The sequence below is a fragment of the Notechis scutatus genome, chromosome 3, assembly GCF_049901735.1.
Source record: "Notechis scutatus isolate UNSWTSFEM ecotype Mainland chromosome 3, rNotScu1.2, whole genome shotgun sequence".
Taxonomy (NCBI): Eukaryota; Metazoa; Chordata; class Lepidosauria; order Squamata; family Elapidae; genus Notechis; species Notechis scutatus.
The window spans coordinates 209,435,087-209,548,064 of NC_142011.1; the positions used below are offsets into that span (position 1 = coordinate 209,435,087).

The 112,978-nt window shown below is 46.9% G+C and overlaps 2 protein-coding genes and 1 non-coding gene across 5 annotated transcripts in view; 2 read left to right on the forward strand and 1 right to left on the reverse strand.

Moving 5' to 3' along the window:
• Nucleotides 1–10,922, reverse strand: part of SLC39A4 (solute carrier family 39 member 4) — a 32,465-nt gene extending 21,543 nt beyond the window's left edge. The window contains exon 1 of the transcript XR_015748311.1: nt 10,376–10,922. The gene's annotated coding sequence lies outside the window, so the exon portion shown is untranslated. The remainder of the gene's footprint in view (nt 1–10,375) is intronic.
• Nucleotides 10,923–46,642: 35,720 nt separating this feature from the next.
• Nucleotides 46,643–46,715, forward strand: TRNAR-CCG (transfer RNA arginine (anticodon CCG)). Its single transcript has one exon. It is a non-coding gene; the product is annotated as a tRNA-Arg (tRNA).
• Nucleotides 46,716–48,978: 2,263 nt separating this feature from the next.
• Nucleotides 48,979–110,575, forward strand: EFR3A (EFR3 homolog A). 3 transcript variants are annotated; one of them, XM_087958917.1, is made up of 25 exons: nt 48,991–49,064; nt 54,649–54,793; nt 60,743–60,795; nt 66,034–66,110; nt 67,450–67,577; nt 68,658–68,808; nt 69,494–69,615; nt 72,202–72,351; nt 73,062–73,196; nt 74,106–74,184; nt 77,194–77,329; nt 84,869–85,033; nt 87,365–87,479; nt 89,641–89,692; nt 91,693–91,865; nt 92,790–92,865; nt 94,917–95,078; nt 95,285–95,416; nt 99,115–99,182; nt 101,107–101,234; nt 103,713–103,801; nt 104,417–104,465; nt 105,430–105,533; nt 107,322–107,371; nt 108,210–110,575. In XM_087958917.1, the coding sequence occupies exons 3-25, from the start codon at nt 60,783–60,785 to the stop codon at nt 108,313–108,315; spliced, it is 2,460 nt and encodes an 819-aa protein (XP_087815043.1). In that variant the 5' UTR covers nt 48,991–49,064; nt 54,649–54,793; nt 60,743–60,782; the 3' UTR covers nt 108,316–110,575. The 3 variants fall into 3 exon arrangements, with proteins under 3 accessions (XP_087815042.1, XP_087815043.1, XP_087815041.1); XM_087958916.1 differs by lacking the exon at nt 54,649–54,793 and having other exon boundaries at nt 48,979–49,064; XM_087958915.1 differs by lacking the exons at nt 48,991–49,064; nt 54,649–54,793; nt 60,743–60,795 and adding an exon at nt 64,126–64,446.
• The last annotated feature ends 2,403 nt before the right edge of the window (nt 110,576–112,978 follow it).

The following is a 112,978-nucleotide window of genomic DNA, read 5'->3' on the forward strand; positions in this document are numbered from 1 at the left end:
ACATGGGCTCCTCCACCAGGTTTACTCCAAAAATGGGTTTCCACCTTGGGTTGAAGGAGGCGTGGTGGCATAGTGGTTAGAAGGCAGGGTTGCAGGCTGACTCTGCCCACTGCCAGGAGTTCAATCCTGGCTGGCTCAAGGTCGATTTAGCCTTCCATCCTTCCGAGGTGGATAAAATGAGGACCCCGATTGTTGGGGAGCAAGAGGCTGACTCTGCAAACGGCTTAGAAAGGGCGGTAAAAGCACTGTGAAGTGTCATATAAGTCTAAGTGCAATTCCTTCCTTCCTTCCTTCCTTCCTTCCTTCCTTCCTTCCTTCCTTCCTTCCTTCCTTCCTTCCTTCCTTCCTTCCTTCCTTCCGCTTAGAATGCAGGCTAACTCTGCAAACTAACTCTGCCCACAGCTAGGTGTTCAGTTCTCACTGGCTCAATGCAAGAAGCTGACTCTGTAAACCGCTTAGAGAAGGCTGGAAAGCACTGTGAACTGGTATATAAATCTAAGGGTTATTGCAAGGAAGGATGGAAGGAAGGAAGGGAGGGAGGGAGAGGAGGGAGGGAGGGAGGGAGGGAGGGAGGGAAGGAAGGAAGGAAGGAAGGAAGGGGAGGGAAGGGAAGGGAAGGGAAGGGAAGGGAAGGGAAGGAAAGATGGAAGGAAGGACGGGAGGAAGGGAGGGAGGGAGGGAGGGAGGGAAGGAAGGAAGGAAGGAAGGAAGGAAGGAAGGAAGGAAGGAAGGAAGGAAGGAAGGAAGGAAGGACCATGATGGTGCAGTGGTTAGAATACAGTATTGCAGGCTAATTCTGCCCACTGCCAGCAGTTCGATCCTGACCGACTCAAGGTTGACTCAGCCTTCCGTCCTTCCGAGATGGGTAAAATGAGGACCCCGATTGAGGCTGACTCTGTAAACCGCTTAGAGAGGGCTGGAAAGCCTTGTGAAGCAGTGTATAAGTATAACTGATACTGCTAAGTGGGAAGGAAGGAAGGAAGGAAGGAAGGAAGGAAGGAAGGAAGGAAGGAAGGAAGGAAGGAAGGAGAGAGAAAGAGAGAAAGAGAAAGAAAGAAGAAAGAAAGAAAGAAAGAAAGAAAGAAAGAAAGAAAGAAAGAAAGAAAGAAAGAAAGAAAGAAAGAAAGAGGAAGGGAGGGAGGGAGGAGGAAAGAAAGAAAGAAAGAAAGAAAGAAAGAGAGAGAGAGAGAGAGAGAGAGAGGGGAGAGAGGGAGAGAGAGAGAGAGGGAGGGAGGGAGGAAGCAAGGAAGAAAGAGCTGTGGTGGCGCAATGCTTAGAGTGCAGTATTGCCAGATGATTCTACCCACTGCCAAGAGTTCGATCCTGGCCAACTCCAGGTTTACTCAGCCTTCCATTCTACTGAGGTCAGTAGCAGGGGGTTGGATTAGAAGACCTCCCAGGTCCCTTCCAGCTCTGTTCTGATTCTGAATGCTAGCGGGAATGGACAGAAGGGAGATCCAGTTAGTGTTGCTCAAAATCTCAGCGACTCGAAGAAGCGTGGACCTTGACTCCCAGAATTCCCCAGTCAGCTTTGCTCAAAGTCTGCCCAAGTTGCAAAGCTTGAGAAAGATTGGACTGAACGATATAGCACCCTTGGATCTCATCCGAAGGGCAATTAAGTTCTCCAGATTCCTGGTGAGTTTGAAGTGCTTACGCAGAGTTTGTGCAAATAATACACACACACACCCCCTCCCCGCTGCCTGGAAAATAAACCTCCTTTGGATGTCTGCCTGTAAACAGGAGGTACAGTCTAAACAATCAGCTTGGCACTTAAGGGCCCTTAAGACAAACTGCCATGGTTGCAGCAAAAGCAAACACAATCCAAGCTTCCTCCAGGCTGACAACGAAGGATGCCAAGGTTTGCTGTGGGTCTCCTACCCCTCCCTCCCCGTTTCCTTCTCCTGAGTTCCCCAGAGTAACTTAGACGAGCCCTTCACCCTGGCGGCAGTTGTAGCACCAGTCCTCGAGCGAGCAAAAACATCGGGCCCAATATTTCGGTTTATGTATTTACCTGTTGAATTTTATTTGCCCGCCTGTTAGCAAAGGAGGCTCTTGCTAAGCAAGGCCCTTTGTTCCGTGGGGGTTGGTCCGGTTTTACGACCTTTTTGTGGCCAGGATGGTTCAAGCGAATTGCTGCCGTCGTTAAAGGGAGTCATGCAGTCGTTGAACAAACCCAGCTTGCCCCATTGATCTCTGGCTTGGAAGAAGCCAGCTGGGGAAGTTACAAACGGTGATGCCTTAACCCAGGACAATTCAACTGCCTTAAGTTTTATTTATTTTTATTTGTATTTATATTTTATTTGATTCTTTATTGGATTATTTTATGATATTATTTCATTTTATTTGATTCTTTATTTTATTTCATTTATTTGATTATTTTATTTCATTTATTTTATTGTTCTATTTTATTTTATGATTTTATTGATCTATCTATCTGTCTATTTGTCTATTTATCGATTCATTATTTTATACATCTTTATTTTATTTTAATTTATGATTTTATTTTATGATTTATTTTATTTTATTTTATTCTATTATTTTATTTATCTATCTACCTGTCTGTTATCTATTTATTTATTATTTTATAAATGCATAAACTGTCATAAGTACATGCCAGTTGCCAAGGGCTCCAATTTTCATTCCATTCCCACGGAGGGTGCTGCAACGGTCATCCGTGTCAAGAAACAGCCGTAAGTCACTTTTTCCAGGACCGTTGTAACTTCGAACGGTCCATTATACAGAAGGCTCTTAAGTGGAGGACCACCTGCTAGAGGCCCCTGGCTAGAACCTGGAAGAGCTGTGTTCTAATCCTGCCTCAGGCATGAATCCCAGCTGAGTTTGTGGCAAGTGATTCAGGCCTAGGAAGAAGGAATAGCAGGGAAACCCACTTTGCAAGCAAAAACCGCAGGGACCTGTGCAGGCAGCTTGCAGGGTTGCAGAAATTCTGGGACTAAAAGAGAGGAAAAACAGTTGCAAGACTGGGGTTTGTCTAGTCTAGAGAAAAGAAGGACTGCGGGAGGGGAAAGGAGAAAAGGGAAAGGAAGGAAATGGATGAGAAGGGAAGGAGGGGAAGGGAAAAAGAAAAGAAAGAAAATAAATGGATAAGGGAAGGGAAGGGAAATAAAGGAAAGAAGGGCAAGGAAAGAAGGGGAAGAGGAAAGGAAAGGAAGTAAAGAGAAAGGAAAGGAAAGAAGGGAAAGGAAGAGGGGAAGAGGAAGGGAAAGGAAGGAAATGGATGCAGAAGGGAGGAGGGAAAGGGAAAAAGAAAAGAAAGAAAATAAATGGATAAGGGAAGGGAAGGGAATGAAAGGAAGGAGGGAAGGAGGAAGGGAAGGGAAAGGAAGGGAAGGGAAAGGAAAGAAGGGAAGGAAAGGAGGGGAAGAGGAAAGGAAGTAAAGAGAAAGGAAAGGAAAGAAGGGAAGGGAAAGGAAAGGAAGGAAATGGATGAGAAGGGAAGGAGGGAAAGGGAAAAAGAAAAGAAAGAAAATAAATGGATAAGGGAAGGGAAGGGAACGAAAGAAAGGAGGGAAGGAGGAAGGGAAGGGATGGGAAGGGAAAGGAAGGGAAGGGAAAGGAAAGAAGGGCAAGGAAAGGAGGGGAAGAGGAAAGGAAAGGAAGTAAAGAGAAAGGAAAGGAAAGAAGGGAAGGGAAAGGAAAGGAAGGAAATGGATGAGAAGGGAAGGAGGGAAAGGGAAAAAGAAAAGAAAGAAAATAAATGGATAAGGGAAGGGAACGGAATGAAAGGAAAGAAGGGCAAGGAAAGGAGGGGAAGAGGAAAGGAAAGGAAGGAAAGAGAAAGGAAAGGAAAGAAGGGAAGGGAAAGGAAAGGAAGGAAATGGATGCAGAAGGGAAGCAAAGGGAAAAGGGAAGCAAAGCAAGAAAGAGACCACTTGCCTCTCCCAACACTCTCTCTCTCTTTCTCCCTTTCCCTCCTCCCAACGGAAACGTTTTCCTTTCTCGGGCACAAATGTGTGCAACCCGCCTGGGCCAGGGCCGCCCTCTCGCACCAAGTTCCTAGGAGCTCCGAGCCTTTTTTCCCCCCGAAGGCTTCTCTCTCACTCAACTCCTCTTTCCGGTTTTTCCGAAAGGGCCTGGGAACGCTTCCTGCCTTTCCTTATGGCATTTCCAGCTTTAAGATGGGCGAACTTCGACTCCCAGCATTCCCCAGCCGGCTTCCACTCCATCTTAAAGTCCCCCCAAATTCTTCAGTAGGCAGGAACGAGCCAGCTTGAGCTGTTTCTGGCCACCAGGTCAAACCACCGTCCACTAATCCCTTCCCCGGAATTATTTTCTCCGTCTCTCAACCCTCTCTAAGTTTTCCCCAACCCAGAATAGACCTAAAAACATTCAGGATTCAGCTCATTTCTCACAACCAAACCAGAGGCAGAGTTAGACCTCACTGGCCTTTTGCCCATATGATTTTTAAAAAGTCCGTATTTTTTTATTTTTTGAAAATTCTGCCCTTTCTCTCTTGAACTGATTCCCTGAGATGCTGTTGGGGAAATGCCTGATTTTGGGTAGCTTCTCTGATTTATAGGTGTCCAGAGTGACAATGCCCAGAAGCCTTGTAAGCTCGGGGGAGACTCGTATATAGAATGGAATGGAATGGAATGGAATGGAATAGAGAATAGGAATAGAGTAGAATAGAATGGAATAGAATAGAATAGAATAGAATAGAATAGAATAGAATAGAATAGAACAGAGAATAGAAAAGAAAAGAATAGAGAATAGAATAGAGAATGGAATGGAATAGAATAGAATAGAATAGAATAGAATAGAATAGAATAGAATAGAATAGAATAGAATAGAATAAGGAATGGAATGGAATAGGAATAGAATGGAATGGAATGGAATGGAATGGAATGGAATAGAATGGAATAGAATAGAATAGAATAGAATAGAATAGAGAATAGAATAGAATAGAATAGAATAGAATAGAATAGAATAGAATAGAATAGAATAGAACAGAATAGAATAGAGAATATGATAATATAGGAATAGAATAGAATAAAGAATAGGATAGGATAGGATAGGATAGGATAGGATAGGATAGGATATGGAATAGAATAGAATAGAATAGAATAGAATAGAATAGAATAGAATAGAATAGAATAGAATAGAATAGAATAGAATAGAATAGAATAGAATAGAATAGAATAGAATAGAGAATGGAATGGAATGGAATGGAATGGAATGGAATGGAATGGAATAGAATAGAATAGAATAGAATAGAATAGAATAGAGAATGGAAAAGAAGAGAGAATAGAATAGAATAGAATAGAATAGAGAATGGAATAGAATAGAATAGAATAGAATAGAATAGAATAGAATAGAATAGAATAGAATAGAAAAGAGAATGGAAAAGAATAGAGAATAGAATAGAATAGAATAGAGAATGGAATAGAATAGAATAGAAAATAATAGAAAAGAGAATGGAAAAGAATAGAAAATAGAATGGATTGGAATAGAATAGAATGATGGAACGAAGAAATAGAATGGAATGGAAGAGAGGAGAGGAGAGAAGAGTTGGAAGGGATCTTGGAGGTCATCTAGTCCAACTCCCAGCTTAGGGGTCACCTGTGACTTTCCCAGCCAGATTCCAACCAGCAGAGTCCATGGGGGCCGATTCACTGAACAGCTGGAGCCAAGAAGGATTGTAAAATCAGGCCCGACTCGCTTAAAAACTGTCTTACTTGAGAATGGAAGTCCCCGTCTCAATCTCAGTTGTGGTCATAAGCTGAGGACTACCCGCGGCCTCGTTGTGCTTGTTGTGACCGGCTCCAGGGGTGACCCTGCCCTGCAGCCTCCTCTCCCCATCACGCCTGCGAGAGAGGCCCCCTCCCCCATTCCTGCAAGATTACTTTAGGCGCAAAAATGGACGGACATTTTGATTCCCGCAATGGACGGCCGGCCGCCAAAGTGGATGGAGTTAGCGGAAATAGTTAAAGGGGGGGGGGAATAACCCCTCCACACAATCCCTTTTGTTTCTACCTGGAAACCACTTCTGGACTTTGTGCTTGAGGTGGGGGATAAAAACGAAACTTTGATTCTGGGTTTTGCTGACTAGACAGGTTTGGGGTTAACCGCTTAGAGGGGGATGTAAAGCGCTCTGAAGAGGTATATAAATCTAAGCGCTGTTCCCATTATAGAAATGGCTAGTTCGGAGACGATCATTCAGAAGTAAAAAGTCGAGGTTGGATGCTATTATCTTATTCTACTGCACCAAAGGGAGTTGGAAATGAAGTCCTCTTTTTCTTTTCCCCCCTCTTTTTTTCCACACTTTCCCCTTCATTTCCCCTTCCCTATTTTATCTACTATGTTCTTTTGTATTTTTTCATATTATAAACTAATAAGAGAGAAAGAGGGGGAGAGAGAGAGATTGAAAGAGAGGGTGAAAGAAAAAAGGGAGGGAGGGAGGGAGGTAGAGGGGGAGAAGGAGAGAGAGGGATTGAGAGAGAGAGGAAGGGAGAAACAGAGAGAGAGAGAGAGAGAGATTGAGGGAGGAGGTTAGAGAGAGGGAGGGAAAGAAAAGGGAGAGGGGGAGAGAGGGAGAGAAGAGGAGAGAGAGAGACAGAGAGAAAGAGAGAGAGAAACAGAGAAGATAGAGAAAGAGAGAGGGAGGGAGAGAAACACACAGAGAGAAACAGAAAGAGAGAGGGAGAGAGAGAAACAGAGAGAGGGAGGGAGAGAAACAGAGAGAGAGAAAGAGGGAGAGAGTAACAGAGAAAAAGAGGAGAGAAAGAGAGAGAGAGAGAGAGAAACAGAGAGGGAGAGAGAGAAAGAAAGAGAGAAACAGAGAGAAAGAGAGAAAGAGGGAGAGAGAAACAAAGAGAGAGAGAGAGGGAGAGAGGGAGAGAGAGAAACAGAGAAAGAGGGAGAGAGAAACAGAGAAAGAGGGAGAAAGAGAGAGAGAAAAAGAGAGAGAGAAAGAGAGAGGGGGAGAGAGAAATAGAGAGAGAGAGAAAGAGGGAGAGAGAACAGAGAGAGAGAAAGAGGGAGAGAGAAACAGAGAGAGAAAGAGGGAGAAAGAGAGAGAGAAACAAAGAGAGGGAGAAAGAGAAATAGAGAGAGAAAGAGGGAGAGAGAAACAGAGAGAGAGAAAGAGGGAGAAAGAAACAGAGAGAGAAAGAGGGAGAGAGGGAGAGAGAAACAGAGAAAGAGGGAGAGAGAGAGAGAGAAAGAGGGAGAGAGAAACAGAGAGAGAGAAAGAGGGAGAGAGAAACAGAGAGAGAAAGAGGGAGAAAGAGAGAGAGAAACAAAGAGAGGGAGAAAGAGAAATAGAGAGAGAAAGAGGGAGAGAGAAACAGAGAGAGAAAGAGAAAGAGAGATAAACAGAGGGGGGGCTCGCTGCCCCCTCTTGATTTCAGCCCCCAACCCATTTCTTTCTTCTAGGACGGTGACACTTCCTCCTGCGGTCTGTCTATCGGCCAGCCCCCTCCCTCCCTCCCTCCCTCATCCGGTGACAGTTTTTCCAGCCAAGTCATTTCCAACCCCCCCCCCGCAAAGACGTTCGAAAGCAGAAGTATCTGTGCGCCGCAGCTTCCTCCCTCTCGGTGCCTCTGGCGAAGCTCGCTGAGCTGTCTGGGAAGCCCATTGAGTAGCCCAGGATAGGGGGTGAGAAGACCCCCCCACACCCCCACACCCAGATTTGAGCTGTCGCAGATTAAGACTTGGCTCTCCTTGGGGTCTTCTATCAGTAGATCTTATAGGGCCTCCTATAAGGAGAAATTTCCAGACATGAAGAACAATAAACCAGTGGAACAGCTTCTCTCCAGAAGTATGGGGTCTCCTGCTTTTAGCAGGGGGTTGGTCTAGAAGACCTCCGAGGCCCCTTCCAGCTCTATTCCGATTGAAATGAAACAAGATCTCCTGCTTTTAGCTGTGGGCTGGACTAGAAGACCTCCGAGGCCCCTTCCAGCTCTATTCTCATTGAAATGGCATAGGGTCTCCTGCTTTTAGCAGGGGGTTGGTCTAGAAGACCTCCGAGGCCCCTTCCAGCTCTATTCCGATTGAAATGAAACAAGATCTCCTGCTTTTAGTTGTGGGCTGGACTAGAAGACCTCCGAGGCCCCTTCCAGCTCTATTCTCATTGAAATGGCATAGGGTCTCCTGCTTTTAGCAGCGGGTTGGTCTAGAAGACCTCAGAGGTCCCTTCCAACCCTGTCATTCTATGATTCTTTTGGAGCAGTCAAGCGGACGGGTTGGTCTCTGAACCCAGCTTGGGTTCAGGGTGGGGGCAGCCTTGCAGTTCCTTGGCTCACACAGACTCGCCTGTCGGAAAAACTGGGGACTCCAACATGAGGAGATTTTAAGAAGAGACTGGACAGCCACGTGTCTGAAATGGCCCCTTGGGTCTTCTGCCTAAGCAGCGGGCTGGACTAGAAGACCTCCAAGGTCCCTTCCAAGTTCTGTTATTCCATTAGGAATGATGGCAGGAATTGGGCACATCTAGTTTAGGGAAAAGCAGGACTAGGCGCGACACGAAGGCAGCGTTTCAGTATTTAAGGGTTTGCCACAAAGAAGACGGTTCTTTTTTTTTTGGTCAACCTATTTTCCAAAATTCCAGAAATCAGGATAAAAAAACTGATGGAAACTCATCAAGGAGAGAAGGAGCCTAAAATTAAGGAGAAATTTCCTGACATGGGGAACAATTAATCAGTGGAACGACTTTAACAGATGAAGAGAGTTGGAAGGGACCTTGTAGGTCATCTAGTCCAACCCCATTTCTGACAGAGGGCAGCCCAGTCTCTTCTTGGAAGCTCCCACAACTTCTGGAGGCAAGTCCTTCCATTAATCAGAATGACAGAATAACAGAGTTGGAAGGGACCTTAATAGGTCATCTAGTCCAACCCCCTGCCCAAGCAGGAGACCTACGCCATTCCTGACAGATGGCAGTCCAGCCTCTTCTTGAAAGCTTCCATGGATGGAGCTCCCACAACTTACTTAATTATCTTTCTTTCTTTCTTTCTTTCTTTCTTTCTTTCTTTCTTTCTTTCTTTCTTTCTTTCTTTCTTTCTTTCTTTCTTTCTTTCTTTCCTTCCTTCCTTCCTTCCTTCCTTCCTTCCTTCCTTCCTTCCTTCCTTCCTTTCTCTTTCTTTCTTTCCACCTACCTACCTACCTACCTACCTATCTATCAGGTTAACAGAGTTGGAAGGGACCTTAATAGGTCATCTAGTCCAACCCCCTGCCCAAGCAGGAGACCTACGCCATTCCTGACAGATGGCAGTCCAGCCTCTTCTTGAAAGCTTCCATGGATGGAGCTCCCACAACTTACTTAATTATCTTTCTTTCTTTCTTTCTTTCTTTCTTTCTTTCTTTCTTTCTTTCTTTCTTTCTTTCTTTCTTTCTTTCTTTCTTTCTTTCTTTCTTTCCTTCCTTCCTTCCTTCCTTCCTTCCTTCCTTCCTTCCTTCCTTCCTTCCTTTCTCTTTCTTTCTTTCCACCTACCTACCTACCTACCTACCTATCTATCAGGTTAACAGAGTTGGAAGGGACCTTATAGGTCATCTAGTCCAACCCCACGCCCAAGCAGCAGACCCTACACCATTGCTGACAGATGGCAGCCCAGTCTCTTCTTGGAAGCTTCCATGGATGCAGCTCCCACAACTTCTGAAGACAACTCCTGTTCCATGGGTTGATTGTCCTCCCCGAAACTGGGGGCAAGAAAAACCCAAAATACACATATAGCCTGGACAACCATTTGTCTGAAATGGTATAAGGGTGTCCTGGCCGGAGCAGGGGGCTGGACTAGAAGACCTCCGAGGTCCCTTCCAACTCTGTCATTCTATGATTCTGTAAGGGTCTCCTGCTTTTAGCAGGGGGTTGGTCTAGAAGACCTCCAAGGTCCCTTCTGGCTCTATTCTGATTGAAATGGTACAGGAACTCCTGCTTTTAGCAGGGGGTTGGTCTAGAAGACCTCCAAGGTCCCCGCCAACTCTGTCATTCTATGATTCTGTAAGAGTCTCCTGCTTTTAGCAGGGGGCTGGACTAGAAGACCTCGGAGGTCCCTTCCAACTCTGTCATTCTATGATTCTTTTGGAGCAGTCAAGCGGACGGGCTGGTCTCTGAACCCAGCTCGCCCGGGGCAGCGCCAGCCTTGTAGTTCCTTGGCTCACACCAGACCCGCCTGTCGGAAAAATTGGGGGCTATTGAAGGGCGGGGAGGGGGGTGTCAGCCAAATCTTGCCAAACTCCCCCTCCCCACTTCTCTTCTCCCCCTTCTGCCTCCAACTGCTGCTCCTGCCTTGTTGCTGGGGCCGTTGCTGTCACTTTCCTGCCCGCCCCCCCCCCCCACCAGCCCTTTGCCCCGTGCTGGAGTTTGACCCAGGCCTCTTCCAGCTGTCAGGAGGCCCCCGCCCGCCTGCTACCCCCGCTGTACCTTTTCACACGGCACCGCCAAGCATTGCACCCGGGACCTTGCAATATTTAACAGGGCATCCACCGAGCGACGGGACAGAGAACCTTCCCGGCTGCCGGACAGCAGAGCCCACAGTTCCTGCACCGCCGGTTCTCGGGACGGTTGCGGCCCAGTGGCATCAGGAGCCGTGGCTGCCCCCAGCTGGCAAAGGAGCACCAGGGTGGCGAGGACGCGGCGGCTCATGGCTGGGCAAGGCGGTCTGCGGTCTGGCCACAGGTGGCTTCTCCTGCCTTGGGAAGGTCTTGCCAACAGGTTGCCCGGGTGGCTGGAAGTCTTGGGCTGGTGCTGCTGAGCTCAGGTGATTGGCTCCAGGTGGGATTGCCCCAGGTTAACCATTCCACAAAACCTGTCTGGCTTCACACGCATTCCCCAGCCCAGGAGGGGAGGGCAGGTCTTGGCTGGGGAGGGGGGAGGAAAGCAGGCAAGGTGGGGCCAGGAGGGCAGAGGAGCAAGGAGGCTGGGCGGCCCAGGGAAGGGAAGGGAAGGTCTTGCTTCATCCTCTGAGCTCATCCCTCCCGTGGGGAGGGGGAGGGCAAGGGGGGTGGCGGAGGTCTTACCTAAACCCCCCCCCTCCGCTTGCTGTGGGCAGGCAGGGAAATCCCCTTGGCTGAGTCAGGCATGGAAGGGGTGTTTTTTTGCGGGGGGGGGGGGAGATGCTCAGGAGAACTGGATGGGATCGTGAAAGGAATTCTGGTCCGTCCGTCTCCCCCCACACACAAAAAAATCTGAGGGTCGGTTCGGACTGCAACTTGGGGGAGTTTTTAAGAAGAGATTGGACAACTCTTGGTCCGAAAGGGTCTATGGCTTCCTGCCGGAGCAGGGGGTTAGACTAGACGACCTCTGAGATCCCTTTCATATCTGTTTTTCTATGCTTCTGTAAGGGTCTCCTGCTTTCAGCAGGGGGTTGGACTAGAAGACCTCCGAGGTCCCTTCCAACGCTGTTATTCTGCAATTCGGTAAGGATCTCCTGTTTGAGGGTTGAACTAGACGACCTCTGAGTTCCCTTTCATATCTGTTTTTCTATGATTCTGTAAAGGTCCCCTGCTTTCAGTAGGGGGTTGGACTAGGAGACATCCAAGGTCCCTTCCAACGCTGTTATTCTGCAATTCGGTAAGGATCTCCTGTATGAGGGTTGGACTAGAAGACCTCCGAGGTCCCACCCAAGTCTATTCTGGTTGAAATGGCATAGGGTTCCCTGCTTTTAGCAGGGGGTTGGACTAGAAGACCTCCAAGGTCCCACCCAGGTCTATTCTGGTTGAAATGGCATAGGGTTCCCTGCTTTTAGCAAGGGGTTGGACTAGAAGACCTCAGGGATCCCCTCCAACTCTTGTCATTCTGTTAATCAGTTGTTGCTGATCCTCCCTTCTCCTTGAGCTGAGGGACAGATGAGGCATAGCCTCTGCCCATGTTTAAAGAGCCCTCGTCCTTCCCAGCCCGGGCATCTTTGAGAGCGACGATGTTTTGATGCCCAAAAGAGGAGAACAACGACGGGAGACCCGGATTCGGGGACAAATCCGCCCAAAATGGAAAGGAAGACATCTGAGGCAGGGTTGTCCCAAAGGTGCCTTTTTTTTTTCTCCTTCTTTGAAAACATTTCTCTTCTCCTCCCAGGAGCTTCCTCCGTTCTAAAGAAGCTTCTTAGATGAGAAGGGAAGAAGCTTCTGGGAGGAGAAGGGAATGACAGAGTTGGAAGGGACCTCGGAGATCTTCTAGACTAACCCCTTGCTCGAGCAGGGGACTCTTACGGAATCATGGAGTAACAGAAGGGATCTTGGAGGTCATCCAGTCCAACCCCCTGCTCAAGGCAGGAGACCCTTACAGAATCATAGAATGACAGAGTTGGAAGGGACCTTAGAGGTCTTCTAGTCCAACCCCCCTGGTAAAAGCAGGAGACCCTTACGGAATCATAGAAGGGACCTCCGAGGTCTTCTAGTCCAACCCCTCCTAGATGGGGAAAGACGCCCAGAGACACAGGAGGCAGGATTGACGTTTCGTTTGCAAAAGAGCCCGCCAGGAAAAGTTGTGTGGAAGGCACTTGTGAAAGCAGCCTTGTGACGCAACAGAGACTCACTCTCCATCCCATGCGTACATGCACACACACACACACACACACACACACACACACACACACACACACATACACGGAGAGACGAGTGTGCACGGCGAACCCAACCCAGAGCCCTTGGCCCAGTCGAAAGCTTGCACGAACCGGGTTCAAGGAGGATTTGGCAGAGGTCTGGTTTGGCTGGTTCTGCTTTACAGCCGCAGTCCTCAACGTACGGCCACATCCGGAGCCCAACGTTTGACGTTACTAAGGGAGCAATTTGGTAAGGGAGTTTGGCCCCGTTCTTACGACCTCTCTGGCTACCGTTGTGAAGTGAATCACAGTAGTTAAATTAGTCACACGGTCATTAAGCAAATCTGGCTTCCCAGTTGGATTTTGTCAGAGGGTCGCAAAAGGGGACTCTACAACCCTCATCAGTACGAGTTGGTTGTCAAGTGGCTGCACGCCGATCACGTGGCCATGGGGATGAGGCAACGGTCGTAAGTGTGAAAAATGGTCAAAATTCCCTTTTTTCAGTGCCGCCGTGACTCCAAACAGTCACTAAATGAATGTTGTAATAGCTGGAGATGACCTCATCAGATTAACAGATTAACAGAGTTGGAAGGGACCTGCTAGGTCATCTAGTCCAACCCCCTGCCCAAGCAGGAGACCCTACACCATTTCTGACAGATGGCAGTCCAGTCTCTTCTTGAAAGCCTCCAGGGATGAAGCTCCCACAATTTCCTTCCTTCCTTCCTTCCTTCCTTCCTTCCTTCCTTCCTTCCTTCCTTTCTACCTACCTACCTACCTACCTACCTACCTACCTATCAGATTAACAAACTTAGAAGGGACCCTGTAGGTCATCTAGTCCAACCCCAGCCCAAGCAGGAGGCCCTACACCATTATCTGACAGAGAGCAGTCCAGTCTCTTCTTGAAAGCCTCCAGGGATGAAGCTCCCACAACTTCCGAGGTCAACTTCTGTTCCATGGGTGGATTGTTCTCACGGTCAGAAATTTGGCTGTGGGGTTCATGCCTGCTCCACATGGGTTTCTCCCTTCCGTGGTTTACTCGGGAGGAGAGAAGGAGAGACGGAGGATTTGACTCAGCCAGCGGCAGCTTTCCGTTTTAACCACAGGATGACACAAGATTTTTTGGCTTCTGGGGGCGAAACTCGATCCCTGATGAATCACCGTGGTTCCTTTCCCACAGGCGGGGGAGGGGGCAGGCTGATGGGCTCTGGAGTCCCTAAGCAGGCAGTCCTTGACTTACAACCGTTCATTTAGTGACTAAAGTTACAATGGCGCTGAAAAAAATGACTTACAACCTGTCCTCACACTTACGACCTTTGTAGACCCCTTCCCCCAGGTACACATGCCAAGCTTGGAGACCGCTGCTCTTTCAGAATCTTTTCCCATTTTTCCAATTTTGAGCAAATACAAATCTAGCTGCTGTTAATATATGTATGAATAAATATTTTTTTTTTCTTTACTATAGTTTTCGGGTAAAATCTCCAACAAAAATACCTCCAGTTTTAAGTCTATGTGTCATTTTATCACCTTTTCCAACCATGTGTGTGTTTTTGTCCAATATCTTTTAGCTTCTGTACACGTCCACCACATAGGATAGTATGTTCCCGGTGTTGGATGACACTTCCAGCATGTGACTGATTTATCTTTAAACATCTTTGCGGTTGCAAAATGCCATTTATAAAACATCTTATACACATTTTCTTTATATGCTGTTGACATTGTTCATTTATAGTTTCTATCCCATAGTTTCTGCCATTTATCTAATTCTATCCCAGAGCCAAAGTTTCTCCCCCCAGGCTACCATCGTCTCCTTCACTTGTTCTTCTTAATGTCACTCCTAGCAAGTAGCTATTCGATTTCTGAAATCATAATTTCTTCTGCTCCTGTTAGGATTTTATCTAATTCTGTCAATTCGTTATAAAAAAAACCTTCCTCTTTAACATCTTTTTCATATCTAGAATGTACAGTATTTGCATATTTGAGTACCAATTCATATCAATCCCTCTGTTCATTCAGCTCTTAAGGCATTTCTAGGGAGGGAGGCAGGTGTCGTTTTTCCAGTAAAGCAACCATTTCAAAGCAAATGCATTTGCAATTTATGATGCTATTTGCTTTTGGGAAATGAAGGGCATATTGACCTGCCACCGGATGAATTATTCCTCTTGAAACCAGCATACCATGACAATATTGTTTGGGCTGGGCCTGTCCAGCTTTGGCCTCCCAGGGTTTTTTTTTTAAAGAAAAAAAAAATTACAGCAGTCCCAAAGAGGCCATCGAAGAAGATCCAGACAAGAAACCAAGACCACGGATGACAGTTGAAGGAAGTTGGACGGACAGGGGGTCCTCGGTTTAGAACCATTCTGTCAGCGTTCCAGAAAACCTCCACTCCAACCAATAACTCAGGGACAGGCATCTTCTAACAGATTTCAGGTTCAATCTCTCCTTGATCAGTTTCCATCCATTATTCCTTGTCTGGCCTACAGGTGCTTTGGAAAATAGCTTGACCCCCTTCCTCCTCTCTGGGGCAGCCCCCCAAATATTGGAAGGCTTCTCTCCTGTCTCCCCTGGTCCTTCTCTTCACTAGATTAGCCAGGCCCAGTTCCTGCAACCGTCCATTGTATGTTTTATCCTCCAGTCCTCTAATCCTCTTGGTTGCTCTTCTCTGTACTTTTTGTAGAGTCTCAACCTCTTTTTTATAGTGTGGTGACCAAAACTGGATGCAGTACTCTAGGTGTGGCCTTACTCAGGCTTTATTGAGTGGTATTAACCTCCCTTGATCTGGATTGCATCCCTCTGTTAATACAATTTAGGATTGCATTAGCTTTTTTGGCATCTGCTGCACACGGCTGGCTCCTATTTAGCTGGATGTCCACTAAGACGCCAAGATCCCTCTCACAATTCCTGCTATTGAGCCTGGTTTCACCCAGTTTATATGTGCACTTTTGGTTGTTCTTGCCTAAGTGTAGGACTGTACTTTTCTCTACGTTGAATTTCATCTTCTCAAAAGTTCTGTTTTATTTTGATAGTCAACTCGCACATCTGGGGGATCCCGAATCTGAAAATTCCAGGTTTCCTTGTAATAAGTCAAAAACTACAAACCCATTCCCCTGCGCCCCTCATTCTGGTGATTGCGGTCATAACCTGAAGACGATGTGCATGGCTGAAGGCCCTCTTCAGCCTCCTGTTGCAAAGCTGGCTGGGGAATACTGGGAATTGGAGTCCCCTCCCCTCTTAAAAGTTGCCAAGGTTCAAAGGCAGGTAACCAGGGGTGGTATTCAGTCAGTTCGAGTGAACCGGTTGTTAAATTTACATCTGGTTCGCCCAACTGGTAGTTGAACCAACTGGCCGGCTGGCTCGGCCCGCCCCTCCCCTCCCAGGAGTCTCCACACAGCCTGTTTGGGATGCAGGTAAGTGCAGGGTTCACGTGGAGGCTCTGGGAGGGCGAAGTTCCAGGAGTCCAAAAACGGCCCTGTTTCCGTCTTCCGGAGAGCCTCCGGACTCTGGGGGAGGCTGTTTTCACCCTCCCGTAGGCCCGAGGAAAGCCTCCGGACTCTGAGGAAGGCAGAAAAAAGTTCTGGTAGGCCACGCCCACCTTGGCCACGCCCACCCAGCAACCGGGTAGCAAACCGTTTGGTGGGATTTCTGAATCCCACCACTGCCAGTAACCCTCGGCTTATACAACCATTCATTTAGTAACTGTTTCAAAGTTTATTACAACGGCACTGAAAAAAGCGACTTATGTCTGCTTTTCACACTTACGACTAGTTGCAACGCCCCCGTGGTCACGTGATCGATATTTGGATGCTTGGCAAGTTGGCTTCTACTTATGACGGTGGCTACGTTCCCCCGGGATCACTTTTGTAATCTCCCCCAACAAGGTTTCCAGCCAGGAAATTCAATGGAGGAAGCCAGGTTCGCTTAATGACTGTGTGATTCACTTAACGCCAAAACAACCGTGGCATTGAAGGTTGCACGGAGATGGGACACGGTTCATTTCTCAATTCGTTTGCTTAGGCATGAAAATTTGGGGCTCCGTTGTGGTCATAAGTCAAGGAGGATCTGTGTATTTAGATTCCTGCCCTGAACGGAGGTTGTCTTGATGGCCTCTGGAGTCCCTCCCCCCCAAAAAAATCCGGATTTGACCCTTCTGAGATCCTCTTGGAGGTTGTGTTGACGTTGCAACGTTTCTCCAGAAGTTGTGTTGACTTTGCAAAGGTTCGCAGTGGAATCCGAGCTTTTTCTCTCTCTCCTTCCTGATTGGAAAAAACAAACTTCAGGTGTGACAGCCCCAGACCCGAAGATTAAGTCTCCCACTTGGAGTTCACCTGGTTTTTATGGGTGTTTATACAGCAACCCGGACAACAAAGCAGAGAATTGATTCAGCTCTTGTGGGTTAATAATTCCGCCCCACCCTTGAGATAATTATCCGTTGGAGAAACAGCTCCTGCCTAACCTGGGCATCAAGAAACGGCGGAGGTGTGGCTGCTCTCACTTACAGGTAAGTAGAAAGTTGATCTCCTTGGAAGATGAATTAATAGCTGGGCATTAGAGAGTGGAAGAACAGGTAAATCCTCCACTTATAAGCAGAACTGAATAAGAGAAGGACAGAGTTGGAAGGGACCTTAGAGGTCCTTTAGTCCAACCCCCCCCTTAAGCAGAAGATCTTATGTACCATTTCAGACAAGTGCCTGTCCAGTCTCTTCTTAAAACCCTCCAGTGTTGGAGCACCCACAATTTCTGGTGGCAAGCTGTTCCACTAGTTAATTGTTCACGCTATTAAGAAGTTTATCCTTAGTTCCAGGTTGCTTCTTTCCTTTGATTATCTTCCATCCATTGCTTTGGACAATCGGTTGACCCCTTCATCTTTGTGAGACCCCCTAAACTATTGGAAGACTTCTCTCATGTTTCTCCCAGTTCTTTTCTTTTGAACTTTTACAGAATAACAAAACAATTGGAAGGGACCTTGGAGGTCTTCTAGTCCAACCCCCTGCTTAGGCAGAAGACCCCCATGTACCATTCCAGACAAATGGCTTCCGGTTCTGACCCAAACCTTGTTCCAAGGAAACACACAGCAAACAGAGGTAGCAGCAAAACCTTTTAATGATTCTTTACGAATTCAATTCCTTCAAGATTAAAAGGCTGTTTCCAACTACTTGTCTCCGATAAGAACGAGCCTTGCCGAGGTGGTGCAAGGCTGCCAAGAACACTAGATAAAGTTGCCAAGAAATAGTTCCAACACAAACACCAACCAAGATAATCCAAACGTCCACAAGGCTTGAGTGCAAAAACTTCTTTGCTTCCTGCAAAGATCTCCGGTTTCTCAGCTGGCTTTTATCTCTTAAGGGAGGGGCCATTACCTTGCAGCCTTACTCCCAAGTTGCCCGTGTTCTGCAGCTGCTCTTTCCTTCGAGCAGCCCTGCGCACATGCACACTGGGCACAGGCTCCTCGGGGACCTTGTCCTCACTGCTGCCAGCCTCCACCATCTCCGAAGGCAGCACTCCACTCCCTGATGGTGCTGGCCCCATCCCTGCATCACACGCAGGCCCCTCATCCGAGTCCTCGCTCTCCGAGACCTCAGGCGTCCGCACCTGCTGCCGGTGAACCGCAACACTGTCCAATCTCTTCTTGAAAGCCTCCAGTGATGGAGCATCCCACAACTTCTGGAGAAAAGCTATTCCATTCCTCTGTTTCTCTCCCTCTACAGATTAACAGAGGTGGAAGAGACCTTGGAGGTCATCTAGTCCAACCCCCCTCCCCCCAAGCGGAAGACCCTACACCATTTCTGACAGAGGGCAGCCCAGTCTCTTCTTGAAAGCTTCCAGGGATGAAGAAGCACTCACAACTTCTGGTGGCAAGCTGTTCCACTGGTTAATTGTCCTCCCTGTTAGAAAGTTTCTCCTTAATTCCGGGTTGCTTCTCTCCTTGGTTAGTTTCCATCCATGGTTTCTTGTCCTGCCTTAAGATGCTTTGCAGAATAGCTCGACCCCCTCTTCTTTGGGGCAGTCCCTCAAATACTGTGATGCTGCTCTCATGTTTCTCCTAGTTCTTTTCTTTTGAACTTTTACAGAATACAGAGTTGGAAGGGACCTTGGAGGTCTTCTAGTCCAACCCTTTGCTTAGGCAGAAGTTCCTACGTACCATTTCGGACAGGTCTAATCTCTTCTGGAAAACCTCCACTGATGACTGGGGAATTCTGGGAAATGAAGTCCACAGGTCTTAATAAAGTGGCCAAGCATGGAACACCTTTGTGATAGAACATCATTAAACAAGCCTGCTTTCATTATAAATTATACGGCATGATTAAAATCAAGATTTTCAGAGTCATGCCAAGATTCGTCAGGTTGCAAAGACCTCTCCTCCTTCCTGGGTATGGGAACCACCCGGTGAATACAGCCACCATAACGGTGAACGACCTCTGCAGATGGGCGAACTATCATCCATCCATCCATCCATCGGTGGCAAACCAAGTCATCCCCGCCAGGTCATTCAACTCGGACTATATAAAAAGGCTGAAGTCCCCTCCCCCCTTTTAACATTTCCCATCAAGGCTCATCCTGGATTTTCCTCCTCCCTCGATTGCATGGCCCTCAACCATGAAGTCCTTTTTTATGCCGCTTGGCGTGATGGTGAGGAGATCGTCCCGTTGCTAAAATCCAGCTTTTTCTAATCTTACCAGTAATTGTTGGGTGGGGCTTCCCTGCCTTGGCTCTAGTGCTGCGTAAGGAGATTTTTTTTTTTTTAATCTCAGAGCAGAGAGCAAAACATATCTTTGTAATAATCCCCAGGTCTAGTAAATCTCTGAGCGATTTGCCGTTGGATTTTTGATTTCTGTTGGGCCAGAACAAAGGAAGTTTCTTCTCCACCTAAATTACAGAGCTGAATTTTTTTTTAATTTTTTTTAATAATAAACTTGATTAATCTTTTATGACTTTAAAAACGAACAAAAAGTGTAAATATCTTGACATTAACAGTTTGTGGCATTCATCTTATACTATTACTTTATGCATTATTTACAAATATTTACAATTTATGCGAATGTAAGCATTTAACCTATATGTTGCTTATCATTAATTTTTCATCATCCATCTATCTTAGCTCAATCTACTCATACCATTTTTCCCAAATCCTATAATACTCGGACTCCTCCTTTTCTTGTAACATCAGAGTTAATTTATCCATCTCGGCACAAGACATTATTTTTGGGATAATCAGTTCATCTGAAGGTATCCATGTATGTTTCCAACGCAATTCTAGCTGCCATTAAAATATGTAATACTATATATTTTGTATTTTTCCTGTATTTCTTTTTACATATCCCCAGTAAGAATAATACCGGTTCAAATTCTATTTGTTCATTAGTTATTTCTTGCAGCCATTTTTTAAATTTTTAGCCAATATTTTTGAGTCTCTGGGCAGGACCACCACATGTGATAGAATGTACCTTTTTTCTTCTTGCACTTCCAACATGCCGGATTCATGTTGGGATACATCTTCGCCAATCTCGAAGGGGGCAAATACCATCTATAAAACATCTTATAGATGTTCTCTTTATATGCAGCTGATTTCGTTAATTTATAATTTTGGTTCCAAATACTTTCCCATTCTGTCAAATTTATATCATGTCCAATATTTTGCGCCCAGCCTAGCTGAATTTGAAAAAAAGCTTGCAGAAATCTGTCCTATTGGTAATAGAACAGGTAGTCCTTGATTTACGACGACAATTGAGCCCAAAATTTACTCTGCCAAGCAGGACAGTTGTTAAGTTAGCTTTGCCCCATTTTACAACCATTCTTGCCAATGTTGTTTAAGTGAATAACACAGTTATTAAATGAATCCGGCTTCCCCCATTAACGTCACTCATCAGAAGGCCACAAAAGGGGATCAAGTCACACCCTGCAACCGTCATAAATAGGAATCACTTGCCACATGTCTGACTTTGATTACGTGACCTTAGGAATGATACAATGGTCATAAGTGTGAAAAATGGTCGTAAGTTACTTTTTTTCAGTGCCATTCTAACGTGGTCATTAAATGATTGAATAAGTCCAGGATTACCTGTAATTGTTGGGTGTGTTCACTCACCTGGCTCGGATGCTCTATAAAAAGATTTTTAAACCCGGAGCAGAGAGCAAAACGTAGCTTTGTAATAATTATTCCCAAATCTACTAAATTTCAGAGCCATTTGCAGTTGGATTTTTGATTTCTGTTCTGGCTAGAATAACAGATGTTTCTTCTCTCCAACCAAAGTTTTATTTCTTTATGTATTAATACTATAATATACAGAAATACAAAATAGGAAAGAGGGGAGGAAAAAAGGAAGGGAGAAGTGTGGGGAAAAAAGGAGGAAAATTTATTGCCTTCCGAATCCCCTGTGGTACAGTAGAATAAAATAATAACATCTAACCTCAACTTTTTACTTCGACATAATAGTGTAAACTAGCCGTTTCTATAACAACAAACCTATCTAATCAATAAAACCCACAATCAAAGTTTCGTTGTTTTTTCTGCCTCAAACACAAAGTCCAGAGCAGTTTCCAAGTAGAAACAAAAGTGATTGTGTGTGTTTTTTTCTTTGATCAAAGCAGTCCATTTAGCCATTTCTGCTAACTCTCATCAACTTTTGCAGCCCTTCTTCGTCCATTGTGGGGATCAAAGTCCTTCCATTTCTGCGTATAAAGTCATCTTTGCTGCCGTCAACATGTAAAGGGTCAGATATTTTTTCCCCCCAAGTCTTTTTCCATTTTAAACCCAAAAGGAAAGTTCTGGTTTTGTCTTTGAGAAGGAAATATCTTCTCCACCTAAATTACGGAGCTGAATTTAAAAAAAGCGTGAAGAAATTCCTGAGCTGAGACGTTTTATTTTATTTATTTTATTTTATTTTGTCAAGCAATTATACGATAACAGGTATAAGGACAAACATGGTTATGAATACATGAAATGGATACCTATAAGAACTCTCCAAATTTTGATCATGTGACCAGGGGGATGAGGGAATAGAAGGGGAAGTTTACTTAACCAAATTTGCAAATGACACCAAGCTGGCAGGAATAGCCAAGAAGATAGTCTGAAGATCCAGAGGGATCTCGACAGACTTGAACCCTGGGCCCTATCTAACAAAATGAAATTCAACGTAGAAAAAAGCAAAGTCCTACACTTAGGCAAGAAAAACCCAAAGGACACCTATAGACTGGGTGAAACTAGGCTCAATAGTAGGAACTGTGAGGAGGATCTTGGAGTCTTAGTGGACAACCAGCTAAATAGGAGCCAGCCGTGTGCAGCGGCAGCCAAAAAAGCCAATGCAATCCTAAACTGCATTAACAGAGGGATACAGTCAAGATCAAGGGAGGTACTAATACCACTCTATAAAGCTCTTAGTAAGGCTACACCTAGAGTCCTGCATAGGGGTAGGATTCAATTTTTTTAACAACCGGTTCTGTGGGCGTGGCTTAAGTGGTGGGCATGGCTTGGTGGTCATGTGACTGGGTGGACGTGGCTTGGTAGTCATGTGATTGGCTGGGCATGGCCAACTCAGCATCACTCACATCAAGGCACGCATGTCCTCGCCTGGCCTCTCATGACTGTGGGGATGCTGCAACAGTCGTAAGTGTGAAAAATGGTCATAAGTCACTTTTTTCAGTGCCATTGTAACTCTGAATGGTCACTCCACACAAGGAAAGTACCAGCAAAGGAGAGGAAAAAAACTCCAGAAAAGTTCCAGAGACAGGAAGTCTAGTCCTGCCAAGAATGTAATAAGGGTTAACCGAGAGGCAGTTTCTGTAAGCAATACCAGAATGTTTCCTTCCTGCCCTCCTTACAGGATTAGCCCAGTAATTTCTTCTAACAAGCAGTTCTCTGAACTGCTTAGAATGTTAACAACCTGTTCTAGCGAATAGGTGCGAACTGGAAGAATCCCACCCCTGGTCCTACATCCAGGTTTGGACACCACACTATAAAAAAGATGTTAAGACTCTAGAAAAAGTGCAGAGAAGAGCAACCAGGATGATGAGGGGACTGGAGGCTAAAACATACGATGAACGGTTGCAGGAACTGGGCCTGGCTAGTCTAGGGAAGAGAAGGACCAGGGGAGACAGGAGAGCATCTTCCAATATTTGAGGGGCTGCCCCAGAGAGGAGGAAGGGGGTCAAGCTATTCTCCAAGGCACCTGAAGGCCAGACAAGGAATAATAATGGATGGAAACTGATCAAGGAGAGATTCAACCTGGAAATAAGGAGAAACTTTCTGACAGTGAGAACAATCAACCCACGGAACAAAAGTTGCCTTTGGAAGTTGTGGGAGCTTCATCCCCGGAGGCTTTCAAGAAGAGACTGGACTGCCATCTGTCAGAAATGGTGTAGGGTCTCTTGCTTGGGCAAGGGGTTGGAATAGATGACCTCCAAGGTCCCTTCCAACTCTGTTAATGTTATACTGAACAGACATACCTTTTTGCTTCATTTGTCACAGCCCCGAATCAGCAACGTCTCCCGTATAGGTTGTATTTTTGGTCCTCTGTGTTGGATAGAATGTTTTTTCGGCTCTGCCGTCACAATTCGGTGATGTTTATGACTTGTAATAACATTTATTTTTTTTTATTTTTTTATTTTATTGATTTGGTTTGTCAATTGCTTACAAGATAATAGGTCTAAGTAAAAACATAGTTATGAATACATGGATACATATAAGAAAAATAAAAAGAATAAAATAAACAATTGGACAGGGACGGTAGGCACGCTGGTGCGCTTATGCACGCCCCCTAATGTGTGAGGGTGTGTGGTTTTTTTTTAAAGGAATAGGGGCTACTGACTCCGTCTTCCTCAAGAAATCCTTTTTCCAAACTGCTTGTCTGAATTCCCTCCCTGAATTCTCTATTGTTCAGACATGAATGGTTCAGCTGGAGGTGTGTTCGAGGAAGGGACGTACCCTCCCTCAGACTGGATCCATTTTCTCCTGAGACCGGGAGAACAGCTTTCGTCACCACAATCGCAAGTCCACAATAAGTGCGGGGGGAAAGTCACTTTGAATACACATCCTTGACAGCTCCCCTCCCCATGAAGGGTCAAGAACCCCATTCAATATGGCCCAGCCCTTGGACTCCTGACATTGTGAAGATGCAATCCATCCAAGGCATGTCACCAACTCACAATCACACACACCCCCGGAGCCTTTCCCTTCCACAACTGAGTCAACAACCCACACAATGACGCTTCCGTGCAGCCATCCACAATGGCCAGGACCTGGCTTTCCAACCTGTTAATGCAGGTAGCCTTCGAGTTATGATCTGTTCTGACCGAGGCTTCCCAAGATCAGGAAGCCGACTCCTTTTATTCAGGTGAAAGGGAATTCCTCTCCCAGCAAACAATCTTTCAAGAGATTTTACAACTACAGACCTTTATCAGGCTGGGAGAGTTGCCAGGCCGATTGCTTCCAAACGCCATATTGTAGCAGCAATCGCTTGGCAAGAAGTCAGGAACAGATCTTCACCCTAATGAATTGAACTAAGTGGCTCCTGCAAACACTACTTGCCTTTTGCTCCTCTTTATTCCCTTTGAAAGGGGCCATTCACCTGAGCCTTTACTCCAGAGTCGACCATTGTTCCTTAGCTGTTCCCTTCCTCTGGCAGCTCTGTGCATGTGCACACTGGGAACAGGCTCCAGCTGTTCTTCTTCCCCACTGATCTCCGACTCCGAAGGCAGCTGATAACTGTTGGACGGTCCTGGCCCCATCTCTGCCTCTTGTTCCTTAGTTGTTCCCTTCTTCTGGCAGCTTTACACATATGCACACTGGGAACAGGCTCCAGCTGTTCTTCTTCCCCACTGATCTCCGACTCCAAAGGCAGCTGATAACTGTTGGACGGTCCTGGCCCCATCTCTGCCTCCGACGCAGAGCCCTTGTCAGAGCCTTTCCCAGACTCCAGGACTGGCCCAGGTTCCTCCCCAACCTCCTCACTGTCCGAGTCTGCTGACAGCCCTGCTGGCCACTGGTGGGCCACAACTTGACTGCCGTTGAGCCCAAAATTGCTACGTGAGACAGTCGTTAAGGGAGTATTGTCCCACTGGACGACCGTTCTTGCCACCATTGTGAAGCGAGTCATTGCAGTGGTGAAGTTAGTGACCTGGTCGTGAAGTGAATCGGGATTTCCCACCCCCCCTTGACTTTTTTTGACAGAAGGTCTCAAAAAGGGATCACATGACCTGACTTCCGGTTTTGCCAGGCTTCGGAAGCGGCAGGTTTCGCGATCCCTGCGATCCCCGCCGCGCTAGCCGTTCTTGGTTCCTCCGACCCAGACGGGTTTGGAGGATAAGGTTGCCCCGTAGAGGCAACCGAAGACAGGGAGGATCCGGACAGGGGGTTGGGGTGTTCGCAGACCCCTTCCCCACCCAACACAACCTCCTTTTCTCAAGTCGGTCCAGCGGCGGTCAGCAATGGCCACCACAAAGAAGCCAGCAACCGGACAAGATCGTGCTGGAGGAAGAAGGAGAAATTTTTGAAGCGAAAGTTTTTTTGGCTGAACTGGGACTAGAAGATACATTTAATACCCTGAAATCTAAGATTTGGGTTTTTTTTCGAAAGATACTTTGTTTCCAGAAGAGATTTGCAAGCGGCGAGTGAAAGTGTTCAAAGTGAAAGTTTACTCTCCTTCCACATGGAACTAACAAATGAATGCTGAAAATACTACTATTCTATAAAAGGTAAAAATTCAAAGCTTCTTGTTATAAATGGGAAGGGAGAGGACAAAAGGAAAATTTATACTAAGATTTTGTTGAAGGAGATGCCTGGAAGATTCTAGAGATTGGAAGTTAAGAATTTAAAATACAGACTGGCCTTTTTTTCCCTTTGCAACTGATTTTAACCCAGGAAGAAGGGAAGAACTTTGTGCTTTGTTTGGATTGTTTGGTGATTTTGGGACTTTGGGAATTGTTTTAAGCTTGGAAACATCTTTGGCTGTTTTAAGAAGAAGAAGAAGAGGATTTACAATGACTTTATCTGCTGATGAACTGAGAGGAATATGGCAAAATAAAGAAAGACGATGTGGGAGAAATTTTTTGCTTTTTAGAAATGGCGCTTGCTACTTATCAGCAAATACAACAACTGATGGAAGAAGAAGAAGAAGAAGAAGCCATCTTTAACGAACCCATAGAGGTGCTTAAGAAAGGAAGAAGAAAGAAAGGGGGAAAAAAGGATATAAGACTTAAAAAAATATCTAAGAAAGAGAAAAATAAGATGCAAAATCAATATAAGGCTAGAAAGCAAAAGGAAAGAGAAATACAACAGAGAGGGGAAGTTAAGGGGGGTAAAAAGACCAGATGGGATAAGACAGGGAGGAAGAAGGGGGGAAAAGGCCATGAGGGTATGAAACAAGATGTGAAAAAGAAATGGTTTTTTAGGGATAAAGGGTAATATAATTTTGTTTTAAAAGGATTCTGCAAGGTACATAAGATAGTATTGTTGTATTTGTATTAGAAATAGAAAATTATAATTTTATAAGACTTGAGTAAAGACTAAAATATTATTTAATAATGGTAGAATTTAAGATTTAATAAAATATTAAAAGGAAGGTTTAAAATACTTAGTTTAAATATAGATTTTAATTGACTATTGTGTGGATGTTAGTATGAATATATTATTGTAATATTTGTTTTTAAAATAGATAATTGGAATGTTATGAGATTTAATGTTTAATTATATATATAATTATGTTATGGATTTACTATTTTCTTTTTTGTAAGTAGTATGTACTAAGCAGAATCAGATAGGGAACTTGGAGTTACCTTAAATGTTAATTTAGAGGTGCGATGGAAAGGCATCATACTTTGATTTGTGATTTCAGGAGAAATTCTTTTATTTTATTATGGGGAATGAGATAAATAGACAATTGGAAAACAATGGACAAAGGATAGAAATATAATGATTTAAATTAAGATAATAAACAAAATAGAATTAAGAAGAGTGGAAAGCGGGGAGAAGTTATAAAGAAGATACAGAATGGTAATTAAGATAGGTAATGGCATATAAGATGAATATGAATTTAATTGAAGTCCATACAAAGAGAGGTAATCTGGGGCCAAGCTACTTTTTTGAAAAAGAAGTTTTACTTTATGTGTTTTGTGTGTGTATGTCTACGTGATTCAATAAAACCTTGGAGGAAAGCGGGAGGAGAATAATTGTAAACAAGACAGAGGGAAATATGAATAGGATGATTAAATTTAAAGAGAAGAAATGAGAGTGTTAAAAGATATTTAAGTAGAAATGGGATATATTAAAATTACACTGTATAAAATATTGTATTATCTGCCTTGTAAAAATTTATAAGGGAAAGAGGTTTAATGTTTACAAGGTTTATGTTTTGTTTTTCTTTAAAAACTAATAAAATTTGTTTAAAAAAAAGGGGGGATCACATGACCCCAGGACACCGCAACTGTCATGAGTACATGCCAGTTGCCAAGCAATCTGGATTTTGACCACGTGTCCATGGGAATCCTGGAAACGGCCGTAAGTGGGAAAATTAGTCCTAAGTCATTTCTTCCACTGCCCTTGTAACCTCAAACCACCAGTGTTTACAAGCCTGTTTGCTCTCCTAATTTCCCTAATGTATCTGTTCTCACAATTTCATAAAAGCAGAGCAAATATATTAGAAAGGGATAATTGTACGATATTTTTACAGCAAGTGTGACTGACTGAATTAGCCCAGTTTGCCAGCTGTCATACTTTATATTAAAAGGCAAAAAACTTTCATGAGCTACAACTCAGTGAAGGGTTTCTGCCTTTTAATAACTTGGCCAATAAAGAATTCTATTCCATCCTATCCTATCCTATTCTATTCTATTTTCTATTCTATTACATTTTCTTTTCTTTTCTATTCTATTTTCTATTCTATTCTATTCCTATTCTATTTTATTCCTATTCTATTTTCTATTCTTTTCTATTCTATTCTATTCTATTTTCTGTTCTGTTCTATTCTTATTCTATTCTATTTCTATTCTATTTCCATTTCTATTCTATTCTTCATTCCATTATTCTATTCTGTTCTATTCTATTCTATTCTATTTTCTATTCTATTCTATTCTATTCTATTCTATTCTATTCTATTCTATTCTATTCTTTCTTTCTTTGTTTCTTTTCTTTTCTTTTATTTATTTTGTCAATTGCTTACAAGATAATAGGTATAAGTAAAAAAACATAGTTATGAATACATGGATATATATATAAGAAAAATAAAAAGAAACAGTAGGACAGGGACGGTAGGCACGTTGGTGCGCTTATGCACGCCCCCTACAGACCTCTTAGGAAAGGGGTGAGGTCAATAGTAGACAGTCTAAGGTTAAAGTTTTGGGGGTTTGGGGAAGAAACCACAGAGTCAGGTAGAGTATTCCAGGCATTGACCACTCTGTGGCTGAAGTCGTATTTCCTGCAATCAAGTTTGGTGCGGTTAACCTTGAGTTTGTATCTATTGTGTGCTCTTGTGTTATGGTTGAAGCTGAAGTATTCATTTTTATTACTTTTTTATTTGATTTGATTTGTCAATTGCTTACAAGATAATAGGTATAAGTATAAACATAGTTATGAATACATGGATATGTAGAAGGGTAGCAGTATTGTCTGTGGTGTTGAACAGCTTTACATCGTCAGCGAAGAGAACGCAATTGCTCTTAATATGATCACAGAGGTCGTTTATGTAGAGTATGAAGAGAGTTGGTCCTAGAACACTGCCTTGGGGAACACCACTATTGACAGGTACTGGATTTGATAGGACGCTCCCGATTTTGACCATTTGTTGTCTGTTTGACAGGAATGCTTCTATCCAGTTATTCAGTTGTCCAGAGATACCATAAGATTTTATTTTTAGGAGTAGTTTGTCGTGTACCACTGAATCAAAGGCTTTACAGAAGTCTATGTAGATTGCGTCTATTGCTTTGCCCTGGTCGAGTTGTGTAGTCCATATGTTTTTGCAGTGTAAGAGTTGCAGATTACAGGATAGTTTTTTCTGAAACCAAATTGTTTATTGGAGAGTAGGTTGTTTGTCTCTAAGTGGAGGATGATGGATTGGTTAATAATTGATTCCATGACTTTGCAGGGACGCAGCATAAGGAGATTGGCCTGTAATTTTCAACTAGGCTGGGGTCTCCCTTTTTGAAGATGGGGATGACCGTGGCTTGTGACCATAGTTTTGGCAAGGAGCTGGTCCTGAAAGATTTTTCAAAGATTATGCTTAGAGGTTCGGCTATGGCAGTGGATAGCCTTTTTAAGAAGTAGGCACATATTCCATCCGGTCCAATAGATAGAGATGGTTTTAGATTGCGTAGTGCTTTTTCAACATTGTCTTCTGTAAAATCAATATGTATTAGAGATCATTGTAGTTGTCTGGGCTTCGATTAGGAAGTACTGGGCTTGATCCATTGCTGTTTACAAACACTGAGCCAAAGAATGTGTTAAAGAGGTTGGCTTTAATGGTGTCATCATTTCAGTCTTTACCATCAGGTCCTATCAAGGGTGGGATGGACCTTGAGTCTTTTAGTTTGTTGTTTACAAAATTGTAGAAAGCGCAGGTGGAATTGGTGCGTAGAAGATTTTCCTCTTGTTTAATGTGATAATTGGTGCATTCAGTTTTTATCTGGTGGTATAAATTTTTGAATCGGCTTTTGAAATTGGCAACGTGACCAGTTTTGTTTTTCCGCCAAAGTGATTTCTTTTTGGATTGGAGCTTCTTTATTGTTATGGGTAATTTGTTGGTTTGGGGTTTTTTTTGGTTTTGGGAGTTGTTATTGGTACATATAGTTTGGTGACTCTTTTGACTTCAAGTAAAAATATGTTGTAATGGTCTTCAACAGTATTGCATCCAGTGAATAGAGATTGCCAATCAAGAGATGAGAGATTGTTGTTTGTAAGATCATAGTTGCCTTTTTTGAAGTTTCTGGCTTCCGGAGGGCCTCCAGAGCCAGTGGCAGGCCGTTTTCTCCCTCCCAGAGGCCTGAGGGAAGCCTCCTGACTCTGGGGAAGGCGAAAAATGCCCCGCCTGGAAGTTCTGGTAGGCCACGCCCACCATGGCCACGCCCACCCAGCAACCGGGCAGAGAATTGATGGCTGGGATTTTTGAATCCCCCCCCCCTGCTTATGACGGTCACAGTATCCCGGGGAGGGGTCGTGTGATCCCCTTTTGCGACCGTCTGAATAGCAAAGTCATTGGGGAAGCCAGATTCACTTAACAACCGTGGGACTTACTTAGCCGTGGCCACGGTTCATTTAAGAACTGCAGCAAAGGAAGGTCCTACAATGGAGCAAAACTCACTTTGTCACTCTGTAGGGCAGTGATGGCGAACCTTTTTGTTGTGGGGTGCCAAAAGCACACGCGCGTGTGCGTGCCGGCACCCACAATGCAATGTACTCTGTCCCCCGTCCCCCCGCGCATGCACGGGCAACACCTCCCCTCTGCTCCCTTACCTGCACTACCTATGCGTGCGCCTCCCAGCTGATTTGGCTCATTGGAGGCCTTTTTCGGCCTTCCAGAGGCTCGAGGGAAGCCTTCGCAGCCTTGGGAGGCCAAAAACGGGCCCGTTTTGTCACTTCCGGCTTTGTCACTTCTGATATTTCCAGAAGGCCCATTTTTTGGCTTCCCCGAGGCTGCAGAGGCTTCCCTCAGGCCTCCCAAGGGAAGGTGGAAAAGGCCTCAAACGGGCCAAATATCACCTGGGAGGCATGCACATGCGAAGTGCAGGTAAGTTTGGCTGGGGCTCGCGTGCCCGCACAAATGGCTCTGCGTGCCATTTCTGGCATGCGTGGCATAGGTTCACCATCATGGCTCTAGGGACATTCCAGGTTGCCAAAGGTGCTTTCCCCCCACCCCCCCAAAAAACCCCCAGACTTTCTTGGTTTGTTCCTTTGAAAACATTTCGCTTCTCATCCAAGAAGCTTCTTCAGTTCTCACTCATCTTGTTTAGCAGTGAACATGTCAGGCTCAATTGTGGTCATAAGTCAAGGACTACCTGTATTATTATGATTATCATTGTTGTTATTGTTGTTATTATCCATTGCACAGTCAGCCAGATGTTCAGACCGAGTTTGGCATTTTTGTCTACCCGGCGAGCCTTTCCCAAAGATAAGCAGATGTGGATGTCCGACGGTGTTACAGATACCGTTGCAGGATGGAAGCTGTTCCAAGTCAAGCTGCCTTCTGCAATTGACTGATGGCGAATGTGTCAATGCCAATGATATTCAAGTGGTGGCTCCAGTTGTTTTGAGACCACACCTATGCCTATTGGTACTACCCTCGCTTGCCTTTGCTACAGTCATTCTATTTCTATTCGTAGGTCTTCCTATTTTGCTATCTTCTCCCGTTCTTTCTCTTCCTTTCTGCTCTCTCCAGCCATTGCCACATCCACTATCTAGTCTTTTTGTTTTTTTGTCTTTCTTATCGACAACTGTGAAGTCCGGGGCGTTGTGTGGCAGGTGCCTGTCTGCCTGTCTGCTGAAGCCCCAGAGCAGTTTAACGTCTTCACGTTCTGTGACTTTCTCTGTTTTATGGTCCCACCAGTTCTTGCTTGCAGGCAAATGTTATTCCTTGCAGATCTCCCAATGCACCATTGTTGCCACTTTGTCGTGTCGCTGCTTGTAGTCAGCCTGGGCGATCTTCTCACAGCAGCTTACGGGGCGGGGGGGGGGGGGGGAAATGGGTGAGGTATTTGAGCCTAAAGTTCAGAGTTGTTTACAACTCAGTTCCTGGATTTCACCTCTGTCTTATCTAGCACCAGGGGAGCTGCGATTGGAGAGATATCCATCGAGATAAAAGTTTGTTTTTCCTTAGGAAACAATGAGGCAACTGGAGTTTATTAGCTCATAACTGGGCGAGTGTCTGTATTTATGATCCACGACTTTGATCAAAGATTCCTTTTAATAAAGTCACGCACCTTCTGGAACTCCTTGCATTTCCTTGTCCTGCCAGATCGCGGTTTACAATTCTCCGCCCCTTTCAGTTTCCCGACTCCCATCATTCCCAGCCTCAGAGCTCTAACTGCTTTTCTTGCACGTTGACGCCCTGAATAATTGCTCGGTTTGCAAATTAGCAGGTGGGCCGCCAGAAAGCTTATGTCCCCATTTGCCCTCGACCTTCCTAGGGCATTACCTGGTTGGGATGTTAGGACTGGGAGAATATCCGTAGCTTAGGGTTGACCTAGGGGCTCCCTGGGGGCTCTCTGAGCTTGGGGGTCTTCTTGCAGACATTTCATGACCCAACTTGGTAAACATTGTCAAGAGAAGGAGGAGAGAGGAAGAAGAGGAGGAGGAGGAGAAAAAGAAGGAGGAGGATGGGGTCCTTTCTTGTTCTCTGAGTGTGAAGGTTTTTGTGCAGACGTTTCATGGCCCAACTAGGTAACCTCATCAATGCTAGAAGGCTACATGAATCATGAAACATCTTCAATAATACAACTAAGTTTAGATAACACCAAGGACCCCACAGTCCTCCTCCTCCTCCTCCTCCTCCTCCTCCTCCTCCAACTCCAATTCCTCCCTTCTAGCACTGAATGCCTGCAAGAAAATAACCAAGTTCAGAGAACACCAAGGACCCCTTAGTCTTCCACCCCCTATTCCCTCCTCCTCTCTGCAAACCCCACTTCCTTCTAGTATTGATAATGTTCCCTAGATGGGTCATGAAATGTCTGCAAGAACCAAGCTCAGAGAGCACCAAGGACCCTACAGTCCTCCTCCCTCCCCTCCTCCTCTTGGTAAACCCACTCCCTCCTAGCACTGATGATATTACCTAGTTGGGTAATGAAACGTCTGCAAGAAAACCACTGAACTCAGAGGGCACCAAGGATCCCATAGTAGGACTGGTTGTTGTCCTCTTTCCAATCAGTCCTTTCACCCACCGCTCTATTTTCATAGCCAAGTCTATCCGCCAACCAAGGATAAACCATTATACATTTAGGGACGATTGCATAAATAGTTGAGAAAAGTCAAAATGGCCTCCAAGAGATGGCATCTCCACTCAAAAGGATTTGGTCATTGGGAAAGGCTTCCATTGCTTTGCCAACATGGTAGAGGGAAAGGAAAAGGAAGGAAGGAAGGAAGGAAGGAAGGAAGGAAGGAAGGAAGGGAAGGAGGGAGGGAGAGAGGGAGGGAATTATGGGAGTTGAAGTCCGCAAGTCTTAAAGTTGCCACGTTTGGGGACCCCTGTTCTAAATTAATTGGGCAAAACTCACTTAACAGCTGTCTCACTTAGCAACAGAAATTCTGGGCTCCCTTGTGGTTGTAAGTTAAGGACTTACCTGCATTTCTGCAGAAATTAGGGACAACATCCCGGTCCATTTTCCTTTATAAATATTGGCTCAGATGTCTATAGAAAAAGGGTCAACAAATCTATTTATATGCGGTTTCTTTCTCATGTTTCGTCTTTACACTCGATCACCTTGATGACATTTGTCATTTTCGGCCCTTGTGAAACTTTCCTAATCTTATCGCATTTCCTGTGGCTTGTTTGTTTGGTTTTGCAAAGGGAAGAGAGGCTGATCCCGGGGATCTTTTAATCTGTTCTAAATTTGTTTCCACCTGGGTTGCTTAAATTCCTGGCTGACTCGGTATTTTTAGCTTTATTTATTTTCTGATAAATGGGACTCCTTTCCTATAGATTGGAACAGCAGCATCCAGCCTTAGCCACTTTAAGACTTGTGGACTTCAACTCCCAGAATCCCCCAGCCAGCAGGCTTTGAGATGGGGGACTTCCACTCCCACAATTCCCCTAGCTAGCATGCTTTAAGAGGGTTAGACTTCAACTCCCAGAATCCCTCAGCTAGCATGCTTTAAGAGGGTTGGACTTCAACTCCCAGAATCCCTCAGCCAGCATGCTTTAAGATGGGTGGGCTTCCACTCCCAGAATCCCCCAGCCAGCATGCTTTGAGATGGGGGGACTTCAACTCCCAGAATCCCCCAGCCAGCAGGCTTTAAGATGGGTGGGCTTCCACTCCCAGAATCCCCCAGCCAGCAGGCTTTGAGATGGGTGGACTTCAGCCCCCACAATTCCCCAGCTAGCATGCTTTAAGATGGGTTGGACTTCAACTCCCCCAGCCAGCATGCTTTATTCAACTCCCAGAATCCTCAGCCAGCATGCTTTAAGATGGGTGGACTTCAACTCCCAGAATCCCCCAGCCAGCATGCTTTGAGATGGGGGGACTTCAACTCCCAGAATCCCTCAGCCAGCCTGCTTTAAGGGTGGGGGAGAGACTCAGTTCCCAGAATGGCTGGCTGGGGAATTCTGGGAGTTGAAGTCCACATCTTAAAATGTTCCTCTTCTATAGAAGTTATGGCTGTTGCTCTCTAGGATTTAAGGGAGACATAACATTCCCTATTTAAGAAGTTCACTGTTTTATATCAGAGGGATTTTTCCCAGGCTGGCGGAAAAGGTGGGGAAGGGGATTCTTTCCTCTTTCTGGGTGGGGGTGGGGGGGGCAAAGGAAACAGAGGGGGGGGGCAGAAGCAAAGGGACATAATGTCCCCACGGTGGATCCAGTTCTATTGGCCCTCTGGAGGGGCATGGCAGGGTGGGGATTTCCAGGCAAATCAGAATAGATTCTCCCCCCCGCCTCCGCCTCCACCCAGTCTATCGATCCCTGATCCGGGAATGGCGGCTGGGCCAAGTGGAGCAGAAGCAACCCATTGTCCTTGCCAGCGGACTGGACTGACCTTTTGTGCCAGGACTGGCAACCAAGGGGACCTACTTGAAAACAAACCCACCAACTCTGACAGAGCAAGCCAGGAGTAGTACAGGAGCAAAGCTCATTCCTTGTAGCATGCATGAGGTTACCTAGTTGGGTCATGAAATGTCAGCAAGAAAACAACTAGAACACCAAAAACTCCTCCTCCTCCTCCTCCTCCTCCTCCTCCTCCTCCTCCTCCTCCTCTTCTTCTTCTTCTTTTCTTCTTCTTCTTCTTCTTCTTCTTCTCTTCTTCTTCTCTTCTTCTTCTTCTTCTCTTCTTCCTCTTCCTCTTCCTCTCTTCCTCCTCCTCCTCCTCTCCATTTTTCCCTCCTCCTTTTCTCCTCCTCCTCCTTCCTCTTCCTTCTCCTCCTCCTCCTCCTCCTCTTCTTCCTTCTCCTCCTCCTCCTCCATTTTTCTCCTCCTCTTCTTTTCTCCTCCTCCTCCTCCTGCTCCTCCTCCTCCTCCTCCTGCTCCTCCTCCTCCTCTTCTTCTCCTCCTCCTTCTCATTTTTCTCCTCCTCTCCTTTTCTGCTCCTCCTCTCCTTCCTCTTCTTCCTTCTCCTCCTCCTCCTCCTCCTCCCCTTTTCCTCCTCCTCTCTTTTCTTCTCCTTCTCCTCCTCCTCCTCCTCTTCTTTTCTCCTCCTCCTCCTCCTCCTCCTCCTCCTCTTCTTCTTCCTTCTCCTCCTCCTCCTCCTTCTCATTTTCTCCTCCTCTCTTCTCCTCCTCCTCCTCCTTCCTCTTCCTTCTCCTCCTCCTCCTCTCTTCTTCTTCCTCCTCCTCCTCTTTTCTCCTCCTCTTCTTTTTCCTCCTCCTCCTGCTCCTCCTCCTCTTCTTCCTTCTCCTCTTCCTCCTCCTTCTCCATTTTTCTCCTCCTCTCCTTTTCTCCTCCTCCTCTCCTTCCTCTTCCTCCTCCTCCTCCTCCTCTTCTTCTTCTTCCTTCCTCCGTCCTTTTCCCTCCTCTGCTCCTCCTTCTCCTCCTCTTCTTTTCTCCTCCTCCTCCTCCATTTTTCTCCTCCTCTCCTTTCTGCTCCTCCTCCCTTCCTCTTCCTTCTCGTCTCCTCCTCCTCCTCTTCTTCTTCTTCCTCCTCCTCTTTTTTCTCCTCCTCCTCCTCCTGCTCCTCCTCCTCCCCCCTTTCTGCTTCTGCTCGCCACAAACCCCACTCCCTTCTAGCACTGATGATGTTAACTAGATGGGTCATGAAACGTCTGCAAAAAAACAAGCCCAGAGAGCTCCAAGGACGGCTCTCCTGCTTATACAATGACGCTTTTAAAAAATATATATATTAAAATGAGGTTTTATTTCCACCAACCACTGAAGAGTCCAGCTGGCACCACGTTATCATCCCTGCTCCATTACCATCGCTAATATACAAAGAGTCCCCAACCCAACCTGGGTCTCCAGAAAGGGGGGGGGCATGGCTAGGCTGCCCATTGTGGCTGTCCTCCTTTGCTCTCCCCCCCCCCCAAAAAAAACCCCCAGAGTCTTTCCTGAATGGTGAGTCCCAGGATCTAGGCCACTCCCACCCCCAGTTGCTAAAATGTCAGCCAGGATCCAGGCTCAGCCTGTTTTTATGGGTGCCTTATCAGCTCTCCTGGGATCAAGGGACAATGGGGAGGAAGGGGGGGCAAAGGGCAAGGGGCAAAGGGCTCCCAACTGGCACGGGCAATGGGCATTAAGTTTATGGGGAGGTGGGGGTCAGGAGGAGATCTGCCCCCTCCCTGCAAGCAAACAACACCCAAGCAGATTTCCTGCATTGTTGCAAAGGACAACCTGCAGATCTCTTGCACTGGCAGCATAGAATTCTAGGCTGGAAAGGACCTTGGAGGTCTTCTAGTCAAGCCCCCAAGCAGGAAACCTTCTACCATTCTGGACAAATGGCTGCCTTCTTCTTGATGTGGAATGCTTGGTTGGCATACGAATTAATGAAGCTTTATGCTTAACGCTTGGAATGGAATCAATGCAATACACCAGGGCTGCAACTGAGCGCGATTTGCAAGCTGAACTTAGAACAAGAATGCAGAATCCCCAGAGCTGGAAGGGACCTGGGAGATCCTCTAGTCCAGCCCCTTGCCCAGGCAAGAGATTGACTGCATCCAGGACAAATGGTTTTGTCCAGTCTTATATTGAAAACCTCCAGCAATGGAGAGTGCACAACTTCCAGCAAATCCTACAACCACTGCCCCTAAATTTCCCCAGAGCCATTTATTTACTTATTTACTTATTTACTTATTTACATTTACTTATTTACTTATTTACTTATTTATTTTGTCAAGCAATTATAAGATAACAGGTATAAGAATAAACATAGTTATGAATACATGAAATGGATACATATAAGAAAAATAAAAGAAACAATAGGACAGGGACGGTTACTCACGTTGGTGCGCTTATGCAGGCCCCCTACAGACCTCTTAGGAAAGTGGGGAGGTCAATAGTAGACAGTCTAAGGTTAAAGTTTTTGGGGTTGGGGGAAGAAACCACAGAGTCAGGTAGAGTATTCCAGACATTGACCACTCTGTTTCTGAAGTCGCATTTCCTGCAATCAAGTTTGGTGCGGTTTACTTTGAGTTTGTATCTATTGTGTGCTCTTGTGTTGTTATGGTTGAAGCTGAAGTATTCACTGACAGGTAGGACATTGCAATGTATGATTTTATATACCATGCTTAAGTCAGACCGAAGACGGCGTAATTCAAGGTTTTCTAGGTCTAGAATTTCGAGTCTGGTGGCATAAGGTATTCTGCAACGAGTAGAGGAGTGGAGAACTCTTCTTGTGAAATATTTCTGGACTTTCTCAACTGTGTTAATATCAGATATGTAATGCAGGTTCCAGACTGATGAGCTGTATTCAAGTATTGGTCTAGCAAATGTTTTGTATGCTTTAGTTAGTAGTGTGATATTACCGGAGAAAAACCTACATATGATTAGGTTAACGGCTCTTAATGCCTTTTTGGAAGTTACAGTGGAACTTCAGTGGAGCTTCCCAACCTGGGCAACTTTAAGGCGTGTGTGGACTTCAACTCCCAGAATTCCCCAGCCAGCACATGTTTCTGAAACCCAGCACCTTTGAGACGCATGGACTTCAACTCCCAGAATTCCCCAGCCAGCACATGCTGGCTGGGAGTTGAAGTCCACACGCCTTAAAATAACCAATATTAGGAAACGTGCCTTAGATTAGAATCTCCTTCGGTTCAACTCAATTCCCGGTGACTTCCCAGCCAGTTCCTTGTTCTTTTTTTTTCTTCTTTTTCCCTTGGAAAACAACAATTTTGTCGTCTTGCACTTCCTGGTCTCAGCCAAGGGGATTCCCCCGTGTAGATTAATCAGTAAGAAGATTTCCAAAGTCAGCTGCTGCAGGTCACGTCGGCTGCCCAACCAGATCTCCAGCCAGAGGTTAGCAGCAAAAATCCTAAAATTGATTGATTCTGGGGTGGGTTTTCCTCCCCCCCTTTTTATTTTTTCCTGAATTTAAAAGCAAAACTTTGATTTTTGATTTCCCCTTTCAGCCAAAAACACCCATTTTGCTTCTACAACTCCCCCCAATCTTCTTTCTTTCTTTCTTTCTTTCTTTCTTTCTTTCTTTCTTTCTTTCTTTCTTTCTTTCTTTCTTTCTTTCTTTTTCTTTCTTTCTTTCTTTCTTTCTTTCTTTCTTTCTTTCTTTCTTCTATCTATCTATCTATCTATCTTTCTTTCTTTCTTTCTTTCTCTATCTATCTATCCATCCATCTTCTTCTTCTTCTTCCTTCCTTCCTTCCTTCCTTCCTTCCTTCCTTCCTTCCTTCCTTCCTTCTTCCTTCCTATCATCCTATCTATCTATCCATCCATCCATCTATCTATCTATCTAACTGGTAGAATCCCACCCCTGGTCCTGCATCCACTTTTGGTCACCACACTATAAAAAAGATGTTGAGACTCTAGAAAAAGTACAGAGAAGAGCAACCAGGATGATGAGGGGACACTGGAGGCTGAAATCTACGATGGACGTTTACAGGAACTGGGCCTGGCTGGTCTAGGGAAGAGAAGGACCAGGGGAGACAGGAGAGCATCTTCCAATATTTGAGGGGCTGCCACAGAGAGGAGGAAGGGGTCAAGCTATTTTCCAAAGCTCCTGTAGGCCAGACAAGGAATAATGGATGGAAACTGATCAAGGAGAGATTCAACCTGGAAATAAGGAGAAACTTTCTGACAGGGAGAACAATCAACCCATGGAACAGAAGTTGCCTTTGGAAATTGTGGGAGCTTCATCACTGGAGGCTTTCAAGGAGAGACTGGACTGCCCTCGGTCAGAAGGTGTAGGATCTTCCGCGTGGGTGGGAGGTTGGACTAGATGACCTACAAGGTTCCTTCCAACTCTGATTATCTGTTATTATCTGTTACCTGCTGAATGAATGGGCTTTTAGAAGAGCTGCTGAGGCAATTTTTACTGAAAGGGGCTCTGTTTCTATGGCCCACCTTGTGGGGTAGGTCAGTGTTACCCTGTATCCCCATTTTGGGTGTACGAAGGAACCGGAGAAAGTTGCCTTATTACATCCAGCAACTTCTAGATATAATATAGGACACTTTCTTCTTATTCAATTCCCATTCCTTGAATCAATATTTCCCCACTTTGAATAAAAATTTGCCCTTTGTACGATCAACATGGAATTGATTTTGCCACAAAAGGAAAATCTGAATTCTTAGTAAATCGAGCTTTACGTCAAAGGGTGGGTATTTATGGCCCTTTTATGACCTGTGGACTTCAAGTCCCGGGATTCCTGAGCTGGCCCATAGCAATTTTATTTCACCCATTGCTTCTTGTCCTGCCTTCGGGGGCTTTGGAGAATAGTTGGACTCCCCTCCTCTTTGGGGCAGCCCCTCAACTATTGGAAGACTGCTATCCTGTCACTGCTGAACCTTCTTTTCATTAGACATCCCCAATTCCTGCAACCGTTCTTCGTATATTTTATCCTCCAGCCCCCTGACCATCTTGGTTGCTCTTCTCAATACTCTTTGTAAAAAATCTCAACGTTTTTGCATTGTGGCAACCAAAACTGGACACAATATTCCAAGTGTGGCCTTACTAAGGCATCGTAAAGCAGTATTAACACTCAATTCTATCCCTCTGTTGATGCAGCCTAGGATTGCGTTGGCTTTATTGGCAGCTGCAATACACATCCGACTCCTATTTAAGTGATTTTTCCAAGATCGCCCTCGACTAGTTTACTACTAGTTGAGCCAGGTTCCACCTATTCTATACCTGTGCATTAAGTTGTCTTGTCACAGTTGTAATGCCAAGTGTCCAACTGATGAACCCAAGCAACGCAGGCCCAACAGAGACGATCCAATCTCCTTATGCAAAACTTTATTGAGTTCGGCACGTGCGAAAGGAAAACCCCTTCTAGCTATTTCCAGCGCAAACCTGTATAGTTAAAGTATAGATTCTCCACCTCCTCCCCACCCCCAGTTAGAACAGGTCACATCGTCCAATTGTGTTTCTTAATATTGTAATGAGAAAGTCTTCTTGGCTCTGGCAAACACCCGCTGGAGTGTCCTTGGTTCCCATGGCTGTTATCTCGTTGCCAGGAGTGCACGTTCCCTTCTTTCTCTCCCTCCCCACCTTGATTAGTTTGCAAGCTGAGTACCAAATATGGTTGAAACAGCAAAAGCAAATTTCCAAGTTTGACAGATTCCAGCCTTCCGTTGATGCAACCCTGGACTGTGTTGGCTTTTTATTTTTTTGTTTTTTGGCTCACCGCTTAAGTGGTTGTCTACTAGGACACTGAGATCCCTCTCTGCATTATTACTGTTGAGCTTTGAGCTCATGCCAGGACCCAGGGCTGATTTCTTTATGATGAGTACTTATTAAGAGTACTTTGAAAAGCTTCCATCATCTTAATGGAATCTTAAAGGCTTTGGGTGTCATGCCCCTGTTGGAATCTAACTCCGAGGGAGAGGAGGAACAGCTGACAGGGAGTGGGAGTGTGGCTCCGGTGGCTGTGGAGGAAACTGGGGAAGGGCACAGGCCGGATGGGCATTCAGAGGAAGACCCAGGCCCATCCCCTCTTCATCCTAGGGCACGCGGGGAGGAGCAGAGAAGGGAGCAAGGTGGTTTGCGTGGTTTACAGGGGAGGAAAGGGTCCTGATCCTCTTCATGGGCTGCAGCTGGGAAGACGGTTTAAAAGTGCGCAAGGCAAAGTGGCTGGAAAGTTGCTGTGAAATTATTTTAGTTTGTCAAGTCTTCTCTGAGTTCTGGTGTCCTCCCGACTGTGTGTGTGTGTTTCGTTATCTTTTGACATCTTCAATCTCTTCTCCTGCCCTGTCTCGTTAATTGCTGCAGTGTGGTTTGTGTTGGTTTTTATTTATAATTTATATAAACATAGATAAATATACACCCAACAGGACAGACATAGACTTCAGGGAGTAATTAGGACTGCAGAAAAAACAATTACTACCAACCTGCCTTCCATGCAGGACCTGTATAACACAGGAGTCGAAAAGGGGGCTGTGAAAATACCTACACACCCCTCACATCCCGGACATAAACTGTTTCAACTCCTACCCTCAAAACGACGCTATAGAGCCCTGCACACCAGAACAACCAGACACAAGGGGAGTTTTTTCCCCTAATGCCATCACTCTGCTAAACAAATAATTCCCTCAACACTATCCAACTATTTACAAAGTCTGCACTACTATTATTGTTAATCTTCTCATTGTTCCTTATCACCCATCCTCTCCCACTTGTGACTGTATGACTGTCACTTTGTCACTTGCATCCTTACGATTTATATTGACTGTTTCCTAGTATGATTTGATTGCTTATTGTACCCTATGACTATTATTATTACGTGTTGTACCTTATGATTCTTTATTCTTGATGAATGTATCTTTTCCCTTATGTACATTGAGAGCATTTGCACCAAGACAAATTCCTTGTGTGTCCAATCACACTTGGCCAATAAAGAATATTCTATTCTATTCTATATGTACTTTGAGTTTGGACGGAATTTCTTCCTTTTAAAAACTGTTTTGGGGAAAGTTTTCTTTTCTCCAGTCACAGATAACTGGCCATTGGGGACCAAGTTGGAGGCATTAAAAGGACTTTACCTACTTTTGGGACTCTGTTGCTTTTGTGCCGCGCCTCTTTGGGTCATCACATGGGGCAGGACGAGCGCTAAGTCCTATCGAAAACAGGTCAACCTGACCACAGCTGGAGATGTGGTTTTCCTATGGCAGCCTCTGGTCTGGTTGGCTGAGCGTCGTGCTTGCCAAGCGTCCTTGGGCGAGAGTCCCGGTCTCTTAAACTGCAACCTGATCAGGGCGCCAGGTGAGTGGCAAAGAACAGCTGCTGAGTATCGCTCCCCTCCGTCCCCTCCCAGGTATTTCGAGAGGGGCTGCGGTTCTCGGCTGAGACCTCTCGGCTATGAGGAAGTGGGCAGGGGTGTCGCCCGGGGGGCAGCCCCCAAAGCAAAGGGACACAATGGAAGGCGGCTACCTGTTGCCGAATTATGGGTGGTTTCCCACACTTAGGAGACCCAACTCGAGCCAACGTTTCTTTGCAACCGCCTTGTAAATGGGAAGGCTGACAAAGGAGATGGAGATGCTTTGTGTTCCTTTTCTTTTCTTTATTTCTCTTTTCTTTTCTGTTTTCTTTTCTATTTTTCTCTCCTTTCCTTTCCTCTTTCCTTTCCTTTTGACTCTTTTTCTTTTCTCTTCCTTTATTTTATTTTTAGTGCATTATTTTTGTTATTTTCATGATTTTATGATTTTAATTTCATTTCCTTATTTTCCTTCCTTTCTCACTCTTCCCTTCCTTCCCATTTTTTTCCCCTTCCTTCTTCCCTTCCTTCTGGGAGTTGAAGTCCACAAGTCTTAAAAGTTGCCAAGTTGGAAGGCCTCTGATTTGGAACCTTCCGTGCCACCGTTGTTAAGCGAGTCACGTGGTCTTTAAGTGAATCCGGCCTTCCCCCTCCGTTGACTCGGCTCGTCGTAAGGCAGCAAAAGGGGATCATCGCGTGACCTCCTGGAACCCTGCGACCATCATAAACACAGCTAGTCCTTGTCTTACGGCCACAGAGGAGCTCCAACATTTCTGGGGCTAAGCGAGACGTTCGTCGAAGTGAGTTTCGCCCCATTTTACAGCCTTTTTCGCCACCGTCATTAAGCGAATCCCTTTCATTGTTAAATTGGTCACCCGGTCGTTAGGTGAATCTGGTGTTGTTGGTCAGGAGGTCGCAAAAGGGGAACCCTGCTACCTGTCATCAATGTGAGCCCGCTGTTGAGCCTCCGAATGGAAATCATGTGGCTGTGATGGTCGTAAGTGCGAGAAATGGTCGCTAAGTCCCTTTTTTTAGTGCCATTGTAACTTTGGACAGTCGCTAAGTGAATCGTTATAAGTCAAGGACCGCCTGTGTTAACGGCTCTTGTGGAAGACTCTGGAGATGGACCCACAAAGGCTACCTGTGTTGTTGCTACCTGGGGCGAGGATGGTCTTGAGGACTCCCCAAATGGTCGCAAAAGGGGATCTTGTAACCCTGGGGCAGCAAAACTGTCATAAGTACATGCCAGTTGCCAAGCCCACGAATTTTGATTACGTGGCCCATACGATTGCTGCAACAGTTGTAAGTGCGAGGACCGGTTGTAAGTCAAGGACTACCTGTCTAACGAAGGGGATAATGCACAGGTAGTCCTGCCCCTGGAAAAATCCACCTTTTTCACAGGCAGCTTCTGACAAAGTCAGCAGGGGGAAGCTGGGTTCACTTAATGACCGCATGCTTCACTTAACAACTGACTTTCTGAGCAATGGAAAAGCTGGGCTCTCTTCTAGTCCTAAGTTGAAGACTATCTAAAGGTAGTCCTCAGACTTACAACCATTCATTTAGTGACCGTTCAAAGGGGCAACAGCCCTCGACAGAGTGAGCTACAACCGTTTTTACGACCGTTGCCACATACGATCAAAATTCGGAGGCTTTGACCACCGGCTCATATTTACGACGGTTGCAGCGTCCCAGGGTCACATAATCCCCGTTTTGCGACCTTCTGACCAGGGGGAAGCCAGACTCACTTAGTGTGACTATCTTAACAGAATAGATCCGAATAACAGAGTTGGAAGGGGACCTTGGAGGTCTTCTAGTCCGACCCAACTGCAGCGGTTCCCTTAACAACGGCTCCACTGTGGGTTGCAAATCGAGGACTTACCTGGGTAGATCTAAGATCTCGGGATCTAAAGGAATCTGGGAGCAGTTCCCCCCCCACCATCCTGAATGGCAGGACAACCTGAAACGAAATGCTTTCGGTGCTAAACTTGGTCCTTCTAATCTTTTTCCACCGCAGAGTTCACGCGGCTGTCTCAGGTGCAACCGCAGGAATTTGAGACGTCAGCAAACGGATCCACTTGGTCTGGAAAACCAATATTTGCCATTGTGTTCGAACGCGAGGCGAGACAGAATGAAGCCACGGCCTGCACCGAAAGTATGTGCCATGATGCAAGAAGGCGCGTCTGGTGTATAAAAATAAGATAAATAGACATTATGGTTCCCTAAGACAGAGGCGGTTTAGTCTACACGAGGTGAAGGCACCAGGCTGGAAAGCAGGAGGCTGGGAGTTCCAATAATAATAATATAGTATGCATAGTTGATCTATACAGTATGAATTTTAATCTAAACTTAGAAGGGAAAGACTGCTAATTTCGTGCACAAGAGATATGTACCAACCGACACACTGTATATAATGGAAATATGGCTTTATTTGATGTTTTATGTTTGTGTTTGTCCATGTTTGTTGCCAAAATAAATAAATAAAAATTAAAAAGAAAAGAGAGAGCGATCCCAGCCTGATTTCCTCACCCCCCCGAAACCACTGCAGATAGTCCTCCACTTGCGACCACAACTCAACGCACAATTTCCGTTACTAATCAAGACCGTCGTTCAGTGAGTTTGCCCCCCGCCCCCTTTTACAAGTTTTCTGGCCATGTTTGTTAAGGGAATCACGGCAAGTCCTTAAATCTGTCGTTGTTAAATGAGTCTGGCTTCTCCCATGGACTTTGTGGGTCCGCAGGTCACAAAAAGGGGATCAGGTGACCCCCCGGGAAACTGGAACCCGTTATAAATTTGAGTCAGCTGTCAAGCTTCCAACTATAAATCTGCAATGGTCGTAAGCGTGAACCACGATCCCACTGTTTGCAGTGCCATTGTTAACTTCGAGCAGTCACTAAATGAACCATTGGAAGACGAGGACTGCTTGCCATTGTTTTTAAATGGCCATTATCGGATAAAGAGGGAAGAGTTTTGATTTCCCATCGTTGCGACTATGATTTCGGCATTTTTTTTTTAAAAGTCTCGCCACGCTTGTTTCCTGCTGGGCAAGGAAAAAAAATCAACCTCTGATTTTTGAGACCCGCCTTCTTCAGCCTGCAGCCTCTCTTGGCAAGTGGGTTGGCAAGGGGTTGGACTAGATGACCTACAAGGTCCCTTGCAACTCTGATTATCTGTTGTTATTCAAGCCTTGGAACGGTGAACTGGATTCTGGTTTGAAGTTTAGTTTACTTTATTGTCATTGCACCTCATACAACGAAATTAAATACCATCTTCAGTGCCCATCCTGACCATGAAAATAAAACACAAACGCACATCCTTCACACTCTACATATTGAATTGAAAACCCCTGATATTGCGTTAATATGGCACTACACAGTAGAATTCAAAAGAGCTACTGCCCTGGGAGAGAAGCTGTTTTTCAGCCTATTTGTCCTTGTTTTTTATTATCCTGCACCATCTGCCATATGGTAATAGTTCAAAAAAAGGCTTCCCAGGATGAGATGGATCTTTGAGGATGTTTTGAACTTTCTTAAGGCAACGGGAGCTCTAAAGCTCTTCCAAAGAGGGGAGGGGGCAACCCAGGATCCTCTGAGGGGCAATGACATTCACCCTCTGGAGTTCTTTCCTATCTGCCCCTGTGCAATTGGCAAACCCTACAGAGGTGCAGTATGTTAAAATGCTCTCTATGGTGCAGCGGTAGAAGGTCACCAGCAGTTTTCCATCCGGTTGTTGTTTCCTGAGAGGCCTCAGGTCGTCTAATCTCTGCTGGGCCCTTTTGACCAGGGCTGCATTGTGAGCCCCCCAGGTCAGGTCCTCTTTTAGGATAACACCCAGAAACTTAAAACTGGCCACTTGCTCCACTCGGTCTCCATGGATAAGCAAGGGCTGGAGGTCTGATCTGTTCCTTCTATATAGTCCGCTATCAGCTCCTTAGTCTTATTGGTGTTGAGGACCAAGTGATTGTCTCCACACCACGAAAGCAACCATTGGTCCACCTCATCTCGGTAGGCAGACTCATCCCCCCCTCTGAGATAAGTCCCACCACTGTTGTATCATCTGCAAATTTAGCAATCATATTACCAGCGTGAGTGGGAATGCAGTCCTGCCCGTAAAGAGTATAGAGTAAGGGATTCAACATGCAACCCTGTGGTGTACCAGTGTGAAGAATAAGGGCTCAAGAGGTATGATTAATCTGACCCTCTGTGAGCGGCCAGACAGGAAATCCATAATCCAAAGGCAGATTGAATTAGAAAGCCCAAGGTCCAGAAGTTTAGACACTCGTCTATGTGGAAGAATTGTGTTAAATGCAGAACTAAAATCCACAAAAGGCATCCTCACATAGACCTCCCGCTGTTCTAGATGAGTCAGAGCAGTGTGAAGAGTGATGGCTATAGCGTCCTCTGTAGATCTATTTCTTCTTGAAATTTTAGACCTGGACAACCTAGAACTATGCTGCCTTCGGTCCGATCTAAGTATAGTACATAAAATTATCTCCTGCAATGTCCTACCTTCAGCTTCAACCATAACAACACAAGAGAACACAATAGATACAAACTCAAGGTTAATCGCACCAGACTTGATTGCAGGAAATACGACTTAAACAACAGAGTGGTCAAAGTCTGGAATACTCTACCCGACTCTGTAGTCTCTTCCCCAAACCCCCAAAACTTTAACCTTAGACTGTCTACTATTGACCTCACCCCTTTCCTAAGAGGTCTGTAGGGGGCGTGCATAAGCACACCAACATGCCTACCGTCCCTGTCCTATTGTTTCTTTTTCTTATATGTAACCATTTCTTGCAATGCATCACTATGTTTTTACTTATACCTGTTATCCTGTAAGCGATTGACAAATCAAAATAAATAAAAAAATAAAATGATAATAGGAGTGAGTGACATTGCAAGCTGTGGCTCAGGACCAGGCTGGGCATCGTGGCTTATTTTGGAGGCAGAACCCAGCTGGGCTCCATCTCCTGAGACCTGCACAACGACGTCATCAAAGCAACCGCAGCCTCCGTGCTCCGTGCGCCAGCCCTGCTTTTCTGCCTTTGCCTCTCCGCCAGAGAACGGGCGCATCCAGGCGTCCCCTTCCAGTGCCAAGGCTGGCTCTGTCCCGTCCCCCCCCCTGCCAATCCACCCCCGCTGTTAGCTGCAGGAGTGGCAGCAACGAGGAGCTGCAGAAGGGGGCCCAGTGGCCTAATGGATAAGGCATCAGCCTCCGGAGCTGGGGATTGTGGGTTCAAGTCCCACCTGGGTCGCATCAGCCACAATTTTATTATTGGGAGAGGCTCTGAGAAGAGGCTTTAACCCAAGAGGGGATTAGGAACCAGAGTAATCCAGTTGGAAGGGACCCTTGGAGATCTTCTAGCTCAACCCAGGGGACCCACTATACCTGAGATTAAGAACTTGACTTCAATTGCCCCGCCAGCCATTCTGGGAATCCTCCCCTCCTTTTAAAGCATGCTGGGAATTCTGGGAGTGAAAGTCCCCCCCCATCTTAAAGATGCTGGCTGGGGAGTTCTGGGAGTTGAAGTCCTCCTCCTTATAAAGTGGCCAAGGCTTTGCAGAATGTAAGAGAAAGTCAGAATTCAATAACCAAAGCTAGGTCTGTCACACACACACCCTGCCCCCCCCCCAATTGTCTCCAAACGCCCCCTCCCCAACACCCCCCTGGAATTCAGGGGAGCTGTCATTCATAAGGCAAAGGAGGGAGGGGGCTTAGTATCGCCTCTAACCTCTCACGGAGCAGCAGCACCACCTGGTGCTCAAAACTGGACATTATGCCTTGAGATTCTGCATAGAGTGCGGAATCCGCTCTGGGGGGTGCTCTGTTTATGCCCAGAAACCCTTCTCCGCACGACCTGATGCCTTTTTAGCCTCCCCGGGGACACCTGTGTTATCCTAAATATATCATGTGATGCCCAGGGAAAGCTCCCTAGATGCTTTGCAACAGTGGGATAAGCATTTTCTCTTCCCTGACCCATTTTAGCTTTGTATCCATCAAGGCCTTTCGGGTGGTTTATCATTCCCTCCCTAAATTTATTCTTTAAAAATCGAGACGGTTTTGCAGTCTGCCCAGGGAACCTGAGTTCTGACATTATTAATAATGAAATTATTATTATTTTTTCAAAGTAAATTTTTATTACTCATATTTCAAATTAAGAGTCTCAGTGGCGCGGTGGTCAGAGTGCGGTACTGCGGGTCTCCTTCTGCCGACAGCTGGCTGCCTGCAATTTGGCAGTTCAAATCTCACCAGGCTCCAGGTTTACTCAGCCTTCTGTCCTTCTGAGGTGGATCAAAGGAGGAGCCAGATTTTTGGGGCCAAGAGGCTGAACTCTGTAAACTGCTTAGAGAGGGCTGTGAAGCAGTATATATGTCTAAGTGCTAGTGCTAAGTGGGAAGGAAGGAAGGAAGGAAGGAAGGAAGGAAGGAAGGAAGGAAGGAAGAAGGAATGAAGGACGGAGGAAAGAGAGGACGCAGGCAGGGAAGGGAGGATGGAAGGATGGAAGGAAGGAAGGGCCATAATGGCGCAGTGGTGAGATTGCAGTATTGCAGGCAGATTCTGCCAACTGCCAGCAGTTCGATCCTGACCGGCTCAAGGTTTACTCTTCTGTCCTTCCAAGGTGGGTAAAATGAGGAGCCAGATTGTTGGGGGCCAGAGGCTGACTCTGTAAACCACTTAGAGAGGGCTGGAAAACACTGTGAAATTGTACAGAAGTCTAAGTGCTGTTGCTCTTGCTATTAAAACACCATATTTACACTCATTACAGCATTCAGGTTCCGTATTTGCTGATATTGACATAATTGTTACTGTTCTATTATGTTGTATAGTTGTTTCCTACTTTTAACTGATAACAATATTTACAAATATATATATACAACACTTCCTCATTTTACTACACCTCCTACAATATTCTTCTTTACGGCTGTTCTCTAACCACTGGTATCATCCATTCCAGATCTTATATATAGTATTCCATTTCTTCTCTGCCTTTTAACTCCATAGTTAGCCTATCCACCTCTGCGCATGCCAAGGATTTTTCTTATATGCCATTACGTCCGAGGGAGCGTCGTCTGGTTGACACTTTTGAGCAAATCATGAAATTATTTAATCTCAACCGCAACATGATTAATCATACAATCATTTGGGTTGGGGGGGGGAGTCTCCGGGATCTTGGAATAATGCTCCCCCTTTGCTCCTGCACGGTTTGGCCCCCTGCCCCGATTTGCAATTTGGGGAGCGGGGGAATCCTCCCGGGCTCCCCACCCCCAGCGTCCCCCCCAGCACTTCGGCTGGGCTTGGCTGGGCTGGGCCAAAGACCCCGGAAAGGGACCCCAAAACTCCCGGGGAGAGGCAGAGACACGCGGGGGCTGGGTGTCAAGCAGCGCATGAAGCATGCGGGTGCGTTCCCACGACGCTCCAAACCCGCGTCCCGCGCGCACATGCGCGATAGAGAGAGAGAGAGAGAGAGAGGGGCAGGCGGGGGTGGCCCCTCCCTCCCCGGGCGCGCAGAACTACCACGCCCACAATGCACCGCGCGGCGGCCCAAGATGGCGGCGGTGCTTCTGCCGCTGCGGCCGCTTCGCTTGCGGCGTCCGGGCGCTGGGTGAGTCCGCGGCCGCTGGAGGGGGGCTGCTGGGGTGGGCACCGAGAGCCAAGACCTCCCCAGAAGGGCCCCTCCCAGCCACCCTCCCCCACCCAAGCAGTTTAAAGGGGGACCCCCAGCCCCCCGCAATCCGGAGGGCGCCCGGTTGGCGAAGGCGGCGTGTGGGGGGCTCTTGCCGCAGAAAAGGGGGCGGGGAGCAGCCAGAGAAGGGGGGCAGTCTGCACCATTGGGTGGGGAGGGGTCTCTTGAGAGGGGCCTGTTCTGGCTTTGGGGGTCTCTTGGGCGCGGGAGTGGGGGGCGGGGGTCCCAACGGAGCCCCCGACTCGAAAACGGCGGTTGCCCGGTTCCTTTCCCTCGCCCCCCACCCCTCCCCCCTTACTCCGGATCGGTTCCTTCTCCCTTCCCGCTTAGAATCCGGAGTGTGGATTTTTCAGGCTTTTCTTATTGCAGCCTAAGAGCGCAACATTGTCACGTTGGGTTGCTTTTGCTTATTTTGGGGGGGGAGCATATAGTAACAGCCCTTAGACTTATATACCGCTTCACCGTGCTTTTTACAGCCCTCTCTAAGCCTCTGCCCCCCCAACCATCTGGGTCCTCATTTTATGACCTCGGAAGGACGGAAGGCTGAGTCAACCTTGAGCCGGTCAGGATCGAACTGCTGGCAGTGGGCAGAGTCAGCCTGCAATCCTGCCTTCTAAGCACTGGGCCACCATGGACCTTCCTTCCTTCCTTCCTTCCTTCCTTCCTTCCTCCAGCACTGATGATGTTCCCTAATTGGGTTATGAAACGTCTGCAGGAAACCACCATGCTCAGACAGCCCCAAATGCCCCACAGTCCATCCCTCCTTCCTTCCTTCCCCTCCCCTTCCTTCCTTCCTTCCTTCCTTCCTGGGCCACCATGGACCTTCCTTCCTTCCTTCCTTCCCCCAGCACTGATGATGTTCCCTAATTGGGTTATGAAACGTCTGCAAGAAAACCACCCAGCTCAGAGAGCCCCAAAGACCCCGCAGTTCTTCCTTCCTTCCTTTCCTTCCTTCCTTCCCTTCCCTCTCCTTTCTCTCTGCAAACCCTGCTAGCAATGATGTTAACCTAGTTTAAATCATGAAATGTGCAAGGAAACCAGGTTAAACTAGGTTAAACCAGGTTAAACTCAGAGAGCACCCAGGATCCCCAGTTCTTCCTTCCTCCCTCCTCCTTCCTCCCTCCCTCCTTCCTCCCTCCCTCCTTCCTTCCTTCCTTCCTTCCTTCCTTCCTTCCTTCCTTCCTTCCTTCCTTCCTTCCTTCCTCCCTCCCTCCCTCCCTCCCTCCCTCCCTCCTCCTTCCTCTCCTTCCTTCCTTCCTTCCTTCCTTCCTTCCTTCCTTCCTTCCTTCCTTCCTTCCTTCCTTCCTTCCTTCCTTCCTTCCTTCCATTTGGCTCTAGCCCTTAGAGTTCTATACCACTTCACCATGCTTTCATAGCCCTCTCTAAGAGGGTTTACAGAGTCAGCCTCTTGCTCCCAACAATTTGGGGTCCTCCTTTGACCCACCTCGGAAGGACGGAAGGCTGAGTCAACCTGGAGCCGGTCAGGATCGAACTGCTGGCAGTTCTGCAATCCTGCATTCTAACAAGAAGGAAGGAAGGGAATTCACAGTTTCAGCCCTCTCCAAGAGGTTTACAGAGTCAGCCTCTTGCTCCAATTTGGGGTCCTCCTTTGACCCACCTCGAAGGACGAGGCTTCAACCTGGGCGTCAGGATCGAAGTTCTGCAATCCTGCATTCTAACAAGAAGGAAGGAAGGGAATTCACAGTCTTTCCCCCTCTCCAAGAGGTTTACAAATCAGCCTCTTGCTCCCAACAATTTGGGGTCCTCCTTTGACCCACCTCGGAAGGCTGAGTCAACCTGGAGCCTGGTGGGATTTGAACTGCTCAATTGGAGGCAGCTGGTTGGCAGCAGAAGGAGCCCCGCAGTATTGCAGTCTAACCCCCGCGCCACCGAGACTCCTATGTATAATATACATTTCATCAGTGAATAAAATGAAATGAGGACGCAGATGGAGGGTCCCTGGAGGAGGACCAGCTGCTCCCCTTCCCTCCCTCCCTCCCTCCCTCCCTTCCTGACCCCCCAGGAAATCCAGCAGTCCAGGGCAGCCAATAGAGAGCAGGGCGGGGGGGCTGCTGGGCTGGAGGAAAACCGGGAGGAATCCAAGGATAAAGTCTTCCTCCTCTGAGCTTTGATCTTGGCTCTCCTCTCAGGATGTCATTCTGTCCCTTGCAAGCCCTAGAAGGGGGTCTCTCTCTCCCCCCACCCCAAATTCTGTGTGCAGAAGAGCTGGTCTCTGCAAGGGAGGGGCTTGTGCAGCCCACCCCACCCCCCATTCATTTGCCTGCCTGGCCCAAACGGCCCCTGTTCCTCCAGGCTGAAGGTTGAACTGTGGGGTCCTCGGGGCTCTCTGAGCTTGGCTGTTTCCTTGCAGACGTTTCATGACCCAACTAGGGAACAAGGTCAGTAGTGCTGGAAGGTAGAGGGGTTTGCAGAGAGGAGGAGGGAGGGAGGGAGGGAGGGGGAAGAGGAGGAGGATTGTGGGGTCCATGGTGCTCTCATTTTTCTTGCAGATGGTTCATTGCCCCAAGTAGGTGACATCATCAGTGTTAGAACGCAGAGTGTAACCATGTGCACTGATGATGTTCCCTAGTTGGGTCGTGAAACGTCTGCAAAAAAAACCACCCAGCAGAGAGAGCACCAAGGACTCCTCCTCCTCCTCTTCCTCCTCCTCTTCCTCCTCCTCTTCCTCCTCCTCCTCCTCCTCCTCCTCCTCCTCCTCCTCCTCCTCCAACCCCTCCCTTCTAGCACTGATGATGTTCCTTGTTGGGTCGTGAAATGTCTGCAAAAACCACCCAGCAGAGAGAGCCCCAAGGACTCCCAGTCCTCCTCCTCCTCCTCCTCCTCCTCCTCTTATTCCTGCCTGCAAACTCCTCTCTCTTCCAGCACTGATGATGTTCCCTAGTTGGGTCGTGAAAGGTCTGCAAGAAAACAACCCAGCTCAGAGAGCATGAAGGACCCCACAGTCCTCTTCCTCCTCCCTCCCTCCCTCCCTCCCTCTCTGCAAATCCCCTCCCTTCTAGCACTGATGATGTTCCTCGTTGGGTCGTGGAAACGTCTGCAAGAAAACCACCGAACTCAGAGTGCCACAAGGAGCCCACAGTCCTCCTCCTCCTCCTCTTCTCCCTTCTAGCCAGGTCATGAAGGTCTGCAAAAGCAACCCGGCCCAGGGGGGGCCTAAGACCCGGCATTGGGTCCACGGTCGGGCGCTCTTCTCAGGAGCATAATTTGGGGGGTGGGCACTCACTGGAGGATGGTTCATCAAGAGGGCTGGTCCAGGGCTGGTCATCCTAAGGTGCCTTATGCAATCCTGGCACAGCCGGGGGACACGTCGGGTGGCGACTGCAGGATGGGCTGGGCAGTGTGGCAGCCCCCCCAAGGCACCTTAGGAAGCGCCTCGGAAATGGCGGGGAGGCTCTGGGGTCAAAGCATCCCTGAAAGTGGAGCACTAAGTTTTCTCGGAAACCTCGGCTTGGTTCTTGGAGGGGTTTCATGGGTCCCAACTAGGTAATCTCATCCGTGACCCTTCCCTTCCTCCCACCCCTTCCTTCCTTCCTCCCTCCCTCCCCTCCTCCTCCTTCCTTCCTTCTCTCCTCCTCTCCCTCCCTCTCTCCTCCCTTCCTTCCTCTCTCCTCCTCCCTCCTTTCCTCTCTCCTTCCTCCCTTCCTTCCTCTGCTCCTTCCTTCCTCCCTTCCTTCTTCTCTCCTCTCTCCCTCCCTCCCTCCTCCTCTCTCCTCTCCTCCCCTTCCTTCCTCTGCTCCTTCCTTCCTCCCTTCCTCTTCTTCTCTCTCTCTCCTCCCTCCCTCTCCTCTCTCCTCCTCCTTCCTCCCTTCCTTCCTTCCTCTGCTCCTTCCTTCCTCCCTTCCTTCTCCCTCTCTCCTCCCCCTCTGAGCTTGTGTTTCTGCATTTCATTACCAAACTCTCTCCTCCCTCTCTCCTTCCCCCTTCCTTCTCTCTTCCTCTCTCTCCTTCTTTCCTCTCTCCTTTCCTCCCTTCCTTTTCTTCCTCTGCTCCTTCCTTCCTCCTTCCTTCCTTCTTCTCTTCTTCCTCTCCTTCCTCTCCCTCTCCTTCCTTCTTCCTCTCTCTCCTCTCCTCTCTTCCTTTCCTCTCCTCTCTTCTCTCCTCTCCTTCCTTCCTCTGCTCCTTCCTTCCTCCCTTCCTTCTCTCCTCTCTCCCTCCAACTCTCCTTCCTTCCTCTCTCCTTCCTCCTTTCCTCTCTCCTTCCTCCTTTTCTTCCTCTGCTCCTTCCTTCCTTCCTCTCTTCCTCTCTCCCTCCTTCCTCTCTCCTCCTTCTCTCTCTCTCCTCCCTCCTCTCTCCTCCTTCTCTTTCTCTCTCCCTCCCTCTCTCCTCTCTCTCCTCCCTCCCTCCCTCCTCTCCTCTCCTCTGCTCCTCCTCTGCTCTTCCTCCCTCCTTCCTCTCTCCTTCCTCCAACTCTTCCTCTCTCCTTCCTCCCCTCCTTTCTTCCTCTGCTCCTTCCTTCCTCCCTCTCCCCTTCCTCCCTCCTCCTCTCTCTCCCTTCCTTCCGCTCTCTGAGCTTGGTTGTTTTCTTATAGACATTTCATTACCAAACTAGGTATCATTGTCCCTCCTTCTCTCCTTCCTTCCTTCCTTCCTTCCTTCCTTCCTTCCTTCCTTCCTTCCTTCCTTCCTTCCTTCCTTCCTTCCTTCCTTCCTTCCTTCTTCCTTCCTCTCTCCTTTCTTCCTCTCTTTCCTCCCTCCCTCCCTCTCTTCTTCTCTCTCCTTCTTTCCTTCCTCTGTCCTTCCTTCTTTCCCCTCTCCTTGCTCTCTTCCTTCCTTCCGCTCTTCTTCTCCTTCCTTCCTTCCTTCCTTCCTTCCTTCCTTCCTTCCTTCCTTCCTTCCTTCCTTCCTTCCTTCCTTCCTTCCTTCCTTCCTTCCTTCCTTCCTTCCTTCTTCCTTCCTCCCACTCTCCTTCCTCTCTTCCTTCCGCTCTCTGAGCTTGGTTGTTTCCTTACAGACACTTCATTACCCAACCAGGTAACGTTATCATTGACCCTCCATCCATCCATGGTTTTCTCCAACCTTGGTGCTTTTCTTGGAGAAGTTCCATGACCCAAGTTAGGTAACATCTGTCACTGCTGATGTCACTTAATTTGGGTCATCAAACGCCTGCAAGAAAACCACCAACCTCATCACCAAGCGCCCTTCATTTCAACCCTGAGCTACAGACATTCCCCTTTCTCGGTTTCCTGACTATTTTGGAAAATCGTGGCAAAGAGCCAGTCGAGGATGGCAACTGTACGTCGTCCCCGTTAAAGGGCTAGAATCAAATCCTTATTTATGGTCCAAGACCAGCATGGAAAAGATAAAATGCAATGGTAATTTCTGAGAGCTGAGAGCAACATAAAATACATAAAATTAAAGTAAATTGAGAGCTCAAAGCCAGCAATACTCAAGGAATATCTGTGTCTGGTATTTGAAAGCTGGTCCTTTTTCTACATAGGACTATTTTCTGAACTGCCATCTCCCCCCCCCCCTCCCGAAAAGGGACTCGGTGATCCAGATTCAGCACTGATGCAGCAGGATTAACCCGTCGCTCGTTTTGCAGAACCGTTTTATGCCAGGCCTTCTCTAATTGATCCCTCATAGCAGTTTTATTATGCAGGTCTTAAAAGAACGAGACTTTAAAAAGGTACAGAAGCTTCTGTCTTTCTCCCTCCCTCCCGGCTGCATGGAACATGGGAAAAAAATAAAAATAAAATGTAAGCTCTGTTTGGTTTTTTTTTTTTTTTTTTAAAGTTTTCCATGAAAGGATGGCGTATTTCCCCCCCATTCAGCTGGAGGGGAAAAAATTAAATTAAACCTGGAAAAGGTGGTGAGTCAAAATTGAAGCCAGGCCGATCCTTTTCAGATGAGAGTCCGGCCTGAATTCTATGCGTTGCACACCTGCCATTTCCGTTCAGTTCCGTTGCAAGTCACCTCTGGTGATATTGGTGAGAGAGGAGGAGGAGGAGGAGGAGAGGAGGACGAGATCCATTCAGTCATGTCTGATTCTTGGCGATTCTCTGGGCCAGGTGTTTTTTTCCCACGTCTTCCAATCTTGCGCTGTTCCTCTGGGGTCTTTCTATGCTCTGGCATGTGCCAGTTTTGATGGTTTGCCATAGTGGGGGAATATCTCTAGCTCGTGTCAACTCGTAAAGCACTCCTATGCCTTTTTCAAGTTGCCGTAAACAAGGGGGGAAATCTGAAGGAGCAGCACGTGGCAGTTTAAAACCAGAAGCACATTCCACGCTTATCTTACAAAGATTGTAGCTAGGCTACCGGATCTTACTGCCCACACAAAAATCCTCCATTGGAGCATGTGATTGATGACGCCCAGCCCGGTGAACGTGCTTCATTGGAGAATCTGATTTATGACACACCCAGAGGGGGGGGGGAACAGGGTCACAGGTAACTATAAATTATGTATGCCAGAGTTGGCTGAATTTAGGTTAATGCCGGCATGTTGCTCCTAATAAATCTTTTGACAACTCGGGTGTAGGATCAGGGGTGGGATTCAGATTTCTTAACAACTGGTTCTGTGGGTGTGGCCTAATTTTGTGGGTGTGGCTTGGTGGTCATGTGACTGGCTGGGCGCGGCTTGTATGTAAATATTATAAATATGTAAATATTGAATTTTTTTTTATTAAAAAAGAGCAACTTTTATCCAAAATCAGGCAAAGCAGGCAGGCAGAGTGAGTTGCACACAGAATCACAGGTTCATTCAGAGATCTATCTTTCTGCCATCGGCTACCTGAGTCTGTCACATAAATATTTGCTTGCGAGCAAACTCGTAAAATTTGCTAGCAACCAAACTCACAAAATTAACTCCCAACACACCATGTATGTAAATATTGAATTTTTTATTTAAAAAAAAAAAAGAGCAACTTTTACCCAAAATCAGGCAGAGCAGGCAGGCAAGATTGAGTTGTTCACAGAATCACAGATTCACTCAGAGATCTGTGTTTCTACCATCTGCTACCTGAGTCTGCACCGAATAATAGAAGCTTCAGGCTCAGCTCTGCTTTTAGATTAGCTAGAAAGCAAGAAATCCAACAATTTCCTGCTTTGTAGCTAATCTAAATCTCCCAGCACAGCAGAACAGCTGATGGTCGGTGGGGGGGAAAAGGAAAACTAGCAACTTAGCAGGCGGCTTTGATGGTGTGCAGGCCGTGTAAGGAGTGAGTGGGCAGGGCAGGGCCAGCCAGTGGCGTGATTTGCCGGTTCTCCGGCAGGTAGAATCCCACCCCCGGTGAGTGCATTTTGCGTGCATGCGTAGACCATTTGCAAAAAAAACCCTCAGCCATGCCGAAGCGGGTCGTTGTCTGCTGCTCTTCAGAGCTACCGGTTCTATAGAACCGGGCTGAACCGGTAGCATCCCACCCGTGTAGGGTGATGAGGCTGGGGTTGCCGTCTGAAGGTTTCGGTATCAGGCTAGGTAATTCCGTAGGTCTGGCCCATCAAAGACCCTCACCTGATGTGACCCTCACCTGACCTGACCTCCCCATCCCAAGACCCATGACCCTCACCTGATGTAACTCAAACCTGACCCATTGCAAGACCCTCGCTTGACCCAACCCATACCTGACCCATTAGAACCCTCTCACCTGACGTGGCTTCCCCATCACCAGGTCCACAGACCGCACGAAGCCCTGCGGAAGAACACCGACACCCCCTAAATTCTGCAGGAGGTGTTATTTAGCCTGGTAACGAAAGGTCTGGAAACCAACTCCTGTGCTGGCTGGGGAATTCTGGGAGTTGAGGTCCAGGGGTCTTAAAGGGGCCAAGGTTGGACGGCCCTGATCCAGCTGTAGAAGTATTGAGAGTAGCTCTTATATCTAATAACGAGCTGTGTACCTGGGCTTCTCTAGGAAACTATGTGGTCGGGCTTAGTTTTTTTGGGGAGGAAAATAAGGGGGGGGGGAATTCTGCCTCTGCCTACCAGCATCCATCAGTATTCCTCTGGCTAGCGTCCTTGTCAGAGTGTGAGAGAGTTGAGGGCTGTTTGGGAACTGAAAGAGTATTTGCGGTGTGAGCAAGAAGGAGACAGCAAGGAGCCTGGGCGTGGCTTAGCTCAACTGTTCTGGACTAAAGCTGCTTGCTGCTCTGAAACTGAAGCGGAAACTCCTCTGCTTGTGTTTTGCATTGGGAAGAGATTTCTTTTTTTTCAGGTGGGGAGGGGGAATAGAGCTCCTTAGCATCAGAGCGTGTTAATAAAAATAATATACAAAATACTAATGCTCTGATGATCATTTTGAAAAATCCTTTCTTAGCGAGCATCTAGAAGCCAAGAGGAACATACGTGGCAAATTTCAAGTTTGTAGGATTTAAGGTTCTGGAGATTTTGTGATGATGCATGAGGGGCATTTTGCTTATATATGTATGTATGTATGTATGTATGGTATTAAGCTTTGTTCGGGTATTTTCCCACGTCATTATAGTTGTGCTTTTAAAGTTGTAGCAACGTTTCGGCATACATACATACATACATATATATATATATATGTTTTCTTAAGTTTTCGCGGGTACTTACATGTATGGCATTCAGCTTTGTTCGGGTATTTTCCCACGTCATAGTAGTTGTGCTTTTAAAGTTGTAGCGACGTTTCGGCAGAATCTCATCTGCCATCATATTTATTTAAATAAATGGTACTATCATTATCAGAATTGTGTGTAAAGTGTATTGACCCAGACAATACACTGCTCATAAGCACTTTGGGATGTTTTTTTTAAAAAAGCACATAGAAATTAGCAGCTCAAGTTCGTGCACAGCACTGAGGTCTCCTATTTCCTAACCCACTTTGATGTTCTCCTTTTGTTTCTTTATTTTTAGCCGGCAAAATTACTCTTTGAGACTCCTGACTTTAGATCTCAGCATGTTCTATTTCAGAATTTGCAAGGATATTTTTTTTTCATTTTTTAAATATATGTTTAAATAAATTTAAATTATACACTGCTCAAAAAAATAAAGGGAACACTTAAACAACACAATGTAACTCCAAGTCAATCACGCTTCTGTGAAATCAAACTGTCCACTTAGGTAGCAACACTGATTGACAATCAATTTCACGTGCTGTTGTGCAAATGGAATAGACAACAGGTGGAAAGCATAGGCAGTTAGCAAGACATCCCCAATGAAGGAGTGGTTCTGCTGGTGGTGACCACAGACCACTTCTCAGTTCCTGTGCTTTCTGGCTGATGGTTTTGTCACTTTTGAATGCTGGCGGTGCTTTCACTCTAGTGGTAGCATGAGACGGAGTCTACAACCCACACAAGTGGCTCAGGTAGTGCAGCTCATCCAGGATGGCACATCAATGTGAGCTGTGGCAAGAAGGTTTGCTGTGTCTGTCAGTGTAGTGTTCAGAGCATGGAGGCGCTACCAGGAGACAGGCCAGTACATCAGGAGATGTGGAGGAGGCCGTAGGAGGGCAACAACCCAGCATCAGGACCGCTACCTCCGCCTTTGTGCAAGGAGGGACAGGAGGAGCACTGCCAGAGCCCTGCAAAATGACCTCCAGCTGGGCCACAAATGTGCATGTGGCTGCTCAAATGGTCAGAAACAGACTCCATGAGGGTGGTATGAGGGCCCGACGTCCACAGGTGGGGGTTGTGCTTACAGCTCAACACCGTGCAGGACGTTTGGCATTTGCCAGAGAACACCAAGATTGGCAAATTCTCCACTGGCGCCCTGTGCTCTTCACAGATGAAAGCAGGTTCACACTGAGCACGTGTGACAGACGTGACAGGATCTGGAGACGCCGTGGAGAATGTTCTGCTGCCTGCAACATCCTCCAGCATGACCGGTTTGGCAGTGGGTCAGTAATGGTGTGGAGTGGCATTTCTTTAGGAGGCCACACAGCCCTCCATGTGCTCGCCAGAGGTAGCCTGACTGCCATTAGGTACCGAGATGAGATCCTCAGACCCCTTGTGAGACCATATGCTGGTGCGGTTGGCCCTGGGTTCCTCCTAATGCAGCGACAATGCTAGACCTCATGTGGCTGGAGTGTGTCAGCAGTTCCTGCAAGACGAAGGCCTTGATGCTATGGACTGGCCCGCCCGTCCCCCAGACCTGAATCCAATTGAGCACATCTGGGACATCATGTCTCGCTCCATCCACCAACGCCACGTTGCACCACAGTCTGTCCAGGAGTTGGGGGATGCTTTAGTCCAGGTGTGGGAGGAGATCCCTCAGGAGACCATCTACCACCTCATCAGGAGCATGCCCAGGTGTTGTAGGGAGGTCATACACACTACTGAGCCTCATTTTGACTTGTTTTAAGGACATTACATCAACGTTGGATCAGCCTGTAGTGTTTTTTTTCCACTTTAATTTTGAGTGTAACTCCAAATCCAGACCTCCATGGGTTGCTATATTTGATTTCCATTGATAATTTTTGTGTGATTTTGTTGTCAGCACATTCAACTATGTAATGAACAAAGTATTTAATAAGAATATTTCATTCATTCAGATCTAGGATGTCTTATTTTTGTGTTCCCTTTATTTTTTTGAGCAGTGTATATCAGTTAGCGGTCCTCAAATTTACAATGATTGGTTTAGTGACCAAAGTTACAACAACACTGAAAAAAAAAAGCTATGACCGGTTTTTACACCTGCAGTAGCCTGATGGTCATGTGATCGCACACTTCAGAGGCTTGGAAACTGGCATGTACTTCTGATGGTTGAGTGTCCCGAGGTCACGACCTTCTGACAAGCAAAGGCAACAGGGAAACCAGATTCATGGTTTGTTAAGTAATCTGGCTTCCCCAATGACTTTGCTTGTCAGAGGATCACAAAAGGGGATCACACACCCTGTTTCCCCAAAATAGGACCTACCTTGAAAGTAAATCCTATCTTGATTTTTTTTTTACACGTGTGCCCAATATAAGCCCTACCCCCCCAAATAAGCCCTAATTGAGATCTCTCCCCCACTTCAGAGTGGACAGGTAAATATTAAGCTACAGTAGGGATGGGGTGGAGCTGCCATACTACTTACCTGTGGACAGGTGTAGCCAGGACTCACACACCCCGACACCTGCCTTGCCGGCCCATTTCTTCTGCAGCCAGCAAGGCTGGCAAGGCTTCAGAAAAGTCCTCTGGAGCTGATAACAGAGCTCAGGATCGATCCAAAGCTCTGTTACCGACTGCAAAGGCCTTCAGGAAAGCTGGTCGCAGAAGAAGAGGTTCCTGAAGGCCTCGGACAGCGAAAAGGAGGCCAGGTGCGACGCACACAAGTGAGGCTAGTCAGTAAATGGTATCCCCCCAAAATAAGACCTGGTGCCTTTTTTTGGTGGCCAAAAATATATATAAGACAAGATATATATATAAGAAATATATATATTATTTTGGGGGAAACACGGTAATCCTGGGACAGTCAACCGTCATAAGTACATGCCAGTTTCCAATCCTCTGTAGTTTGATCACCTGACCACGGAGATGCTGCGAAGTCAATTCCCCCTCCCCCCAGTGCCTTTGTCACTTCGAACGGACACTAAGCGAACCGTTGTAAGTTGAGGACTCTCCGTAATTGATGGTAAAGCTATCAGTTATCAATGAAACGATTCTGACGTCTGTTTTTTCTTCTTCTTCTTTTCTTTCTTGCAGATTATCAGCATGTGGGAAATAGAGGCCGAATGACCGATTCATGATGCCAGGACGTGAGTACAGAATTCTATTAAATAATTATGTGCATGGACTCTTTTAAGCTCCTGGCAAAAATGATGGGGTTGAGGAGAAATACGGTGGTTATTTCTGAAGCTAAATCTCTGGATTCACGCCCACCTTAACCGCCAGAATCTGGGTAATTATTACCTGGAAAGGTATTAACAATTTTTTATTTGCTTGGCAGCTAAAACAATCCCTAAGGGGAAATGTTCCCATGCTGTAATTTGCAGTCAGTCTCTGCAACGCCAGAGAAAGCTTATAGGCGGAATGGACAGTTGAATTATGTGAATGTTTATTGTTCAAATCAAAAGGATTTGATAAGAGCAGGGGAGATTGAGGCACATTTTCACCCGAGAAAAGAAGCGGATGCCCAATTCAAAATGTCAATGAAGGAGTTCATCATCGTATAGAGACTTTGGAGCAGGTGCTTCAGCTACACCTGCCTGTGCTCATTTGCTTTTAGTGTCTCAGAATAGAATAGAGAATAGAAAAGAATAGATAATAAAGTGGAAAAGAACAGAGAATAGAATGGAAAAGAATAGAAAATAGAATGGAAAAGAATGAATAGAATAGAATAGAGAATAAAAATAGAATAGAATAGAATAGAAAAGAGAATAGAAAAGAATAGAAAATAGAGTGGAAAAGAATAGAAAATAGAATGGAAAAGAATAGAGAATAGAAAATAGAAAAGAATAGAAAAGGATAAATAGAATAGAATAGAGAATAGAAAAGAATAGAAAATAGAATGGAAAAGAATAGAAAATAGAACAGAGAATAAATATAGAATAGAACACAATAGAGAATAGAATAGAAAAGAATAGAAAATAAAGTGGAAAAGAATAGAGAATAGAATAGAATAGAGAATAAATAAGAGAATAGAATAGAGAATAGAAAAAAGAATCAAAAATAGAATGGAAAAGAATAGAGAATAGAAAAGAATAGAAAATAGAATGGAAGAATAGAGAATAGAAAAGAAAAGAATAAGGAATAGAATAGAAAATAGAATGGAAGAATACAGATAGAAAAGAATAGGGAATAGAATAGAAAAGAATAGGGAATAGAATAGAATAGAAAATAGAATGGAAAAGAATAGAGAATAGAATAGAGAATAGAAAAGAATAGAAAATAGAATGAAAGTATAGAGAATAGAATAGAATAGGGAATAGAATAGAAAATAGAATGAAAAAGAATAGAGAATAGAAAAGAATAGAATAACAGAGCTGGAAGGGACCCTTGAGGTCTTCTAGTCCAACCCCCTGCCTAGGCAGGAAACCCTATAACCACTTCAGACAAGTGGCTCTCCAGTCTCTTCTTAAAAACTTCCAGTGTTGGAGTATTTACAGCTTCTGGAGGCAAGTGAGCATCTTTTCTTTTCCAAAACTATTATTATTATTATTTTTGCCAAGGAAAAGTCGTTGTTTTGATGTGAACGGTAGCTTTCCCCCCCCCCTCGCGGTGGCCCAGAGGGACTTTGACAGGGAGGCTTTGGACCGCCATGTTCCCGAGAGGTTTTCTGAGGAGGAAACTTTGGTCCCCCTTGAAGTTTTACAATACCGGGCCTTGCGTGAACCGATTCCGCTGGCCTTTTTGTCGCCTCTCTTGCTTGGCTCCAACTAGAGACCCCTGGACGGGCTTCTCGTTATAAAATAGGCATTCCTGTCCTTGGACGAAGTGGTTTGGTGGCCTAGAGGTGGAGTTCTTGCCTCACAGTCAGGAGGCTATGAGTTCGATCCTGGGTAGAGGCAGGTATTTCTCTCTCTGGGCACGATGAGAATATATCTTCCAAAAGAAAACTCCGCATTGGCGACAGGAAGGGCAGCTGGAACCCTTCAGAGCAGGCGAAGGGCAGTAGCGCGTCAGATGCAGAGCCGAGACAATTCTACGAAAGTGTGGAGACTTGTAAAAGCCGGGATCGGATTAGAGTTGAACCCAGTTTGTTGATGGCTTGTAGGATGCCGTGAGCTCCTCTGTATGGTCAGAAGGGCCCTTTTTCCAACAGGATGTGAGCCCTTGGCCCAAATCTTTCGGGCCGGAAGAATCTTCTCCAGAGCTTTTGTAGAATGATATTTGGTTAAAGATGACTTTGCAAATGCTTCACGGCAGGGAAGCTTCAGGGCACAAGAATCTCCCTAAAAATAATACAAGAACTTGTGCGCATCCTACGGATAAAAGCAACCCTTTGTGTGTGTTGCTCTTGTGCTTGGTTGCACAGTCAGCCAGATGTTCAGATTGGATTCGGCATTTTTTACCTGGCTATCGGATGGATTAACCCTGCCCCACAGCCAGCAGTTCAATCCTGACCGACTCAAGGTTGACTCAGCTTTCCATCCTTCCGGTCAGTAAAATGAGGTCCCCAATTGTTGAGGACAATGGGCCGATATTTGTAAACCGCTGAAGAGAGGGCTGTAGAGGACTGGGAAGCGAGATATAAGTCTAAGCGCTATTGGCTGTTGCTGTTGAATCCCTCCTCGGGGATAGGCAGGTGTGATGATGTTACAGATCTCATCGCAGGATGTCAGCTGTTCCAAGTCAAGCCGCCTTTTGCAATTGACCGATGGAGAATTTGTCAGTGGCGTTCAAGTGGTGCTCCAGTTATTGCTGTTATGGTTCTTTGCGCAGCCAGCCAGATGTTGAGACGGGATCTGCATTTTTGTCTACCTCTCGAGTCTTTCCCAAGGACCTGGGAGAGACAGATGTGGGGTTTGTTTGATGGGGTTACAGTTATCACCGCAAGATGGAAGCTGTTCCGAGTGAAACTGCCTTTTGCAATTGACCGATGGGGAAATTTGTCAGTTCCACTGATGTTCAAATGGTGCTCCAGTTGTTGTTGTTAATGGTTTGCCATCAAGTCAGCCAGATGTTCAGAGTGGATTTGGCAGCTTTGTCTACCTTTCGACTTCCCAAGGACTTATGATTATATTGCGTTGCTCTGCAAATACACGGAGTGCTCCTGGGCAAATTAACCGAACTTGGCCAAAATAAATAAGTTAATAAAATAAAATAAAGGGGCTGCGAGAGAAAAACACCCGCCCATGGAAACCCAAACCTTTTGAGGCCGAAAGCTTGCATCCCCATGGAAGCCATCGCACTCACCTCTGTTGCCACAGCAAAGGCAAGCCGCTCTTTGGAGGTGGCACAACTTCTAATGATGATTAGAGGTTTCAGCCATGACCTTTCTTCTCCAGCGGCTCGCAGGATGTGTTTCAACTTGTTGGGAAGCTTTTGTTGTTCACGCCGAGTAAACGCTGCATCCCTGCATGTGGTTTTTTTCCCCCCCTCTCCGGAGTGACACCGTTGCTCCAGTTGTGAGTCACGCTGCAAAGTGCGCAGACGAGAAGGACGAGGCCAACAGGACACCACCGGCTGGTCTCCACTTTCCAGGGTCCTGCATTATTAACAGAATCTTTGCACACGCGCTGGGAAACATCGGGGTGTGTGGATATCCAATCCGGATTGAACGCCGGTGTCCGAATTCAGTGGTGCTCAGCGCAGGCTGAAAGGGCACGGGAGAGTCAGAGGCAGCCACAAGGCTGAGTGACCCAGGCTGGCGAGGATGAAGACCTATGTGGCTGTTCCCGTAGCCGAGCCGGATAGGTCTTATGACTACAACCCCGCCTGGGAACCGGGGCCCTGCGCCTGTTTTGGTAGGTGGCACGTTCCCTTCTTCCCCTCGAGTCCCTGACGGGAGATCGGGTTCTTCCAAAGCCAGTTGAGCAGCGATGCGCAAAACGGATGCTGAGTTTTGTGCAGTTTCCTCTTGGTGTTCGTTGTGGTGAGGGTTTTGTCATGTCAGTGTATGTTATTGGAATAAACGCTACTGCCACCGTACACATTTGCAACTGCTGGGAACGATCCTAACATTAATGTAAATTTCACTATCTTAACCTGAATGCACAGATATAATAGACTTCCTTCTCGGTGGTGATGGAGAATCCAGATAACAATTTGGTTCAGAGTATTTGGGGTCTGTTCAATTGCATTCTTTTTACTTAGTGTAGCTTATCCTGTACGATTAAAGATATAAGAATGAGACCTTGTGAAGCCCCTTTACAAGAATAATAATCACAACTTTATAACCTAACTATCAATATCTATATATCTATATATCTATATCTATATCTATATCTATATCATCTATATCTATATCATCTATATCTATATCTATATATCTATATCTATATATCTATATATCTATATCATCTATATCTATATATCTATATCTATATATCTATATATCTATATATCTATATCTATCTACCTATCTACCTATCTACCTATCTACCTATCTACCTACCTATCTATCTATCTATCTATCTCTATCTATCTATCTATCTATCTATCTATCTATCTATCTATCTTTTCTTAAGTTTTCGCTGGTACTTACATGTATGGCATTCAGCTTTGTTCGGGTATTTTCCCACGTCATTATAGTTGTGCTTTTAAAGTTGTAGCAACGTTTCTGCCGGAAAATACCCAACAAAGCTGAATAACTAACATACATACATACATACATACATACATACATACATACATACATATATGCGAAATACCACTCACACATCACCACAAAATCTCCAGAACTGTAAAGCCTACAAACGTGAAATTTGGCCGTATGTTCCTCTTGGCTTCTAGGGACTCACTAAGAAAGGATTTTTCCAAATGACCCCGGTTAAAAGGCTGCTGCAAAGTAATTAACTTTGATAAGCATAGGCCTCGCCAAAACACTGCAAGGCTGCCAAGAATAACAGATAAGGTTACCTAGAAATATTTTACAGCAGTGTCCATGAGGCTGGAGTTTCAAAATGTCTTTGCTTCCTGCAAAGAATGCTCTCTTCACAGCTGGCTTTTATCTTCTTGAAGGAGGGGCCATCACCTTGCAGCCTTACTCCCGAGTCGCCTGTGCTGATGCAGCTGCTCTTTCCTTCGAGCAGTCCTGCACGCACGCGCAGTTGGCACAGGCTCCTCGGGAACCTCCTCATCGCTGCTGCCAGCCCCCACCATCTCCGAAGGCAGCAGTTCACTCCCTGATGGTCCCGGCCCCTCACCTGAGTCCTCGCTCTCCTCGGCCGTCCACACCTGCTGCCGGCTAACCACAACAGGCTGCCCTGCCGCCCCCTACTCCACCTCGTAAACTTGCAAAGAACATGGGTCTCCTCCGAGTTGCAGACGGCTCAGGAACAGGTCTCTCCTTCCCCGGCCATCTCCCTTCTCACCGCCCGTGTCTCCCGCAGGAGTCTGCTGCTGCTGCGCTGCCCTGCGCCCGCGATACAAGCGCCTGGTGGACAATATCTTCCCCGAGGACCCCAAAGTGAGTGAGGGGGGGGGGGCTCTGTCGCTAGGCGGTTGGGACGTGGGGTGGAAGTGCCTGGGCATCGGGCAGAGCCCTGCCCTGCCAGGTTTTCTTTTGGGCAAGACGGGCACCTGGCAGGTTGGTTCCTTGGGCTGCTCCCCTTGGCTGAGCCTCTACGCTGGGAAGACCCCGTGGGCCCTTTCCCCCCTCCCATTGGAGCTGTGGCTGCTGGGAATTGCAGTCCCACCCCCCCACCCCCTTTTTTAAAAAAGGCTAGGGACAGGTGACTTGTGGCCAGGTGCACAACCGCCGTGGCCTTTCAAGAGTCTGTTCTTAAGGGCTGAGGGCGAAGGAGCCGCTTCCCTTCTGCTTCAATACAGGAGCCTGGAATGTTCTTTAGCATAGGGGTCAGGCCCCTCCCTCCCTCCCTCTTCCCCTTCCCCTCTTTCTTCCTCCCTTGCTTTCCCATCCCTTCCTCTCTCCCCTCCTTCCCTCCCTCTCTTCTCTCCCCTCCTTCCCTCCCTCCCTCCCTCCCTTTTCCTCCCCTTCCCTTTCTCTTTCTCTTACCCCCTTCCGCTATTCCTTCCTCCCTCCTCCCCTTCCTTTCTTCCTTTCTCCTTCTTTCCCTTTCCCATTCCTTCCCCTCCACTCTTTCTCCCTCCTTCTCTCTCTCTTCCCTCCCCCTTCCCCTCTTCCGCTCCTTCCTTCCTTCCCTCTTCTTCTTCTCCCATTCCTTCCCCTTCTTTCTCTCTGTTTCCCTCCCTCCCTCCCTCTCTCTTCCCCTTCCCCTCTTTCTCCCTCCCTCCTCTCTCTTTCTCCCTCCCTCCCTCTCCCTCCTCCTCCTTCCCTCCCCTCCCTCTCTTCCTCTTTCCCATTCCTCTCTTCCTCTCTCTTTTCCATTCCTCCCTCCCCTCCCTTCCCTTTCTCCTTTACCCCCTTCCCCTCTTCCTTCCTTCCTCCTCCCCTTCCTTTCTTCCTTTCTCCTTCCTTCCCTTCCTTGCTTTCCCATTCCTTCCCCTCTTCCTCCCTCCTTCCCCTCTCTCTTCCCTCCCTCCCCTCCTCCTTCCTCCTTCCCTCCTCCCCCCATCCCTTCCTCCTCCTCCTCCCCCCCTCCCTCCTCCTTTTCCAAAACCTCCAGGAGCCCCAAGGCTATTCTCCTCCTGTTGCCTCCCCCCATCTCTCTGGGGTTTTTTCACCAGAGATCCCACTTAAAGTGGCCTCAGGCTGGCCACCCCGCTCTGCCTGCCCCTTTGGGGGTGGGGGTGTCGAGGCCGACGCCCCCCCTCAACGGGAGCGGTCAAGGGGGAAGCTCCCCACGGCTGCCCGACCCACCCGGTTGTCCCCTCGGCCTCCCCAGGATGGCCTGGTCAAATCGGACATGGAGAAGCTGACCTTCTACGCCGTCTCGGCCCCCGAGAAGCTGGACCGGATTGGCGCCTACCTGGCGGAAAGGCTGAGCCGGGATGTCGTCCGCCATCGCTACGGGTGAGAGGCCGCTACGGGCACCCCAGGCCCCTCCCTGCGAGGGAGGCCTTCAGCCCCCAGAAGCCGAGGCCCTGAAGGGAACCCGGAGGTCTTCTAGTCCAACCCCTTGCCCAAGATTTATTGAAACATAGGGCTGGAGGGGTCCTTAGAGAGCATCTAGTCCAACCCCAAGATCATAGAGTCATAGAAACATAGGGATGGAAGGGTCCTTCAGAACTGCCCAGATCGAGAAACATGGGGCTGGGAGGTCTTCTTCAGTCCACCCCCTGCCCAAGATCATAGAAACATGGGGCTGGAAGGGTCATTAGAGGGCATCTAATCCAACTCCAAGGTCATAGAAACATAGGGATGGAAGGGATCTGGGAGGTCTTCCCATCCCCTGCCCAAGATCATAGAAACTTGGGGATGAAGGGTCATTAAGAGCATCTAATCAACTCAAGGTCATAGAAACATAGGGATGGAAGGGCCCTCGGAGGTCTTCTAGTCCAACCTGCTGCCCAAGATCATAGAAACATGGGGTTGGAAGGGTCATTAGGGGCATCTAATCCAACTCCAAGGTCAGAAACATAGGGATGGAAGGGATCTGGGAGGTCTTCTAGTCCATCCCCTGCCCAAGATCATAAAAACATGGGTCTGGAAGGGTCTTAAAGGGCATCTAATCCAACTCCAAGGTCATAGAAACATAGGGATGGAAGGGCCCTCGGAGGTCTTCTAGTCCAATCCTGCTGCCCAAGATCATAGAAACATAGGGCTGGAAGGGACCTTGGAGATCTTCTAGTCCAACCCCAAGGTCACAGAGTCATACAAACATAGGGATGGAAGGGACCCTTGGAGGTCTTCCAGTCCAGCCCCCTGCCCGAGTCGAAAACCTTATGGCTTTCCCCGTCGTCTTTTGAGGGGGTGGGGGGGAATCTCCTTTCCTCTCTCTCTTTTGGGACCCCTTTTGTCCAAGGAGGAAACGGAGCCTGCCCTTTCGGCACAAAGCGAGCCCCCCGGCAGGCCCGGTGGAAGAGGCCCTTGCTGGCCAGGGTGCAAGGTGGGTCCAGAGCATCTCCTTCTCCTTCTCCTGCTGCTGCCCAGGTACGTCTTCATTGCCATGGAGGCCCTGGACCAGCTGCTCATGGCCTGCCACTCACAGAGCATCAAGCCCTTCGTGGAGAGCTTCCTGCACATGGTGGCCAAACTGCTGGAGTCCGGAGACCCCCAGCTGCAAGTCCTGGGGACCAACTCGGTAAGTGACCGCTCTCCGCTTTGGGCCTCGGGGCTTCGAGCAGTGGAGGAACGGGGAGAAACAGGTCGCGCAGGGGAAAAGCAGGACCATGCAGCCAGCAGCTTTTCTTTCCAAAATCCCGCCCCCTCCCCCAAGCACTGGGGTCCCCAACCTGGGCAACGTTTAAGACTTGTGGACTTCAACTCCCAGAGTTCCTCAGACCCTCCAAGCTTGGCGACTTTGGCAAAGCTGCCTGAGGAACTCTGGGAGTTGGAGTCCACAAGTCTTAAACGTCGCCTGTGATGACCCAAAGGGGCGTGGCACAAAGGCAACCCAGTCAGATAAGCAAGGAAAGTCCCTTTAATACAGGGGTCTGCAACCTTGGCAACTTTAAGGCTTGTGGACTTCAACTCCCAGAATTCCTCAGCCAGCTTTGCTGGCTGAGGAATTCTGGGAGCTGAAGTCCACAAGCCTTAAAGTTGCCAAGGTTGGACACCCCTGCTTTAATACCTCCAACTTGGCCCCCATTGTCCAAGCTACCTTCTGGCTGGAGAAAAAAACACTCCCAGGAACAGCCTTGAAGTGGAGGAAATTCAGTCCAAAACATGAGCAACACAAACGGTCACTTAAAAGTCCAAACAAGCCTTGTCGTTGCTCTGATCCTAACCCAGCGGCCGGCCTCGTCTTTTCCCCCACTTCCTTGCAGTTCGTCAAGTTTGCAAACATTGAGGAGGACACGCCGTCCTATCACCGCCGCTACGACTTCTTCGTCTCCCGCTTCAGTGCCATGTGCCACTCCTGCCACGACGATCCGGAAATACGGAACGAGTAAGTTGCGTGCGTGCGTGTGTCAACTACTCCTAAAACATTCCTAGGCCTGTTTTAGTAGTTGCCATAAAAAATAGGGGGAGGGGGAAGGAAGGAAATCTGGAAGAGCCGTGCAGCAGTTGGAAAGCGGAAGTACATTCCAACTCTTTATCTTTAAAAGACTGTAACTAAACTACCGGAGCTTTTGCCCACTAAATATATTCAGGGTTGCCAGATCGCAGTTTGGCTCTGCGGCCAAACTCAAGTCAAAATACAGCCAAATTCGGCCAAATTATTTTTTGCTCATGGTGACGCGCATGCGCGAGGGAAGGAGAGCGCCAGAGGACGCGCTTGTCCTTTTGCTCATGGTGACGCGCATGCGCGAGGGAAGGAGAGCTCGGGATGGGTGGGGAAGCCGAGGGCGTGGCGTTGGAACGAGCCGTAATAGGAATGGGTGTGGTGTTGATGGAGGAGGAGCCGCCTGCTCGGGTCACAGGCGGGAAGGGGGCGTGGCCGGGTACCAAGGTCCCGAAGGGGTGTGTGACGGGAGTTGAGAGGAAGCGGGCATGTCGGAGAACTGAGAGGATGCGCTTGTCCTCCTTTTGCTCATGGTGACACGCATGCGCAAGGGAAGGAGAGCGGCTGGGTTGCCATCTGGCTGATTTCACGGCCAAGCAACTTTCGTACGGCCAAATTTCCGATTTAGCCGGAGACATCATTTTTTCACGGCCAAGCAGATAGAAATACAGCCAGATTTCTCGAATTTGGCTGGAAAAACGGCCAGATGGCAACCCTGAATATATTTAATTGGAGAACGTGATGGATGACACCCAGCCTGTGAATGGGCTCAGTTGGAGAATCTGATTTATGACACACCCAGTGGGGGGGGGGGGGGAAACAGGGTCCCAGGGGACTGTAAATGACGTAGGCCAGAGTTGGCTTCATCCAGGGCAGGGCCAGTATGTCTCCTCTAATGAATCCTTCAAAGTTTTTTGAAGTTGGGCTCAAGGATCATGACTTCATTAGGGCGATTGCTGGAATCCTGACAGCGTGGTTGTGAATGAGTTGTGAGCTTTCCGATTGTTTCTTAAGTTAGAGAAACAAGAATCTCTCTCCAATGAATCTCAGCCAAACACGGTTTTATCCCTTTTTAGATAAAAAGGATCACTTTTTTCCATGCACACACACACGCACGCACACACAATATGCTATATATATATTTATACATATCCACCTGCTACAGAACAGATCAGAATAGAATAAAATAACAGAGTTGGAAGGGACCTTGGAGGTCTTCTAGTCCAGCCCCCTGCCCCAGGCAGGAGACTATATACCATTTCAGACAAATGTCCCGTCTCTTCGTAAAAGCCTCCAGGGATGAAGCAGCCAGAACTTCTGAAGGCAACTCCTGTTCCACTGGTTGATTGTCCTCACTCTTAGGAAGTTTCTCCTTAGTTCTTAAGAGGTTTGGCCTCTGGCGTCCAACAATCTGGGTCCTCCTTTTACGGACCTTGGAAGGACAAAAGGCCAAGTCAACCTTGAGTCAGTCGGGATTGAGGGATTCGAACTCCTGGCAGTGTGAGCCAAGTTAGCCTGCAGCACTGCATTCTAACCACTGCACCTGTCAGGCCCCTGGCGGAGACGGACTCTGAGGGCGAGGAGGAACAGCCGACAGGGAGTGGGAATGTGGCTCCGGAGGTGGTGGAGGAGACTGGGGAAGGGCGGAGGCCGGCTGAGCAGTCAGAGGAGGACCCAGGCCCATCCGTTATCCATCCTAGGGCACGCAGGGAGGAGAGGATAAAGGAGAGACATGGTCTCCTCGGGAGGAGAGGGCCTTGATCCTCTTCGTGGGCTGCAGGTGTGACAACTGAATAAGAGTTTGGACCTGGGTACTGGCAAACGCTGGAAACAAAGCGTGTTTAATTTTGGTCTGAAGTTATCTTGGTTGGCATCTTTCCCCCAGACTGTGCCTTGTGAATTGGATAAATATTTATCCTGCTCCATTGTGGAAATTCCTTCATTGTAGTTTGTTTTGGTTTTTTATTTCACCTCTTATCTTCTCATTAAGTTCGGACTGTATTGCTCTCTTTTGAAGACTATTTTTGAATACGTTTTATCTCCAGCTGAGAATTATTGAACAGTGGGGCCAAGTTGGAGGCATTGAAGGACATTTATTTACGTTTTGGATTTGGTTACGTTTGTGTTACGCTCTGGGTCATCGCAACACCACCACAGCTCTTTTAAGAAAAGATGGGACAGCCATTTGTCTGGAATGGTCCAGGATCTCCTGCTTGAGCAGGCGGTTGTTGGACTAGAAGACCTCCGAAGTCCCTTCCAATCCTCTTGTTCTGGTTTCTGCAAGTGGCAGCTTGAGCAATAAAAAGAAAGGGGGCTAGTAACTTAACTGCTACAAGTAAGTCAAGGAGCAGCAAATGTGCTGACTTCTCTTGGCATGTTTTCTGTCCGTCCTCCCCCCAATATCGCTTCACCAGACCCCACCCCGTCTTCCCGCACAGGATTTGATTTGGAAATGGGACTGGCAGGGCAATTGGTCACCCATTCACCCGTTCCCTTGAGTTGCCTAACATTTCTGCCTCTTCCCGCAAGGATCCGGATCGCCGGCATCAGGGGCATCCAGGGAGTCGTGAGGAAGACTGTGAATGATGAGCTCCGGGCCACCATCTGGGAGCCTCAACACATGGACAAGATCGTCCCCTCCCTGCTTTTCAACATGCAGAAGACGGAAGACCTTGAGGGGTATGTCTGCCTTGAGGAAGGCTGTGTCTTCTTCCCCCTTTGAGCTTCCCCATGACCTTGGTTGACCTCAATTGACCAATGTTGATTAATCATGAGTTCTGTTGACCACGGTTGACCAGTACAGACCACTGTTGACCTCAGTTGACTAACATTAACCACTGTCAAACTCTTTTCATCTCAATTGACCACTGTTGACCTTGGTTGACCACTTTGGATCACTTTTGACCTTGGCTGACCTTCATTGACTAGTATTGAGTTTGGTTGACTTTGTGGACCAATGATGACCGCTGTTGATTTTGGTTGACCTCAGTTGACCAATATTTGACCACTGTTGACCTCAGTTGCCCACCATTGACTAATGTTGACCACTGTTGAACTCTCTTTATCTCAACTGACCAATGTCCACCACTGTTGATCTTGGTTGATCACTATTGACCTTGGTTGACCTCTGTTGCCTTTCATTGACCGATGTTGATTTTGTTTAATCTTTGTTGACCAATGGTGACCGCTGTTGAGCAGTGCTAACCTCGGTTGACCTATGTTGACCAATGTTGAACAGTGTTGAGGTTTCCAAAGTGGCAGCAGCTGTGAGCACAGAGCAGCCAAGGAAGCTCAGGGGAGCCAGATGTTTCCTTTGGGAGTGCTGGTAGCCCTCAGCATCTCTGCCAAGCTTGGCATTCCTCTCCCAGCAGCGTCTCTTTTCCTTCCAGTCGAATTGGACCACCTGCTTCTCCATCGGGGGAGAAAGAGGAGAACCCTGCTGTCTTGGCCGAGAACTGCTTCCGAGAACTGCTGGCCCGTGCAACCTACGGGAACATGAGCAACGCCGTCAGGCCGGTCTTTGCGTAAGTGGGATCCTCCAGAACCTTTGGGGTTTTTGCTAGGAGTTGAGAGATAAGCGGGGCAGGACAGCTGCAGCCCCTGACACAAGGGCTCCTCCCAAGTCCTTCCGATTTCTGCTTCATTCTGTGTCAGTCCATGTTTGCAAACTGGACTGGCTCATAGGAAGAACTAAAAAGCAGGGTGGCGAAGAGAACCTGGCCACGGACTATGCAGCCTCACCCCTCACTGTTTAACTTTCCCTCTGGAGTCGGTATTGGACGGACGTGAATTAAGGGAGGGCTCCTGGGCGCTCTCTGAGCTCGGCGGTTTCCTTGCAGATGTTTCATGATCCAACTAGGAAGCATCATCAGTGCTAGAAGGGAATGGAGTTCGGGAAGGAGAAGGAGGAGGAGGAGGAGGAGGAAGAAGGTAGAGGAGGAGGAGGAGGAGGAAGAAGGTGGAGGAGGAGGAAGAAAGAGGTGGAGGAAGGGGGAGGAGAAAGGAAGAAGAGGAAGGAAGAGGAAGGGAGGGAGGAGGAGGGAGACTGAAGGGTCCTTGGCACTCTCTGAGCTTGGTTTCTTACAGACGTTTCATGACCCAACTAGGTAACGTCATCAGTGCTAGAAGGGAATGGAGTTCGGGAAGAGGAAGAGAAGGAGGAATGAGAGGAGAAGGAGGAGGAAGGTAGAGGAGGAGGAGGAAGAAGGGGAGGAGGAGGAGGAAGAAAGAGGTGAAGGAAAAGGGAGGAGAAAGAAGAAGAGGAAGGGGAGGAGAAGGAGGAGGAGGAAGGAAGAGGAAGGGGGGGAGGAGGGAGACTGAGAGGTCCTTGGTGCTCTCTGAGCTTGGTTTCTTACAGACGTTTCATGACCCAACTAGGTAACGTCATCAGTGCGCACCGTAGCACTGACAGACAAATCATTTGTTTTGAACAGACATTTAGGCCATCACAAACTATGGGACCCAAATGAATTTGCCGTCCATTGCTTTAAAATCATCATGTACTCCATCCAGGTAAGTCTGCCCTATTCAAGCCCAGGTAAGACCTTCTTTGCAGCCGGAGGGCACTTTCATTGGTGTGAAATTTTTCTTATGGCTAACGCCATCTTTGAGTGTGTGTGTGTGTGTGTCCTCCTCCTCCTAATTAGGTTTTTAAAAATATTTTTACAAACACATGGTTGTGTGAACAGTGTGGCACCTGAGTGTCTTACATTTTAGTACAAATAAAAATAATATTCTTCATATTTACTACAGTTGACAATCTTATATAGTTTTAGTAATAATGCACATATTTTGTTGAATTATAATCTTTCATGATTTGATTATTCGGTCTTTCAGTATGTTATTTTTATGCCAATCTCCATATTCCAAATATCACTCCTTTTACTATAAAAAACATTAATAATCATATTTGTTGTATTTAACAGACTTATAGAGTTTCTAATAGTGATACACATATTTATATTGAATGATAATCTTCCATTGTTTGTCCCCTTTCTAATTTTTAATTGTGCCACTGTTATATTTAGAAATATTCCCTTTCTAATCACATTTTAATACAAATAAAATAATATTCAACATATTTACCTTTGACAAGCTTCTAATAATAATCCATACATTTTGTTGAATGAGAATCTTTCATTATAAAATTATTCAGTATTTCAATGTTGTTTTTACACCGATCATATTCTAGATATCATTCCTTTTACTACGAAAGCTTTCCTACTTTTTATTAGCCACTGAAAACTGAGCTTTCTTTCATGCCTTGACATACAGCTAGTCCTCGAATTACAACCGTTCATTTAGTGACCGGAGTTACAACGGCACTGAAAAAAGTGACTTATGACCATTTTTCACACTTACAACCGTTGCAGCATCCCCCCCCCATAATCACGTGATCGAAATTCAGAGGCTTGGCAACTGGCATGGACTTATGACGGTTGCATTGTCCCAGGGGGGTTGCATGATTCCCTTTTGCGACCGTCTCACAGGCAGAGTCCGTGGGGAAGCCAAATTCATTTAACAGCTCTGTTAGTAACATAACGATATCAAGGATTCACTTTACAATGGTGGAAGAGAGCTCGTAACACTGGGCAATACTCACTTAATGAATGTCTCGCTTAACAAATGGAAACGTTTAACAAAATGGGCTCAGTTGTGGTTGTGAGTCTTTAAAGCAGTGTTGGTCAACCTTGGCGCCTTGAAGATGGGTGGATTTCAACTCCCAGAATTCCCCAGCCAGCGCTGAAATCCCCCCAACTTAAAGATGCTGGCTGGGGGATTCTGGGAGTTGAAGTCCCCCCATCTTAAAGATGCTGGCTGGGGGATTCTGGGAGTGGAAGCCCCCCCATCTTAAAGACACTGGCTGGGGGATTCTGGGAGTGGAAGTCCCCCCATCTTAAAGATGCTGGCTGGGGGATTCTGGGAGTTGAAGTCCCCCAACTTAAAGATGCTGGCTGGGGGATTCTGGGAGTTGAAGTCCCCCAACTTAAAGATGCTGGCTGGGGGATTCTGGGAGTTGAAGTCTCCCTATCTTAAAGATGCTGGCTGGGGATTCTGGGAGTTGAAGTCCCCCCAACTTAAAGATGCTGGCTGAGGAGTTCTGGGAGTTGAAGTCCCCATCTTAAAGACACTGGCTGGGGGATTCTGGGGATCCCCCATCTTAAAGATGTTGGCTGGGGGATTCTGGGAGTGGAAGTCCCCATCTTAAAGATGCTGGCTGGGGATTCTGGGAGTTGAAGCCCCCAACAAAGATGCTGGCTGGGGGATTCTGGGGCGGAAGCCTCCTCATCTTAAAGACACTGGCTGGGGGATTCTGGGGGCGGAAGTCCCCAATCTTAAAGATGTTGGCTGGGGGATTCTGGGAGTGGAAGCCCCCCATCTTAAAGACACTGGCTGGGGATTCTGGGAGTGGAAGCCCCCAACTTAAAGATGCTGGCTGGGGATTCTGGGAGTTGAAGTCCCCCATCTTAAAGATGCTGGCTGGGGATTCTGGGAGTGGAAGCCCCCCATCTTAAAGACACTGGCTGGGGATTCTGGGAGTGGAAGTCCCCCAACTTAAAGATGCTGGCTGGGGATTCTGGGAGTTGAAGTCCCCCAACTTAAAGATGCTGGCTGGGGGATTCTGGGAGTTGAAGTCCCCCAACTTAAAGATGCTGGCTGGGGATTCTGGGAGTTGAAGTCCCCCCATCTTAAAGATGCTGGCTGGGGATTCTGGGAGTTGAAGTCCCCAACTTAAAGATGCTGGCTGAGGAGTTCTGGGAGTTGAAGTCCCCCATCTTAAAGACACTGGCTGGGGATTCTGGGGCGGAAGTCCCCATCTTAAAGATGTTGGCTGGGGATTCTGGGAGTGGAAGTCCCCCATCTTAAAGATGCTGGCTGGGGGATTCTGGGAGTTGAAGCCCCCAACTTAAAGATGCTGGCTGGGGGATTCTGGGGGGAAGCCTCCTCATCTTAAAGACACTGGCTGGGGATTCTGGGGGCGGAAGTCCCCAATCTTAAAGATGTTGGCTGGGGGATTCTGGGGTGGAAGCCCCCATCTTAAAGACACTGGCTGGGGATTCTGGGAGTGGAAGCCCCCCCATCTTAAAGACACTGGCTGGGGGATTCTGGGGCGGAAGTCCCCCATCTTAAAGGTGCTGGCTGGGGATTCTGGGAGTTGAAGTCCCCCAACTTAAAGATGCTGGCTGGGGATTCTGGGCGGAAGTCCCCATCTTAAAGGTGCTGGCTGGGGATTCTGGGGTTGAAGTCCCCCAACTTAAAGCTGGCTGGGGATTCTGGGGTGGCAGTGCACCCATCTTCAAGGGGCCAAAGTTGACCAATACTGCTTTAGAAATTATTCCTTTGACTTTGCAGCTGTTCCTCTTCGTTTCCTGGGACGCCCCAAACCTGTTCTTCGGTTTCCATTTGGACTTGGCGGCACAAAAATTTCATTTGCCTTCCTTGGAGGCGGGGGGAGGACTTTGTCTTGATTACTAGCCCGGAAGAGGTGCCAATGTTGTGTCCTTTTTGTTTCCTTCCAAGGCCCAATACTCCCACCACGTGATACAGGAGATCCTGGCACACCTGGACAGCTGCAAGCGAGACTCGCCCCGCGTTCGAGCTGGGATCATCCAAGTCCTGCTGGAGGCGGTGGCCATCGCGGCCAAGGGATCCATCGGTGAGTCCAGTCAGCTCTGCCTGGCGTGCAGTTTTGGGAGAGGGACACAAAGGGCTGGGGTTCTGACCCAGATCCCCAAACACTACAGACCCTCTGATGTGAACTCAAAAAAGATTCCTTTAATTAGGAGCCCTGGCAAAAAGTTTCTCTCTCACCGCAGGCTAATAAATCTGTCCAGCAGGGAGATGAAGAGTTATCTGCCACATCTATTCATCTCCACCCCCTGCCTTTTATCCCCAGAGCTAGGGTGGGGCTTCGCTAGCAGCAGTGGCTCTTCCGTCCCGAGGACCGGCCCATAGATTTCCACTGCTCTCCTCTCCTTGGCGAAAAGTTTCTCTCTCACCACAGGCTAACAAGTTTGTCCATCCGGAAGATGAGTAGTTGTCTGCCACATCTATTCATCTCCACCTTTTGTCCCCAGAGCTAGAATGGGGCTTCACTAGCAGCAGTGGCTCTTCCGTCCTGAGGACTGGCCCCTAGATTTCCACTGCTCTCCTCTCCTCGGCGAAAAGTTTATCTCTCACCGCAGGCTAACAAGACTGTCTGGCTGGAAGATGAATAGCTGTCTGACACATCTATTCATCTCCGCCCCCTGCCTTTTATCCCCAGAGCTAGGGTGGGGCTTCACTAGCAGCCGTGGCTCTTGCGTCCCGAGGACCGGCCCATAGATTTCCACTGCCCTCCTCTCCTCTGCCTTCTGTGCATCCGAGCGTCAGGCACTGGACCCGGCTGTTCCTTCTCTTCCTCATCAGCCTGGAGGCTGTAGACTCTCCATCTAAGGGCTGATGGACGGTCCAGGCCCCACCTCTGTCTCTCTCTCTCTTTCTCTCTCTCTGCCAGCTCCATTCCCTCTTCCCCCTCGGAGCTCTCAGGTGGCCTTGATGTTGATCCTGACTCCCACGCCTCCTCCTCCTCCTCCTCCTCCTCCTCCTCCTCCTCCTCCTCCTCCTCTGATTTGGCTGCTGGAGAGACTGGTGGCCCACAGGCTACAACAGCTGGCTGGTTGTTAGGAATGTGCCCTTGGATATGTGGCTTCCTCCTGTGGATAGGTAGTCCTTGACTTACAACCATTCATTTAGTGGCTGTTCGACTGTTCAGTTACAACAGCATTGAAAAAAGGGACTTAGGACTGCTTTTTACATTTGCAACTGTTGTTGCGTGGTCCCCCTGGTCCCATGAACAAAATTCAGGCACTTGAGAGTCCGGGGATCATGTGATCACCATGTGCGACTTCCTGACAAGCAGAGTCAATGGGGAGAGTTGGATTTCACCTAACAACCAGGTTAAATCACAACTGGGGCAAGAATAGAAGAGAGAATAGAATAGAATAGAATAGAATAGAATAGAATTGTGCAGAGATAGACAGGCTAACATTAGAATTAGAAGAAAGAGGAGAAACGGAATATTATTTGTGTCTGGGACACATGGTATAAATGGTTAGAAAATAGAAGTAAAGATTAAATATGAAGGTAACTTAAGAGGTACCTTAAACTTAATGGCAATGTATATAGTTACAGGAAGAAAAAGGAATGTAATTGATACGTATATATGAGTTTTACTGATGCTGGAGTGCTGCAAAGATTGCAGAAGTGATATAAAATGATGAAATATCTTTAATTAAAATATTAGTAAAAAAATATAAAAATAAAATTGAATAGAAAATCGAATAAAATAACAGAGTAGACTAGAACAATACAGAATGCAGAGAATCAAAAAATAATAGAAGAATAGAATAGAATAGAATAGAATAGAATAGAATAGAATAGACAAAATAGAATACCGAGAATCAAATAACACTCTATAGAATAATGGAATAGAACAGAATAATGGAATGAAGAATAGAATAGGAACAGGAATAGGAATAATAGGAATAGAACAGAACAGAACAAAACAGAACAGAACAGAATAATGGAAAATAGAATAGAATAGAATATGGAATGGAATTGAAATAGAATAAGAATGAATAGAATAAGAAAGGATAGGAATAGAATAGAATAGAATATAGGAATAAGAATAGAAATAGAATAACAGAGTTGGAAGGGACCTTGAAGGTCTTCTAGTCCAACCCCCTGCTTAGGCAGGAAACCCGACACCATTTCAGAAAAATGTCTGTCCAGGCTCTTCTTAAAAACTTCCAGCGTGGGAGAATCCACAACTTCCGGAGGCAAAGCAGTTCCACCGATTCATTGTTCTCACGGTCAGGAAATTCCTCCTTCGTTCTAGGTTGCTTGGAAAGATCATCAAGTGGGTCAAAAACCCTCAACCAATGTGTCTCACTTAGCAACCTAAATTTTGGGCTCAGTTGTTGGTCATTAGCCGAGCTCTATCTCTGCTGTTCCTCCCTGGGTAGAATAAGTGCTAATGGGTGCTAAAAGTTGCTACGTCAAGGAAGTGAGACAGGAAATTACTGGAGTAAGCAAGAACGTGACGGGACCATATTATTATTAGAGGCTGTCGGGACACAAATGTCAGGGATGGTTCAAGGGAAAATCACAGCACGGAAGGGCTAATTAGGGATAATTGAGCTGGGGATGAGATCCAGGATCTGCTGGCTCACCTTAGTCTGGCAGTCGGGAGTTGGCAGGATCCCGGATTGAGAGAGAGAGAGAGAGAAAAAAACCTTGGCAGCAGAGAGAAAGAAGCGTGGATGTCGGTAGGAAACAGAATCGGGCTCTAAAATGGCAGCCCAGGATGGCAAACGGTGCCAGGAAGTCAAGAGAGAAGATCCAGATGGTGAGGATTTTCCCCAGAGCAAAAAGGAGGAGTGTGGTTCAGTGGTTCCTGCTACGTAAGGCAGAAAATATACTTGCTAATCCAGCTTGTTGTTTTTTTTTCACCCCTTGTCCTTTCTTTTATTTCAAAACTAGCTGGATCCCCGTGCTTTGCTACGAAACTATGTGGTGGGGCTTAGGTTTTTGGGAAGGAAAATAAGGGAGGAGAATAATTCTGCCTCTGCTTACCAGCATCCATCGGTATGCACCTGGCTAGCATCCTGTCAGTGTGTGAGAGTGTGGAGGGCTGTTTGGAAACTGGAAGAGTATTTGCTGTGTGAGCAAGAAGGAGACAGCAAGGAGCCTGGGCGTGGCTTAGCTCAACTGCTCTGTCCTAAAGCTGCTTGCTGCTCTGAAACTGAAACTGAAACTCCTCCGCTTGTGTTTCGCATTTGGAAGAGATTTCTTCTCAGGTGGGGAGGGGGAGTAGAACTCCTTAGCATCAGAGCGTGTTAATAATCCTAATTATTATTATTATTATTAATAACAATAATAATAATAATAATAATAATAATAATAATAATAATAATGGAAATACTCTAAATGCTCTGGTGGTCACCTTTCTTAGTGAGCCCCTAGGAGCCAAGAGGAACACACGGGCCAAATTTCAAGTTTGTAGGCTTTACAGTTCTGGAGATTTTGTGATGAGTGGTATTTTGCTTTTATATATATATATATACATTAGAACTGGTTCTGCAGTATGAATTATTTCTCCTGTCTTCTGCTCTTAACTGTTTCACGGAACATTTTTAATAGGGTCCCAAAGGTGCTTTTTTTTTTTCCCCCAAGAGGCAAATGGACTTCCTGGTTTTTCCTTTGAAGATGTTTCTCCTCTCATTCAAGAAGCTTCTTCAGCTCTGACTGGATGGTGGTGGGGAAGGGAAGAATTGACACTCCTTGCAGATGTCTGGTCATTTGCATCCTTTTTAAAGAGTCGTTGAGGCCACTTGGAGGTTTATCTCAGGGGTCTTCGGGGGTCACCTGAGTTGTGCAAATGGGTGTGAAAAGCCAAAATCTCCATAGACTAGTGGTCTTCTAACCTGACAGCTTTAAGACTTGTGCCCTTCCCCCCCGCTTCATTCCCTTCCTCCTCCAGCTGTTAGCAAGATCGGGAATTGAAGTCCTAAGTTTATAATGGAAGCCCGAACTTGGAATAAACAATTTTAATTGGGGTTATCTAATTCGAGTTGTCCGGTGATGGCAAAGATTTTGAAGGTTTTCATGGCCCTCTTTTTTTTTTTTTTTTTTTTAAAAAACCTAGATGTCGCTGTGTGCCTCTCAGGTAAACCAGACAGGAAACACAACCCAAATGGACTAACCCCACTTTTTATTGTAAAGAGATGTGCTTGCAAATCAAAAGAAAGCAGACTTTATTCCTTGATCAAAGTCAAAGATCTGGATAAGAAGTTCCTAGCACATCACAAGAGACACGGGAGGAAAGTTCTACAAAATACAGAAAGATGTTCTGTCCTTCTTATACCTGTAAGATCCTTAGAAGTTGAGTAACTGCATTGTAAAACTCTCTGACTTAGATTTACATATTTCCTGCAAAAGACAGATCCCTCTTTGGCAATGTTTACCTTTCATTATCTCTCCTCCTATTGTCCTCCTAACTGATCACAATTGACCACTTAAGGAGGCTATTAACAGCATACTTCAATGGTGTGGATTCCTCCGAATGGAGGTAGTTACATTCCCAGAGAGGTAGGTTACCTTCCCTGGGTGTGTGTGTGTGTGTGTGTGTGTGTGTGTGTGTGTGTGTGTGATGCTGGGGTGAAATGTATCAGATGGATTCAGGTGGGAGAATCAGGTGTCTTAATAGAAGAGGGATGTAGCTGATTGCAGGCATGTGTTTATAATTGTTTTACAACAAGTGAAAGGTTAAGGAAATCTTTTTTACAACAGCAAGATAACAAATGCGTACAGAGTAAGTCTCTACTTAACGCTATAATATATTCTACTACATTTCTTTATTCATTATTACTATTCCCTTCAGGTTACGTTAACAGAATCTTGCAGGTTTGAGAGTGGCAATCTCCCGCCGTCTGTTTTGCAGCCTGAGCAGCTTCTCTTTCTCCATCCGTTATTAAGCTAAATCCTCTTTTATCTGACCATTCTCTAGTCTAGGCAGCGTTTCCTTGCCCTGTCTCTTCCACATACCATCCCAAATTGTGCGTCCGTTTGGTAGCTTGTACACATTTGTCCTCAAACTTATGACCACAATTGAGGTGGAAAATGTAGGTTGCTAAGCAAGATATTGGTTGAGTTTTGATGACCTGTTTGGCTACAGTTGTTGTGAACTGAATTTGGTTTCCCCCGTTGACCTTGCTTATGGGAAGGGATCACATACTACTAACATGACCCTGGGACAAATACGAGTCAGTCGCCTCTAAATTTTGATCACGTGACCACAGGGAATGCTGTAACGGTGGTATGTGTCAACTTGTAAAACATTCCTATGCCGGCTTCCAAGTTGCCATACGAAAGAAACCCCTTAAAGGAGCAGACGGCAAATGAACATTCCAAACTTCTCTTACAGAGATTGTAACTTAGGCAACCGGGTATTCTGGGCGGGAAAATCCTCTGTTGGAGAATGTGATTGATGACACCTAGCCCGTGAATGTGTTTCGTTGGACAATATGAATTATGATACACCCAGAGGTGTGAGATGGGGGAAACAGAGTCACAGGGGATCGTAAATTACATAAAATGTCAGATTCGGCTTCATACAGATCATGCCAGCATGTCTCTCCTGATCAAATCTTTCAAGTTTTTTGAAGTTTGGCCCGAGGCTCAGGATTTAATTAGGGTGATGGCTGGAATCTGGACAGCAAGCTGAGTCTGAGATAAGTTTGAAAAATGGTCATAGCTTATTTTTCTCAGTGCTGTTGTAACTTCACACGGTCACTAAACGAGTAAGTCGAGGACTATCTGTATTTTCTACCTTGGTAGAGCTAGCTTTTTTGTATTAAAGTTAGAAAAACCGTCTTGGGTTCATAACAAGCCCAGCAAGTCAACTTTCTCGCAAGTGGACACACAGAGGTTTGATAAATAAGGAGTTTTTGGCAGGGATGGATTGAGTCACGTTTTGACTTAAAGAGGTGATTGATTTGATGCTCAGGGCTCACAGAGCCGGTTTGTCTAGTGAGTAAGCTGCCAAATGTGGGATGGGAAGACTCGAGTGCGGGTTCTGCCATAGGCAAAAGGGCCATGTGGGTGAGTCAGCTGTAGAAGGCACCTCTGGGAATTGGAGAACTGACTGGGCCTGTCCAGAAGGCCAGCCTGGGTTGGAGGTTCAGAGCCAGGCTTTGGCCCAAAATTCACTGGGTAACCTTGGGCCGATCCCTCCTCTCCTAGCCTTGGGAAAATGTCAGAAGGCTTTGTCGGGAAAATTGCAAGGGGCACCAAGGGAATATTTGTGGTTGAGGGTTGAACTGTGGCTTCTTTGTCCCAAAGGTGTTGTTGTTTTTTTTTTCAAGAGGCAACTGGACTTTCTTGGTTTTTCTTTGAAAACGTTTCGCTTCTCATCCCAGAAGCTTCTTCAGCTCTGACCGGATGGGGGAGGATAGAAGAATTGATACTCCTTGCAGGCAGCTGGTCATTTGCCTCCTTTTTATAGAGCCGTTGAGGCCACTTGGAGGCACCACTCAGGTGACCCTGAGGGCAAAGACAAACCTCCAAGTGGCCTCAACGACTCTCTAAAATGATGCAAATGACCAGCTGCGTCTGCAAGGAGTATAAATCCTTCCCTTCCCCTCCATCCAGTCAGAGCTGAAGAAGCTTCTGCGATGAGAAGCAAAACATCTTCAAAGAAAACCCAGAAAAGTCCAGTTGCCTCTTGAAAAAAAAAAACATATTTGGGACAATCATAACCTGGATGACGGAAAATCTCCACAGGGATGTGGTTTCTTTGATGCTCTCTGTGTTTGATGTGGGGTTTTCTATAGGTTTCATGACCCAACTAGGAAGCATTATCAGTGACAGAAGGGAGTAGGGTTTGGGGCTCTGACCTCTGTTTGGCTTGAGTTAAAACACAAGGCTAAAAAGTGGGGGGCCGTGCGTTCTCGTCCCTCCTTAGCCATGGAAGCTGGCTACGAAGAAGTGAGGTGGGTTGGACAGAGAGAGAGAGAGAGAGAGAGAGGGAGAGGGAGGGAGGGAGGGACTGGACAGTCACTCAGCTGGCTTCCATGTCTAAGACGGGACTAGAACTCCCAGTCACCTGGGGATTGACTCCAAGTCACCCAGTTGGCTTTCAGGCCTAAGGCGGGATCTGAACTCACGGCCACCTGCTTTCTTGCCTGATGCCTTAACCACTAGACCAGGGGTGTCCAACCTTGGCAACTTTAAGAGTTGTGGACTTCAACTCCCAGAATTCCTCAGCCAGCTTTGCTGGCTGAGGAATTCTGGGAATTGAAGTCCACAACTCTTAAAGTTACCAAGGTTGGACACCCCTGCACTAGACTTAGAACCAATCCCTAGGAGACAGGGAGTTCTAGTCCTACCTTAGGCATTAAAGCGATCATAATCTGAGAGTGATTTGGGCCAATGGCTGGGAGACGGTGAGTTCTAGTCCCGCCTTCGACATGAAATCCGGCTGGTTGATTCTGGGCCAGTCCCCCTCTTTCATCCCAACCCGTCTCGCAGGGTTGTTGTCGCGGAGAAAATAGGAAAGAAGACAATGGTGTCGGGTTTGAGTTATTTCTAAAAGCGATAAAAGCAGGGGACACATAAAAATGAAAATATTTTCAACCACGCTTTCATTGGGCAGGACCCACCGTCCTGGAGGTGTTCAACACCCTCCTGAAGCACCTGAGCCTGAGTGTGGATTTCGAACTGGGCAACACGAGGGGAGATCACAGCCACGCTGCCCTCTCTGCCCCCTCTAAGGACAACGACGAGCGGATCGTCCAGAATGCCATCATTCAAACCATCGGTGAGTGTGCCAGGGTGGAATCTCACCTGGTGTTTTATTATTATTATTTTTAATACACGGTCCCTTTTGTTCAGAGTTTGGCAGCGTAAATTCAGCACCAGAAAAAATAAACACAGATGGCTGAGGCTCCATGAACTTCTTTATAAACACATGAAGTAAATTTTATAGTACCAGTTGTAGATTCCTCCAACATGGAGCAAACTCAAACAGAAGCAGACTTGATTGCAGGAAATACAACTTCAGCAACGAAGTGGTCAATGTCTGGAATACTCTACCTGACTCTGTGGTTTCTTCCCCAAATCCCAAAAACTTTAACCTTAGATTGTCTACTATTGACCTTCCCGCTTTCCTAAGAGGTCTGTAGGGGGCGTGCATAAGCGCACCAACGTGCCTGCCGTCCCTGTCCTATTGTTTCTCTTATTCTTCTTTTATTTTTCTTATATGTACCCATTTCATGTATTCATAACTGTGTTTTTACTTATACCTATTATCTTGTAAGCGATTGACAAATAAAAATAAATAAATAAATAAATGTTACAGGTTCAGACCTTAACTCTAGTCTTCAGCAAGGAAGCAAGTTAGTTTCTCTTTCACTTTAGAGCTGAGCACAGAACAGAGATAAACCAGGCCCAGATTCTCTCTTAAAGTTTCAGCTCCCAATTCAGCTCTCGTTGGCCGACGTGGTTACTTAGCTCTGTTCCAGTTCATGAATAGACTCTGATACCTTTTCATCCCTTTGGTGCAAAATAACAACAACAATAATAATGATTATAATAATAATAGAAAAAGTCATAGAAAATGAAGACGTTAAATTGCTCTGGGGCTTCAGCATCCAGGCAGACAGGCACCTGCCACACAACACCCCGGACTGAACCGTTGTCGATAAGAAAGACAAAAAAACAAAAAGACTAGATAGTGGATGTGGCAATGGCTGGAGAGAGCAGAAGGGAAGAGAAAGAACGGGAGAAGATAGCAAAATAGGAAGACCTACGAATAGAAATAGAACAACTATGGCCTTAGGTGCAGTCCCAAAACAACTGGAGCACCCACTTGAACACCATCACTGGCATTGACACATTTGCCATTGGTCAATTGCAGAAGGCAGCTTGACTTGGAACCGCTTCCATCCTGCGGCGATATCTGTAACAGCATCAAACATCCAGATTTGCCTATCCCAGGTCCTTGGTGGGGACTTGAGAGGCAGACAAAAATGCCAAACCCAGTCTGAACATCTGGCTGACTGGGCGATTAATAATAATAATAATAATAATAATAATAATAATAATAATAATAATAATAATAATAATAATAACAACAATAATAATAACAATAATAATAACAACAACAACAACAACAACAAAACAACAACACTACTACTACTACTACTAATAATAATAATATTAAGGGTCCCCTCTGGTTTTTCCTCTCTATGACTGCTGTTTAATTCAGTCAAACTGACGAATATTATGGCCGGAACAAGGATTCTGCAAACCTTGTGTCCAAACCTTGAAATATTTCTGGCCTGGGGAATTCTGGGAGTTGTAGTCCACCCGTCTTAAAGTGGCCATTCTAAAAAGTGGTCCAATGATTTGATAAGATGTGGAAAAATTCCTTGCTGCTGAAAAATTCTTGCATTAAAGATCAACTCAGCCTTCTCTCCTTCCGAGGTGGGTAAAATGAAGACCCCGATGGTTGGGGGCCAGAGGCTGACTCTGTAAACCGCTTAGAGAGGGATGGAAAGCACGGTGAAGCGGTAGATAAGTCTAAGGGCTATGGCTTAGGAAGGAACGAAGATGGGAGTGAAGGAAGGAAGGAAGGAAGGAAGGAAGGAAGGATCGTGGAAGCGCAGTGGTTAGAGTGCAGTATTGCAGGCTGACTCTGCCCACTGCCAGCAGTTCGATTCTCACCAGGGTCCAGGTCGACTCAGCCTTCCACCCTTCCAAGGTGGGTAAAATGAGGACCCCGATTGTTGGGGGCCAGCTGACTCTGTAAAACCGCTTAGAGAGGGATGGAAAGCACTGGGAAGCGGTAGATAAGTTTAAATGCTGTCTTTGGAGTAGCTAGTAGGTGTTTTTTTTTCCCATCGGGGCAACCTGGCCTACCCAAATTATGGGAAGGAGCACCCTGCTCCCGTTTTCGCCCTTCAGCCCCAGTCCTGGAGCCTTCGTAGGCAGCCGCTTTCACAACAAACAACAAATATCCCTCTGCCTAATGTGCGAGCAGCCCTGGTTCGAATCCCAGAGAAGGGGGAAGGCTAGCTGATGAGAGCTAAATGGCTCGAAATAGACCGATACTATTTCTTGGTCGGTAAAGATAAATTTCTGCTTGCAGGTTTCTTCGGAAGCAACCTGCCAGATTACCAGCGGTCAGAGATCATGATGTTTATCATGGGGAAAGTCCCTGTCTTTGGGGTGACCTCCCAGACCTTGGACACCAGCGAGCTCGGGTTCGTGTCGTCCTTCTGTCCTGGTTTCCTTTCTGCAGTCTGGTATTAATAATAGGAGGAGCCTTGCGGGGGATGTAATGGTTAGAGTGCAGTATTGCAGGCTGACTCTGCCCACTGCCAGCGGTTCAATCGTCAAAGGTTGACTCAGCCTTCCATCCTTCCGGGGTTGGTAAAATGAGGACCCAGATTGGTTGGAGGGTGGGCAAGAGGCTGACTCTGTACATGGCTTGGAGAGGGCTGGAAAGCACTGTGAAGTGTTATACAAATCTAAGGGCTATTGCTAAGTGGGAAGGAAGGAAGAAAAGGAAAGAAGGAAAGGAAGGAAAGGAGGAAGAAAAGGAAAGAAATGAAGGAAGGAAGAAAAGAAGGGAAGGGAGGAAAGAAGGGAAGAAAGAAGGGAAGGAGGAAGAAAAGGAAAGAAAGGAAAGGAAGGAAAGAAGGAAAAAAGGAAAGAAATGAAGGAAGGAAGGAAAGAAGGGAAGGAAGGAAAGAAGGGAAGAAAGAAGGGAAGGAGGAGGAAAGGAAAGGGAAAGGAAGGAAAGAAGGAAGAAAAGAAAAGGAAGGAAGAAAAGAAGGGAAGGAGGAAGAAAGGAAAGAAAAAGGAAGGAAAGAAGGAAGAAAAGAAAAGGGAAGGAAGAAAGAAGGAAGAAAAGAAGGAAGGAGGAAGAAAAGGAAAGAAGGAAAGGAAGGAAAGAAGGAAGAAAAGGAAAGAAATGAAGGAAGGAAGAAAAGAAGGGAAGGAAGGAAAAAGAAGGGAAGGAGGAAGAAAAGGAAGGCACGGAAAGAAGGGAAGGAAGGAAAGGGAAGGAAAGAAGAAAAGAAGGAAAGGAAGTAGGGAAGGGAAGGGAAGGAAGGAAGGGCTGTGGTGGCGCAGTGGTTAGAGTGCAGTATTGGAGACTAACTTTGCCCACTGCTAGGAGTTTGATCCTGGCTGGCTCAAGGTTGACTCAGCCTTCCATCCTTCCAAGTCCATAAAATGAGGACCCAGATTGCTGGGGGCAAGAGGCTGACACTTATAAACTGCTTAGAGAGTGTTGGAAAGCACAGTGTGGGCGATATAGAAATGTAAGTTCCGTTGCTAATTGCTTAAGAGCACTGCTGTTTGTATGAATTGTTAGGATGCCTGGACTAATATAGGAAAATCTTTTAGGCCATGGTTGAAACCAGGGGGGGTCCTTGGTGCTCTCTGGGCTTGGTAGTTTTCTTGCAGATGTTTCATGACCCAACTAGGCAACATCATCCGTGCTAGATTTGTAGAAAGGAGGGGGAAGAGGAGGAAGAAAAGGAGGAGAATGACGGTTGTGGGGTCCTTGGTGTTCTCTAACCTTGGATATTTTCTTGCAGGCGTTTCATGCCCCAACAAGGTAACATCATCAGTGGGAGAAGGTGCAAACCTCATTCCCTTCTAGCCCTGATGGTGTTACCTAGTTGGGTCATGAAACGTCTGCAAGAAAACCACCAAGCTCAGTGAGTCCTCCTCCTCCTCCTCAACTCCACAACCCCTCCTCCCTCCTAGTGCTGATGATGTTACCTAGTTGGGTGATGAAACGTCTGCAAGAAAACAGCCAAACCTGAGAGACTGCCTAGCGCCCCAGAGTCCTCCCCCTCCTCCCTGCAGCCCCTTCTCCTCCCTGCTCTGAAAGGTCAACAGACGGCTTTTGCAAGCAAGATCCTTCGGGGTGTATTTTGCTTCTGCGGATTGGGACCGGTGAGGTCGGGGTCCCCAGATTGACGGCGTTCTTGTCCCCCTGGATGGTTTTCCAGCCACGAATGCTGTTGGCCCCGGCCTGGACTGACAAGTGTCAGGTTTCCAAGGGATGAAATCCATTTAAAAAGAAGAAAACAAAGTCCATCTTCCAAGGCAATTTATTTTATTTAGGAAAACATCCAATGGGCAAAGTCGGTGGTAATTCCGGATCTGACACAACCCGGAACTACCCCACAATATTAAAAGTTAGAAACAACCCCCCCCCGCCCCACAAAGTCACCTTCTCCAATCGAAGTATTTAAATAAAAGAAACTGTCTTGGAAGATGGACTTTGTTTTATTCTTTTTAAAAGGATTTCATCCCTTGGAAACCTGACAACAAGCTGCAGCCTTGGACTTCCCCCCTGTTTTCTTCCAGGGTATAATCTTTTCTTCGCTCTTTCTGCTCTCACAGGGATTTGGGAACAAGGAGGATTCAAATCATGCTGCTACGGTCGTTGCTGATGGTAAGAGGGGATTCTGGGATTGGAGGCGTGGGGTGAGATACCGAATTTTGGGGGCAGCTTCTCCAGATGGGCTTCCAGCTCCCCGTCAGGGTTCCGTCCGTTGCCCTCATTAAATCATGATCCTCGAGCCAAGCTTCAAAAACTTCCAAGGATTGATCAGGAGCGGACATGTCGGCATGACCTGCATGAAGCCGATTCTGAGACACGTCATTCACTGTCACCCTCGACCCTGGTTTCCCCCCCCCCCCTCCGGGTGTATCATAATTCATGCAACGAAACACGTTCGTAGCCGAAAGTCATCCATCACGTTCTCCAATTAAGAGATTTGCATGGCAGAAATTTCCAGGCGCTTAAGTTGCAATCTTTGCAAGATAAGAATGGAGGGCCCTTTCGGTGCCAAACTGCTGCGTTGCTCTTTCGAATCTCCCCCTTCTGCTCACGGCAACTCCAAAGCAGGCATAGAAATGTTGTTATGAGTTGACGCTCCCTTAATCCCTGACAGCGAGGATTCCAGTTGTCAACTCGTCAGGCATTCCTGGCCTGCTCTCCAGTTGCCATAGGTAGAAGGTGGGGGGAGAACTGATGGAGCAGCTCAATTACCACGACTAGAAAGCACATTCCACGTATTCCTTTCTCCAGATTGCATCCCAGGTTACCAGAGCCAGCCGGGAGAGGTGACGTTTCCACAGCCTGGGAAAATGCTTTGTTGGAGAATGTGATTTATGACACACCCTGGGAGGAAGCGGGGAAACAGGGTCATAGGTAGGCAGTAAATTACGTGGGGCAGAGCCGACGGCGCTTGGGAACGTGATAAATCATCGGATTTCTTTTGAAACTTGGCTCGAGGCTCATGAATTAATGAGGGCATCTATTGGAAACCTGACATCTGTCCTGTTAGATCAGGGATCTCCACACGTGGCCCCTTTAAGACAAGTGGACTTCAGCTGGCTGGGGGATTCTGGGAGTTGAAGTCCACTCCTCTTAAAGGGGCCAGGTTTGAAGAGCCTGTTTAGAGGATCCGGCAACACTCGATGTGCCAATTCTGGCGGATCAAAGGGATGGCAGATCACCATCCCGTTGATTTCCTGATCACCGACTACAACTCCCAGCATCCCCTGACCTTGCAGTGCGCAGCTGATGATTTCTAGGGTAGGCAAGGGTGACCAAGGCCCTTTACCTGTGAATGAAGCCCTGTCATTCAACGTCCCTGTTGTACAGGTAGTTCCTTGACTTATAACTGCTCACTTAAGTGTGCAAAGTTACAATGGCACCGTTTTTCACCCTTGCAACCTTGGCAGCGTCCCCACCGTCACAGGATCAAAATTCAGATGCTTGGCAACTGGCATGGACTCATGACGGTTGCAATGCCCCAGGGGGACACCTGAATCCCAGAGGTGGCATTCAGCTGGTTCTGACCAGTTCTGGAGAACCGGTAGTGGAAATGTTGAGTGGTTCGGAGAACCGGCCAATCCCACCTCTGACTGGCCCCGCCAACCCCCCATCTCTTCTCCGCCTCCCATCGAGTCCCAGCTGATCGGCTGGGTCTCCTTTGGTTGCCCTGCACAGGAGAACGGAGCTGGAAAGCAGGTTAGTGGGGTGGGGAGGGAAGGGGGGTTTGGCAGTACATCCTTCCCCTGCCACGCCCACCAAGCCACGCCCACAGAACGGGTAGTAAAAAAGGTTGAATCCCACCACTGGTGAATCCCCCTTTAGCAACCTTCGGATGGGCCAAATGCACTTGTAGGACTGATTGGGGTAGATTGCAGGGGGGACACCGAAATTTAATTTCGTTGTATTTGACATCTATCTCAAATTGACTGCATTTTATTCCAATGCCCTGCTTTGCTGGCTGGGGAATTCTGGGAGTTGAAGCCCACAAGTCTTTTTAAAGGGGCCAAGGTTGGAGACCCCTGCTTTGGCCCATGCAAGCAGCTGCCAGCCGTGCCTATGCAGGACGAATTGGGGACCTTGCTTGTTTTTTTTGCGGGCCTCCTCGGCAGGTGACCTCCGGCTACAACGCCAAGAGCATCGCCTCGGTCCTCTCGGCGCCCTTCCTGGACCCTCTGCTGTCCACCTCCCTGATGGAGGACTCCGAACTGCGGCAGCTGGTCTTGGAGATCCTACACAACCTGATTGACCGGCACGACAACAGAGCCAAGCTTCGAGGGATACGGTAAGGGTGGTCCTGGCCTCGGGGTAGCGGAAGCGGGGAAAGGAACGAAATTTGAGAGGTTAGGAGAGGAGGGAAGGGGGTCAAGCTATTCTCCAAAGCACCCGAAGGTCAGACAAAGAAGAACGGATGGAAACTGAGCAAGGAGAGATTCAACCTGGAAATAAGGAGAAACTTTCTGACAATGAGGACATTCAACAGATGGAAAAGATGTTGCCCTCGGAAGTTGTGGGAGCTTCATCCCTGGAGGCTTTCAAGAAGAGACTGAATGGCCATCTGTCAGGAATAGTGTAGGGTCTCCTGCTTGGACGGAGGGTTGGACTAGATGATCTCCAAGTCTGTTATTCTGTTTGACGGTGTGAAGATAGAGAGACAGACAGATGATAGATGGATGAGATGATTGACAGAAAGATATAGATTAGATAGATAAATAAACAGATAGATAGATAGATAGATAGACAGACAGACAGACAGACAGACATAGAGATAGATAGATATAGATACATAGAGATACATAGAAATAGATAGATAGATAGATAGATAGATAGATAGAGATACATAGAGATAGATAGAGATAGATAGATAGATAGATAGATAGATAGATAGATAGAGATACATAGAGATAGATAGATAGATAGATAGATAGATAGATAGATAGATAGATAGAGATACATAGAGATACATAGAGATAGATAGATAGATAGACAGACAGATGATAGATGGATGGATGAGATGATTGATAGATAGATATAGATTAGATAGATAAATAAATAAACAGATAGATAGATAGACAGACAGACAGACAGATGAGACTGGACTGTCATCTGTAAGAAGTGGGGTAGGGTCTCCAGGATTGCAAGTTGGTCGTTGTCGCTGTCAGTCGTTGTCTACATGAGAAACGAGTCTATTTCCACCTCCGCCTTCTAGAATCATCCCGGACGTGTCTGATCTGAAGATAAAGCGAGACAAAATTTCCCGGCAAGATGTGAGCTTTATGAAGAAGGTAAATGCCCACTTTAAGAGACTTCCGTTCAAATTCAGACCAGCGCAGGGATCTCCAAGCGTGGCCCCTTTAAGACTCGTGGACTTCAACTCCCAGAATTCCCCAGACAGCGAAGTCCACAAGTCTTAAAGGGGCCACGCTTGGAGATCTAGCAGATTAAGCCTCGCAGGTCAAATTGTGCCAGCTGGCGGGAAGTGGAGGATGGGCCTTTCCTGCCATGGCTCCCCTGGGTGGAATATTCTCCCTTCGGGGCACTTTGTGAGGCTTAAAAGGCCTGGCTCTGTTCCCCAACCCTTGGGGCCCCTAAATGCATTTGGGCCCTGTTGCCTGGCTTCACCGCTACCTGGACAAATTATCTTGGCTGCTGTGTATATTTATTTGGGATATTTTTTTAAAATTGTTTTTCAATGCTTTTTATTGCTTTCATTGTTTTTATACTTTGGGAATTGTAAGCTGCCCAGAGTGATTGATTAAGGTGGGCAGCTGTAGAAAAGGGAGGGAGGGAAGAAAGGAGGAAGGGGGGAAGGGAGAGAGGGAAGGAGGATGGAAGGAAGAAGGGATGGGAGGGAGGGTGGGAGGGAGGGAAAAGGAGGGAGAAATAGAGTCAGAGTGGGAAGGAAAGAAGGAGGGGGGAGAAGGAAGAAAGAATAGGAGGGAGGAATGGAGGGAGGGAGGTAAAAGGAAAGGAGGAGGGAGGGAAGAAAGTAAAGGGAGGGAGGAGGAAGGAAGAACAGGTAGAGGAATGGAGAGAGGGAGGTAGAAGGAAAGAAGGAAGGAAGGGAAGGAGGGAGGGAGGGAAAAGGGAGAAATAGAGTCAGAGTGGGAAGGAAAGAAGGAGGGGGGAGAAGGAAGAAAGAATAGGAGGGAGGAATGGAGGGAGGGAGGTAAAAGGAAAGGAGGAGGGAGGGAAGAAAGTAAAGGGGAGGGAGAAGGAAGGAAGAACAGGTAGAGGAATGGAGAGGGGAGGTAGAAGGAAAGAAGGAAGGAAGGGAAGGAGGGAGGGAGGGAAAAGGAGGGAGAAATAGAATCAGAGTGGGAAGGAAAGAAGAAGGGGGGAGAAGGAAGAAAGAATAGGAGGGAGGAATGGAGGGAAGGAGGTAAAAGGAAAGGAGGAGGGAGGGAAGAAAGTAAAGGGAGGGAGGAGGAAGGAAGAACAGGTAGAGGAATGGAGAGAGGGAAGAAGAAGGAAGGAAGGAAGGAGGGAGGGAGGGAAGGAAGTAAAGGGAGGGAGGAGGAAGGAAGAACAGGTAGAGGAATGGAGAGAGGGAGGTAGAAGGAAAGAAGGAAGGAAGGGAAGGAGGGAGGGAGGGAAAAGGAGGGAGAAATAGAATCAGGTGGGAAGGAAAGAAGAAGGGGGAGAAGGAAGAAAGAATAGGAGGGAGGAATGGAGGGAAGGAGGTAAAAGGAAAGGAGGAGGGAGGGAAGAAAGTAAAGGGAGGGAGGAGGAAGGAAGAACAGGTAGAGGAATGGAGAGAGGAAGTAGAAGGAGGAAGGAAGGAAGGAAGGAGGGAGGGAGGGAAGAAAGTAAAGGGAGGGAGGAGGAAGGAAGAACAGGTAGAGGAATGGAGAGAGGGAGTAGAAGGAAAGAAGGAAGGAAGGGAAGGAGGGAGGGAGGGAAAAGGAGGGAGAAATAGAGTCAGAGTGGGAAGGAAAGAAGGAGGGGGAGAAGGAAGAAAGAATAGGAGGGAGGAATGGAGGGAGGAGGTAAAAGGAAAGGAGGAGGGAGGGAAGAAAGTAAAGAGGGAGGGAGAAGGAAGGAGGAACAGGTAGAGGAATGGAGAGAGGGAGGTAGAAGGAAAGGAGGAAGGAAGGAAGGAGGGAGGGAGGGAAAAGGAGGGAGGAACAGGAGGGAGGGAGGGAAAAGAAAGGAGGAGGGAGGGAGAAGGAAGGAAGAACAGGAGGGAGGAATGGAGAGAAGGAAGGAAAGGAGGGAGGGAGGAAGGAAGGAAAGGAGTAGAGGAGGGGAGGTGGGAGGAACCAAGCCCCCCTGCTTTTTAGCATTAATGTACCCCCACATGCTGCATTGGGCACCTTTCCTTCCTTCCACTCAGCACGGCCAACAGCTGTACCGGCACGTCTACGTGGGCTGCAAAGAAGTCGACAACGTGCACAAGAATTTTGAGCTGCTCTACACGTCGCTGGCCCTGATCACCATCGAGCTGGCCAACGAGGAAGTGGTCACCGACCTCATCCGCCTGGCCATCGCTCTGCAGGTATCCTGGGGGCAAGGGAGGAAGGCCAGGCCTTGGGGGGAGGAGAGGCCCCCCTTAGGGGGCGGTGAGAGGTGCAGAAGAATATCTAAATAAAAAAGAAATAAAAATAAGAGGCAGGCCACAGTGCCCACCTGCCTACCTGGAAACGCTTCCAAGGTGCGTTTTGATTCCCTTCCCCTTTTTTTCCCTCCCTCCTCCCCCGCAAGGACATCGCCATTCTCAACGAGGACAACCTGCCGATGTTCAACCGGTGCAGCATCATGGGGCTGGTGGCCGCGTACCTCAACTTTCTGAGCCAGATGATCGCGATCCCGGCCTTCTGCCAGCACATCAGCAAGGTGGGGCAGCGAAAGTCGTCGTTTGTCCCTTGAGCTCTTCATTCCTTTGGGGGTTCTTCTTCCTTGCAACGTTTCGGGGTGTGGGGGGGGCAACGCAGCAGGCGGCGAGCCGTTTTGGGGTGCCCCTGTCACACTTGGGAGGTTGTGAGGACCCAGGGTGGGACACAAAAGCAACAATGTCACAAAACCAGGTGAAGTCCCTTCAATTCCTTCCACTTGGCTTCAAAGGTCCGATTATCATTGACTGGAGAAAAAACTCCCCCACAAACAGTTGCGAAAAGGAAGAACTTCCATTCAAACTCAAAATACATATAAATTATAAATAGGAAAAAACAACACAAACCACACGGAAGCAATTAAGGAGACCAGGCAGGATAAGGGCTTGAAGACGTCCACAGATATCGAAATACACACACTGGGAAGGATGCCAAAACTGAGATAAGAACAGACAGACTAGAATTATTTCACGCTTTGCTTCCAGCACTGGGCCATGCGCAGTTTGTCCTTTTAAACAGTTCTCACAGCTGCAGCCCATGAAGGGGATCAGGGCCCTTTCCTCCCCTGTAGACCAGTGGTCCCCAACCTTTTTTGTACCAGGGACCGGTTTCAAGCAGAAAATTTTTGCAAGGACTGGGGGGAGAGAGAAGAGAAGGAGGCTTCGCTCTCGCTGCTCCACCAGCCCAGGAAGAAACTGCTTCAAAGAGCGGGGGCTTTTCCTGTCGCCGCAGCTATTCCGGCGCCCGTTTCACCCCCACCCGCCCGCCGCAGCCTTCAATCCACAGTGTCCCGTTCTGCCTGCCTGCCTGCCTGCCTTAGTTTCTGGTTGTTTGGGAGCAGCTTCGGCTGAGAATAATAACTATTCGCCTCTTTTACTCAGCCGAAGCTGCTCCGATTCAACCATTAACGAAGGCAGGCAGGCAGGCAGAACGGAGCACTGGGTTGAACCCCGGGCGGCGGGCGGGCGGGCGGGCGGGGTGGGGTGGGGAGAAACGGGCGCTTCGCAGGCGCTGCGGCGACAGGAAAAGCTCCCCGCTCTTTTGAAGCAGTTTCTCCTGTGCTGGTGGAGGAGCGAGAGAGCGACTGAGAGAGCTGAGCCAGAGAGCAGGACAGGCTTCGGTTGCTTCCTCCCTCCCCTTCTTTCATTTGTGTCCTTGATCCCGATCCCAGCAGCATTCACCGAAGCGAAGAAAGCCGCCATTTTTTTTAAAAAAATTCTTTGCGGCCCGGTAGAGAGTGCTCCACGGCCCGGTACTGGTCCGCGGCCCGGTGGTTGGGGACCCCTGCTGTAGACCACGCCATTCACGTTTCTCCCTTATCCACTCCTCCCTGTGTGCCCTAGGATGAAGAGGGGATGGGCCTGGGTCTTCCTCTGACTGCCCAGCCGGCCTGTGCCCTCCCCCAGTTTCCTCCACAGCCTCCAGAGCCACACTCCCACTCTCTGTTGGCTGTTCCTTCTCTCCTTCTGAGTCAGATTCTAACGGGGGCTTGACAGGGTGCCACAGAGATTCTCGTCATCCAGGCCATGGCTGCCTCAAAGGTGATTTTTGTTTTCCAAGAGGCAACTGGACTTCCCTTGTTTGTCTTGGAAGACTATTTTGCAAGGCACCCAAAGGCCAGACAAGGAACAATAATAGATAGAAACTGAACAAGGAGAGATTCAACCTGGAAATAAGGAGGAATTTTCTGACAGGGAGAGCGATCAACCCATGGAACAGAAGTTGCCTTCGGAAGTTGTGGGAGCTTCATCCCTGGAGGCTTTCAAGAAGAGACTGGACTGCCCTCGGTCAGAAATGGTGTAGGGCCTCCTGCTTGGGCTGGGGGGTTGGACTAGATGACCTATAAGGTCCCTTCCAACTCTGATCATCTGTAAGATGTTTTGCTTCTCATCCAAGAAGCTTCTTCAACTCTGACAGGATGGTGAGGAATGCAGGGATTGATATTCCTTGCAGACACAGCTGGTCATTTGCATCCTTTTAGAGGGTCATTGAGGCCACTTGGAGGTTTGTCTGTGTCCTCAGGGTCACCTGAGTGGTGCAAATGGGTGTGAAGCTTTTTTTGGACCTGTTGAAAGGACTGTGGTTGTGGAGCCAGGAAGGCTCCACACACTCATTTGCACCACTCGGGTGACCCCGAGGACACAGACAAACCTCCAAGTGGCCTTAAGGATTCTAAAAGGACCCAAATGACCAGCTCTGTTTGCAAGGAGTGTAAATCCTTCCCTTCCCCTCCATCCAGTCAGAGCTGAAGAAGCTTCTTGGATGAGAAGCGAAACGTCTTCGAAGAAAAAAAACCAAAGTCCAGTTGCCTCTTGAAAAAAAAAAAAAAAAAAGACCCTTTGGGACAAACATTTTGATGCACGAACTGCCTTTGGGCGCCTGTTTCCTTCTGGGTTTAATTCAAGGGGTGGGGGGGTGTCGTATATAAAGCCCCAGGCGGCATATGGGGCCAGGCTACCTACATAGCAATGCCTACTCCTTCGTCTGATCACCTCGGCCTGTCCCACCCAGTCAGAGAGGGAGCGTGGGTTACAGAACCTGTCAGTTAAAAAAACCCCAACAGGGTGTGTGTGTGTGTGTGTGTGTCACATACCCTGTTCCCCCAAAAATACGACCTACCCCAAAAGTAAGTCCTAGCTTGATTTTTTTACACGTGCGCCCAATATAAGCCCTATCCCCCCAAAATAAGCCCTAATTAAGACCCCGCCCACTCCAGAGTGACGGATAAAAGTTAAGCTAGGGTGGGGGTGGAGCTGCCCTACTACTTACCTTTGGCCAGGTATAGCCAGGCCTCGCACACCCCGACACCTGCCTCAGCGGCCCATTTCTTCTGCAGCCGGCAAGGCTTATCCTGAAGGCCTCTGGAGCTGAGAACAAAGCTCAGGATCGATCCAGAGCTCCCTTATCGGCTGCAGAGGCCTTCAGGAAAGCCTGGCCAGCCACAGAAGAAGGACTTCCGGAAGGAGGCCGGCGGCATCGCGCGCAAGTGAGGTTAGTCAGTGGAGGATGTCCCCCGAAAATAAGACCTGGTGCCTTTTTTTGGTGGCCAAAAAACATAAAATAAAAATAAGACTGGGTCTTATTTTTTGGGAAACACGGAAGGAAGAGAGCCTCCTCTGCCCTTGCCCCCACCCTCTGGAATATTCTCCCCCTTGGAGGAGAGGCAGATCCCACCCTCCTGGCCTTCCAGAAAGGAGTTACAGACAAGTCCTCGACTTACAACGGTTCATTTAGTGACTGTTCAAAGTTACAACGGCACTGAAAAAAAAGTGATTTGGGGCCATTTTCCAGAGTGACAACCGTCGCAGCCATCCCCACGGATCCCTTGATCGAAATATAGGCGCTTGGCAACTGACTCGTACTTTATGACGGTCGCACTGTGCCCCGGGGTCAAGGGTTGGCGACCTCCTGACGAGAAGACTCCAGGAGGGAAGCCACGTGACAGGCTTAACAGCGGCACTGATGCCCTAAACAACGGTGGCAAGACAAGTCGTAAAGTGGGGCAAAACTCGCTGAACCCATTTCGAGGTCTTTTGGGAACTGGGCAACCCCATAACCCATGCTCCTTGGGATGGTAACCCAGCTGCCTATGCCAGCAGGGCATTTCAGCCCGGCCGCCTCTGCCAGCCAAAACGGGGAGCCAGAAGTTTCCAGTCTGAAAAGGGCTTTTTTTTTTTTTTTTTGCTCCCGCGGTTTTCGCAGGTGATTGAAACCAGAACGGTGGAAGCGCCCTACTTTTTGCCAGAAACCATCCTTCGAGACAAGTCCAGGTAACCATTTTGGGTTGGACCGATAAAGGAAGTGAGACTTTGGAAGAGAATCTTTGTTGCCAAGCACTGGACTTTGGGGTCCTTGGCGCTCTCTAAGCTGGGTGGCTTTCTTGCAGATGTTTCGTAGGGTACGGTAGGGTAGGATGGGGAGAGGAGAGAGGAAGGAAAGAAGGAAAAAGGGAGGGAGGGAGGAAGGAAGGAAAAAGGAAAAGGAGGGGGAAGGAAAAAGGAGGGAGGGAAGGAGGGAAAAGGGAGGGAAGGAGGGAGGAAAAAGGGGGAGGGAAGGAAGGAAGGATAAAGGGAGGGAGGAAGGAAAAAAAGGGAGGAAAGGAGGAAAAAGGAAGGAAGGAAGGAAGGAAAAAGATGGAAGGAGAGGAGATTATTGGCCAAATGTGATTGGACACACACAAGGAATTTGTCTCTGGTGCAGAACCTCTCAAGTATACATAGAAGCAACCAGTCATAAGTCATAATCATAAAATGCCATCATCATAAATCATAAGATGCAACACTTAGTAATAGTCACAGGATTCTAAATAAAAGCAATCATCCTTAATCATAAGATAACAAAGAACAAAATTATCATGATAAGATGCTAAAGGAACAAGTAACAGGAAAGATGAGAAGGGTAATAGTAGTGCAGCCTTACTACGTGGTTTGACATACGCAGCTAGTTAACATCCTCAGTGCTAGGAGTGCAGTACAAGCGACGCAGTATAGCAGTTTCATTTTTATTATGACATCCTAAAGAAGAACCTGTAGCATTTTTACTAAATCTGATGTTAGATTTGATTGGCCTTATAGATTAGCAGAGTTGGAAGGGACCTTGTAGGTCATCTAGTCCAACCCCCTGCCCAAACGGGAGACCCTACTCCATTCCTGACAGGTGGCAGTCCAGTCTCTTCTTGGAAGCCTCCAGGGATGAAGTTCCCACAACTTCCGAGGGCAACTTCTGTTCCTTGGGTTGATGTCAGAAAATTCCTCCTTATTTCCAGGTTGAATCTCTCCTTGGTCAGTTTCCATCCATTGTTCCTTTTCTGGCCTTCGGGTGCTTTGGAGCAGGGGTGTCCAACCTTGGCAACTTGAAGACTTGTGGACTTCAAGTCCCAGAGTTCCTCAGCCAGCTTTGCTGGCTGAGGAACTCTGGGAGTTGAAGTCCACAAGTCTTCAAGTTGCCAAGGTTGGACACCCCTGCTTTGGAGAATAGCTTGACCCCTTCCTCCTCTCTAGGGCAGCCCCTCTAGAAGTTGTGGGTAACCCATCACTTGAGTTATTTAAGAAGAGACTGGATAATCATTTGTCTGAAATAGTCTAGCTAGGGTCTCCCACTTGAGCAGGGGGCTGGACTAGAAGACCTCTGAGGTCCCTTCCAGCTCTGTTCTGTTTTGTTAGAGATCCGCTCACAATCTCATTGGTTTCCCCTTTCGTTTCGATCAATGTATTTTTTTCCCCCATTTTTTTGTTATTTTTTAAACAACAAACATAAACAAACAAACATACACACAAAACATAAAAGCATCTTTCCGTTATACAAGTGGGTCGGTATATACCTTTTGTGCACAATATCAACAGTCTTTCCCTTCTAGATGCATTATTAAAATTCATATTATATAAATATGCATATTATATTGTTAACTCCTTATTAGACTTTCATCATCCTTTCTGAGCATATCTCAAATTTTACATATCCCAGTTCATAATATTCATTTCATTGTAATCAATTATAACACATTACATTGTCTTATCTTTGCTATATTATTATATTTATATTGTATTATATTTTACTTCCCTATTTTCTTATCTAGCCATTGATAAAATAAATCCCAAATTTTTTAATACTCTTTGTCTTCTTGCTCTCTAATTGCTAATGTCAGTTTACTCATGTCGATCAATCTATTATTTGTTTGTTTGTTTGTTTTTACAGCATCCCCCTGAACTTTGATAAGGACGACAAGAGCTTGTTCTTCCTGACTCACAAGATCGTGGAATCCTTAGGCGGCAGCGGCTACAGCGCGGAAAGGCTGTCGGTGCCTTACGTGCCCCAGGTGACAGGTGAGGCTCTTGGGGCGGGTAGGCCTTCCAGCGGAGGTGACTCAGCCCGGAGGGGGAAGCCCCTCGGTTTGGGGCCCTGGATTGTCAGAATAGGTCGGATGAAAGCGCTTCCGTTGGGCCGTTTGTGGCTGAGCAGAGAGGTTGCTGAACGACAACTCCCACAGCGCCTGGATCTCCTGGATCTTGAAGGCCGACGGTTGGCCATCCTTGCCGCCCTCTTGGAGATACCCTTGGGGGCTGTTCCAGAGGGCAGCCAGAGACTCCTTGCTTCTCTTTTGCACACCTGTTGTTTCCCCCAGGTAGCCATTTGGAGAGGAAGCAAGCTGTTCTGTTTTCCCACTATAGACCAGGGCTCTCCAGCCGTGGCCACTTTAAGCCCCGGAGGACTTCAAGTCCCAGAATTCCCCCCTGCTAGCATGCTGAGTTGAAGTCCATTCGTCTTAAATCAGGGGGTCTCTAATCTTGGCCACTTTAAGCCCTGGCGGACTTCAACTCCCAGAATTCCCCAGACAGCAAAGGCTACAAAATCTTGTAGGAATGATCGTCCTCTCCCCTCCCCCTCTGCAATCCTCACTCCTTTTAGCACTGATGACGTTCCCTAGTTGGGTAATGAAACGTCTGCAAGAAACCCACCAAACTCAGAGAGCACCAAGGACCCCACAGTCGTCGTTGTTGTCATTATTCTCCTCCTCCTCCTCCTCGCAAATCCCACTCCCTTTTAGCTGATGAGGTTATCTAGTTTGGTAATGAAACGTCTGCAAGGAATCCTCCAAGCTCAGAGAGCACCAAGGACTCCAAAGTCGTCGTGCTGTTTCTCCTCCTCCAAGGGTTTGCCGGTGGCGTGGTGTTGCCCCAAAATGGACATAAACACTATGCAGACATTTGACAACTATTAGTGACCGTGGGACACTGTAAATGGACATAAATGCGCCTGGTTGCCAGGCGTACGGAGTGCAGTCATGTGACTGGGGGAAGTGGTGACCATCACAACTTCAAATCCAGGTCATAAGTACCTCCCAGATAGGTCTGTCAGAAGTTGGAATGATCACTAAGTGAACAGTCATAAGTCAAGCACTTAACTGAGCTCTCTACAGGTTTTCTTCATACTCCTAATTCCTGAAACCAACCTATCTATCTATCTATCTATCTATCTATCTATCTATCTATCTATCACCTATCATCCATCCACCCATCCATCCATCATTCATCTACCTCTATCTATTATTCATCTATATCTATCCATCCATCCATCATCTATCTATCATTCATCTATCTCCATCCATCCATCATCTATCTATATCTTTTCTTTCTTCTTTCTTTCTTTCTTTCTTTACTATCTATCTATCTATCTATCTATCTATCTATCTATCTATCTATCTATCTGTCTTTTACCTATCATCCATCCACCCATCCATCCATCATGTCTATATCTTTTCTTCTTTCTTTCTTTCTTTCTTTCTTTCTTTCCTTTCTTTCTTTCTTTCTTTCTTCTTTCTTTCTTCTTTCTTTCTTTCTTTCTTTTCTTTCTTTCTTTCTTTCTTTCTTTCTTTTTCTTTGTCTTTCTATCTATCTATCTGTCTATCTGTCTGTCTGTCTTTTACCTATCATCCATCCACCCATCCATCCATCATGTCTATATCTTTTCTTTCTTTCTTTCTTTCTTTCTTTCTTTCTTTCTTTCTTTCTTTTTCTTTCTTTCTTTTTCTTTTCTTTCTTTTTCTATCATCTATCTATCTATCTATCTATCTATCTATCTATCTATCTATCTGTCTTTTACCTATCACCCATCCACCCATCCATCATGTCTATATTTCTTTCTTTCTCTTTCTTTTCTTTCTTTTCTCTTTCTATCTATCTATCTATCTATCTATCTATCTATCTATCTATCTATCTGTCTGTCTTTTACCTATCATCCATCCACCCATCCATCATGTCTATATCTTTTCTATCTATCTATCTATCTATCTATCTATCTATCTATCTATCTATCTATCTATCTATCTATCTATCTATCTTTTACCTATCATCCATCCACCCATCCATCCATCATATCTATATCTTTTCTATCATCTATCTATCTATCTATCATCTATCTATCTATCTATCTATCTATCTATCTATCTATCTATCTATCTATCTATCTATCATCTATATCAGGGGTCTTCAAACTTGACAGCTTTAAGACGTGTGGACTTCCACTCCCAGAATTCTTCCTCCAGTCATGTTAGCTCAGGAATTCTGGGAGTTGAAGTCCACAAGTCTTAAACTTGCCAAGTTTGAAGACCTTGATCTATATCTATTATTCATCTATTTACATTCATCCACCCGTCTATCATCTATCTATTATTCATCTATCTCTATCCATCCATCCATCCTTCATCTATCTCCCTCCCTCCATGCCTAAATTATCATACTGTATACTGCAATTTATATCACCCACAATGAGAAATATGAGCATTTCTGATGTTATGCCTGCAGATGAGGACCGGCTGTCACGAAGGAAGAGTATCGTGGACACCGTGTCCATTCAGGTGGACCTCCTTCCTGGAAACGGTGCAGAAGATAAGGTACGTCCCTTTGATCATGGACATTGTGCAGCTTTGCAAAAGCTTTTCATCTTCCTTGTTCCTTTAAGGCTAGGCCTCTCCAAGCTTGGTGCCTTATGGACTTCAACTCCCAGAATTCAACGGGGGAAGGCAATGCCCAGAATTCTGGGAGTTGAAGTCCACAAGTCTTAAAGTTGCCAAGTTTGGAGGGCCCTGTCCTAAGTGACCTCACCTTAACCCTATCAGTTGCACCTATCCTTCCATCCCTTTGCATCTGGTCCAAAGTCACCCCGCCAACTTTCATGCCTAAGGTGGGATTAGAACTCACTGTCTCCTGGTGATTGCTTGAATATTCGTTTGGTCAACCCTTTATATCCTCCCCTCTGACAGAAAGAACAGATTCCAGGCATTCCCCAAGTTTTGGGGTTGTTTCCCCACATTTACTGACAGAGCTCAAAAATATTATTGAGTCTCCTTGCAGGCTTACCCTCTCAGGCATCTAGTGGCTTCTATGTGGCTTGATTCGTAGTTTCCTCCTTACAGCTCGCTCTGTAAAACACAATAAATTATTTTATTTTCCTTTTTGTTCAACTGTTGGTGTATTTAAGCAAAATATTTCTCCCCTCTCCCCTTCAGGTCAACAGCATGGAGGAAATTACCTTTGAAGCACTGAAGAAGGCAATAGGTAAAATGCACCACATCATATAGTAAAATATCTATCCTACCGCCCCAATTCCTTGTTATATCGTACTTTTAACCAGCAGCAATTTTCTCCCTCAATAATGTAGTCATAATCCTTGCTACTATGGATTGGATCTCCTCAGTTAAACAATCAGGAATATCTCTGGAGATTGTCAGTCATCCAGGTCATGGTTGTCCAAAGATGCTTTTTCCAAAAGACAACTAGATTTTCTTGGTGATTTTCCCTGAAAAGGTTTCGCTTCTCATCCAAGAAGCTTCTCCAGTTCTGAAGTCATGTAGTTGTATATTCTGAAGAACTGAAGAAGCTTCTCGGGTGAGAAGCGAAATATTTTCAAGGGAGGAAAAAAAACCAGGAAAGTTGAGCTGAAGAATCTTCTCAGATGACAAGCGAAACGTTTTCCAGGAAAATAACCAAGAGAGTCGAATTGTCTTTTGCAAAAAAACACCTTTGGGTTGTGAAAATACGACCGCACTGCGTAGTTAATATTGATGATGAGACAAATTAGACTCCACATTGGATCAGGTCCATCTACTAAAGAGTCTGAATTAATATTTCTCCAACTGGAACAAGCTTTTCTTTTGAAGTATTGTTCCCTAATTAAGTTTTTTCCCCTCATTTATTTCGTATGGCGTAGCAAAATGCAGCCTGGTGGCTAAAGGGAGGAACTCAGAAATGCCCATTTATTCAGATATAACGCAATGCTAAATGTCCCTGAATTCTTGTGGGGGGCAAGAGGCCACCGATGCGTTTACTCTCAAGGAGACCCGTGTGGTCTCTGGCATAGCCAGCCAGGCTGAGGTGGGGTCCCAGGCCGACTGCTTCAACCAGGGCGTTTCGGGAAGCCGCCTCACTGCGTGGGGTGGGAACGGGGCCTTTCTTTTACTCTTCTCTTTCTTTCTCCGTCCCTTTCTCCATATTTTCATTTTTAAATCACCCACTTCCCAAGATAACACCGGCCTTGAAGAGCAGGAGAAGGAGAAGAGACGCCTTGTCATCGAGAAGTTTCAGAAAGCTCCCTTCGAAGAGATTGCGGCACAGTGCGAGACCAAGGTGAGCGGAGCAAGCAACGTCTTCTGCAACCGAGCACACACACACACCCGGCTTGGTGACGCCCAGGTAGCCTTGCAAGGCAGCCGGAGGGTCTACTTAAGAGAGCGAGGAGGAGCCCACAGCACGAGCTAAGCTGGGGTGACCAAGGGCCTCCCTTTCCTGCTTGTAGTGCTCGTGGTACCACCTCCTCCTACGAGGGCTGGGAGGAACCACCTGGTGCAAAGGAGACTTTGCGTTGTCGTGTTTTATTCTGTACAGTGAAGCGTGAGATTAGGGCAAAGGAGTGTGCAAAGCGTGAGGAAGGGGCTGCCGCTCTTGTGGATAGCAACTGGCATCGAGTAGGTTTTTCAGATTGAAGTAGGCGGAGTAAGAAACTCCGTTAAAAGATTTCTGCCCAATGTGGTAGGAAAAGGGTTGTAGCTGGTGACCAAAACGTTGCCTTCTCTCCTTGGAAGGAGTAGGGAGAGAGAAGAAGGCTGCTGTGCTGGACCATTTTGCTCCCAGAGAGGATTTTCCCAGCGTCATCAGAGGCCTTCAGTGGGGGATAATCTGGGATATGGGATGCCTCAAGAAGAGAATACAGGATAGGATACAGAATGACAGCGTTGGAAGGGACCTTGGAGGGTCTTCTAGCCCAACCCTCCACTTAAGCTTCATAAATCATAGGCTTCGTAAATCGTAATTAATCACAAACTTGTTTTAAAAGCAAAACCTATTTTATTGCAACGCTGGGAATTGCTTTCCTTCCCATCCAGAGCTAATCTCAAAACAGTCCCCCAAGATAAGCACCCACCTTTCAGTTCTGTGAAGTGCTGCCAATAACAGAAGCATCCAATGAACTAGAAACCAACCGAAGTACGAGAAAAAACCAACCAAAGTACACAGAGCTTCAAAGAGGACTTGGAAGCAGTCAAACTACTTTGCTTCCCGCAAAGGTCTCGTCCTTTAGGTCTGACTTTTATCCCTTATGGGAGGGGCCATCACCTCCCAGCCTTACTCCCGAGTCACCCCTTCTGCTTCAGCTGCTCTTGCCTTCTTCTGGCAGCTCTGTGTACACATGCACTGGGAACAGGCTCCCCTGGGTCCTCTGCCTCACTGCTGCCAGACTCCGGAGGCAGCACCTGACTCCCAGATGGCCATCGCTGCCTCGGACGCAGGACTCTTGTCCAAGTCCTCTCCAGACTCCCTGACTGGTCCCCTCTCTTCCCCACTGTCCAATTCTGCTGCCGGCTGCACCGGCTGCCGGCAAACCACAACAAGGAGACCCTCAACCATTCCAGTTGTGCAATCTCCTCTTAAAAGCCTCCAGTGATGAAGCGCCTACCATTTCTGGAGTCCAGCTGTTCCACTGGTTAATTGTCTGAAAGTTCCTCCTTAGTTCCAGGTTGGTTCTCTCCTTGATGAGTTTCCATCCATCGTTTCTTATTGCCTTCAGGTGCTTTGAATATTTGAACCCCCTCATTTGAGGAGGATTTGGGGTAACCTCCTCAAATGCTCAAACACTGCTATCATGCCTCCCCTGGTCCTTCTCTTCATTAGACTTATATTATTATGATTCTAAGAACAACAACAGAATCCTACGGCTGGAAGGGGGACATTGGAGGTCTTCTAGTCCAACCCCCTGCCCAGAGCACAAGTCCTTATACCATCCCCAATAAACAAGTGTCCAATCTATTCTTGAAGACCTTCAGTGGTGGGGCACCCACAACTCTAGGAGGCGGGTTGTCCCACCGAAAGGAATCTCGCCTTGATCCTCACCCGATCTCACAGGGCCTGTTTTCTCTCCAGGCGAACCTCCTCCATGACCGACTGGCTCAGATCCTGGAGCTCACCATTCGGTAAGGGGAAATGCCGGAGGCCTGGTTGGATTTTGGCAGGGAAAATTGGGAGGACGGGCACTTGGCAGTCACGAAGTCAAAGGGTGTTGGAAATTCAGGGGTGACCAAAGGACAGTTCAGGTAAGTCCTCAACTTACAACAGTTCCTTTAGTGACTGTTGTAAGTTGAGGACTTACCTGAAAAAAAAGTTGACTTAGGACTGCTTTTTACACTTAGCAACGGTTGCAACACCCCCCGTCACACAATCGCAATTTGGGCGCCTCACAACTGGCGTGAGTTTATGATGGTTTGCAAAATGCTGCGGTTACATTTGCAATTTTCCGACAAGCGGTCATTGGGGAAGCCTGCAGGAAGTCACAAATCATGCTCCATTGACATGGTGTTTCACGACCAATTGGCGATTCATTTAATAACAACTGCAGTTTCATCAGTCAAACATGGTCACAGGAGGTTTCACTTTACAACTGTTTCCCTTAGTAATGGAGTCGCCAGTCCCAACTGCAGTCGCTAAGCAAGGACTACCTGTAATATTTTGTTGCGATGTTGATTCCCTAATGACAATCGCTCGATTAACCAGCGTTTGTGTTAGTCTCCGTTGGCTTTGATTGCTTTTCCACCATGTACTGTTCACTGTTCAAATATTATCTGTTCGTAAACTGTCTCCAGTAGCCGTCAGAAAATAATAGAAATGACAATTTAGGAAGAAATACATTCCCTCAATTGAAGCCGTTCTGGATCTGACTTCATTTAAAAAAGTCAGGGTCCCAAGCCAGCCCGAAAGACAGAATGTCCAGCTGAATGTCAGCCTTGTATAACCCTGAGGTTTTTCTCTTTACAGGCCCCCTCCCAGCCCTTCGGGGACCCTGACCATCACCGCCGGCTGCCCCCATTACCAATCTGTTCCCGTCTATGAGATGAAGTTTCCGGATCTTTGTGTGTATTGAGGGCTCTGCTGGGAATTATTGTAGTCCTAGAGCACACACTGTGTAAAGCCCAGAAGGAGTTCCTAACTCTCTTCACTCTTTGCCACAATTTAATCGAGTTTTCAAACACGTCCATGAACTCGAAGGGCAGCTAGGCTGGGATTGCACCTGAAATATCTTTTATTTTGTACACGCTATTCTCAAAGCGGTTGCGAAGAAAAATGAAAAGCGGAAGACGGTTTATTTTGGGGCAGCTGGTTTCATGGTTTGGAAATAAGGGTGTGCTTAGGTTTATAGTTCCACTTTGTCTATAAGTTCTGGGCTGGCTCGTTTCCTATCAAAAACTTTTTCGTAACGTAAATCTTGAGCACCTTAAAACAATACAAAGTGGAAACTTTGCTATCATTAACTAAAGGATGATGCTAAATACTAGGCCACGTTGAAGAACTGGCATGTGCCCACAATAGTTAAATCTGAACCATAGTTGCTTTCTCAAAAATTCTATGCTTCTGCAAATAGTTGTCACATGCACTGTTCTGATAAAAAAAAGGCCTCATTTTGAGCTTTAAAGCCTGCAGTATTTTTTCATGTCTTAAAAAAAAAGTCTAGTCTACAGTCCATACTTTGAGGGAAAATTTATTTTTTACTGCACAATGGTATATAGATGATATAAATATATATAGTATATATTTAGTATAGCACAAGGTATTACTAAGGGCATTTTCAAATGAGAGGGTTTTTAAAAACACATTTCTGAAATTGTAATAGAAGAGTTGGTTATTCTATGATCTATTTCTCTCTGTAATATAGTGGCGATAGTGATATTTTATTAACTGAAAAACAAAAAATACGGATGGCGCCCACAGGCAACTTAGTATTCTTATTGTAATGTACCTGCTCCCCCCTTCTTTTTCCACCTGCCAACTGCCATTTCTCTCCTCAAGGCGTCCTGCTCAAGATATTCCCCGTTTCTGATGCCTTTTCATTAACACACATTACACAACGGGGTGGATATTAAATGTTTAGCCTGTCCTACCAATAACTTCAAAAGCTCAATAAATAGCTGGCAAGCTTTGGCAATTTAACATGTACCATAGTTGCCAGTTTGCTAAGGGGGCGGGGTGTGATTGATATAGGTTTGGCCCCGGGGACACAAATTGGGGAGAAGTCTTAGGAATTTTTTTATTTTTTTTAAAAGAAATTTGGCCAGCCTGTTAAAAGAGCCGAACTCCGGACGTACTCAGTGTAACCAAGGCCTTTTTTTCAGTTTGACAGCGCAATCACAGCTCTTAGAGGAGGACGAAACCACCTCTCTGGTGCAGCATCCCCCTGTGATTGCAGCTGCTCCAGCCTGCTCAGACGAGAGGCAGCGCCCCTCACAGGATGCCCGGGGCCCCCTCCCTTGGCACCCTTAGCTCCCCCTTTTTGGTTTTGGAAGGTAAGCTGTATGGGCGTCTGATGTCATCCGAGGGATGTCTTCCCGAAGAGCAAAAAGCCAAGGGAAGGCCCCTCTGTCTTTTTCCAAAGTGTGGCTGCTTATGCGCCAGCCCCGAAAGGAAGGCCAAATGCGCTGCCATGTACACCCCATGCCGTCTGTGACTGGTCCCGCTGTCCGTCCAGCCGCTTCCCCCGCTGCTCTGCATGCAACAGACACCTAGCCTTTCATGCCTCATCTGCTGGGCTGCCTCCATCTTTTGTTGTTGTACTCCACGGTGGAACTGCGACATTTCCACAACTCTTGTGGCTGTGTAGCGTTTAGCGGGGGAAACGTGCAAAAAGGGAAGCCGTCGGCTTGTGAGGACAGGCTTGTCTCCTGGGTCTGAAAGCACCCCTTGTGTGGCGCGTTACGCTGGCGTGGAAAAGCGCCAGCCTCCTGCGTAGACGGTGATCCAGGAAGCCCACGAAGCCACGTTGCCAGTTCTGCAACAATCCCTCGCGCTCCAGAAACATCCGATGCGAAAGGCCTGTGTGCTTGATCGCCCGTGCTCGTGTTGGTGTCGTTCGAATGTTTTTGTCCCTCAAAAGTCCTGCTGGTAGTTTTATGTAGGCCCGTTCCTTAGCATTTCAGCTGTTCCATTTGAAAGAATGTATGGCTTTCCGTTGGCGTTTTAAAACGCAAAAGTGAAAATTGCTCCACTGCAGAAGAGACTCGTTAATAACCGAATTGTCTGTTTCACCGATGCTTCAGTAGATTTCTGCACTCTGTAACGAGCTGTTCGGTTAAATGTAAGAACACTGTGCAAATACACTTGTAAGCAATAAAATTTACATAAAGGAAGAATCACGAAATATGGTTTCTCTCTCCTATTTTAAGGCTTTTATTGACATTTAACTAATAATTAAACTCCATCCCTCAGGAGATTATGGGGTCATTAAGATGACTGACATTTAATCAATGATTTAGGTAATGGAAATAATTGTCAATTTAAGTCAGGTGATGCATTTGCCTTTCGAGAGAAAGTGCAAGAGGGATGGGCAAACTACACCTCCCCCCCAACTGACCCTGTTCCCCTTTTTTGAGTCTGCAAAGCTGTTCAAGGCCACTTAATGCTCCTTTTTAAAATACCAAACCTTGTGGGGGGGGGGGAGTCATATATTGTCCCCCCTTTCTCCAGTCACGTCCATGGGGCTTGCTATTCTGCTCCACATAGCCTTGGCCTGCCATAAAAAATGGAGCTAATAATATAGTTTCCAGGTGTAAGAAAAATGTCCTTGGACACAATACTTGCTTTGCATCCAAATGTTTGACCCTCATTTTCAGCCCTGCTGGGGAGCCACTGCTGGCAACCTGAGTGAACTTATGATTCTTGACAAATGTTATATTTTATATATACTGAGAGTATTTGCACCAAGACAAATTCCTTGTGTGTCCAATAAAGGATTCTATTCTCTTTTGTCTTCCTACCTACCTACCTACCTGATTGCTTATTGTACCCTATGACTATCATTAAGTGTTCCACCTTATCATTCTTGATCCTTGATGAAAATATTTTTTTCTTTTATGTACACTGAGAGCATTTGTACCAAGACAAATTCCTTGTGTGTCCAATCACACTTGGCCAATCAAGAATTCTATTCTATTCCTTTCCTTTCTATCTGATTTGATTGCTTATTGTACACTATGACTATCATTAAGTGTTGTACCTGATAAATGTATCTTTTCTTTTATGTACACTGAGAGCATTTGCACCAAAGACAAATTCCTTGTGTGTCCAATCACACATGGCCAATAAAGAATTCTATTCTATTCCTTTCCTTTCTATCTGATTTGATTGCTTATTGTACCCTATGACTATCATTGTCGTACGTTATGATTCTTGATTCTTAATGAATGTACCTTTTCTTTATGTATACTGAGAGTATTTACACCAAGACAAATTCCTTGTGTCCAATTCCTTGGCCAATAAAGAATTCTATTCAAAGACACCCCAATTTGTATATAGCAGGCACCCTCTCTTGTCCCCTTTGTTCCAGTGCCAAGCCCACCAGAGGCATTGGACTACAACTTCCATCATTCCTGATCTAGAAATCATGGAGAGTGGTGCCATGGGGCAGGGCAAGGTGTGTATGTGTGTGTATATGTGTGTGTAGGAATGGTTTCTTGCCACCCACAGCTTTCAGACAATCCCAGCCTGCAATTCAAACGCCAACCTCTGCAGCCCAAGACAAGCAGCGGGCAGTGAGTCCTCAACTTACAGCCATTCATTTAGTGGCCATTTGAGGTTACAATGGCACTGGGGAAAAAAGGGACTTGCAACCAGTCCTCACCCTTACAACCCATGCAGCATCCTCGTGACCACACCATTAAAATTTGGCTGCTTGGATGCATTTATGAGGGCTGCAGCATCCCAGGGTCAGGCGATCGCCATTCAGGGCCTTCCTTCCTTCCCAGCCAGCTTCTGACCAGCAAATGAGGGAAGCAGGATCCGTTTAATGACCGCACAATTCACTTAACAGCTACAAGAACATCCCTGGCAGGTGAAACGAGGCGTGACTCGCTTAACGACTGCCTTGCTTAACAATAGAAATTCTGGTCTCAGTTGTGGCCGTTGAGGACTGCCTGTGGTGAGATCAAGAGCACAGAAAGAGAAAAATGATAAAATACTATTAAGTAACAATAAAAGGGAGCAAGGCCAAAGCCCACCTGTGGCCAAAGAGCAGGAGTTTACTTCTTAGGCAGACAAAGACATAAAGCTGGCCCTCCTCTCTCCTTTTCAGTTATGATCTATATCATTTATAAGCCAAAGGCCTCTATTCCGCCCACCGGGGATGATAGGCTTTGTCGCCCTTCACCCCAAACGCTCCTTCCACGCGGGGTCAACAAGGCCGCCTTTCCCGTCGGCTGAGGCCTTGCGGGGGGCTGGGGAGCCGGCTGGGCCGGTCAAGAGGTCTGCCCGAAGAGAGGGAAAAACAGTCGCAATTTCGCGCTTCCCGGCTTGCGATGGGCCCGAGAGGCCCTTCCCGGCGCGCTCCGGCAGCCTCGAAAGCGGCGCCTCACGGAGCCTACTCGGAGAAAGCAACGAAAATGCGCGGGAAATGAGGCCTCGACCCGTTTCTGACGGAACGTGGGAAAGCGTGGCCCTCAATTCGCCTCACAAATAAAGCCCGCGCTTTCCCGACATGCACCGCGACAAGCACCCGGAAGCTGACCGCTCTAACCCCCCCCTCCCCGCGTCTATGGTAG

Bases quoted from the DNA above. Each gene is read 5' to 3' on its own strand.
- EFR3A (XM_087958915.1), top strand. From the start codon at position 64,356: ATGAAGACCTATGTGGCTGTTCCCGTAGCCGAGCCGGATAGGTCTTAT. The intron at 91,866-92,789 runs GTAAGGGTGGTC...TCCGCCTTCTAG, and splicing joins GCCAAGCTTCGAGGGATACG to AATCATCCCGGACGTGTCTG. The intron at 107,372-108,209 runs GTAAGGGGAAAT...TTCTCTTTACAG, and splicing joins ATCCTGGAGCTCACCATTCG to GCCCCCTCCCAGCCCTTCGG.